At 42.9% G+C, this 144,179-nt stretch overlaps 2 protein-coding genes across 2 annotated transcripts; both read left to right on the top strand.

The window, feature by feature from the left end:
* Window positions 1-16,494: 16,494 nt before the first annotated feature.
* On the top strand, window positions 16,495-59,287 carry LOC311238794 (mitochondrial import inner membrane translocase subunit TIM44-like). Its single transcript, XM_084326991.1, has 13 exons — window positions 16,495-16,573; window positions 19,797-19,901; window positions 22,614-22,790; window positions 28,031-28,111; window positions 31,379-31,528; window positions 33,082-33,215; window positions 33,567-33,652; window positions 37,906-37,998; window positions 40,062-40,186; window positions 42,828-42,878; window positions 49,442-49,531; window positions 53,885-53,995; window positions 56,429-59,287. Exons 1-13 carry the CDS (start codon window positions 16,544-16,546, stop codon window positions 56,546-56,548), a joined length of 1,353 nt encoding a protein of 450 aa, XP_084183117.1. The 5' UTR covers window positions 16,495-16,543; the 3' UTR covers window positions 56,549-59,287.
* A 51,580-nt stretch (window positions 59,288-110,867) lies between these two features.
* On the top strand, window positions 110,868-111,149 carry LOC311239640 (cortexin-1-like; the record flags this gene model as incomplete). Its single annotated transcript, XM_084328017.1, has 1 exon — window positions 110,868-111,149. The coding sequence occupies one exon, from the start codon at window positions 110,868-110,870 to the stop codon at window positions 111,147-111,149; it is 282 nt and encodes a 93-aa protein (XP_084184143.1).
* Between the last annotated feature and the right edge of the window lie 33,030 nt (window positions 111,150-144,179).

Genomic DNA, 144,179 nt, shown 5'->3' on the forward strand with positions numbered 1-144,179 from the left:
ATGCAAAACGTTTTCAGCGTCGGCTGGTCCTGTAGCCCCACTACCCGACGCTAATGTGGACAGTCAGCTGAGCCACAACACTGGCCGCCGCTAAATTCCATCCTGCAGCAGTATAGCTCTCATCAGTCCATACTGCCACCCGCCGAGCCGACTCGCTCTCAAGCGTCGGCTTCCGGGTGGGACACCGTCCAACCCCGCCGGGGCACAGGATCGATGCTACCTGGCTACTTAGCCACGGCACACCCGCCCTGCACCCTGTTGTCAACCCATTCACCCTTAAAAAGGGTAAATAGGACTCAGCAAAACCCCCCACATTAGCTACCGACTGACCTTCATCAATGAACCGGTTAAGAGGAGGGAAAAGCGGCAACATCCCACGGCGGGGAATATTAGAACAGTGACCCAGCATTTCAGCATTAGCGTTAGCATTAGTGTTAGCATTAGTGTTAGCAGCGCGCTCCAGGATCGCTTGGAAACCGTCCACTTCAGGGGAATGTTCACCAAAACATCCCGCCCCTGGCGCCGACACACAACTCGGTTGTGTAACAAAACAACCAGCATTACTAACACTAGCATCAATGCCTGATGACACAGGGCCTACCTGTGTATGAGCCGGCTCGATAGCCAAACCTTGCACGCTGTCCCTCGATCTGCTGCCACAAGACGAGGAAACATCAGAATAGACCCGACGTGTCGTTGGAACATGCCTCGAAGATTCCAGGGGTAAGCAAATCTCCGGTAAGCACTCAATATTATGCAATTTCTCTAAACTTTTCATGACAACTAGTTGCATAGGGTGCACGCATCCGCTAAGTTGCATAGGGTGCACGCATCCGCTATGATGGAAATGAAAATAGAGGAAGAGCGAGTGGTGACCACGCCTAGTACTATATAGTACGTCACTAGGGCGGGGCCTGGCAGGTGCTGGGTGTATTTGTTTTTTATTCGTTGATGGAGTACACTAGGTACATGAGATGAGGTATATCTCAGTATGGCGTAAGAGCGGGACGCGATGCCAGTACGAGTATATAACAGCTATGTAGGGGAGAAGACCCAGCAAAACAGAGAGAACTACAGGTATTAAAGGCCCAGTACAAGCATCTATCCACTACAAAGATAACATCGGACTTACAGTGGCTAAAACAATCATACTACGACCAAGGGGAAAAAGCAGGCAAGATACTGGCATGGAGAATTAGAAAGGCACAAACGGAAAGGATGATAAATACGATCAAATTGGGGAATGGGGTGGAAACGAATGACCCAATAGAAATAAATAACGCCTTTAAAGAATATTATGAAAAATTATATAAGTTAAACTCACTTCCTCATAAATGAAAATGTATATAAATCAGAATACCCAAAGGACACAGAACAACAAAATGAATTCCTGGACAAGTTAGAATTCCCAAAAATAACGGAGGAGGAACAGAAACAGTTTGACCAAGAGCTAACAATAGAAGAATTAAACGAGGCGCTTACGGTTATGAATAGCGGGAAGGTGGCGGGCCCAGATATGAGGCTTTATTACTGGGCGGCACAGCTCAGGACAGCAATGTTCTACTTTCAACATGCAGATATACCGGCTTGGATGGAGATAGAAAAAGAAGAGACAAAGATAACACTAGACGCATATATATATTCACGACAGAGTAACTTGTTGATAAAAAATACAAAGAACCCGTTCCTCCAGAATACAGTAAGTGTAACGGGAAAGCCCGTGAGTTTATCCACAGTCACAGAAACAGGGGTGTTGACAAGTGACTGGCATTACGGGCTGGTAAGTTAAACTCACTTCCTCATAACAGGGTTAACAGACGCATAGGTACGGTATATAGGAGTGGATTCACTTCTTAGTGCAGCGGCCTGTGTCGTCGCCCGCGGCGCGGGAGCTCCCCTGTTCGACTCCCCCTCGGGACTTTAACATCAACACAACGCAGACCAATATGATCCATCACAGTGGTGCCCAGTGACCCGGATGTCCTGAGGGGCGTGAGTTTAGGGAGGTGAGTGTAACGGGGAAGCCCGTGAGTTTATCCACAGTCACAGAAACAGGGGTGTTGACAAGTGACTGTGGCATTACGGGCTGGTAAGTTAAACTCACTTCCTCATAACAGGGTTAACAGACGCATAGGTACAGTATATAGGAGTGGATTCACTTCTTAGTGCAGCGGCCTGTGTCGTCACCCGCGGCGCGGGAGCCCCCTGTTCGACTCCCCCTCGGGACATTAACATTTAACATCAACACAACGCAGACCAATATGATCCGTCACAGTGGTGCCCAGTGACCCAGATGTCCTGAGGGGCGTGAGTTTAGGGAGGTGAGTGTAACGGGGAAGCCCGTGAGTTTATCCACAGTCACAGAAACAGGGGTGTTGACAAGTGACTGTGGCATTACGGGCTGGTAAGTTAAACTCACTTCCTCATAACAGGGTTAACAGACGCATAGGTACAGTATATAGGAGTGGATTCACTTCTTAGTGCAGCGGCCTGTGTCGTCACCCGCGGCGCGGGAGCCCCCTGTTCGACTCCCCCTCGGGACATTAACATTTAACATCAACACAACGCAGACCAATATGATCCGTCACAGTGGTGCCCAGTGACCCAGATGTCCTGAGGGGCGTGAGTTTAGGGAGGTGAGTGTAACGGGGAAGCCTGTGAGTTTATCCACAGTCACAGAAACAGGGGTGTTGACAAGTGACTGTGGCATTACGGGCTGGTAAGTTAAACTCACTTCCTCATAACAGGGTTAACAGACGCATAGGTACAGTATATAGGAGTGGATTCACTTCTTAGTGCAGCGGCCTGTGTCGTCGCTCGCGGCGCGGGAGCTCCCCTGTTCGACTCCCCCTCGACACACCTCTCACACCTATCACACCGATCCCACCTATCACACCGATCCCACCTATCACACCTATCACACCTCTCACACCTCTCACACCGATCCCACCGATCACACCGATCCCACCTATCACACCGATCCCACCGATCCCACCTATCACACCTATCACACCTCTCACACCGATCCCACCTATCACACCGATCCCACCTATCACACCTATCACACCTCTCACACCGATCCCACCTATCACACCTATCACACCTATCACACCTCTCACACCTATCACACCTATCACACCTCTATACCCATTCTGCAATCTGTTAATAAAGTTTTCAATCAATCAATCCGGGCCTGTGACGTCACTGTACCCATTCTGCAATCTGTTAATAAAGTTTTCAATCAATCAATCAATCAATCAATCGGTCACTGTACCCATTCTACAATCTGTTAATAAAGTTTTCAATCAATCAATCAATCAATCAATCGGTCACTGTACCCATTCTACAATCTGTTAATAAAGTTTTCAATCAATCAATCAATCAATCAATCAATCAATCAATCAATCCGGGCCTGTGACGTCACTGTACCCATTCTGCAATCTGTTAATAAAGTGTTCAATCAATCAATCAATCAATCTGTCACTGTACCCATTCTACAATCTGTTAATAAAGTTTTCAATCAATCAATCAATCAGATCAATCAATCAATCAATCGGTCACTGTATCCATTCTACAATCTGTTAATAAGGTTTTCAATCAATCAATCAGGGCCTGTGGCGGTCACGTGTACCCATTCTGCAATCTGTTAATCAATCAATCCCGCAGTGCAACGTGACCCAAATCAGCCAATGCCCGCAGTGCAACACTCCAATTCAGCCATTGGGTGGGACGGTCACGTGACCCAAATCAGTCAATGGAAGCGTGCGGGACCTTAGCCCGCCGGTCCCTCAACCCGCCGGTCCGCGTCTATATTAATCCCAGCCGAAGAGTGCAAGAGCGCTTCTGCATTCTTCCCCATTCGCCGGTAAGCAATGCGCATTTCCTTTTCCTTCGCCCAGGTGCTCGCCGCGCATGCGCATGAGGTCCTCGCTTGGTGTTGTAATGGCAACATTAAACTGAAAGGCTGAGACCAGCACGCATTTCTATTGTTCATGGGCGTATTATGGGGTATGTTTTATTGCGAAAATACTGTACATCTATGTGAATGTCAAATATGTTGTTCAAATGGAATGTTTGAGGTTGAGGGGTTATAAAATAGGCTAATCTGAGATTTATACAATTGATTTAGCTATAACAGTCTCCCCTGTTCAGACCTCTGGTGAGTGTACTGAATTAATAAAAAGTCACCTTCAAAGTAATGTGTGTCTTCAATTATTTTAATTATGCAGCAAAGGCCCAATCAGTGATCCAAATGTAAACCACAGGGTATAGTCTCCACCACCAGAAACAATAAGAAATTAAGGAGACTGGTTGATTGACTTCTTGATACAAGGACTACATTGACTAGACAACATGTAACTATGAGTTTTAATTGTAATTGCTCTATTGTGTGACCAGGGTTTGTTTACTTTGGTAATTGTATGTTTTGAGCTGTACTGTACTGTACCCATTCTGCAATCTGTTAATAACGTTATGAATGCCCGAAATAACATAACGTTACTGTAGAGGTGGATGGCAATGAATAAGACACTGGAGAGAGTGGATCCATTTCAATTGACTATTCTTTGTTTAGGTTGTTCATAGCATTTTACACATCATGGCATGCAAGCCTCACTTCCTGTATTCATGCTTCTTCTTCATGCCTGTCCAGGCAGGTCACCTCCGGTGACACCAAGTGGTGCAAATAAGTAACTGCATGCTTTAGACACTGTGTAACAGTAGGACACAACATTTCCCCTCTTTGTTGATTGATTGATTGATTGAAAAGTTTATTAACAGATTGCAGAATGGGTACAGTACAGTACATCTCAATACATACAATTGTTAAGGGGATGCAGACCAGAGAAAGACTTTCGTCTTGTTTCCACCAGGGTCCCCCATTTTCAATTCATCATAACATATATGACATACATGACATACAGATAGACAGTACTGCTACATCTATACATTTATGACATATCAGATTTGCAAATACAGTACTGTTTGTGATACAAAAGTGTCCAGAAAAGGAGTGTATATACATTTGGCGTAGAAACTGTACATTGGAGGAGGTTGGTGGGGTGGGGTTGGGTGGGTTGGGTGAGGGCTGTACATTGGAGGTGGGGGGGGGGTTGGGTAGGGGACACACACACATTTTACACTGTACATTGGAATGTTGACAAAGCCTTACTTGGTCATTTACTGTACAACTAGGTTAGGACATTTGTAGGGGCCAGTTTCTAATTGCAGTCTCACGTAGGTGTTTTTTGAGAGTGTTTTTGAAGGTGGGTAGTGATTCACATTCCTTTACAGCTTTAGGCAGGGCGTTCCACATTGATGTGGCATAATTGCGAAACGTGTTTAGTCCCTTGTTTGAGCCGAATCTGGGTTTTACATGATTTGTGGAGCTCCCTCTGGTGTTGTGATCGTGGTATTCACTGACCTTTGGGAAGTATTTTGACATGTACATGGGTACCTTGGTCGCGTAGTGTATCTTGTAGACCAGGCCCATTGCAAGTTGCTGTACTCTGTCGTCTACTCTAAGCCATCCTAGGTTGTCAAAGTGGGCAGGGGTGAGGTGGGTTCTAGGAGTCAGGTCAAGTAGTAGTCTGACTAGCTTGTTTTGAGATGTTTGTAATTTGTTTTTTAGTGCCTTTGAGGTGCTTTGGTACCATGAGGTGCAAGCATAGTCGTAGTACCCTTGAATGAGTGCTCCTGCTAGAGTCTTCAGGGTATTCTTGTTTACCAGAGAGGAGATCCGGTACAAGAATCGCGTTCGTTGGTTGACTTTTTTTATTACATTGGATGCCATTTTGTCACAGGAAAGATTAGCCTCTAGGATGGAACCCAGGTAGGTAATTTCATCTTTCCTTGTGATAATATTGTCACCCACTGTAACCGAGAAGCCGTCGGTCTTGCTGAGTTTGTTATTTGAACCGAAGAGAATGGACTCTGTTTTGCCCATGTGTAATGATAGTTTGTTGTCGGCGAGCCATATGCAGATTTTGCCTAGTTCCGAGCTGAGGGCTTTTTCAACCTGTAACTTGTTCTTGTCAGAGACCAGCAGGGCTGAGTCGTCCGCAAACAGGAACAAGTTGCAGTCACAAGCTGACGACATGTCATTTGCATAAATTAGGAATAGTAGCGGTCCTAGTATGCTTCCTTGTGGAACACCACAGCTCACTGTGAGGGGGGGGGATAGGGTACCGTTTACTTCCACCATCTGTTCCCTCCCCTCCAGGTAGGATTGTATCCAGCTCACTGATAAACTATCAAAACCAATTGCTTTTAGCTTGTCAATCAGAATGGTGTGATTGACAGTGTCAAAGGCCTTTTGTAGGTCCAGCATGACCATGCCGCAGTATTTGCCCGCGTCCACCTCTTGTTTGATGTGGTCGTTCAAGTAGAGAAGGCATGTGTCAGTGGAGTGGGATGTTCTGAAGCCAGATTGGAATTCGTAGATTCGATTTTTTTCCGCGAGGTACTTTTCGATCTGTTCGTATACTATTTTTTCCATGACTTTCGAGATGGATGTAAGGATAGAAACAGGGCGGTAGTTACCCGGGTCTAATTTGCTGCCCTTTTTGTGCAGGGGTGTTACTCTCGCAATTTTGAAGTCCTTGGGGACGTGTCCCTGTTTTATGGAGAGGTTTATTATGTGTGTGATGACTGGGGTGATGGCTGCTGCTGAGTCTCTGAGGAATTTGGAGGGGATGTTGTCATGGCCAGTGGCCTTGTTTGGTTGGAGGGCGCTCAGTTTTTTGAGTACCTCATCTGTAGTTACTATTTCCAGTTTGAAGTCGTCTTTGTGGACGCCTAGGTTCATGTAGTATGCTACTATGTGTTCTACCCCATACTGCCCTGAGTGGGAGGGTAGTTTGTTTACCAGTGTTGTGGCTATGTTTGTGAAGAAAGTGTTTAAGTAATTGGCTACATCCAGCTTGTCTGTGATGAGCGTGTTGTCCGTCTTTATGTTTATGTTTGAGAACCTGGTTTTGAGTTTTTTACTGCAGCCTAGTTGATTGTTGAGTAATTTCCAAAGTTCACGTGGTTTATTTTTGTTTTCCTCGGTTTTGTCATTGATGAAATTTTTTTTTGCAGTTTTGATCATGGAGTTTACGTCATTTCTTAGTCTGTTTCTTTCTAGTTTGAGTTCAGTCACGTGGTCTTGGAGTTCACTGCTCGTGCTTTTGGTAAGCTTTGACTGACTTTTACGAAACTCAGAGCATTTTTTGTCTCTGGCTTTCATAGCGGTCAGTATTTCAGTGTGCATCCATGGCTCAGCGCGATTTTTTACCCTGGTGGTTCTTAGGGGGGCCATTTTGTTTAGTATTGATGAAAATTTGGTTTTGAAGCCAAGCCAAGTTTCTTCAACCAGTGTACCATTGAGTTCATCTGACCAGTCCAGACTCTCCAGTTCAAGGTTAAAGGCCTCGCTAGAGTAGGTTTTGAGGTCTCTAGATGTGACTGTTTTGTGACAGCCAGCCTTTAGTTTTAGCTTTTTGCGGGTACAGAATATCATGTAATGATCACTTAACCCGCATGCTATAACCCCTTTACTGGAGATCTTGGACTTGTCAGAGGTCAGTATGAGGTCAATGGTAGTCTGAGTTGATTCACATATCCTTGTGGGTTGGGTGATTAGTTGGCTGAGGCCGTGCAGATCACAAAACCTATTGAAGGATTTGAAGACGGGTGCATTTTTTTGTTGCATATCCGTGTTCCAATCCCCAATAAGAATTTTTTCCGCATCCTCAGCTCCAGCTAAGCACACATCCAAAGTATCATAAAATCCAGTTTGATCTGGCGGTCTGTATATTGTGCCGACTAGAACAGATTTTGCCCTTTCAAATAAAATTTCCACCCATACGGTTTCAATTGTCTCATGATGAAGGTCAGTACGGGTAATGAATTTGGTGTCCTTATGTATGTACATACAAACACCACCTCCATACTGGTTTCTGTCATTACGGACTATAGTATAGTTCTCTATTTCTATTTCAGGGTCTGTTACAGATGGATCAAGTTTAGTTTCAGTAAAGCATATTATGTCTACCTTACCGCTCATAAACAGGTTTCTTAATTCGTCCAGCTTATGCTTAATGCTGTTTACATTAAGGTGAAAGATGTGTAGTCCGTTTTTATTAGCTGTGTTATTGATGTCTTCGAGTTCCAGGTAATGGTCTTCTGGTGCTGCTGTGGGGGAGGGAGGGGGGGGGCTTTGTTGTTGTCTCCGTGATGTGTTGGTGTGTGGGGAGGGGGAGTCCTTTGTCCTGTATTTTCTGGCGGCAACCTTTTGTTCTCCTGGGCTGGTAAACATAGCCAGCCTGGCCAGGTTGGCTAGTTTATCAGGCGATTTGTCCGTGGGGTTGCCGGTTGGGGGGGCTTTGTTGACGTGGGTGGGAAGGGGGGAGGGGGGGGTCGGGACCCGCGCCGTGCTGGTACAACAAAGGACTCGGTCCAGAGTCCTTTGTTCCTGGATGTTTTCGCCGTTAGCTCCGCTGGCTAGCCGGCTATCGGGCGTCGAGATGTTTAAATCCCGCGTCGGGATGGTCGTCATGGTTTCGACCCTCGGTTCACCTCCTCTCGTCTCTGCCTCACGTGTGCTCGTCTGCTGCGGCGTCATTTGGGAAGAGTTGCCGTCCGCGCAGTGGATGTAGCCACAGGTTGAGTTGTTGATATTGGTCGCGATGGTAACCTCCCTCGCTTCTTGCGCTGCCAGACCAAGTCTTCTCGCCTGAGTTCTGGTCAAGACCGGGCCTGGGTTTAGATGAATGTCTCCCGAGAGTAGCAGGATAAGGGACAAAAAGGTCTTTCGGTCCATTCTGCCATTCGGGGGTCTGTTCTTTCTTTCAGGATTGGCCGTTAATGTTGCGTGAACGGTCGCTGTCCCCACGGCCAGGTGCTTATGTTCCGTGCCGTTTTGGAAATAAAAGTCGCTGTGTACCTCCTTTTCTATTTTTGCTCTTCTCTCCTCTTCTGTCTGGTTATGCTTCATCGTTGAGTAGAGGTACGAATCCGTTATCCAAAACATAACGAGGAGAAAATGTGCGCAAAATAGAAAAAACATTTCCTCTGAGGCTAAATAAAATTATCTCAGAACCTGCATTCAGGCATAACCATTTTCCTTAACTGTACTCAGTTTCACAGATCTGAAATAGGATACAACTGTAGGATTTTTCTTCTTTTTTTTTTAACACTACATTGCATACCTTTGAAAATACAACAAAACAAGAGATCTGTTGACAAGCTACATTCGGAAGACCAATATCTAATCAGTCACATATTCTTGCATCCAGTTAGGCTTCTTTCTGACTTGTGGTTTCTTTGGAGAGGATGGAGAGGCAAGGTCAGGTGAAGCAGGAATGTCCTGTGGCTTTACGGCTGCACAGCGATCAGGAGCTAGGTGAGAGGCGTTCCATCTTCGGCCATCTTCCAGCAAGTATGTGCTTTGGCCGACCTTCTTAGTGACTCTCAGGGGAGCACCAAACTTTGGGTGAGCTTTTGGCACATGGAGAGGTGTTTTCACCCGTACACTATCCCCTTCTTGAAAAGGTGGAGTACATGCGCCTCGTTTTCCATCAGTATAAGTCTTCATCTTGTGTTGATGGCGTGTGACTTAATCTCGTACCTGTTCATCCGAGACAGGGTCAGTATGAGAGGGCGGCAGGACAGTCAACTTTGTGCGCATCTTCCGGCCATACAGTAGTTGATAGGGTGACACACCTGTAGCTGCATGCGGTGTGGCACGGTAAGCCATCAGGAAGGCAGTAATGGCAGGTTTCCATGGTACAGACTGTATGATAGCCATCTGCACAGTCTCTTTCAGGACACGATTGAAACGCTCTATGGCGCCATTCGCAGCAGGGTAGTACACAGAGACTCTGTGGTGTACAACATCCCGTTCAGCTAGGAAAGCAGCAAAGTCAGCTGAAGTAAACTGTTTTCCATTGTCTGTCACAATGGATTCCGGGTTTCCTTGTTTACTGAAGACTGAGGAGAGGAAGGATGTAACATCCTTTGTAGTGATATTTGCAGTGAAAGCGACCTCTGGCCACTTGCTGTAGTAGTCAATCAGAGTGATGGCATATCGACAGTCCCATGTAGCTGTTTCAAAAGGACCGACAATGTCCATTGTAAGCTTTTGCCATGGCCTGTCCGGGAATGTAACTGGTTGTAGTGGAGCAGGGCGTGGCTTTGCAGTCTTGTCATTGGACTGGCATGGCTGACATGACTGAATTGTAGAGTGGACCAGGTCATCCATCTTTGGCCACCAGTAGTACTCTCTCAGGCGTTGCTTTGTTCGCACCACTCCTTGGTGTGTCTCATGTGCAAGAGCCACCAGAGTAGCACGCAGTGCGATTGGCACAACCAGACGTGCTGCCCGAAGCACCAGTGAGTTTTCCACTGACAGTTCATGACGTATGGGGAAGTATGGGGCAACTTCTGGACTCAACATTTTCACCTTTTGTGGCCAGCCACGTGCAATCTGTTTTTACGGAGTGCAGAAATCTCCGGGCAAGAGGCAGCAGCAGCCTCAAAGTCAGTAATGGGCAGAGCAGCAAGAGCATCAGTGATGTAGGCAACCATTTCGGGCTGCGCATCCAGGGCAGGGTCATCTGTCGGAGCTGGGGCATTCAAAACAGCTTCGATGTTCTCTTTGTCAGGCGCAATACCTTCAGCTGACACCACGTGGCCCAGGAAGCGTAGACTTGACTGATTATAGCAGCACTTTTCCTCATTCAGGAGTAGACCTGCCTCTTGCAGGCGGTGTAGAACTTGCTTCAGTCGAGCATCATGTACTGTGCTGTTGGCTCCATAGATGATAATATCATCCAGATAATTCTGCACCCCTGGCAGGCCTTTGAGGATGGTAGCCATCATCTTTTGGAATGCAGATGGTGCAGAGGAGAGGCCATAGGGCACACGGCAGTAGCGGAAGAGTCCTTCATGGGTAATGAAAGCAGTCAGGTCCCTACTTTCCTCATGTAGGGGCACCTGGTGGTAGGCACTAGCCAGATCAATGGTTGAAAACACTGTGGCCCCACGCAGAGTGGACAGCAACTCATCTATGTGTGGAATTGGATAGCAGTCTGTAATGACAGCCTTGTTTGGCTCTCGGAGATCCACACACATACGAATGTCTCTTCTCTTCTTTCGTGTGACAACGATAGGAGACACCCAGGGGGAAGCATCAATCCTCTATCACACCAGCAGCCAGCTGTCTGTTTATCTCTTCTGTGACTGCATCTCTCACAGATGGGGCAAACGGCACAGTTTTTGTCGAACCGGGGAACAGAGGCAGAGACTTTGACCCGGTGCACAAACTTTTTAGCACAGCCAATTAGTGGGGGAGAGGTAGAGAGGTGCAGCACAGGGGCAGTTGGAGCAGAGGCAAAAGGAGGAGGAACCACAGCACCTCCTACAATGTGAATGTTCAGTGCAATCATCAAATCCAGGCCCAGCAATGGGGTCCCCTTCTCCACCACAAAGAAGGTTGCTGCAGCAGTGACATCATCTCTAGTCACCAATGCTGAAAGACATCCCAGCACAGGTATGGGTGACTTGGTGTATGTGATTAGGTGAATAGAAGGTGGTGTTAGGTGTGACTCACCAAAATGTTCATCAAACACACTTCTGGGCAGTATGGACACTGGGGACCAGTGCATGTGAGTGGATCGGAGCGTGAGCGGCGCGGGGAGTGGAGCGGGCGGTTTTGACATGAGCGAGGAGTGGGTTTTAAAATGTGTCGGCGCGACGTCCGGAGCGAGAGTTCTCCTCCGCTCCAATCCACTCCAGGCCGCTCACAGTGGTTTAACACTGATGTTAATATACATGTAGTACAATGCCAAAGCAACAGATGGCGATGTACAAACATGAAGGCCATTTTCAACCAATGAGAAGGGTGAACCTGTGATATCCTGTTCAGGCTTTGCCACTCATTCTATCGACGCCATTGTTGTTGTCGTTAGCTTACATGCTAACGTTAATGGCAGCGACCATAGCATTGTGGCTCGGCTAGCTATCATCGCTTAATAGAGCTAGTGAATGGATAAACAACGTTATTTAACATTGCAGAATTGGTACAATTACAATGCGGCTCAATACAAACAATTGTTAAGGGGCCCAGGGGGTGTAGACTGTTGTAGTTTGAGCTAATTTACACCATGCTCCAAAAAAAGAAAAAAAAATCTGCCGAGCGATCTGGCGCGGGGAGCAGGGAGCGCTCGATTCAAGGTGAGTGGTGAGCGAGCGGAGAGCGACTTGGGGGCGGGGTCAACATGAGCAATTAGCGGAGCGGACCAAGCTTTAAAGAGCGAAGAGCGGATTTCTCGGCCGCACCGATCCGCTCACGTGGCCTGCTGGGGACGCAGAGTCAACAACCAGGTCCATGGCATAGACTGGTGAGCCTGAAGGCTGGATCTTGACATTGCATTTTATTTTATCAGATTTACCGGCAGCCTCTTGAATGCACAGGACAGTCAATTCAGGAATCTCCACTTCTCTTACTTGATGTGTAGGAGCAGAGCGACACACTCTGGCAAAATGTCCCTTCTTGTTACAAGTTTTGCAAGTAACCTTGGCAGCAGGACATGAGGGAGCATTTGCTAGGTGACTGTCAGATCCACATCTGAAACATGTAGCCTACGGGAGGACTTCCCAGTTGTAGCAGTAGGTGCAGGTGTGAATGGTTTATGCTGAGGCCTTGATCGAAATTGTTTCTTTTGCACTGCCTGTACTTGAAAGCTAGGTTTATCTCCAACCATGCATTTAGCTTGTTCAGCTGCAGACTCAATCTGTGTAGCAAGTGTGATAGCCTTGTCTAGAGTGAGATTAGGCTCCAGTAGTAGCCTAATATGGGCATTTGTAACATATTGGATAAGCTGATCACGCAGCATCTCATCATTCTTATCACCAAAGTCACATGAAGATGCAAGCTCTCTGAGAGCAACCACATATTGGGCAACAGTCTCATGTGGGCTTTGTACCCTTTTTCTGAATGTGTGACGTTCCACTACCACATTCGTCATTGGTGTGAAGTGTGCAGTTAATGCAGTAACAGCAGCATCATAGGTATCACCTGTGTTTGGCAATGAGTGAAAAGTCCTCTGTCCTTCTGTTCCAAGGCAGTGAAGAAGAACAGCTCTTTTCCTTGCAGTAGGCCAAGCATTCCCTGTTGCATTTATGACCAGTAGATAGTTGTCAAACATTAGCATCCATGTCTTGAAAGGAATTGTAGGCTTCCCAGGGCATTGCAAAAACGGAGCAGGATAAGGCACATTTACAGCCATCTTCACAAATAAATTGTCAAAAATAGTCTTCTGTAATCAAACTGTAGCAGGTGGGTTATCTCGTCGCCAATTTGTAGAGGTGGATGGCAATGAATAAGACACTGGAGAGAGTGGATCCATTTCAATTGACTATTCTTTGTTTAGGTTGTTCATAGCATTTTACACATCGTGGCATGCAAGCCTCACTTCCTGTATTCATGCTTCTTCTTCATACCTGTCCAGGCAGGTGACACCAAGTGGTGCAAATAAGTAACTGCATGCTTTAGACACTGTGTAACAGTAGGACACAACAGTTACAAAGTACAGTTGACAGCTGCGTTGTGTTAATGTACAGTGAAATAACGTTATGGCGTTATGAAAGTACAGTTGACAGCTGCGTTGTGTTAACGTTACAATGTACAGCGAAATAACGTTATGGCGTTATGTGGTCCTCGTTTGGATAATATGTAACGTTACAATGTACAGCGAAATAACGTTATGGCGTTATGTGGTCCTCGTTTGGATAATATGTAAAGTACAGTTGACAGCTGCGTTGTGTTAACGTTACAATGTACAGGGAAATAACGTTATGGCGTTATGTGGTCCTCGTTTGGATAATATGTAAAGTACAGTTGACAGCTGCGTTGTGTTAACGTTACAATGTACAGGGAAATAACGTTATGGCGTGTTATGGCGTTATGTGGTCCTCGTTTGGATAATATGTAAAGTACAGTTGACAGCTGCGTTGTGTTAACGTTGCAATGTACAGGGAAATAACGTTATGGCGTTGCGAGTGAATCTGGTCCGCGTCGCGATAATATACATGTATTCCATTTCCATTTCGGCGTCTGAGTGGCGAAAAAGAAAATGCGCATTTGGAGGGCGTTACCGGGGCCAATCAGGGCAAAATGCGGAAGCGCTCTTGCACTCTTCGGATGGGAATCGGATTAATATAGACGCTGCCGGTCCCTCAGCCCGCCGCTACTGTGGTGGTTCTGTGGTTCTGCAGCTGGATACTATTGAATCAATCAGCCCCCCCCCATTCTCTCTCTCTCTCTCTCTCTCTCTCTCTCTCTCTCTCTCTCTCTCTCTCTCTCTCTCTCTCTCTCTCTCTCTCTCTCTCTCTCAATTCAATTCAAATGGGCTTTATTGACATGGGAAACATACGTTTACATTGCCAAAGCCAAACAAAACAATCAAACAGAGAAAACAAAAGAAATCAGTACATTGGAAATCAGTACATTACAGACGGAATTTCTTTTACAGTCTTTATGGTGGTTGCATTCCGCTGGATGTCCTTTTCTTGTCACAGCAGCTCACAAATCTTGCTGCTGTGTTTGCACATTCTTGTATTTCTCCCAGTAGGTATGGGAGTTTTGAGTTATTGTCCATGTTTTCAAAGTCTCTTTGGGTGTTTGCAATTTGTGGGAAGTATATATCTCTGATGTCTTGGTATAGGGGGCAGGTTGTTAGGAAGTGGAGCTCGGTTTCCACCTCATCTTGTGTGCAGTGGGTGCATAGTCTGTCTTCGCTTGGGAGCCAGGTCTGCCTATGGCGGCCTTTCTCGATGGCTAGGCTGTGCTCGCTGAGTCTGTACCTAGTCAAGGATCTTCTTAGTTTTGGGTCAGTCACAGTGCTCAGGTATTCTGCCACTGTGTACTCTCTGTTTAGGGCCAAATAGCATTTCAATTTGCTCTGGTTTTGGGTTGTTTCTTTCCAATGTGTCGGATAGTTTTCTTTTTGTTTTCTTATAATTTGATTTAGTCCAGTGTGGTTTCTGTCTGGTGGCTCTGCTTGTGTTTGTGAGCAGAGTCCCAGAACCATCTGGCTGAGTGGGCATCTATCGAGAGTCTCTGTGGGTGAGAGCTATGTTGTGGAGTGCGTCTGGGTCGCTTTCCTTTAGGTGATTGTGGAATTTGAATGCTCTTTTTTGAATTTTGATGATTAGTGGGTATCTTCCTAGTTCTGCTCTGCATGCATTATTTGGCGTTTTCTCTCTCTCTCTCTCTCTCTCTCTCTCTCTCTCTCTCTCTCTCTCTCTCTCTCTCGCTCTCTCTCTTTTGCGGACGACTCAGCCCTGCTGGTCTCTGACAAGAACAAGTTACAGGTTGAAAAAACCCTCAGCTCAGAACTAGGCAAAATCTGCATATGGCTCAAAGGCGCTAAAAACAAAATTACAAACATCTCAAAACAAACTGGTCAGACTACTGCTTGACCTTACTCTTAGAACCCACCTCACCCCTGCCCACTTTGACAACCTAGGATCATGGCTTAGAGTAGACGACAGAGTACAGCAACTTGCAATGGGCCTGGTCTACAAGATACACTACACGACATGTCAAAATAGTTCCCAAAGGTCAGTGAATACCACGATCACAACACCAGAGGGAGCTCCACAAATCATGTTAAACCCAGATTTGGCTCAAACAAGGGACTAAACACGTTTCGCAATTATGCCACATCAATGTGGAACGCCCTACCCAAAGCTGTAAAGGAATGTGAATCACTACCCACTTTCAAAAACACTCTCAAAAAACACCTACGGGAGACTGCAATTCGAAACTGGCCCCTGTAAATGTCCTAACACAACCCCCTCCAATGTACAGTAAATTACCAAGTATGGTCTTGTCAATATTCCAATGTACAGTTTTGTTTGTATAGTTGTACAGTGTCCCCCACCCACCCCTCCTACCCAACCCCCCCCCCCCCACTCCCACCCAACCACCTCCAATGTACAGTCCCCCCCACCTCCCCCACCTACCCAATCCAATACAGTTTCTACGCCAAATGTATATACTTTTTCTTTTTTCTTTTTTTTTTTACTCTTTTTGTATCACAAACAGTACTGTATTTGCAAATCTGGTATGTCATAAATGTATAGATGTAGCAGTACTGTCTATCTGTATGTCATGTATGTCATATATGTTACGATGAATTGAAAATGGGGGACCCTGATGTAAACAAGACGAAAGTCTTTCTCTGGTCTGCATCCCCTTAACAATTGTATGTATTGAGCTGTACTGTACTGTACCCATTCTGCAATCTGTTAATAAAGTTTTTAATCAATCAATCAATCAATCTCTCTCTCTCTCTCTCTCTCTCTCTCTCTCTCTCTCTCTCTCTCTCTCTCTCTCTCTCTCTCTCTCTCTCTCTCTCTCTCTCTCTCTCTCTCTCACGCACACGCACACGCTGTCAACTTTGCACCGGACCACGCCCACCGGATCTCCTCTCATTGGCTCTTCTTGGAAGTCAGCTGAGCGGCGCGCAGCTGCTCCGCGCATTTCAAGATCAAGATGGCGGCCTCCGTGTGTCGCTGCGCCGAGGTGAGAATAACGTTACAATAATATAATAACGTTCTGTTTCATCATCACGTCTGCGGTCGATCGACGTGTGTATCTGGCTTTAGTGTTTGAATTAGCGACACCGTTTAATTGTTCCGTCATTTTGTGGAATTTACGATATTCATTACCTCACTGCAGCCACACGCACACACACTGCAACCCACTATGGTATTTTGAGTTCACGATGTTCAACTCTGTATGATAGCATGTACCATTAACACTATATACACCATTTTTATATTTATATTTTTTGTATATATATCCACATATGTCTGCACCTGGATATAATAATTGTTTACATATCTATATCTATACATATCCCTTACTTACTCTACACCTACGGGAGACTGCAATTCTAAACTGGCCCCTGTAAATGTCCTAACACAACCCCCCCCAATGTACAGTAAATGACAGTACTGTATTTGCAAATCTGGTATGTCATAAATGTATAGATGTAGCAGTACTGTCTATCTGTATGTCATGTATATGTCATATGTTATGCTGAATTGAAAATGGGGGACCCTGATGTAAACAAGACTAAAGTCTTTCTCTGGTCTGCATCCCCTTAACAATTGTATGTATTGAGCTGTACTGTACTGTACCCATTCTGCAATCTGTTAATAAAATTTTCAATCAATCAATCAATCAATACTAGTTATGCTGCTGGCCAGTATCAGTGCCATATTGTCTATACCTGTATCACTGTACATATCACCTGTACATTGTATATTACTATTGCACTTTGCTGTTACATTTGCACTGTGATTAGATGCCAAACTTCTTTTTGTTGTATTGTACTTGTGCTGTATGATGAGAATACCTTTTAATCTAAACAAATCCCATCTAATCTAAACACATGTAATCTTCTGGATTTCATGTCACCAGTGTCTCAAGACTACATTAAGGATTCATGTTTAGTATAAAAAAGTTGTTGTCCAGCTCTCTGTCCTCTGGACCTGGTGGTGGTGTTGTCCAGCAGGGAACACTCTGTCCCCTGGACCTGGTGGTGTTGTCCAGCAGGGAGCACTCTGTCATCTGGACTTGTCAGTAACAATGACCCACAGTTATGGTGATAAGGACACCGTACAGCTGTGAGTGCCATCCTTCAGATGAGACGTTAAACCGACGTCCTGACTGAATTCGGTTATTAAAGAACCCAGGGTGCCTATCGCAAAGAGTAGGGGGTTCCCCAAAGTTCCTGGACAAGTTCCCAATCAGGTCTCGTCTCTGACATCAAGACCACCTAATCATCCCTCCCCCTTAATTGTCTATCAATCCCTGTCTTGGGGGTGTAACGGTACACAAAAACCACGGTACAGTACGATACGTACCTTGGTTTTGAAGTCTAGGTTTGGTACGGGTTTTCGGTACAGTGGGGGAAAGTTTGGCTTTCCATGTTCCACTCAGGGGTGATGTAGTGTGCAGTAACTAATTGTACTTCTAGGGCTGTCAACGAATTTTCTATATTGAAAAAAAAAAAAAACTTTAAATATCAATAATCGACTTGTAAAAAAAGAAATAATAATTATATTAGATTGTGAAAAAACAGCCCCCGATGGGCGGTCGTTAGTGGTTAACATACCGTTGTATTCGTTCGGTACACATCCGTTCGGTACGGTACGGTACACACTGAAACGGTTCGGTACGGATACGTGTACCTTTACACCCCTGAGCCGTTCAGCCATTGTGTAGTGTGACGTGTGCCTGGTCCCAGTGTATGGCAGCCATTGAGCCTGTAGCCCAAGGTTGGGTGCTACCAGTGGTGGTGAAGGAGGCAGAGCACTATATAAATGTAATGATCATTCATTCAATGTCGGTCAGAAAGACAGACGCCGTCACCCGCTGGATTAGATGGGGGCGTTTCCTCTCTCTGTGGCTCAAACAGCTGTTGTCCTGAGGCCAGAGTGACTCCATGTGACTAGGCTGAATGACACAGACAGTAGCTAAAGACCAGGCTGAATGACACAGACAGTAGCTAAAGACCAGGCTGAATGACACAGAGAGCTGAGCTAAAGACCAGGCTGAATGACACAGAGAGTAGCTAAAGACCAGGCTGAATGACACAGAGAGTAGCTAAAGACCAGGCTGAATGACACAGAGAGTAGCTAAAGACCAGGCTGAATGACACAGATAGTAGCTAAAGACCAGACTGAATGACACAGAGAGTAGCTAAAGACCAGACTGAATGACACAGATAGTAGCTAAAGACCAGGCTGGATGATACAGAGAGTAGCTAAAGACCAGGCTGAATGACACAGACAGTAGCTAAAGACCAGGCTGAATGATACAGAGAGTAGCTAAAGACCAGGCTGAATGACACAGAGAGTAGCTAAAGACCAGGCTGAATGACACAGACAGTAGCTAAAGACCAGGCTGAATGACACAGAGAGTAGCTAAAGACCAGGCTGAATGATACAGACAGTAGCTAAAGACCAGGCTGAATGACACAGAGAGTAGCTAAAGACCAGGCTGAATGATACAGACAGTAGCTAAAGACCAGGCTGAATGACACAGAGACCAGCTAAAGACCAGGCTGAATGACACACAGAGTAGCTAAAGACCAGGCTGAATGATACACAGAGTAGCTAAAGACCAGGCTGAATGATACAGACAGTAGCTAAAGACCAGGCTGAATGATACAGAGAGTAGCTAAAGACCAGGCTGAATGATACAGAGAGTAGCTAAAGACCAGGCTGAATGACACAGAGAGTAGCTAAAGACCAGGCTGAATGATACAGACAGTAGCTAAAGACCAGGCTGAATGACACAGAGTAGCTAAAGACCAGGCTGAATGATACAGACAGTAGCTAAAGACCAGGCTGAATGATACAGACAGTAGCTAAAGACCAGGCTGAATGATACAGACAGTAGCTAAAGACCAGGCTGAATGATACAGACAGTAGCTAAAGACCAGGCTGAATGACACAGAGAGTAGCTAAAGACCAGGCTGAATGATACAGAGAGTAGCTAAAGACCAGGCTGAATGACACAGACAGTAGCTAAAGACCAGGCTGAATGACAGACAGTAGCTAAAGACCAGGCTGAATGACACAGACAGTAGCTAAAGACCAGGCTTAAAGGCGTTGCATTGTCGAAGCCTTATTTCCCATCAGTAAGAAGAGGATCAGTGAGCACGTAAGTAAGAAGGTGTGTTGCACGTAGGTAAGAACCTGTTGACCAGGTGTTGTTGTTTCTGTCTCCTCAGCTCGTCAGCAGGCGCGCTCTAGCCGTCTCCTCCCGGCCCGTCTTCTCCACGTTCGGGAGAGGAGACGCCTTCAGGATCTGTGGGACCACAGCTGCACCCCTGCAGGTAGGAGAGGCCATGTTCCACATTTAAAGCAATAATCTTGGAACATTTTCCTATAAATGAACAGCGGGCTCAGGGTGGTCTGATGTAAACAAGACCAAAGTATTTTTCTGGTCTGCATCCCCTTAACAGATTGGGTGCCGTGCATTGTACCCATCTTTGTGCCCTCTCTGTCACCGCTGTAAGCCTATGGAGATGTTTACCTTCTTTGCAGGGCTATAACTTTTTAAATATTATAGCTAGAGCTGCTGCGATAACCGCATTACCGCGGTATCGCTGTTGCATCACGCCCACCGCAGAGTTAGGCTGAATACTGCATCACAGCTGTTTTTTATAATAATAATAAAGTAGCGCCCAGACGTTGGGCTTGCGGCTCTGCAGATATACCCTCCTCGGTTCCAAGCGACTCTATTGGGTAGAAGTGGTACCAGAAAAGTCACGTGAAACACTGCAGACCACTGATTGGTCAGAAGAGAGACGCGTCACACGTTGGAGCCTCCTGCACAAAAGCAGAAAGCCGCCATCTTTACTGCCTCGCTAAGGATGCATTTCATTCAGGATTTGTTTGCAACAGCACCAAGTGCAATAAACAAAAAAGGATGGATTCACTGTGCATTCTGCCTCATTTATTGATGAAACAAAACCGACATCAACCCAATTTACCACCGAGTGGAGAGTTTAGTGTCCCAACAAGATCGCTGATGTGTTAAGCTTGTTGTTGTTAGCCTAATACTAACGCTAACGTCAGCAGATATACACAAGAGGTAAAGTTAAACCCGGGTTGCTTGGTAGAATAGACACAATGAGAGGTAACGTTAGCTTTAGCAGAATAGACACAACGAGAGTCTGGTTAATGTTGTTATTGATTGATTGATTGATTCTGTGTTAAACTCTGGCTTTCTGCAAGCCCTCGGACATAGCTATGCTCACGGAGCTTTCAGTGTACACAAGCGGCCCCGCCTGCATCCCCACACGGAGAGTACCTGCAGTGGAAAAGGAACGAAGTACCAGGTACCTAAAGCGGGTTGAGTCGAGTAGGTACTATGCAGTGGAAAAGCGCCATTAGACTAGAGGCAGGCTATATGCTATAAAGAGTAGACTAAAAAATAAATAAAAATGCTTTCAAACTTTTTTTTGTATTTTTATTTTTTGGTTATCGCCGCGGTACGAAATATTTCGCAAATTTGTGCGGTAAGGAAAAGATCAATACCGCGGCAGCTCTAATTATAGCTATATTGACATTACTATGGCCCATTCAACATCGATTATCTATCGTTCCGGATGTGGGAACGCTATATTTTTTCATTCATACATTGTTGTGTTAATACCGTCGTGAATATAAATGTTTTTCTGCAGTAATTCCTAAAACGCGAGTTATAGGCCCTGACGCATATGATAGATTATCGATTGGCGTTTCTTTCCTATACACGCTATATTAAAAAATTCAAATGTATATGATCGGTATGTATACATTATGCTTCATCATGTGTGAAGGAAATGGGGGGGGGGGGGGGGGGTCGTTTATAATTCCTTGATCGTCAGTAACGGCTTTATTTAGTATGGGTTGATATGTTGATCAGATGGATTTCAAACAAAGAAATGGACAATCAAGCTGAAAATAACGTTACATTCCTCTTACCGTTCGCGATGAGACTGGAGGAAAAATATTCCAATTATTTGACGTCGATCTGCTAGATCCATTTCCGGTTTGTATGACGCAATAAACGCCGAAATCATATTGATTATTGCGTTTCGAAAGCGATCCAAATGTACTCGAGTGTGTATATTGATCCACGCTACAATATATCTCTGGCGGAGGAATTTCCTCGATGCACCGATCGCCAGGCGGCGGTATTGAGGCGTTGCAATATCAGAACAGGGTCCAGCTGCGATCCGGAGGGAGGCTGGATGAATTATGAATGCCATGGCGAAAAAAATTAAATATTGATCCCAAACACATGTTACGACGTTGTTGGCGCACAACGCATGGCGGGCAATAACGTGTTAAGACGTTGTTGGCGTCCAATGTGTTAACAATTGTTTGTATTGAGCCGTACTGTATTGTACCCATTCTGCAATCTGTTAATAATGTTTTCAATCAATCAATCAATCATCTCAGATGATGCACCAGATTCACACAGTGGGTCAGACGTGGTCACACGGGTAAGCAACACTTGCAGTGAGTGGGTCAGACATACTCACATCAGCAAACAACACTGATTGATTGATTGATTGATTGATTGATTGATTCATTGAAAAACAGATTGTAGAATGGGTACAATACTACAGTACGGCTCAATACACACAATTGTTAAGGGGATGCAGACCAGAGAAAGACTTTCGTCTTGTTTACATCAGGGTCCCCCGTTTTCAATTCATAACACCATCTGTGTTACTTGCAGTGAGTCTCAATCGGAGATTTCATATATTGCATCGAATTCATTGAAAGTGAATAGATAGAATTGAAAGTGAATTGACTGAATTTAAAGTGAATCGACTGAATTGAAAGTGATCGACTGAATTGACTGAATTGAAAGTGAATCGACTAGAATTGAAAATGAATCGACTGAATTGAAAGTGAATCGACTGAATTGAAAGTGAATTGACTAGAATTGAAAATGAATCGACTGAATTGAAAGTGAACCAACTGAATTTGAGATTAAAATAGAATGGAAAGCGAATGGATCCTGACCCTGCCTCTCTGTCCCGTCCAAGCATGCACGGCGGTACTCGGAGAGGCCCGTGCGTAAGGGCTTCCTTGGGCAGTTTGTGGATGACCTGCGTCAGGAGCTGAGCAAGAACCAGGAGATGAAGGACAACATCCAGAGGTTCAGAGAGGAGGCCAAGCGGCTGGAGGACTCCGACGCCCTGCAGCAGGCGCGCAGGAAATACGTAAGAAGAAGAAGAGTCTCTCTGTAACCGTTGGTAACCACCACTGTGAAAGACGATGCCTCATTTCTGTGCAGTGGTAGGGCAGGTAGAACACATGATGTTACTGTTCTACTTGTTTACAAGATCCAGTCATAAAACACTAATTACATTTTTGTATATTATATTTCTTATATATATATATATCAACTAGGGGTGTAACGGTACACAAGAACCACTGTACGGTACGTACCTCTGTTTTGAAGTCACGGTTCGGTACAGTGGGGGAAAGTTTGGCTTTACATGTTCCACTCAGGGGTGATGTAGTGTGCAGTAACTAATTGTACTTGTAGGGCTGTCAACGAATATTCTATATTGAAATTAATAATCGACTTGTAAAATAAAATAAAACAATAATAATAATTCTATTAGATTGTGAAAAAAACAGCCCCTGGCCTGGTGGGCGGTCGTTAGTGGTTAACATACCGTTGTATTAGTTCGCTACACAGCCGTACTGAACCTAAGGTCCAGTACTGAAACGGTTCGGTACAGATACGTCACCTTTACACCCCTAATATCAACACATAGCAACGTTTCAGGTACTGTTTATCCAAGGCATGTGACACTTTCAATAATGTTCCTTCAATAAACGGTACCATGTGAGCAAGTGTGGCCAGCATCTTGTTTAGAATACAAAAGACTAGACTAAAGATCGAGGTAGAGCAGTCGTTTGGTTATCTGGAGGTTCCCGGTTCGATTCCCGCTCCTCCTGGGGCAGCGTGTCGAAGTGTCCTTGAGCAAGACACTTAACCCATAACTGCTCCCGATGAGCAGGTCGGCACCTTGCATGGTCGCCTCCGCTGTCGGTGTGTGAATGTGTGAGTGAATGGGTAAAATGTGAGGAACAAATTGTAAAGCTGTTATATAAATGCACCATTTACCATTCCTGAACAATGAACATGCCCTCAAAAGACTTATGTACATCATCATTATCATCATCATGGTCGTCATCATTATTCAGGGTAATCTAAACCCTAACAAAGTTTCCCCAGACGTTTGAAACATGGAATAACCGTGAGGTGGGTTTGTTATTGTGTTTTTATTAACTCACTGGAGGCCAAACCCGAGATAGTCCGGGTTAACTCGCCATGCCAGGGCTCTACGCTAACAAGGAGCACATGTGCTCCTAAATGAAAAAATTTAGGAGCACACAAAGAAATTTAGGAGCACACAAAAAATATTTAGGAGCACAGTGAAAATATTTCAAGTAACAGAGTTTTTTTTTTTTTTCTTTTTTTTTTTAAGCAAATGTATATTTGTACTGTGCGTGCGTGCAAATGGGAACAGGACACACATCTGTGCAATAGCACATACCACCAAAGTCACTGGCCCACTGTGTGCGTGTGTGTGTATCTGCGTGTGCAAACGGGAATGGGACACAGACATTTGAACTATTAAGTGATTAATGCCTACTGTGGCAAAGTTGTAGCCAACAACTAGGCTTAATAAAAAAGGCAGTGACATTGAACAAAAAGGAGACACTGGCATTACCACCAGGGCCATCAGTAGAGGGGACTGTAGGGTGCCTTTTCGGTATACTACCTTTGCTAAAACTGTGTTCTCTGTTAAAGGTGGTAACTACTGGAATAGCCTACCAGTTGTGATTAGAGAGTGCCCCACATACTCCATGTTCAAGACCCATCTTAAACTGCATCTTAAGGCAAACCAGAACTGTGATCATTTTTAATCTGATTTAGTTTATGTAACTTGTTTCTTGTTTTTATTGTTTTTATCATTGATTGTCACCATGCTTTTACCCTAAGCAGGCTATTTATTTATTGAAAGAGTTTTGCTGTCTTCTGGTGTAAATTAGCTCTTGCTACAACCCTGCATGTTTACATTTTGTATTTTGTACTTGATGTTCATTAACATGTGCTGTCCCTATCAAATAAACTATCAAATCAAACTACTGCTACAAAAGTAACAGTCACTTAACTTTAGCTTTTGCCCCTTTTATGCATACAATGCCTATGTTTTGGCTAGTGTTGCTCTTCTAGAAAAATAATCCTTTCAGGGTTGCCTATTGAAATACTGTACACCTCCAGTACAGAAACATTGTTTATGAGTTTGCGTGTCAGGTAGACCAGTGGTTCCCAAAGTCGGGGTCGCGACCCAAAGGTGGGCCGCGAGCAGCCACGGGTGGGCCGTGAGATGATTTCCAAAAAAAAAAAAAAAAAAAAAAATATTTTTATTTTTTATTTTTTATTTTTTTTGTCAGGCCACTGAACTTAGAAGCAGGCCAGGACAGTGTTTCTAGTTGTATTCTAAAATTATATTCTATTGTATTCTAAAATGTGACTATATGGTTTTATATTAACTTAATAAAAACGAAAAATCTACTTATTTCAACGAACATTTCAAACTAAATAACAGATTATGCACATAAAACGCTGAAAACAACCGAAGCAACAATAGTATTTTAATGAGGCTATTATTATTATCATTATTATTTTGCAACAAGTTAGCCCTCTCATAAATAGCACATATAAATGAATAACTAACTTGAACTAACTTAATAGGATTGAAGTGATATTTGGCTTAAAAAATCGGTCGCCTGGCAAAAAAAAAAAAAAAAAATCGCCTGATGATGTGCATTGGGCCGCGGCTCTCTGACGCCTTATTTTCTGGGCCCTGGCCTGAAAAGTTTGGGAACCCCTGAGGTAGACCATTGATTGACAGTCGATTCTGCCAATTACGTCACACCGCTTTCACCCACCTCTGCTGTTGATAACGCTAGCCAGTTAGCATACACAGACGCACAGTGGGCCAGTGACTTTGGTGTAGGGGTGTAACAATGCATCGCAATGCATCGATCCTAAGGGGAAAATTGATTAACAAAGCAAGGCATTTGTTTTGTTGCATTAATGTTATATTACTATTGCTATCGATAAATCTAGGTGTTCTAAAATATATTGCTATTGGTAAGACTAGAATAAGTTACTGTCTCGGAAAACTCTCGCATATCACAATGGCGGAATTTCAGGAAGTAAAAAAGCCAATGAGAGCTTCCGATTGGTCATTTCCTTCTTTTTTTTTTTAAACCAGTCACGTCACTCTACTGTGATTGGACCGTTGGCTTGAGTGCAATGTGGGACTTGTAGTTTTTGAACGATTATCAGCGGAGAAAAAAAAGCACGACTGAGGCTGTAATCTTTACTCGCACAGTGTGCGAGTAATTGATTTTTCCGGTTCGCACACACATATTTCTAGGGGCAAATGCGAGCAATATGGTCGCACTGTAGAGCCCTGCATGCTCTGGGCGCCAAACCCGAGAAATCTCTGGTTTTAATCCATATTTCTTTTATTAGCGATATCCATTCATTTTTCATCCATCCAGCCTGACGTTATCATTGGTAATGGGTCTGAGCTCGCAAAGGGCAAATACCGCCGCCTATCATCTCCAGGATGGTATTGCACATCATTGGATTGGATTGGCTGGGACTGTGCATCAAAAAAATAAGTCCGGTCCAGGATTTACTTCTCGGGCATGCAGCTGGATACTATTGCATTGACTGGGGGGGGACTGGGAGCAGCGTGGATTATGTTTTTTGGACTATAACGTTGGATCAATAAACGCGATCAATATTTGGAATGGCGATCAGGAATTGGATTAATCTTTTTGCATGACATCAGATGTGAGGTAAGGCCTTTATGTTACGAATTTTGGGGTAATCAGATGTTCCTATCACCGCCATCGGAGCCTGTGTGTGTGTGTGTGAGGTTCGCACCGACCAAAGTACGGAGAATGGATTTTTCAGACCCCGCTTCTCTTCGTGCATGAGGACTAGGGATGTCCCGATCCGATCACGTGATCGGAATCGGCGTCGATCACGTGCTTTTCAGAGTATCGGGGATCGGGAAAAATAATAATAAAAATCGGCAGTCAAAAAAAGAAAATTTTTATTCAACAAACATGACCATGTCCACGTCTTAAACTCATACGGAGGCCTTAGTTTTGGTTTTAAAGTACATATAATATATCATCATTAATGTATTTATTGTCACACAGAGCAGAATAATTATCCACAACAAACACATTCCCCTTTAATTTTCACCGTTGCAACAAACATTCCCTTTAATTTAGACGCTACACGCTACACGCGACCACAACAACAACACGTCGCTCCCGAAACACGGTTAATATCCACTGACTTGAGCAGCTAGACTTAATGTCAGAGGTTTGGAACTAAGCATTTTAAAAGAAAGTCAAGCCAGTTGCAATGTTTGCAAGGAGGAGATTCCGTGTGGAGGAAAAACTCATGAAGCAGCAGGCTGGAGGCGAAGTTTTCAGACAAAATTTTCACCTGGAGGATAACGTTACGTGACTGAGGTTTATCGTCGGCGTTTGAGACCAGAATGGACCATTACGTAAGTCGAACACTGAATGTATACTAATGTGCAAACATATATTGAAACTTTTAATATTTCTCATATGAAGCAGAAGCACATTTCTCAGGGTGAATGTAATAACAAAAGCCTCCGCTCTCGCGCCCCGGACTATTATAAGCAACAGATGGGCTTGTCTCGCTCTGCCAGTTTCTGACAAAAATGCGTCAAAATTGATTACTAATGTGAAAGATCGGATCGGAAACGATCGGATCGATAGATATTTAAAATCACATGCTCGGGATCGGATCGGAAGCAAAAAAAGGCGATCGGGACATCCCTAATGAGGACACATATACTATCGATAATCTAGCGTTTATTTGAAAACGATTCATAAATCAAGCGACAAATGGCACGATTTCTAAGGAAATACATTTAAGCTCGATTTGCTGGAGTTTATTGAGATGAGACAGAATGCCCTAGAAATATATTGATATTCATCACGGTATAAAATGGAAATGTATGAACAAATTATCTGTTTCGTGCATGTTGACTGGAAGCAACTCATTGACGATCACTGTTATTTAGATCTATTGCTATTATATTTGATATGTTTTAAGCACTCGCAAATAAGTCCTATTCTCCATTGGATAAAGCCAGCAGAGGGCGCTGTTGGCCCTGAATGAGTTAAGATACTAGCCTGAAGAAGGATTATGATGATAGGAAGTGAGGGAATGTTTCGTTTTTATTTTATTTCTTTATTTCTTTATTTCTCTGATTTAGATGGAATTATCTTATTTCCTCGTTTCAAGCCTGGGATGTACAATCTTTGTTTTAAAAATGTTTTAATGTAAAATATTATCTTTCACTTCCATTAGAAAACCATCGAGTCTGAGACTGTGAAGAGCTCTGAGGTTTTCAAGAAGACTCTGGGCTCCCTGTCTGAGAGCGTCAAAGAGGTGAGCTGACCGTCTTTTATTTGATTTATTACCTTTTTAAGATTCAAGATTCAAGAGGTTTATTTGTCACATACATACCAGGGCATACAGTGAAATGCGGGTGGCCATGCCCGCTTTGATTGTACAATAATACTAAATAATATAATAGACATAAAATAGGCATGATAAAATAGACATGCTAAAGTCCTGAGATAGTGCAATACAATGTTAGCTACGGATTAAGGCACTGGGTCCTATGTACACTAAGCTACATGACATGTATGAAAGGTGCTTTATAAATACTTACTTACTTACTTACTTACTTACTTACTTACTTACTTACTATACAATATACAGTTTTTACTCTATATCCTTATGCTATACTTGCTATTTCTAAACTATACTATACAAGAACCACATCAGTTCTTTCCTTAAAGTGACCTTTATTTTCCTCGTTCCTTTAAAGTGTCCTTTCCATTTTGTTTAAAGTGACCGTTTGTGTATGTGTGTGCTCATGTGTACTTGTGTGTGTGGAGAGTTCAGTGTTAAATGTTCTGATGGCCTGGGGGAAGAAGCTGAGCCAGTCTCTCTGTTCTTGCTGCGTGTATGCGGAGGCGCTTGCCTGACCGCAGCAGCTTGAACTGGCTATTGTTGGGGTGGTGATCCTTCATTATTCTGCAGGCTCTGGATTTGCACCTCCTGTTATATAAGTCCTGCAGGGGTGGTAGTGCAATACCCGTAGTACGCTCTGCTGAGCGCACCACTCTCTGTAGGGCCTTCTTGTCCTGGGCTGTGCTGTTTCCAAACCAGGCAGTGATGTTTCCAGTCAGAATGCTCTCTTTATTTCAACTCGTAAGACACTGAGGTTACCCTAATTTACAGCGACGACAAGCTTACAAAACAAGTTTATATATAGGTACAATAGATAAGAATAAACAATAAAAAAATCAGCTAAGACAGTTACAAGTCGACACAGTGGTCGGAGATCATACTTTTAAATGCAGCAAAAGAAGGAAGAACCTTCAGCTTCAGAGCCAGTTGGAGGACATTCCAGGTGTTGGAAGTATCAAAGGAAAGAACAATATTTACTAGTTCAGAGCAAACTGGAGGAACCCTAAGAAACAGCCAGTAATTTGAACGTGTAGAATAGATTCCAAGATTCCATTCCAACAGCACCTTGGATTCCACTGTTGGAATGGAATCTTGGAATCTATTCTACACGTTCAAATGACTGGCTGTTTCTTAGGGTTCCTCCAGTTTGCTCTGAACTAGTAAATATTGTTCTTTCCTTTGATACTTCCAACACCTGGAATGTCCTCCAACTGACTCTGAAGCTGAAGGTTCTTCCTTCTTTTGCTGCATTTAAAAGTATGATCTCCGACCACTGTGTCGACTTGTAACTGTCTTAGCTGATTTTTTTTATTGTTTATTCTTATCTATTGTACCTATATATAAACTTGTTTTGTCGTGTTGTGATGTAAGGGGGACATTTACCAATAAGGGCTTTAAAAATAAACAAATACCAATGATAGTTACACCTATCGGTTATATTATACGTTACAATAAATATAGGCAATAAAACATTTAAATCTGAATATATACTGTGAGTAAGAGTGAAAGTAAAGAGTATGCACAAGGTGCAGTATACACAGGGTGCAGTAAACACAAGGTGCAGTATACACAAGGTGCAGTGTACACAGGGTGCAGTATACACAAGGTGCAGTATACACAAGGTGCAGTATACACAAGGTGCAGTGTACACAAGGTGCAGTGTACACAGGGTGCAGTATACACAAGGTGCAGTGTACACAAGGTGCAGTATACACAAGGTGCAGTGTACACAGGGTGCAGTATACACAAGGTGCCGTATACACAAGGTGCAGTATACACAAGGTGCAGTATACACAGGGTGCAGTAAACACAAGGTGCAGTATACACAAGGTGCAGTGTACACAGGGTGCAGTATACACAAGGTGCAGTGTACACAAGGTATAGTATACACAGGGTGCCGTATACACAAGGTGCAGTATACACAAGGTGCAGTATACACAGGGTGCAGTAAACACAAGGTGCAGTATACACAAGGTGCAGTATACACAAGGTGCAGTATACACAGGGTGCAGTATACACAGGGTGCAGTATACACAAGGTGCAGTGTACACAAGGTGCAGTATACACAGGGTGCAGTAAACACAAGGTGCAGTATACACAAGGTGCAGTGTACACAGGGTGCAGTATACACAAGGTGCAGTGTACACAAGGTATAGTATACACAGGGTGCAGTATACACAAGGTGCAGTGTACACAGGGTGCAGTATACACAAGGTGCAGTGTACACAAGGTATAGTATACACAGGGTGCAGTGTACACAAGGTGCAGTATACACAGGGTGCAGTATACACAAGGTGCAGTGTACACAAGGTGCAGTGTACACAGGGTGCAGTATACACAAGGTGCAGTGTACACAGGGTGCAGTGTACACAGGGTGCAGTATACACAAGGTGCAGTATACACAGGGTGCAGTGTACACAAGGTATAGTATACACAGGGTGCAGTGTACACAAGGTGCAGTATACACAGGGTGCAGTATACACAAGGTGCAGTGTACACAAGGTGCAGTATACACAGGGTGCAGTATACACAAGGTACTGTAACCCTAACTGTCATGATATGCATCATAGATTGTAGTCCATGCATGTTTTGGTGGTTAACCTCTTAAGCCCGATTTATTTCACAAATAGATCAATCGGGAGGTGTAGTGGGGTTACGTTATTGCTGTTTCCGGCCGGTCCACCATCTTGAAAACGCAATGTAATTCCCCACTCTATATGTTTTGCTTAACTCTATATGTTTTGCTTAACTCTGTATGTTTTGCTTAACACTTGTTTTGCTTAACTATATGTTTATAGTAGTAGTTTATAGTAGTATAGTAAGATTATCTGAAGAAAAAAAACTGAAACTCTAACCCTAACTAACCTTACTGTCAAGCACTTATCCTAATATACTAACCTACACTGTAGCACTCAACACTTTGATGAACATTGTTACTCAGCTGATAGAGTTGTACCCTTCCTGCTGTCTTGTTGTACAAAACGTTTGGATAAAAGCGTCCGCTAAATTACAAAATGTAAATGTAATGTATATGTTTTGCTTAACTCTATATGTACACTCGACATGGCAGTAAACGAGGGAAAGCGAGTTTAAATAAACAAGCTGATGTGTTTTTCTTGCGCTGTATCTGAATGTTGTGTTGTTCTGTGATCAACATGCTGGTGTCTGTTCATCCAGGGTCTGGAGGAGGTGAGCCGGACAGACCTGGGGAAGAAGATCAGAGAGGGGGTGGAGGACGCAGTGCGCAGCGCCAGACACTCTGCTGAGTCCGTCTCTAAAGGAGGAGAGAAGCTGGGCAGGACCGGGGCCTTCAGGGCCATCTCGCAGGTTAGAGAGCACAGCCACAGTGTTGATTCATCTCGCAGGTTAGAGAGCACGGCCACAGTGTTGATTCATATCAGGTTAGAGAGCACGGCCACAGTGTTGATTCATCTCAGGTTAGAGAGCACAGCCACAGTGTTGATTCATCTCAGGTTAGAGAGCACAGCCACAGTGTTGATTCATCTCAGGTTAGAGAGCACAGCCACAGTGTTGATTCATCTCAGGTTAGAGAGCACAGCCACAGTGTTGATTCATCTCGCAGGTTAGAGAGCACAGCCACAGTGTTGATTCATCTCAGGTTAGAGAGCACAGCCACAGTGTTGATTCATCTCAGGTTAGAGAGCACAGCCACAGTGTTGATTCATCTCGCAGGTTAGAGAGCACGGCCACAGTGTTGATTCATCTCAGGTTAGAGAGCACAGCCACAGTGTTTATTCATCTCAGGTTAGAGAGCACAGCCACAGTGTTGATTCATCTCGCAGGTTAGAGAGCACAGCCACAGTGTTGATTCATCTCAGGTTAGAGAGCACAGCCACAGTGTTGATTCATCTCGCAGGTTAGAGAGCACAGCCACAGTGTTGATTCATTCATAGTGATGCACGATATATCGGCCGCCGATATGGCAGTTTTTTTACACATCGGTATCGGTCCTATATCAAGATAGGGCCAATATGGGCCGATAAATAAAATATTATTTTTTATCTGTTTAATCAATGTTTTGGCCTTAAATCGTTTCAAAATATCAGTCATTTCTGAAAATAAGTTACAAAAGTAAAAAGAAAAATGCGTTTTGGAAAATAGCTCTTTATTTGATTATCATAAAAAAGGTGTTTTCTATACAGAGATATTGACATCGGTAAATATCGGTATTGGCCAGAACAGCAATATTAATATCGGTTATCAATCAAATCAATGATCACTGAAAGTTCAATACATTTTCTTCCTGTCTTTGTCTTTTCTCCGCTCACTCTATTTTCTCTCTCTCCTTTGCTATTTCTCTTTTCTCAATCTCTCTATTCTCTCTTTCTCTGATCTCTGTCTCTTTCTCTCTCTGTCTCTCTATCTCTCTCTGTCTGTCTGTCTGCCTCTCTCTGTCTCTCTCTCTGTCTCTCTCTCTCTGTCTCTGTCTCTCTCTCTCTCTCTGTCTCTCTCTCTGTCTCTCTCTCTGTCTCTCTCTCTCTCTCTCTCTCTGTCTCTCTATCTCTGTCTCTCTATCTCTGTCTCTCTCTCTGTCTCTCTGTCTCTCTGTCTCTCTCTCTCTCTCCTTCTCTCTGTCTCTCTCTCTCTCTCTCTCTCCTTCTCTCTGTCTCTCTCTCTCTCTCTCTCTCTCTCTCTCTCTCTCTCTCTCTCTCTCTCTGTCTCTGTCTCTGTCTCTCTCTATCTCCGTCTCTCTCTCTCTCTGTCTCTCTCTCTCCCTCTCTCTCTCTCTCTCTCTCTCTCTCTCTCTCTGTCTCTGTCTCTGTCTCTGTCTCTGTCTCTGTCTCTCTCTCTCTCTCTCTCTCTCTCTCTCTCTCTCTCTCTCTCTCTCTCTCTCTCTCTCTCTCTCTCTCTCTCTGTAGGGCATGGAGACGATGAAGAAGGAGATGGACGTAGGGGACGCAGGTCCTTACAGGGCCCCCTCTCAGCTGAGGAAGAGGAGCGAGTTCTCGTCCAAAGGAGGAGAAGCAGACTCCAGGGTGTTCGAAGCCAACGAGTGAGTTCACCTCCTGCTCCAAACGTCTGCCAGGTCTTCATAGCATGTGGACAGAGAAGCACTAAGTAAAAAAAATTAAAAATAAAATGCTTTAGATTGATTTCGGAGCATTTATGAGAAAATAAAATGCAAGGAGACCTAAATAAAAATGTCATTATTATGGGGGGTTGGGTGAAAACGTGTAATTTTAATCAATGAATCGATCAAATAATCATTGGATGAACTGATTATTTAAATAATCTTTAGTAGCAGCTCTAGTTTGGGGAACCTGGTAACTGGATCCACACTAACCTCTTCTAGATCGAGCCTGATGGTTGATTCTAGCTGCTTCTCCTGTGTTTTTTACCACAGAGATGCGATGGGTGTTGTTCTTCACAAAGACTCCAAGTGGTACCAGCAGTGGAGGGACTTCAAGGACAACAACATGGTCGTCAACAGTAAGGGAACATTCTGGAATGGTTCTGTTAGCGTACGACAGTAAGGGAACATTCTGGAATGGTTCTGTTAGCATACAACAGTAAGGGAACATTCTGGAATGGTTCTGTTAGCGTACAACAGTAAGGGAACATTCTGGAATGGTTCTGTTAGCGTACAACAGTAAGGGAACATTCTGGAATGGTTCTGTTAGCGTACAACAGTAAGGGAACATTCTGGAATGGTTCTGTTAGCGTACAACAGTAAGGGAACATTCTGGAATGGTTCTGTTAGCGTACAACAGTAAGGGGACATTCTGGAATGGTTCTGTTAGCGTACAACAGTAAGGGGACATTCTGGAATGGTTCTGTTAGCGTACAACAGTAAGGGGACATTCTGGAATGGTTCAGTTAGCGTACAACAGTAAGGGGACATTCTGGAATGTTTAAGTTTAAGTTTATTTGGATCCCCATTAGCCACAGCAGTGCTGGGGCTATTCTTCCTGGGGTCCATAACACATAAAATACAGTTACAGACGTATACACTCACAACATTTACATGTCATACAGACAATTAAAACAACAATAAAAACCCTTATACACTCATACCATTTACATGACATACAGACCATTAAAACAACAATAAAAACCCTTATACACTCACAACATTTACATGTCATACAGACAATTAAAACAACAATAAAAACCCTAATCAAATTCATAATACAAGATAAAAATATCAGACACATACATTTTCATTTACGTACACACTATCTATTAGGGAATGTCAATTTCTTTGGTTGAAAATGTTGTTTTACCACGATTTTGAAACGGCATTTACTATTCTCCTGCTTAACATGTCTGGGAAGAGAGTTCCATTCCTGCATACCACGGAACATGACAGTTCGCTTCATTGCATTCGACCTCACTTTTGGAAGTGTAAAACCTCGTGCAGAAGCATGTCTGGTGGAATGGTTGTGTCTGTCAAGACTTATTGATAAATTGTTATATAAAATTGAGGGGATCTTTGTAACAAGAATATTCCTAGTGAATACAAGGAGTGAGCAGAGTAATTTATGTTTGACAAGTAACCAAGTTAAACAACTGTGCATCGCTGCAACATTAGTTCTGTACTCACAGCGAAGCGCTATACGTGCTGCTTTGTTTTGTACCATTTGTAATTTTTTCAGTTTATTCGTTGTTACATTCGACCATACTGCAGGACAATAGTCAAGATTTGACAAAACCAGAGCTTGAATTACCTGTTTGATAGAATTTAGTGGTAACAAATGAGCACATCTTTTAACAACAGAAATCCCTCTTCCCATTTTCACTACTATATTGTTTATATGGTGTGACCATGACAATTTACTGTCTAATGTTACCCCTAGGAGTTTAGTCTCCTGGACTTGATTAATTACCACATCACTTATCAAAAGTTTCAAGACTGGGTTCGTTCTTAGAGTATGGTTTGAACCGAAAATGATGCTACTTGTCTTTGATATGTTTAGAACTAGTTTGTTATTCTTTATCCATTCCATCACTGATTGCAACTCTGCCTTTAGAACCGTATTTAATTCATTGGCTGTTGAGGCTGATGTGTAAATCGTTGAATCATCCGCATACATAGAAATATAGGACTTATTTAGGACAAGAGGCATGTCATTTGTAAATATGGTGTAGAGCAAAGGCCCAAGGCAACTTCCTTGGGGTACTCCACACCTTACCGTTTTAACTTCTGAGTAACTCCCATTAAAAAAAACTATTTGTTTCCGGTTTGCTAAATAAGTTTGCATCCAAGATAGTGCAGATAGTGCAAGAATGGTTCTGTTAGCGTACAACAGTAAGGGGACATTCTGCAATGGTTCTGTTAGCATACAACAGTAAGGGGACATTCTGGAATGGTTCTGTTAGCGTACAACAGTAAGGGGACATTCTGGAATGGTTCTGTTAGCGTCAGTAAGAGAACATTCTGGAATGGTTCTGTTAGCGTACAACAGTAAGGGGACATTCTGGAATGGTTCTGTTAGCGTACAACAGTAAGAGAACATCCTGGAATGGTTCTGTTAGCGTACAACAGTAAGAGGACATCCTGGAATGGTTCTGTTAGCGTACAACAGTAAGGGGACATTCTGGAATGGTTCTGTTAGCGTACAACAGTAAGGGGACATTCTGGAATGGTTCTGTTAGCGTACAACAGTAAGGGGACATTCTGGAATGGTTCTGTTAGCGTACAACAGTAAGGGGACATTCTGGAATGGTTCTGTTAGCGTACAACAGTAAGAGAACATCCTGGAATGGTTCTGTTAGCGTACAACAGTAAGAGGACATCCTGGAATGGTTCTGTTAGCGTACAACAGTAAGGGGACATTCTGGAATGGTTCTGTTAGCGTACAACAGTAAGGGAACATTCTGGAATGGTTCTGTTAGCGTAGAACAGTAAGGGGACATTCTGGAATGGTTCTATCTATTCTATTCTACTATTTTATTGCACTGCACTATTGCACTATTTTACTCTGTCTATTTTATCTTACTCTTTTTATTATTGTCTATTTAAAACTGAATCAAACCGTAAAAAAGGTGGCCTGTTGGGATGTTAAATCCTAATATGAAAAACTGTGATTTTATATGTCTGCACTTTATGTGCTCATTTTATGCCTGTCTTTTTTCTGTTGTGAAGCACTTTGAGCTGCAGTTTCTGTATGAAAGTTGCTATACAAATAAAGTTTATTATTATTATTGGCATACAGGGATGGGGTTTATTAAGTTAAATTATAGCAGCCAGTAAAAGATATCTTCTAAAACCTCTTGCTGGCAGAGAGTTCTAAACCAGATGGTGATCCAAGCAAATGTCAGCTCTTCTTTTTTACTAAGACAATTAATCTAGACCCGTTTATGGCACACATTCTGTAGAAATAGATTCTGTATGATCACCTTGTAACTCAAAATTATGTTTAACAATTGCAGATGCTTTTATCTCTGAATTTGGAAAATTTAATTTATCTGGAACCGTACAGTCAGACAGGCTTGGCGGAGAGTGCTGCAGTCCTGAATAAGCCTGGGGGGGATTTCTGAAACAAATCAAGATTTTATTTTGAATTCCAAACAAATGATTTGTTCTACAGATTGCTAAGATTAGCCAAGCGGAAAGACTATAAAAACAATATGCAATCGAATCTATCAAAGTGCCTAGATCAAGAATCGAGAATTGATCTTAGATCAAATCGTGACCCCAATAATCAAAATCGGTTTGAATCGCAAGATTCCAAAAGATTCCCAGCCCTGCTCAACACAGCAGAGGACGGCTTTTCTTTTTTTTAAAGATTTATTTTTTGGCGTTTTATCGCTTTATTTCTACTCGGCAGTCCAGTAGGGAGAGACAGAGGAGGAATGGGAGACAGAGTGGGGGGAAGACATTCGGCAAATAACGACGGGTTCGGGAGTCGAACCCGGGTGGGCCGTGTCGCGGCTGAGCGCGCTATGTGGTTCGCCACTGGGGCGCCCCAGAGGACGGCTTTTCTATAGGCAAGAACCTTCATAAAGTCAAGGAATGAAGAACGTTCTCATAGATACCTTCATAAAGTCAACGAGTTTCAAGTTCAAGTTTCTTTAATAGTTGTCATACAGAAGTACAGAATACTTTTATACAAAATGCTTCTTACTGTTGCGCTCCAGAGACTGTGCAAGACAAGATAAGTATGAAATAAAATAACATAGTAAAATTAGAAGTAAAAAAAAATGAGGTCACCGTGTTCAGTTTAGACATATGTACAATGTTCGATGCAGAATAGACGTAGTTACCATACAATATACAATACTGTGCAGTGTACTAATATACAATACTATATAGTGCAAGGCAGAAATGGAGAAATGGGACGAGGTGCAATTTAGGTACAATTCACAGTAGGTGACGAATGAAGAACGTTCTCATAGATACCTTCAGAAAGTCAAGGAATGAAGAAGGTTTTCATAGATACCTTCAGAAAGTCAAGGATTGAAGAACGTTCTCATAGATGCCTTCATAAAGTCAAGGAATGAAGAACATTCTCATGGATACCTTCATTAAGGAATGGATCTGGCAGGTTGAGTGTCAGTCATGTGTTTAGACAGCAGGGGGCAGTAGACTGATTACAATAGAGAATGGTAGAGTTCTATTCATTATAGACTCATTACAATAGAGAATGTCTGGGTTTAACGTGACAGCTGTGACTGATTTTTAATGTATAATTACTATCCTCCCCTGGGGGCCGACCTGTTGACCTGTTTTCTGTCTGCAGGGTTCTTCGAGATGAAGATGAAGTATGATGAGAGCGACAACGCCTTGATCAGAGCATCCCGGGCTGTGACGGACAAAGTCACCGACCTGCTTGGTACAGTTATTTTATTTTGCACACGGAAGACATACATCAAACAGACAGAACAGCTGAATACAGATCGGACATACAGAATCAAATCAGATTTATATAGCACATTTAACATGACACATGTCAACCAAAGTGCTGTACAGAGGGTAGATACATAGATACATATAGACAACGATCACAACTCCATTTTACGGGAGGGCACACAGGCAAGCACACAGTAGCGGCACGGTGGTGTAGTGGTTAACACTGTCGCCGCACAGCAAGAAGGTCCAGGTTTCGATTCCCGCTTGGAGACCAGGTTTCCATGATGCCAGTTACCCAGGTGGGGTATCTCAAAAGGCCTTTCTGTGTGGAGTTTGCATGTTCTCCCCGTGCTCGCAAGGGTTTCCCCCCCGATAAGATAAACCCAATGGAAAAACATGCACAACAATAGATCGCTAACGCTGTGGCGTCCTTGACGAAGACGGACAGGAGCACTTGGATTGGTCCCCTGGCGCGGCTCACGTTGACGCCTGTCTGCTCCCGGCTGCCCTTGGGGGGGAAGGACGACGGGATGGGTTAATCGCAGATACGAATTGCATGCATGCATCGCATGTGTGCCGATTGATGACCTCTGAGCAGGTCCTAAATTAAATTATTTATTAAAACAGGGCATGAGTCAGTGAACGGGAAAAGATAATAGGTAGAAGTGGGTTTTGAGCCTAGATTTGAAGGCATCTATCGAGGGGGCAAGCCTAATGGAGGTGGGGATGCTGTTCCACAGTTCAGGGGCTGCGACAAAGCTCAGAAAGGCCAAAGCTCATAGCAAGAAAGAAGAAAGGCAGACAAACATACAATAATCAATCAGTTCACAAGTAGATTAACACTTTGAGTGCCAACGACGCTATATGTTGTTAGTTCATGCCGCCCGTTGAATGCCAGCAACGCTATATAGCGTTTGTTTGTCGTTTTTTTTATTAGTGATTTGAATTCATATTTCATCAATCTAGTCTCACGTTAGTGCAGCAACCTCTCTCTGAGCTCCATTGGGATAATACAGCCCCCTATTGTCTCTCCCTGTGTAACTGCACCCCATTGGATTAGACTGATGGGGGGGGGGGGGGGGGGGAATCCAGTTTCCTCATTTTACTTATCCGGCAAGCCATCCGAAGAGATCGAAGTGATTGCCGAGCCGGAAAACCGCGTGGAATACATATTTCCAGTACCCAGCGCTGAATCAATAAACGCGATCGATATTTGGAATGACAATCAGGAATTGGAATAATCTTTTTGGAGAACATCTGATCTGAGGTAAGGAATCTATTTTACCAGTCTTAGGATAATCGGATCTGTTTTCACAGAGATATCAGCGTTTGCCCTGCGTGTGCGTGTGTGTGCGTGTGTGTGTGCGTGTGTGTGTGTGTGTGTGTATGTGTGTGCGCGCGCTGATCAGGAAATGAGAGAATAGATTTTTCAGCTCGCTTCTCTAGCGTGCATACCGGTAAGTACACATATACTATCGATAATCTAGCATTTATTTGAAAACGATTCATAAATAGGCCGAAAAATTACAGTTTTTTGTGTATTCCAGAATATTCCAGTAAATGCCGTTTATCACGGAATCTTTATATTTTCCTGAAACTTTCAAGAAAACGAGGGCTTTTCAAAATGGTATAAAACGGAAATGAACCGATTAAAACAATCCGTTTCGACAATCTTGACTGCAAACAAGTCATTGATAAGCGACGGCCAGATTAGACACATAATTTAAGACATAGATTATGCGTTCACAACGCTATCATTGAAGTGGGTGCTGGCATTTGACCATGTCCACCAGTGGCATCCAAAGTGTTAAGAGATGGGTTGAGTTGGTCTGAAAGCTAATCTGGCAGTTCACTTCTGACCAGTTGTATATTAGTTTAGTTTGTCAATTCAGTTCTGAACAGTTGTATATTAGTTTAGTTCGTCAGTTCAGTTCTGAACAGTTGTATATTAGTTTAGTTCGTCAGTTCAGTTCTGAACAGTTGTATATTTGTTTGTTTGTCAGTTCAGTTCTGATCAGTTGTTATGTCTGTCTGTTTATGCTCCAGGTGGTCTGTTCTCCAAGACGGAGATGTCTGAGGTTCTGACGGAGATCCTGAAGGCCGACCCCGGGTTCGACAAGGACTCCTTCCTGAAACAGTGTGAGAAAGACATCATCCCTAATATACTGGAGGTAACACTAACACACACACACACACACTCTCTCACACACACACACACACACACACACACACACACACACACACACACACACGCAGTCGCACACATACACACACTCTCACACACACACGCACGCACACACCTACACACACGCGCAGTCGCGCACATACACACACACACACACACACACACACACACACACACACACACACACACACACACACACACACACACTCACAGTTCAGGTCCAGATATGGTCTTATATACAAGGTCAAGTTTATTAGTATGTCCCAAACTGGGCAATTCATGTTACAGCAGATAAATAGGAGCTCCAAAAAACACAGCAAACATACATAACAAGAAGAACACAGACAGACATGTACAGTACATGGTCGGAGGATCAGATCATAACAGTCAAACAAGCAACCACAACCATCCCCCCCACCCACCCACCCACCTCAAAGCTGCCCTCTCCTGCCTCCTCCATTGATGTCACGAATGGAGGTATATATAAATGAGAATTTGTATCTATTGTTTCTAGCTGCAGGGGGTCTCCAAACGTTGGCCGGAAGGCAATAATTGATACTCCGGATTTAGGGAGTGAGAGCTGTCCGCTCTAATCGATGCCGCCTTCCTGAGCACCTGCTCGTCATATATATGACCCAGACAGCTGAATTGTACCCCCACAATCTTGCTAGCCCCCCTCACAATCCCATTAAGGGCATTCTTCCATATTCTTCCATATCTGTAGGTCCAGATATGGTCTTATATACAACATGCTGTGTAGGTCCAGATATGGTCTTATATACAACATGCTGTGTAGGTCCAGATATGGTCTTTTATGGTGAGATGTTGATAAATTGTTTCCGGTGTACAGATCTAGAATCATTATCAGTATTATTAGTCTCAGTAGTTCAAGGCATTGTTGATTCATTCTTATGACGTGCCAAGGTGTTTATTGTATTGAATAATTGTATTGATTAATGCCATTGTGCTGTTCTTGCTATGGCAGAGCCGCTATCTTGACCCCTGACCCTTGACTCCTGACCCCTGACTCCTCCCCTAAGGGACCAGGATGGAGAAATCATGCGTAGGGCTTCATTGTGTTGTCCTGACCTTTTCCTTCACGTCTGGCAATCGTTGCTTTTTTCTGTTTCTCAGCAGAGCTGTTGTTTTTCAAATTAAACCGTCAAAATCAATCAGTCAATCAATCAATCAATCAAAATGGCCACACCTCCTTTAACACATTGCCCGCCGGGGGTTATGCCCATCTAATGCCCCTCTCTGCCAGCACTGTAAGCCTATGGAGATGTTTACCTTCTTTGCAGGGCTATAACTTTTTAAATTTTATTGCTATATTGACATTACTATGGCCCATTCAACATCGGTTATCTATCGTTCAGGATGTGGGAACGTTATACTTTTTCATTCATACATTCATACAAAAATAGCTTCTAGAATATAAGTATGTTTTTATCGTTTTCTGCAGTAATTCCTAAAATGTGAGTTATAGGCCTAAACGCATATATAGATTATCGATTGGCGTTTCTTCCCTATACACGCTATATTAAACAATTCAAATGTATATGATCGGTATACATTATGCTTCATCATGCGTGAAGGAAAGGGGCGGGGGGGGTCGTTTATAATTCCCCAATCATCAGTAAATGCTTTATGTAGGTTGGGTGATATATTGATCAGATCGGTTTGCTCACAAGGAAACTCACAATCGGGTTGAAAATAACGTTATATTCCTCTTACCGTGGGTCAATGAGACTGGCGGTGAAATATCCCAAGTACACGACGCCGATCGCCTAGGTCCATTTCCGGTTTGTATGTCGCAATAAACGCCGAAATCATATAGATTATTAAGTTTAGAAAGCGATCCATTATGTACATAATGTCTGTCGGGAGTCCCGCAACGATATGTGATGGCCGGATGAGTTTCATCGACGCACATCGGCCACATCCTGTAGGCGAGTGTAACTCACCCAACCATCCACCTGGCGGCGGTATTGAGCCGTCGTTGCCGTCACCTATAGGGTCCAGCTGCAGCGTCGCTGGTGTATATATGAATTATGAATGCCATGGCGAAAAAATTAAATATTGATCTCAATAACGCTGGACAGCGTGGTCTGGCAGTCAACGCATGGCGGCCAATAACGCTGGAAAGCGTTTCCGGCGCTGGATGTGTTAAATGCATTCACTTTTTATGCTCAGACTTGTAGACACACACACCACGTTAGATTAGATTCAAATGTATTGTCATCATGCAGCACAAGTACAGTACAACAAAAAAGTTTGGCATCCAACTAGAGTGCAAATGTAACAGTCAAGTGCAATAGTGATATACAATGTACAGGTCATTAAACTGTATAAAATATATAAATGAGTACTACTGAGTAATAGTGCTAATCAGATGTATGTACAGAGTTGTAGTATTAACTCATTGGGCGCCACCCTCTTTCCCCATCTGTACTCAATGACGCCAGCGTTATTGACCATTTTACGACCATTGTGCTGTATGATGACGATACATTTGAATCTAATCTAATTTAATCTAGCAAAAGCTGTTCCCTGGTTTGAGTTTTGGAACATCTGAAGGTTCAGGACCGGAGTCCAGTTCTAACATGTAAACTATGTTCTTCCTCCAGGCTATGATCAGAGGAGAGCTGGAAGTGCTGAAAGACTGGTGCTATGAAGCTGTGAGTCATTTAACCCTCGTCCTTGTGTTTCGGGACGGGTCATACTTTCTATCTTAATATATTTGTTTATTTGTTAAAGTAATTAAATAAATCTGACGTAAGGGCTGGGCGGTTAATCGGGTTTCAATTTAAATTATGATTTTGTCTTCCTATGATCATGAAAACAAGATGATGAGATGAAACGCTTATTGTGACGCATGCCGTGCTGCCTAATTCACAAAGCGATATAAGAACAGATTTCGTCTTATTTTGTTCTTAACTAGCATTTTTTCTTATTTTGTTCTTACCTGGGATTCAGCAATGTTTTCTTATTTTTGCTTTTCTCTTAGGCAAGACCAAATTTTAAGAGTGGTCGAGAGCACTCTTTACCGAGATAAGAAACTCTTACCCAGATGAGAAAAATAATAAAAAGCCTACCATTGGTCAATTGCCCCCAAATACGACTTTAAAAACCCAGAACTTTTCGAATGCATTTATTTCTGTAGTAGTCTATTCTTTATAGTCTCTAGTCTAACGTTAAATGTCTATCTTTATTCCATTGTTGTCATTAAAGAGGACGACTTTGCAGCAGAAATATTGGTTGAAAACAGCTGGTTGAAACTGCTGTTCTTACGTTAACCAAATGCTTGGTTCAATAACCAACTAGGAATTAATTGACTGTGTCCTATCTATCTGCATAACAGATAATAACGTCATGGAATCGTTTGTTCAACCCGGTGGCCAGCGACGGTTGGCTATATAATCGTTACATTAGATAGCCAACCGTTTAATCCCTAACGTTATGTGTAGCTGGCTATCCTTCAACACATTCCATAACACGACCCAGGTGTACATTTTAGCTTTCTACCAACCTGTTACAGACCCGAGTTTATACCCAGCAAATAGACGGAGCCAACTTGCTAACGTTAAGTGGGCAACTGTGCTCAGCACACACACACACACAAACACACACACAATATGGCATATCTACTGCTCCAGAACAGAACCAGAACTTACCTGTCCTCGCTAACCGTGACCAATCCGTCTTCTTTCGGGATCAAAGCGGCAGCATTTACGGCATCGGAATGCCCTTCGATTGGGTTTCGCTACAAGATCCATGTTTTTTAGCAGATTCAAAGCGAAAACTTTCAGTAGCAGCAAAGCACGTTCTGGGGTTCTATCAGAATGTTAACTGCGCACTGCGAGTGGAAACTTTCGAACACATGGCGTGAAGAAAATAGGCTATACACAACTATAATTATTATTATTAAAAAAATTATGATAAAAAAAAAACAGCCGGTGATGCGGTAATGAGCTTGACTCTGCGGTGGGCGTGACATGATAGCGATACCGCGATAATGCGGTAACCGCGGCAGCCCTAGCACTGAGGCTGCCTCACTAAGCCGTTTATTTATTTATATTTATTTATTTATTGAGCATTTATTTATCCACTCTGGTTGGATGGTGTATTGTACTTGTGCTGTATAATAACAATACATTTGAATCTAATCTAATTTTGAGATCAGTCGCAAATCGCTTTCTGTTGAATGGATCAGCATGGTGCAGAAGCAATGCCGAACCTATGCCATTTTGCACACGCCTCATTCGCCTTATAAGGAGCTGGCGGGCATGTCTGTATGCAAATGTATTGAATGAGAATGCACATTTCAGTTTAAGAATGAGTGGGATTCAGGGGCGGCTACGTGGCACAGGGCAAGGCGCTCACAACGAATGCTGGAGACTAGGCTCGAACAGGATGCCTCCTGTTCGAGCCCCGCTCTCCACATTGCTTTCAGTTTAGCTGGTCGTCCACAGTAATACACATTGGCCGTATTACGGGGAGGGAAACTGAAGGGTGGGGATCGGGCGTTGTGGACAGCGACTCCTACAGGTCGGTTGGTGCGCCTGCACAGTAGAATCAAGAAGCGACGGGGGCGGGGCCCCTCCAAAGCCCAGACCCCGACGCTGAAAGATCGAGCCGCGCAGGTGAAAAGATGCGACGGCTGTTACCTCGAGTATCGGAGGGGACTCGTGCTATGTATGACTTAGTCCACATTGCAGCCGGCTTGTGGGAGGCAGGAAACAACGTTCGAAGACAGGGGAGGGTTGAATTGGACGATATGAAAATTGGGATGGGAGAAAAATGGGAGAAAAAGTGGATACAAAAAAAATAATGAGTGGGATTCATCATTCAACACACCTGGGTAAGAACATATTTGGACGTTAACACATTGCCCGCCGGGGGTTATGCCCATCTCATACCCCTCTCTGCCAGCGTTGTAAGCCTATCGAGATGTTTACCTTCTTTGCAGGGCTATAACGTTTTAAATTGTATTGCTATATTGACATTACTATGGCCCATTCAACATCGATTATCTATACAAAACAGAGGATATGGAGAGGGCTTCAGCGTTCTTGTTTTGTTTCAGGTAGGTGCTCTTTGGATTAAATCCGGGGTAGGATTCGTTTATAAAAGAAAGGTTGAGATCCAAGGCAGCTCTACAAATTTTTAAAAAGCCTTTATTTGTTTGCTTACATTATTTAGAAAAATATTAAAAAAAACCGACATGTTTCGGCCTACATCGATTATCTATCGTTCAGGATGTGGGAACGTTATACTTTTTCATTCATACATTGTTGTGTTAATACCTTCTAGAATATAAGTATGTTTTTAATCTTTTCTGCTGTAATTCCAAAAACGCTAGTTATAGGCCCAAACGCATTACCGTAATTCCTCTAATAGTAACCGGGTCTCAAATACAAGCCGGGTCTCTATTAATGGCCGGGTGCGCTCTTGAGCTAAGCAATTATAAGCCGGCCTCCTAATACAAGCCGGGTTACTAATATACTGAGCTGCATACTGAGCTAGTTACTTGATTTCACTTTGAAAACGTTGAAATGACCAGTGACCACCTGTAATTGCACTGTTTACTATTTCATACAGTACTTGGTTTCAATAAATGAACCCAGTACATTTTACTGGGTTCAAACTGACACAAAATGTTGATTTATTCATTATGATCCATTTGAAATATAGGCCTCCCTCTTATACAGGCCTCCTCCTAATACAAGCCTGGTACCCGCTACAGTTGAAACAAATACAAGCCGGGGTTACTATTAGAGGAATTACGGTATATAGATTATCGATTGCCGTTTCCCCCCCATACACGCTACACCAAAAAACTCAAATGTATATGATCGGTATACATTATGCCTCATCATGCGCGGAGGAAAGGGGGGGGGGTCGTTATAATTCCCCGATCATCAGTAACTGCTTTATGTAGGTTGGGTGGATATATTGATCAGATGGTTTGCAAATAAGGAAATGCACAATCGGGTTGAAAATCCCAATTATACGACGCCGATCGCCTAGGTCCATTTCCGGTTTGAATGGCGCAATAAACGCCGAAATCATATCGATTATTAAGTTTAGAAAGCGATCCATTATGTACATAGTGTCTGTCGGGAGTCCCGTAACGAGATGTGACTGCCGGATGATTTTCATCGATGCACTGAGTGTAACTCGCCCGATCATCCACCAGGCAGCGGTATTGAGCCGTCGTTGCAGTCACATCTAAGGTCCAGCTGCAGGACCGGGGGTGGGTATATGAATTATGAATGCCATGGCGAAAAAATGAAATATTGATCTAAAAAAAACGCTGTATAGCGATCCTGGCAGACAACACATGGCGGCCAATAACGCTGGACAGCGTTTTTGGCGCTGGATGTGTTAAGAGCGGGTTGATGTAGGGCTGGGCGATGTGGCAAAAAATCATATCGTGATTTTTTTTTTTTTTTTTTTTTTTTTTTTCTTTTTTTTTTTTATATATATGTATGTTTATTTTTCAGCAATTCTTTGTCGTTCCCTCACATCCCCTCACACTCCAGTTCTCAGGCTGGAGCTGGTTTAAAAGCGAAAGTAAACCGGCTTCTCTGCTGGCTGTGGCTCCAGGGGAGTTGAACAGTTCTGGCTCTGCTAGTTTATTTTCGATCTTTTGGCGCTTTTTTGGTGGACAAACCACTACACATGTGCACCGTGACTCGTGACTGGAGTCTAGCTCTGCTAGCACACATAGCCTACTGTGTACAGACGGTTTCAAACTGTATTTTAAATTAGAAAGCAAACAAAATAAATAGACAAGAGAAAAATAAATCTCAATTTGGTCAGTATTGTCATTTGGACAAGCAAAGCCATTACTTTAAGTTGCAGGCAAGAAAGACAAGTCTGTCCACTGTCTCTGGTTTTAAAACTGCCCTGTTGCAGGTCACAAAAAAATATATATACATATACCGGTATAAAAAAAAAAAAAACGATTTTTCGATTTTTTTTTTATATTCGATATCGATTATTAAAATATATCGCGATATTTATCGCTATATTGCCCAGCCCTAGGTTGATGAATGCGGCGGTGGGAGAGAGTTAAGAAAGTATTGGTGAATGAAGCCCATTGCATCTTGTGTTGTAAGCGCAGCACACCCTTCCTTCACAGCTGTGTGCTCTGCTCCTCTCCCTCAAGCCCAAGCAGTAGTTTCAGCTGGTGTTGAGAGGGAGGAGGAGCCACGGAGCGTTTATCCAGTTATTATGAAACGTCTTTGGTAACTTGTAGAAGATGACAGGAAGGCAGTCTTTGGTAACTTGTAGAATATGACAGGAAGGCACTAGGGCAGTCTTTGGTAACTTGTAGAAGATGACAGAAGGGCAGTTTTTGGTAACTTGTAGAAGATGACAGAAAGGCAGCCTTTGGTAACTTGTAGAAGATGACAGACAGAAAGGCAGACTTTGGTAACTTGTAGAAGATGACAGGAAGGTAGCCTATGGTAACTTGTAGAAGATGACAGAAAGGCGGTCTTTAGTAACTGACAGAAAGGCAGTCTTTAGTAACTTTTAGAAGGTGACAGAAAGGCAGTCTTTGGTAACTTGTAGAAGATGACAGAAAGGCAGTCTTTGGTAACTTGTAGAAGATGACCGAAAGGCAGCCTTTGGTAACTTGTAGAAGATGACCGAAAGGCAGCCTTTGGTAACTTGTAGAAGACGACAGAAAGACAACAAATTCAGTCATCGTCATATGATCTCAAATCAATGAGTGATCGTGTTTAACCTCTTAACACTTTCAGAGCCGGCCGTGTTTTCCTTTTTACCCCCTTGAATGCCCATCAACCACTTCAATGTTAACGTTAATATCGCCTAATCTATGTTTTAAATTATGGATATGTGTCTAATCTGCCCGTCGCATTATCAATGCCCCATTTCCAGTCAACATTGTCGAAGCGGATTGTTTTTTTATCTGTTCATTTCCCTTTTATAGCATTTTGAAAAGCCCTTGTTTTCACGGGGGGAAAAAGCATTCCATGATAATCGCCCTGTACTGTAATATTCTAGAACGTTGTCATTTTTCGGCCTATTTATGAATCGTTTTCAAATAAACGCTAGATTATCGATAGTATATGTGTACGTGTGCACGCTGGTGCCGCGCGCTGAAAATCGATTCTCTCAGTTCCTGATCGCTCGCACAGTCAAACAGCCATATCACATTATAGGGGGAAAGCTTATATCTCCGTGAAAACGGGTCTGATTATCCTAAGACTGGTAAAATAGATTCCTTACCTGAGATCAGATGGTATCCAAATGGATTATTCCAATTCCTGATCGCTATTCCAAAAATCCTTTTATTGATCCCACGCGTATACTGTAAAACACATAATCCCCGCTGCTCTGAGGGTCCAGCATGAAGCTGATCGCGCCCCGGTTACATGAGTGAGAAGTAAAATGTGGATTCCGGGTTTTTTTTTCTCATTCATTTTCATTGAGTCCAATCCAAAAGGGTGAATTACCATCTGGGAGACGATAGGGGGCGCTTTTTTCACATCTGAGCGCCTGGGGTGGCTGATTTACCAACGGTAGACTCGTTGATGAAATATGAATTCAGATCGCTAATAAAAAAGAGAAAAAACGAATATTCACGTTATGGGCATTCAACCCGCGGGGGGTAAACCCGAGAAAACTCGGTTTGGGCATTCAAAGTGTTAACAGGCGGGCATAAAAGTGGCCATTTTCTTTTACTTGAACTTGAGGACTGCACTTTCTTTGCAAAGCGTATCTATACTTTATACTTATAGCACATACATGAGCCTGGTCTCTTTTGAAAGATAACATTCTGAAGATAACATTCTGAAGTTACTAATGCAAAAAAGGAAAATCACTTTTAGTGCTAATGAAATAGAGTAACAGAGGTCTGAACTTGAGTGGAAGTTGAACTTGTGTACTCAAATTTTTCTGTAGTGGTTGCAATATAAAGAAATATATATGTTAGGCGAAAAAAGCAGCCGCGAGCCGCTAGATGCTTGCAAAGTATTGTGTCTTTCGTGCAAGGGTAAAACAGCACGTATGCGGCCAGTGCACGTTAAGAGGTTAATAATTGTCATTTCAATATCAATAAAAATAATCGTAATTATTTTTACATAACCGAGCAGCCCTAGTAGGACGTTTGAATATACCTGCATATAATCCTTTCTACATATCTGTAGATACTATATCTATAGCTGTACATATCCCTTACCTACTCTACTCTGTTATCTCTCCTCAGACGTACAGTCAGCTGGCCTACCCCATCCAGCAGGCCAGAGCTATGGGTCTACGCTTCCAGTCCAAGATCCTGGACATAGACAACATAGATGTGAGTAACACTGGTAGTAGTCGTTTTATTCCCATACCCATCAAATATTCCTTTGTTGGCAGTGAAATATTTTTGTAGGCACATCAAAGGGTCACAGGTCTGTTGACGTTGCTGTTTGGGGGCCATTCGTTACAGTACATATTATAACTGTTTATAGACCATGTTCTACAGTCTTAGTTTGTAGTTCCATAGTAGAACTGTTTATAGACCATGTTCTACAGTCTTAGTTTGTAGTTCCATAGTAGAACTGTTTATAGACCATGTTCTACAGTCCTAGTTTGTAGTTCCATAGTAGAACTGTTTATAGACCATGTTCTACAGTCCTAGTTTGTAGTTCCATAGTAGAACTGTTTATAGAATATAGACCATGTTCTGCAGTCTTAGTTTGTAGTTCCATACTATACCTGTTTATAGACCATGTTCTACAGTCTTAGGGCGGAATCCTCAAAGGCTTTGCACGGCTTTTTCCGAAGCAGAGCCGGTGCATCTCGCTCTCAAATGAGTGAAATTAGGTTGCTCATGTGTAACGTCGGCTTTGCGTCCGTGCAATTGGAGTATATTTAAATGAGGTAACATGGGCGGAACATGTCCCCTCCTATGTAAATGAGCCTCTAAACAGGTGATCATGGCAGCAGTAATTGTGCAGACAGGCATGGCCGTGAAAGATATTATCGAATATCTCGAAGGACAATATCAAATCAAGCGCATGCAGCGATCCCATGCAATCGTACTCATTATTTAAATATCGTTATATAACGTGGGCCTTGGCGTTATGCTCGTATATAAACAGAATCTAATTTGTTCGACAAATATAAAGCTGCATGCCAATAGCCTTCGCAACGCGTGATTTAAGGCTATAGCTGACATTTCAAATCCTTGGTTCTGAGATGATCAATACAGTAAACATTTATTTCTGATATAGGTATTGATCAGCAGTAATGCAATGTCATGATTATTATTATTCTGAAGTTATTATTTTTATTATTATTAAATAAAAAATTTATTAATAATGAATTAATAAGAACTCCTCTCCTTCACTATAATCTAATTATGAAATCAGATATAGGCCAGGGCTTTACAACTTAATAAAGAGATTGAATATATATTAAATGGGATAGAAACAAAATTAAATGTATACCATATACAATGAAAAAATATAGTGCTCTAATTATATTGGTATACATTTAATTTAGTTTCTATCCCATTTAATATATATTCAATATTTTTATTAAGTTGTAAAGCCCTGGGCCCTCATCTATCAACTTGACGTACGCACAGATATGTGCTTAAGCCGTGCCTACGATCATTTCTAAGCAAAGTGTGGGATTTATCAATTTGAACTTGTGCTTGACTTTGTGCGTATATTTAAGCACAGGTCGGACCATGCGTACCTGGCGCCCGTTGGTAGAATATATTATTACAACAAGGAAATGAGCTTCTGTGCATTCGTTTCAACACTGGCATGTTCTGTATGAACCGTAATTCATTATAGTTCATTGTAAAATAGCAACAGTAGTGTAATTATGGTCAAAACCCTATAAATAGCATTTGGAATAATAGATCTTTCTCTCAGAATGAATGCAGCATGGTTTATATAGCGTTATCGGAATATACGGGGTGTACTGACTGACTGCGCTCCGCGTAGCTCAACTCGTTATTATTTTGCGCACAGACCGCAGAAACACGGGAACGTTTTGATTATAAAGGCTTTACGTTAAACGAAACAAGTGGCATTTCGAAGCTGTAAGCAGAATACAAGTCATATGAACACCCACGATATAGTGTTCTTCCCCCTTTTTACTGTATAAGAAAGAATAAAAAACGCAATGAGACCAGGGTGTATGTGTATTACAAAACCCTTGCAATAATGTGTCTTAAATGAATGAAAAGCATACATGCTCTGGACACAGAGCATATATCGTGTGGGTGATATGACTTGTATTATGCTTACAGAATTCCACGTATTTAGTTTTACAATGTCAAAGCCTTTTAATGTAAATCAAAACGTTCCCGTATTTCTGCAATCTATGTGCAAAATAATAACGAGTTGAGTTCTAACAAAGAACATATTACATGCTGGTATGCTGATAGAGTAAACTATTATATGAATATGATATGATATAAGGTATACACTGGTCCGTCGCATACACTGGTATATGCGCAAGTTACTGTTGCATAATGTAGGCTATGGCTGCTATTATATGTAATTCATATAGGCTACCTAATAGTATATGATTTTTAGAGGCATCTATTTTGTTGTCGGTAATACCGACAACAAAATAGATGCCTCTAAAAGTCATATTATAGCCAATCGAACACAACTAATAAAGGCATTCATATTACAGCACGGTTATAATGACACACAACCAACGCCAAACAGTGGTCAACGAACGGTCTTTATTAGTATTTTGAGCTGTCCAGGCAGAATTGCAGCAATGGTCTTAGGGAGCCGTTGATATCTGACATCACCGTGTACAAGTCCGCCTTTTATTTATCCCATAACACGCGTTGTGTCTTCTTGGTTCGGCAGCGCCTCAGTGAACAATCTCCCGTGGAGTTTCTCAGAGTTCCGCTCGGGTCAGTCCATTATTTCACATCCCAAGGGGGGTGTTTCATGACCATATATGGATAATCATGCACGAGCATTGATGGTAGAACAAAGAGGTATTTATCAACACGGAGGAGCATAGGACCTGTGTACGCACGGTTGATAAATCCCAATATTTCTGTGCGTACACACATTCTAAATTCTGTGCTTACGTGTGGAAATAGAACATTTTCTACGTCACGTTGATGAATGAGGGCCCTGGCCTATATCTGATTTCATAATTAGATTATAGTGAAGGAGAGGAGTTCTTATTCATTCATTATTAATTCATTTTTAATTTAATAATAATAACTTCAGAATAATAATAATCATGACATTGCATTACTGCTGATCAGCACCTATATCAGAAATAAATGTTTACTGTATTGCTCATCTCAGAACCAAGGATTTGAAATGTCAGCTATAGCCTTATTTCTAAATCACGCGTTGCGAAGGCTATTGGCACGCGGCTTTATATTTCTCGAACAAGTTAGATACTGTTCATAACTCATAAGATCTATTTTCTTTAGTATTCCGTAAATTTTGTATTGTATTTCGTTTACTTCGTAATGTATAGAGGAGTGCAAAAGAATAGTATCTTTATTGTCATTGTTAGTCCAAAGAAATTGAGTTTAGAGCATCACCCACACACAAACATACTGAATATAGCATGTACAAAATAATAATATCAATAATATAATATCAATGTCCCAAGTGCAGTGCTAGTGCAAATAAATAGTATGACAGTCCAGTTGAGTTAATGGATGGAGTGGGGGGGGGGGGACAACAGTCAGATTTTGGTGGGACAGATAGATAATGTAAATTCTTTAATTAGAATAACTGGTCTTCACCGAATAGATAAAGGTTAAATACAAATTAAAATACAGAATTAGATCTCTCCGCATTCGAAGGAACGGCATGTGTCGTTTGCCGTTCTTGGTTTTAACTGCAGGTTTATTTTTACTGCTTTCCATCTTGATTTCTTGATTTCTAGTTTATTTTCTTTTTTTGGACAGCGCGCTAAACTTGACAGCGCGCTACATTTTGACACACACATTTCTGCCAAGAGCGCTGTCAGGGGTGCAGACTGCTTGCAAGCTACACATATTGGGCGTTTCTGCGCTGGTATCTCATCAAGCAATGTGCTTTCGTGGATAGCTCCCAGACGCAGAGCAGGCTCCGCGGATGCAATTTGCTTCGCGCAATACATTCTCTGTGGATTCCGCCCTTAGTTTGTAGTTTCATAGTAGAACTGTTTATAGACCATGTTCTACAGTCTTAGTTTGTAGTTCCATAGTAGAACTGTTTATAGAATATAGACCATGTTCTACAGTCTTAGTTTGTAGTTCCATACTATACCTGTTTATAGACCATGTTCTACAGTCTTAGTTTGAAGTTCCATAGTAGAACTGTTTATAGACCATGTTCTACAGTCTTAGTTTGTAGTTTGATAGTAGAACTGTTTATAGACCATGTTCTACAGTCTTAGTTTGTAGTTGATAGATTTCTTTCTTCATTGAGCACTTATTGTCCTTAGGGCACAATAACTTTTTGTTTCTATTATTAATTGGTTAAAGAACAAGTCAACATGCCTGTGTCTCTCTCTTTCTCCCTCTCTGTCTCTCTTTCTCTCTTTTTCTGTGTCCATCTGTCTCTCACTCCTCTATCTCTCTCTCTCTCTCTCTGTATGTCTGTGTGTGTGTATCTCTCTCTCTCTCTCTCTCTCTCTCTCTCTCTCTCTCTCTCACTCTCTCTCACGCACACAGCTGGCCATGGGGAAGCTCATGGACCAGGGTCCAGTCCTGATCATCACCTTCCAGGCTCAGGTTGTCATGGTGATCCGCAGCCCTAAAGGAGATTTGGTGGAGGGCGACCCGGTGAGTCACGCTGCCGTCGGGTTAAAACTTTGTGTCTCCTGTTTGAGTGATGTTTGTGTTTTTACTTGAATTGGCAATTTATTACTTTTTTTTCAACTGCAAATGATGTCCCCAACCGAAAACTTTGCAATAACATCTGCAATAACAATATCTATACATCTGTTGTTTTTATCTAATATGATAACGTTTTCAGTCTGTTCACCCCATTCCAATCATTGTTATTGCAGTAAACTGGGATTGTCAAGCACATTTCTTTTGTATGTGTGGTGACTAGTATTGTGATAATATGGTATCATGACTAGTATTGTGATAATATGGTATCATAACTAGTATTGTGATAATATGGTATCATGACTAGTATTGTGATAATATGGTATCATGACTAGTATTGTGATAATATGGTATCATGACTAGTATTGTGATAACATGGTATCATGACTAGTATTGTGATAATATGGTATCATGACTAGTATTGTGATCATATGGTATCATAACTAGTATTGTGATAATATGGTATCATGACACTAGTATGATGATAATCCTGCTCAAGCCCATGTCCATCCCATTGCCGTTGTGTCCTTGGGCAAGACACTTAACCTACTTGCCTCGTATGAATGTGTATGCATGTGAATGAATGTTGGTGGTGGTCGGAGGGGCCGTAGGCGATGATTATTCGCCACGCTTCCGTGAGTCTGCCTCAGGGCAGCTCTGGCTGCAATTGTAGCTTACCACCACCGGTATGACTGTGTATGAACGAATAATGGACTCTGTGAAGCGCTCTGGGTGCCATGAAGAGCGCTATATAAATCCAAGTCATTATTATTATTATTATTATAATATGGTATCATGACTAGTATTGTGATAATATGGTATCATGACTAGTATGGTGATGATATGGTATCATGACTAGTATTGTGATAATATGGTATCATGACTCTAGTATGGTGATAATATGGTATCATGACTAGTATTGTGATAATATGGTATCATGACTAGTATTGTGATAATACCAGGTATCATGACTCTAGTATGGTGATAATATGGTATCATGACTAGTATTGTGATAATATGGTATCATGACTCTAGTATGGTGATAATATGGTATCATGACTAGTATTGTGATAATATGGTATCATGACTAGTATTGTGATAATATGGTATCATGACTCTAGTATGGTGATAATATGGTATCATGACTAGTATTGTGATAATATGGTATCATGACTCTAGTATGGTGATAATATGGTATCATGACTAGTATGGTGATAATATGGTATCATGACTAGTATTGTGATAATATGGTATCATGACTAGTATGGTGATGATATGGTATCATGACTAGTATTGTCATGTAAATGTAAATATATTGTGATAATATGGTATCATGACTAGTATGGTGATAATATGGTATCATGACTAGTATTGTGATAATATGGTAGCATGACTAGTATTGTGATTATACCAGGTATCATGACTCTAGTATGGTGATAATATGGTATCATGACTAGTATTGTGATAATATGGTATCATGACTCTAGTATGGTGATAATATGGTATCATGACTAGTATTGTGATAATATGGTATCATGACTAGTATTGTGATATTATGGTATCATGACTCTAGTATGGTCATAATATCGTATCATGACTAGTATGGTGATAATATCACATTGTGACTCTAATATGGTGATAATATTGTATCATGACTCTAGTATGGTGATAATATCACATTGTGACTCTAATATGGTCATAATATCGTAGCATGACTAGTATGGTGATAATATCACATTGTGACTCTAGTATGGTGATAATATGGTATTATCGTGGGGCCTGATTCACACTCATATAAAAGTAGGTAAAACACTGAAAAAGCACTTGTTTACAAGATCCACTAATAAGACACCATATTATAAAATGTTTCTCTTAACATTCTAAACATTCCATGAAAGGCCTCTATTGTTAAATTATCTCCTCTTCCTTCTCTCCTCCCTCATCTCTTCTCTTCCTCCTCTCTTCTCTTCCTCCTCTCTCTTCCTCCTCTCCTCTCTCTTCCTCCCCATCTCTTCTCTCTCCTCATCTCATCTCTTCTTCCTCCTCTCTCTCCTCTCTCTTGCTCCTCTCCTATCTTTTATCTCTTCCTCCTCTCTCTCCTCTCTTCCTCCTCTCTCCTCTCTCTTCCTCCTCTTTTCCTCCCCATTGCTCTCTCCTCCCTCCTCATCTCTCTCTTCTTCCTCTCCTCTCGTCCTCTTCTCTCCTCTCTTCCTCCTCTCTCTTCTATCCTCTCCTCGCTCCTCTCTCCTCCCTCCTCTCTCTCCTCTATACTCTCTCCTCTCCTCCCTCATCTCTCTCCTCTCTCCTCTCTCTCCTCTCTCCTCTCTCTCCTCTCATCTCTCTCCTCTCTCTCCCCTCTCCTCTCTCATCTCCTCTCTCCAGGAGAAGGTGATGAGGATGATGTATGTGTGGGCCTTGTGTCGTGACCAGGAGGAGCTCAACCCCAACGCAGCCTGGAGACTCCTGGACATCTCTGCCTCCAGCACCGAGCAGGTCCTCTAGGAGGAGGACGGCAGGCAGGGACAGAGACAGAGACATGGGACATGGATGGGACACACACACAGTGGACTGATTTGGATGGGAGATGTGTGCTCGCCCACACACACAGACACACCAAGACCGATGTTGCCAGGATGACACGGAGCTCACACACACACACACACTACTGAGCGCGTGAGGAGTTTCGGAGTTGAATGGTTGTGGATAGAATATGCACGCAAACACACACACACACACAGTGGAACAAACACATCCCCCTAGAGGCTCTGGGGGGGATGGGAGGAACTTTCACATTGATGAAGGCATTACATGTGTGGATATTCACACACACATATTACACACACACCACACACATATTACACACACAACACACACATTACACACACATATTACACACACAACACACATATTAGACACACAACACACACCAGGGTAACACACAGGATATACACTCTAGCTTGCAAATGTACATGAATACCCAGGTGTGTGTGTGTGTGGAGAGTCATACTAACATCTCAAGTGAATCTGAATCCCATGTTTTCATCACATGACTGTAAGAGAAGAACTTCAGCCATTGGCTCTGCCCAGTCGTTCACCTACAAGCCCCTCCCCAGCTGGTCTGCGATTGGAGCACAGTGAGTTTACATCTGGCCTGTGATGGGAGCACTGGAGTTACATCCGGCCTGTGATTGGAGCACAGGAGTTGCATCCCGCCTGTGATTGGAGCACAGTGAGTTTACATCTGGCCTGTGATTGGAGCACAGGGGTTCCGTGGGCGTATCATGTAAGCGGGGTGAAAATGGATGAAAAATACTGATTGTTCAAGATCAGTGATTTGACTGAATCAGGAGCGTTTTCCAGGGGATCTGTGTGATGCAGACCGGATGCAGATCTGATGCAGACCTGGCAGAGAGCGGAGAGAACTGCATGTAACGCAAGAAACACCCATAGTATTTAACAATGTCCGTTTGCCAAGTCTTGTTTGCGGCGAGCCCCGTCTGATAATGCGGTGCCACAGACGACATGTGTGTGCTGTTTGGGAAAACACTGTACGTAAGCGCGTACATCATCTGACCTGGAGTCTGTTTGGCTGATGTGAGGAAATAGCGAGGAGGCGGTAGAGAAGCTGATCTCGAGTCAGTGTGCTCAATGGCGACTTCACCAGAGAACAATGATGTGTAATAATTATCCATGCACTGTATGTCCATAATGTGTTAATATTGAAACATACAGAAACATATTGTGGCTGGTGTTAATGTAGACTGTAACTCATATACTGTACATCAAACAGATGGGACCACGGTTAGTTGAATGAAAAGGCAGCTACTTAAAGGGACAACTTGACATTCTTTATTTCAGTTTGTGGTGAAAGTGTATTGGGGACGGGCAAAACTCACAACATTACAATTCAATAGTCAGATAGTCACTGGGAACTATTAGAATACTAATCAATAATAATTTAACATGTTAACATATGATATTGTTTTTACTTAATGATAATCAAATAAGTGAGCTAGCTGGCTGCTGTCGTTGCTAACAGCTACATATTTAGGAGTCGCAGCATGCTAACGTTATCTCCAGGAACAAAAGCATTCATTCCGAAAGTGAAATAGTTGATGCTTGAAATGTCTGAGCTTCCACGTTAACGTATGGTTTTGTTTTTACTTAATAGCAAACGTGATATAATCTACCAAGTGAGCTAGCTGGCTGCTGTCATTGATAACAGCTATGGTGACCAGGTGAACGTAAAGCATTCATTCTGAACATTACATCACTGATGCTTGAAATGTGTGAACTTCATGGCAAACGTACAAAACTTTGCTGTCTCTCTTTCTTCAGCTTTCTTTTATGTTAACAGACTGTTATGCTACCTGGCATGCTGTACCCAGCATGCCGTTCAGCGGTGTAACAGTTAATAGGGTCCCCTCTCAATACACTACACAGCGTAGGTGCAAAAACAAGGGGAAATATATTTTATATTTACAAAACGATATTCGCATAAAACATTGAATATTCGTAAATCGATGCTCATCGCTAATCTGTATTGACACTTAGGTTACTGAAGAAATTACTTGTTTATAATATAACATTCCTCCTTTAAATCGTGTCATACTATTTCCATCATTAAACTAAATGATGCCACTATATCATGTAGCAAATTGCATTATACTGTGTTATTACCATGGTATTATTTAACTACAGTAGCAGTACCATGGCGATCCGTGACTTTTACCAGGGTAAATTACTGTGTAGTGATGGTAAAACTGATCATTCCCCATCACAATACCATGATATCTTTACAGCTTGTTTACATTAATACGCTTTCTGCTTCATAACATCATTCCCAGGGTCTTTCTTGGGCAGTATTGTGTGTCCTCTGATAATCCATGACCAGTCAGTCCTCTGATAATCCATGACCAGTCAGTCCTCTGATAATCACTTTGATTCTCCTGACTTTTGGCTGCAAATGTGACTGCAAAGGTGACTGACTCTTTTAAAAAGCTTAACAAATATGACATTGACATACAGTAGGCTGACGAGTTTTCAGGAGAGATACTATAGACTTTTCTGGGTGCGGCGATAAAATGCCTGTTTAGACAGAAATAATTTACTCCGCTCTAAATGGAAGACATACATCTAAACGTAGCCTTACACATTTACTCTGCTCTAAATGGAAGACATACGTCTAAACGTAGCCTTACACATTTACTCTGCTCTAAATGGAAGACATACGTCTACGTAGCCTTACACATTTACTCCGCTCTAAATAGAAGACATACGTCTAAACGTAGCCTTACACATTTACACCCCAAGCAATACACAAATGCATTGGCCCCAACTATATACTAAGTTCCTGACGAAAATATTTCAATTTGAAAATATCAAGGTGTCTCTTCAAACTGAAGGTTTAGTTTATTTAGGATCCCCATTAGTTGTTACTACCTCAGTAGGGGTCCTCTCAAAAGCTGAAGGTCATTCGTATTGTCTCAGTGCTCTCTGGTTCACTGGAGCTCTGCTGAATATGACAACTTGAAAGGAAGGAAGGATGGATGCATTCCTTTATTTATGTCTGTTTTCATTTTTTTTGCCATAAAACCATAGCTGCACATTGCGTTGATCCTCGCCGTGTGGTTTTATTCAGCAACATATTAACCAACCCATGAGTTTGAGCAGCTGTCAGACCTGAAGGTCTCCTGTCATGCATCCATGCAAAGGTTTGGATTCTTACAATACCGTCCACCTTATATACATATTGTTAAAAAAGAAAATTATTTGTATGTTAATTAAGAATCAAATGAATTGCTGCAGTAATCCTGGTATCGCATGTCCTAGTATCACGCCCTGGTTTTCATTATGGTTGTTATCATTGGCCTCCTTCACTTGATCGTCTCAATGAGCCTGTGATGGTGGTCTTGTATTGAACGTGTCTTTAAGTGTGAATATAAGTGTACATCGTCTCGCCTGCCAGATTTGGCCTGTTCTCTTCTCGCTGTACAGATGTCTTAAGCTGCTATTTATTTTAAAGGTGCATTGTGTCGAATGTTCAGTCATTTGGGACGAGGACGGTGTAAACTCAACCAGGTACATTTACATGGAATAAACACGTGATTGTGTTTAGTTTCTTTACTTATTTATTTGTATTTTCTTTTTTTTTTCATTACTTAACAATGATACAAAAACATGGCATAGAAGGACAATGATGATCATGAACATGACTAAGATGTAAAGGATTGCCATATAATCACTACTGATAAAACAAACAACCACAACTAAATAAACCAAACAAAAATTGTGTGTATGTATCGACACGGTCCTCATTACAAATTATGGAAAATCTTGCATAGTGTACATGTTGTAGTATAAGATGTTAATTCTCAAGTCTCTGGTACAGGCTGGGTACTTGGAAAATGTTTTCTATACAGGCATGGAAGGACAGCCACATCCCTGGGCCTGGCCTTGACCGAGGAGTCTAGAAGGAGCAAATGGGGCAGCGTTTAAGGACGGGGTTGGGACCAGGTTTAGCCTAACTAGCCTCCCAACATTGAACCCATGACCTGAAGAATCATAGAACTCCATTTTTGAATGTTTTGGACAGCCCACGTATTTGTAGTTTTAAAGTCAATCCAAATGACTTGGTAGTGAAGGTGCAGCCCAACGTGATACAACACAAGTACTCAACCTCTGCTGTCTAACTACAAATTAACACAACACACATGGTGATGAAGATATGTCCCTGATATCTCCACCAGCATTGGAAAAATAAATTGACCTATCTCAAACTCTCCAATCTTTTTGGGGGAAGCAACAGTTGTGATTGGAGGATCAAGAAAAGAGGGTGGAGATAGGTCAACTGGGGGGGAACACGAGGATACAGCCCCTCTGAATCAAGTCTGCCCTTCCTGTAATAGTTCTATAATTCTGTTCAGGCTGTTTCACAATCGGATTTGCTTGAATTTAATCATAGAATTACAGAGACTGGAAGAGACAGAATATCTGGTTCTGGAGCCAGGATAGAGAACCAGGCTAGAGGAGCAGACTATATAACCAGACTAGAGGACCAGACTAGAGAAACAGACTAGAGCAGGGGTTCCCAAACTTTTCAGGCCGTGGCCCCTCAAATAACGGTGTCAGAGAACCGTTTACCCCCACTATTATAGGAGGTAAAAAAAATATTCTATTTTTTTTTTTTTTTTTTTTTTTTTTTTATAAATGGAAATGTATGGTTGAAACATGCAAACGTTCAAACGCACACACACTAATAAGCATTGGAGGCTTTTAACCAGGGCCGGACTGGGGAAATCATTCAGGCCAGGAAATATAGTGCAAAATATAGCCCCAGTCAGGCCACTTTTTAAGCAGGGGGTCTGGGGGTCCCCACCAGGAAATGTTTTGTTACAAAGACTTCATTTCCTGCATTCTGGTGCAGGACTTTTTTTATTTGTACCCTTTAACACATTAACTGCCACGGAGTTTACCCGTCTCATACCACTCTCTGCCACCACTCTAAGCCTATGGAGATGTTCACCTTTGCAGGGCTATAACTTTTTAAATTGTATTGCTAAATTGACATTACTATGGCCCATTCAACATCGATTATCGTTCAGGATGTAGGAACGTTATACTTTTTCATTCATAGATTCATACGAAAATACCGTCTAGAATATAAATATGTTTTTATCGTTTTCTGCAGTAATTCCTAGAACGTGAGTTATAGGCATAAACGCATATATAGATTATCAACTGCCGTTTGTTGCAGTGGCGGCCGGTGCATTCTTCTCCATGAGGGGCGCGCTATACCAAACATTTTGCAAACATGTACCACGCATTGGCGAATATTTAAGTAGGTACAACTATCACCATTGCCATCAATCAATTATGATCACAGTCAGTCAAATGCAGCCACGCTTCCAATATGCCCTACACAAACACACGCACATCTCTCACTCTCTCTCTGATCCATGCAAAAATAATCACTTATGTATATCTTGTCCTTTTTAACAAGTTACCATTCATTGTCCGGGTCATTATGGCCCCCCCCGCAGCGAAATTAATTAGTTCAACAACAACACAGCATCGAGAGAGCGAGAGATATCGCAACTCTCACTTGTTAAGTTGAAACTCATCACTGTCCAGCAGGCAGAAGGGCTTGATAAAGTATATCCACTGTCCAGACTGTTGATGTCCATCCATGTCCACTGCATCCATATATAGCTTCTTGTTAGCAAAGTTAGGCAACAAGTACTGTGAGTGACGAGCTGTGTCTTTGCCCATTTCCGCGTCGAACAGCCTGCAAACTACCTGGCGTTCCTATCGCCCTGCTCTAAGACAAACTCTAACCTTAACCAACTTTGAAAGAGTGCCTAAGCTTAACCGTCGAAAGAACTTGCCGTCACGCTCTAAGACAAACTCTAACGTTACCTTAACCTACTTCGAACGAAGTGTGGCTAGGCTTTCCCAGTGTAGAAACTGGTGTCGGCCAATCAGAGAGCGTCTCCGAGAAATGCGGCTACGGAAATTATTGACGCTGCTTGCTTAGATGATAATAGATCGCTTGGAAACGCGCCCGGTTTCCATCATAATACATCATATTTCAACGCACAGCGAATTACGCACTGATTGGCTGCGACAGTACAGCGATGAAACCAGTGCACGCCCACTGTGAGCGCTATGCGTCTAGCCCAGGAGAAATGCGGCTATGGAAAGTATAGAGGCGGTATTATTCTCTAGCAGACAGTCACTTCCTGTTCATGAAAACAATTATTTATATTTGATATATTAACCTTTTATTGTGCATTGGAAACACAAACATACTTAAAATGAGTAAATATTATTCATTTTAAACATGTTTATTTGATTTCTAGGGCTATTAAAAAAAAAAAAAATCTTCTTCTTCTCTCTTTTAACCAGGGAGGGCGGCGCTCTAGCGCCCCTATTGACCAGTCGCCACTGGTTTGTTGCCGATACACGCTATATAAAAAATGTCAACTGTACATCATCCTAAACGTTATGACTGATGATGTGCGAATGAACGGGGGGGGGGGGGGGGTCGTTTATAATTCCGTTATCGTCAGTAAATGCTTTATGTAGTATGGGTGATATATTGATCAGAGCAGTTTGCATTAATAATAATAAACAATCACGCTGAAAATGACGTCAGCGTCCTCTTACCGTTCGCCGATGAGACTGGAGGAAAAAGATCCCACTTATTTGACATGGATCGACTAGATCCATTTCCGGTTTGTATAATAATAAACGCCCAAATCATATCGATTATTGAGTTATGGCAGCGATCCATATGTACGGATTTGTGTCTAGAGTCCCGCATCAATATGTGAGTGCCGGACACATTTCCCCGGTGCACGGAGATCACCAGAAATCCATTTCCAGTTGTAACTCGCCCGATCACCACCAGGCGGCAGTATTGAAGCGTTGCAGAGTTGTGCAGGCTCCCACTGTATCAGCCGAGGCTGGGTGAGGGAATTCTGAATACCATGGCGAAAAAATGAAATATGATCTCAATAACATTGTACGCCGTGGAATGGCAGAATTAGCATGACCTTGAAACACGTTGTACGACGTTATTGGCGCCAGATGTGTTAAATGCCAGTGTTTGTGATGGCATCACAAATTATTGTTAAAAAACAGGCGAGCATATGTATGATTAGCAACAACACTGATTTTGATGGATTTTCTGTTTTTTTGTAATGTCAGATTGAAAAAAATACAATCTTATTCAACTTCAGAACTGATCATAACACCACATATTCATTTTATAATTCTAAAATACCTTCTATGCGAGGTTTGAGGCTGTGAATAACAACACCAGCCTACAAACCACTGCAATAGAGGGGGGGGGGCACTGCCGATGGAGACTCAGTGTTCAGGATAACAGAACATGAGGTGAGGAGGACCTTTAAGAAAGTGAATATCAGGAAGGCAGCAGGACCGGACGGCATCCCCGGCCGCGTCCTAAACGTCTGTCCTTAGAACAGGCTGTCATCCCCACCTGTCTGAAGAAGTCCACCATTATCCTTGTACCCAAAAAATCTACTCCTGCTTGCCTCAACGACTACCACCCTGTAGCTCTCACCTCCATAGCCATGAAGTGCTTTGAGAAGCTAGTGAAGGGCTACATCTGTTCCTCCCTCCCCATCAACCTGGACCCCCTACAATTTGCATATCGCCCCAACAGGTCCATGGAGGACGCCATAGCCCATGTGCAGGGGAACTATGTGAGAATGCTGTTCATCGACTACAGCTCAGCATTCAATACCATAGTCCCCTCCAAACTCATAGCCAAGCTCAGGGACCTGGGCTTGAACTATGACCTCTGCCAGTTGGTCTTGGACATCCTGACGGGTAGACCCCAGGTGGTGAGAGCAGGCAACTGCACCTCCTCATCCATCACGCTCAACATAGGGGCCCCCCAGGGCTGTGTTCTGAGTCCCCTCCTCTACTCCCTGTACACACATGACTGTGTGGCACAGCGGAACAACAACACAATCATCAAATTTGACTGCTGATGACACAGTAGTGGTGGGCCTGATCTCTGCCAACGACGAGAGGGCCTACCTGGAAGAGGTAGAGAATCTGTCGCAGTGGTGTCAGGAGAACTGCCTCTCCCTGAACATCAGCAAAACAAAATAGATGATTGTGGACTTCAGGAGGTCGGGGGTCAGGGACCACAGCCCCTCAGCATTGATGGGGCACCGGTTAAGAGAATGAACAGTTTCAAGTACCTCGGAGTCCACATATCCGAGGACTTGACATGGACCACACACATTGACAGTGTTGTGAAGAAGGCACAGCAACGCCTCTACTTCCTCAGGCGCCTAAGGAAGTTCCAAGTCAGTCAGAAGATCCTTAAGAACTTCTACTCATGCACAATAGAGAGCATCCTGACTGGCAATATCACCTCCTGGTTTGGGAATAGCACAGCACAAGACCGTAGCAGACTACAGAGAGTGGCCCGTTCAGCCGAACGCACAATTGGAGGGGGGCTTCTCACTCCAGGACATTTACAACAAGCGGTGCATGGGTAAGGCTAAGAGAATTATCAAAGACTCCAGCCACCCAAACAACTGCCTCTTTGAACTGCTGCGGTCAGGCAAGCGATACCGGAGTCTCATGGCAAGCACAGAGAGACTCAGAAGAAGCTTCTATCCTCAGGCCATCAGAATGCTAAATGACAATAACACTATGTATCAACCATCAAATGCACTCATAGCACACACATCCACACGGACACACTCACTTTAAAACAAACAACTCACTGCAGCACCCACTTTACCCACTTTAGAACACCTAAACACACTTTATATTTATTGGTAAAGAATTTGCACTACAACCCATACCTCATTACACCTTACTGTAAATTGTACCTAAATTGTTCCTCATCCCATTTCTGCTTTGTACTGTATAGTATATTGTATTGTAACTCAGTTACTTCTACTCTGCATTGAACATTGTATATATGTATATACTGAACACTTTTGTCTACGTACTTGACTTCTATTTTATACTTATCTATTTTTGTCTAGCACAGTCTCTGGAGCGAAACAGAAAGAAGCATTTTGTATAAAAGTTTTCTGTACTTCTGTATGACAACTAATAAAGAAACTTGAAACTTGAACTTGAAACTTAACCCTTTAAATGCCAGTGTGTGTGATGGCATATATTTGAAATATATCAAATGCAAAGTAGATTTTTTTGGGGGGGGATTATTACAGGCTAGCATGTGTCTGATTAGCAACAACAGTTTTTTGTAAGGGTCCCGCCTCCACCAATCACATGCGGCTCCCTTTGTGTGTGTGTGAGAGCAAGAGAGAGAGAGATAGTTCTCCAACTTGTGTGAGTTGCAGTGATCTCCTGGTTGTTCCCCACCTAGGTTATCTAACTATTGCGCTGCTGCAACTAGAAATAGCGGCGGCTCGCGACCCCCACTTTGGGAACCCCTGGACTAGAGAACCAGACTAGAGGAGCAGACTAGAGAACCAGACTAGAGGAGCAGACTAGAGAACCAGACTAGAGAAACAGACTAGAGAAACAGACTAGAGGAGCAGACTAGAGGAACAGACTAGAGGAGGACTGAGTTTACCATTTATGTGTTACATTGTTTATTTGTATTTTATTATTATTATTTTAATTTACAACCGTTTTATGTCCATATCTGATGATTAAGGAGCGCTGTATGATCTGCTGTTTCTCAGTGTGTTGGTGTAAGATAAGATATTCCTTTATTGATCCCCTTGGGGAAGTTGGGGCATCATAGCAGCACAGGGGAGATTAATAGTAGAAAGACATAGGCCTACATATAGGCAATACAATTTGATCTGAATATAAAAATATGATACAAATAAACAGTGTAAACAATATAATTAACTGAATATAACAAATATGAGAATAATTAACAGTGTGGGGGGTAAACGTCCTCCTTGCTGTCTGGCCCCCTGGGGTCTGAAGTCTTATTCCGCTTAACGAGCCGTTCAGAATCGCTTCCCCTCGATGATGTCACAACGGGATGAATCAATGAGCTGCTGACTGACTGACACAAGACCAAATAGAGAACACGTATTGGTCAGCTAGGTAGGATAGGATTACAACAATTTTAGAACACAGACTCTCGTCTCCTAACAAGAATGTATGGATTTGACATTCCCTGTATGAACACACAGCTTTAACAGTCTTTCAACGGTTTACAGGGCTAACACAGTAAATAAGTACATTGTAGACGCTGTTTAAGTCATTTACAATAGATGGAATTATAGACGGATAGATACACAGATAGATATGGTAGATTTATAGATATGGATATTCTTATATTAGCAAAAAACCTGCAAATATCTGACAACACCCACCCAAGGCTGCTCCACAATAAAAATAATAGCTCTATACATACAGCCATCACTGATCTAGAGTGTGTGGTCAGTAACATGGGTCACCCAGTCCCTCCTCTCTGCAGTAAACAGCCATTGCTGATATAGAGTGTGTGGTCAGTAACATGGGTCTCCCTCCTCCCCAGTAAACACAAAGCAGTGAACACTGAACACGCATGATCATATTCTTCCTGAGGAGACTCAGGTAATTCGACGTGTGCAACTGACTGCTGCTATCTTTCTACCAGTCGGTTGTAGCCAGCATCCTCTTTTTTGCTGTGGTGTGCTGCGGGGGGGGCTAGCTCCATAGTGGGTGGTGAGCTGGCTAATCTAGAGGTGGTGGCTGAGAGGAGGATGAGGAAAAAGCTAGAAGCCATCCTGGAGAACCCCTCCCACCCCCTCTATGAGGAGCTAGCCAGAATGAAGAGCACGTTCAGCCAAATACTCATCCCACCCCCCCCACCCCCCGACACACCACAAACCGCCTGGGCCGGTCCTTTATACCGGCAGCCATCAGGCTCTACAACCAAGGGCTCGGCCGGCCGGCTCTGCTGCCAGGAGAACTAACGGCGTCAGAACTCGAGAACAACTAGAGATCACTCCTATTGACCCTATTCTCACCACGTGCACTCATATCCATCCACACATTCACCCGTATATCATTGGCATACTCTTTTACACTCATACCAGTCATATTAGTCTTATTCTCTGTTATATATTGTGACGAGCCTGGTGGGGACCAGACTCGCCACGGTTCAAATACAAATTCAAAGGTCCACACGAGAGCAATATCAATCAATACGAATATTTATTGAATTAAAGCAAAATCCAGTTTGATAGAGAATGGTCATAAACAGTCCGATGGTCAAAAACACTAAATAGGCTCGCAGACAGAAAAAGGGATTGTTCAATACTCAGGGTAGTCATCCGGTCCAGGGTCAGTACACAAGGGGGTTTCTCAGCCAGTCCAGGGTCCAGTACACAATGAACATCATCTCGCCTTCACCTCTCCTCTCACTACCTCTCACCTTACACAACTCCGAATAACTCAATCTCTCTCTCTCAATACAACAACTCCAACCTCACCTCCGCTCAACTTACTCCTCACTAACCTAGTGGCTTTGTAGTGTGTGTGTCTGGGGTGTGTGCATGTGAGATGTGGGTGAACTAATGGTGTGCAGGTGTGTTCTATCAGTACTAATCAGCTACCTAATTGTCTGCTCCTTCCGTGGCAATAGGAGGGGGGGGTGAGATCTGCCACAATATATATACGCATATTGTTTATACTGTCCATAGTGTTAATTCTGTTCATACCGCTATAGTATCTTCAGTACTCATATATTTATTTATTTGCTCATATTTATTTATATACAGTCAGTCTCTGTCCTGCTATAATACTACACAGCTCATAGTTTTCATATTGTTCATATGCACCACTCACTTTACTGCCGTTACCACGGCTGCTACTGTTTTTGCTACCTACTGTACATACCTTGCACTATCTTGTATTTTGTACTTTTTATATTGTATCTTATAGTATATTATCGGACTGTGAAGCTCTACGCCCCCATTCTGCTTTGACACCTGAATTTCCCCAAGGGGATTAATAGGATCATCTTATCTTATCTTATCTTATCTTATCTTACGGAACCTGCTGTATTTACTTCCGGGAGTGCATCACTGGTGATGTGTGGAAGAGCCCTTCATGTTTTCATTTGATGAGAACTGACAAGTGTTGATAGATGTCCATGGATTGAAGGCATTGCAGCCCGTTGATAAACATATGGATTTGTCAACATCTGAGCCCGACGTATGGATTCACACACACACAGCCGTCAGGGAAGACATCCCACTGCTGCCTGCCGTGATGAACGACCGGCCACGTCCTCCTCACACTAACTCAAGCCCCTTAAAGGCCCGTCCGTGATCCACATGTAAACAAGCAGGGCAGCCCCACCGGCACCGCAATGAACGGGAACGGAGACGTGTTTTCATTTTCTAGTTCAGGCGGCCACAAAATGTCTGGTGCCGGGACCAGGAATCAACCCCCCTGTGTCTGTGGTTTATTTTAGCTTGAGTACTAAATCGTTAGTGAAAATGATGCAGATATATGTTAGATTAGATTAGATTATAAATTATATTGATTGTCATCATACAGAAGTACAGTACAACGAAAATAAGTTTGGCATCCATCCAGAATGCCAATGTAACCGAAGTGCAGTAGTAATATACAATGTACAGGTGATTAACACTTTCGGGGCCATTCATGTATATATACGTTATTGGGCGCCAGTGACTAACACGTGATGCGTGATGTGTTGTTAAAACGCTGACACTCTAAAATATAGGAATACGTGGCAGTGTTTGCAGGGCTATAACTATATTCTATATTATAGCTATGGATACAATACTATGGCCCATTTGACATTGACTATCTATCGTTCAATATGTGTTAAAGAAAAAAAATTCCTGCTGATGTGGAAGAGAATTCAGAATTTTTCCTTTCAAAAGAGACCAGACTCAAGCATGTGCTATAAATGGTTCAAGAATAGCTGGATATGCATTCGACAGGCGTTTTTGCAGGACTGTTAAAAGGATAAGTAGGTATATAGAAAGATTATATTCAGACAGATATATATATCCTGTAAAATGTAAATATAAATGTCTATATACGGTATATACAGCACTATTGTACATACTATCTTACAGAGTTATATGGGTACTATGTAGACTAGTGTGGGCCCTCTTGAGGACGATTTGCCCACCTGCACTTTGGCAACCTCTAGCGGCTCGGGTGTGCATATTCTTTAATACAATATATATATAGAATTAAAGCCCTTAATTAAATCGTTTTCTGAGCTCTCACTTTTTACCAAAACCGCTTCTAATCACTCATTTCTGAATGGATTTTTATGAAATTTGGACATGTACTACACATGATCTCAGGCTATGGATTGGACGCAGTGTGTTGATGTTGATGTTAACATGATGTTGATGTGATGTTGATGTTGACATGATGTTGATGTTGATGTTGACATGATTTTGATGTTGACAGGATGTTGATGTTGTCATGATGTTGACATGATGTTGAAATTATGTTGAAATTATGTTGATGTTGACATGATGTTGATTAACTCATTCATCGCCATATGCTTTCCGTATCTCTGCCGCTCCAGGCAGAGATAACTTTTGCTGTGTTTCACGATGTTTGCAGAGCTGTGTGTGTATTCTGTATTATAGCTGTGGAGACAATGGTGTGGCTCATTTGGCATACACCACTTGTAGTCCAACATGGAAGGAAGAGTTTGTTTCTACACACTGTAGTTTGTAGTTTATTACATGCTAAACATCGCCCATTTCCTAGATAATTCAGTATTTTCCCATAGATCGCGAGATAAAACGTGTTATATGCAATAAGCCCAAACCATTCTGGTTGATCCCATGAAACCCCAAATACTCCCAAATCAAAGGTATATACTATACACATGTGCCTTCACAAAATGATCAAGGGGGGGGGGGGGGGGGGGGGGAGGATAGTCTTACCCCGAAAATGCGATCGTTACAAAACGCTTGTTTTATGTCCGGCGAAGTAAGAAACTGTGATCAGTACAGAAACATTTTCAGGTTCGGTAAAATAGACATAGGGGGTCCTTACCTTAGCCAGAAGGTCATCCAAAAAGAATAATTCCAATGATCCCATCGGTGATCGCGGTTACTTGTTTATATGTAATTACACGTGTTTACAGGACAGTGTAGGTTTTGAGGCAAGCAGATCGGCTTGCGATTGCTTTGCAAGAGCTCCTCCCCCTCAGAGCAAGTCTTGATAGTCCAGTTAATTCATTGTCTGTCTTGATCCCTTTCTGAGTTCGAAAGGTAGACGATACTGCCATCTGGGGAGATTCAATCTGCATTGCAATTCCAACGTATGTAGCTGTGCCACAGTGATTCAGAGAGCTCCGGCTGAGTGTGTAGAACGGGGATCAAAGGAAAAAGATCAAACGATCTAATACGAGTATACTCGTTATTGGCGGTCAAGCGTTGGCGGCCAATCACGAGTAGTTAACTCAATCAGCGCCGGAGCGATATGCGTGATGTGTATTTAAAAGGCCAGCGTTCTAAAGTATAGGAATACGTGGTGGTGTTTGCAGGGCTACAGTTGACATGCAGCAACAGAAGTTGACATGCAGCAGCAACAGAAGTTGACATGCAGCAGCAACACATGTTGACATGCAGCAGCAACAACACATGTTGACATGCAGCAGCAACACATGTTGACATGCAGCAGCAGAAGTTGACATGCAGCAGCAACGGATGTTGACATGCAGCAGCAACACATGTTGACATGCAGCAATAACAGAAGTTGACATGCAGCAGCAGCAACAGAAGTTGACATGCAGCAGCAACAACAGAAGTTGACATGCAGCAGCAACAACAGAAGTTGACATGCAGAAGCAACAGAAGTTGACATGCAGCAGCAACAGAAGTTGACATGCAGCAGCAGCAACACATGTTGACATGCAGCAACAACAGAAGTTGACATGCAGCAACAGCAGAAGTTGACATGCAGCAGCAGCAACAGAAGTTGACATGCAGCAGCAGCAGCACACGTTGACATGCAGCAACAACAGAAGTTGACATGCAGCAGCAACAGAAGTTGACATGCAGCAGCAACACATGTTGACATGCAGCAGCAACATAAGTTGACATGCAGCAGCAACACATGTTGACATTTAGCAGCAACAGAAGTTGACATGCAGCAGCAGCAACACATGTTGACATGCAGCAGCAACACATGTTGACATGCAGCAGCAACAACAGAAGTTGACATGCAGCAGCAGCAACAGAAGTTGACATGCAGCAGCAGCAACAGAAGTTGACATGCAGCAGCAACAGAAGTTGACATGCAGCAGCAACAGAAGTTGACATGCAGCAGCAGCAGAAGTTGACATGTAGCAGCAACAGAAGTTGACATGCAGCAGCAGCAGAAGTTGACATCCAGCAGCAGCAGCAGAAGTTGACATGTAGCAGCAACAGAAGTTGACATGCAGCAGCAGCAGAAGTTGACATGCAGCAGCAGCAGAAGTTGACATGCAGCAGTAACAGAAGTTGACATGCAGCAGCAACAGAAGTTGACATCCAGCAACAGCAGCAGTAGTTGACATGCAGCAGCAACAGAAGTTGACATGCAGCAGCAGCAGAAGTTGACATCCAGCAACAGCAGCAGTAGTTGACATGCAGCAGCAACAGAAGTTGACATGCAGCAGCAGCAGAAGTTGACATGCAGCAGCAGCAGAAGTTGACATGCAGCAGCAGCAGAAGTTGACATCCAGCAGCAGCAGCAGTAGTTGACATGCAGCAGTAACAGAAGTTGACATGCAGCAGCAACAGAAGTTGACATGCAGCAGCAACAGAAGAAGTTGACATGTAGCAGCAACAGAAGTTGACATCCAGCAGCAGCAGCAGAAGTTGACATGTAGCAGCAACAGAAGTTGACTTGTAGCAGCAACAGAAGTTGACATTCAGCAGCAGAAGTTGACATGCAGCAGCAACAGAAGTTGACATACAGCAGCAACAGAAGTTGACATGCAGCAGCAGCAACACATGTTGACATGTAGCAGCAACATAAGTTGACATGCAGCAGCAACACATGTTGACATGTAGCAGCAGCAACAGAAGTTGACATATAGCAGCAGCAACAGAAGTTGACATGCAGCAGCAACAGAAGTTGACATGCAGCAGCAACAGAAGTTGACATGTAGCAGCAACAGAAGTTGACATGCAGCAGCAGCAGAAGTTGACATGCAGCAGCAGCAGAAGTTGACATGCAGCAGCAACACATGTTGACATGTAGCAGCAACAGAAGTTGACATGCAGCAACAACAGAAGTTGACATGCAGCAACAACAGAAGTTGACATGCAGCAGCAACAGAAGTTGACATGTAGCAGCAACAGAAGTTGACATGCAGCAACAACAGAAGTTGACATGCAGCAGCAACAGAAGTTGACATGCAGCAGCAACAACAGCAGTTGACATTCAGCAACAACAGAAGTTGACATGCAGCAGCAACACGTGTTGACATGTAGCAACAACATAAGTTGACATGCAGCAGCAGCAACACATGTTGACATGTAGCAGCAACAGAAGTTGACATGCAGCAGCAACAGAAGTTGACATGCAGCAGCAACAACAGCAGTTGACATTCAGCAACAACAGAAGTTGACATGCAGCAGCAACACGTGTTGACATGTAGCAACAACATAAGTTGACATGCAGCAGCAACACATGTTGACATGTAGCAGCAACAGAAGTTGACATGCAGCAGCAACAGAAGTTGACATGCAGCAGCAACAACAGCAGTTGACATTCAGCAACAACAGAAGTTGACATGCAGCAGCAACACGTGTTGACATGTAGCAACAACATAAGTTGACATGCAGCAGCAACACATGTTGACATGTAGCAGCAACAGAAGTTGACATGAAGCAGCAACAGAAGTTGACATCCAGCAGCAACAGAAGTTGACATGCAGCAGCAACAGAAGTTGACATGCAGCAACAACAACAGAAGTTGACATGCAGCAGCAACAGAAGTTGACATGCAGCAGCAACAGAAGTTGACATGCAGCAACAACAGAAGTTGACATGCAGCAGCAACAGAAGTTGACATGCAGCAGCAACACATGTTGACATGCAGCAGCAACAGAAGTTGACATGCAGCAACAACAGAAGTTGACATGCAGCAGCAACAGAAGTTGACATGAAGCAGCAACAGAAGTTGACATGCAGCAACAACAGAAGTTGACATGCAGCAGCAACAACAGAAGTTGACATGCAGCAGCAACAACAGAAGTTGACATGCAGAAGCAACAGAAGTTGACATGCAGCAGCAGCAACAGAAGTTGACATGCAGCAGCAACACATGTTGACATGCAGCAGCAACAGAAGTTGACATGCAGAAGCAACAGAAGTTGACATGCAGCAGCAACACATGTTGACATGTAGCAGCAGCAACAGAAGTTGACATGCAGCAGCAACAGAAGTTGACATGCAGCAACAACAGAAGTTGACATGCAGCAGCAACAGAAGTTGACATGCAGCAACAACAGAAGTTGACATGCAGCAGCAACAACAGAAGTTGACATGCAGCAGCAACAACAGAAGTTGACATGCAGAAGCAACAGAAGTTGACATGCAGCAGCAGCAACAGAAGTTGACATGCAGCAGCAACACATGTTGACATGCAGCAGCAACAGAAGTTGACATGCAGAAGCAACAGAAGTTGACATGCAGCAGCAACACATGTTGACATGTAGCAGCAGCAACAGAAGTTGACATGCAGCAGCAACAGAAGTTGACATGCAGCAACAACAGAAGTTGACATGCAGCAGCAACAGAAGTTGACATATAGCAGCAGCAACAGAAGTTGACATGCAGCAGCAGCAGAAGTTGACATGCAGCAGCAGCAGAAGTTGACATGCAGCAGTAGCAGAAGTTGACATGCAGCAGCAACACATGTTGACATGTAGCAGCAACAGAAGTTGACATGCAGCAACAACAGAAGTTGACATGTAGCAGCAACAGAAGTTGACATGCAGCAGCAACAGAAGTTGACATGCAGCAACAATAGAAGTTGACATGCAGCAGCAACACATGTTGACATGCAGAAGCAACAGAAGTTGACATGCAGCAGCAACAGAAGTTGACATGCAGCAGCAACACATGTTGACATGCAGCAGCAACAGAAGTTGACATGCAGCAGCAACAGAAGTTGACATGCAGCAGCAACAGAAGTTGACATGCAGCAACAATAGAAGTTGACATGCAGCAGCAACACATGTTGACATGCAGCAGCAACAGAAGTTGACATGTAGCAGCAACAGAAGTTGACATGCAGCAACAACAGCCGTTGACATTCAGCAACAACAGAAGTTGACATGCAGCAGCAACACGTGTTGACATGTAGCAACAACATAAGTTGACATGCAGCAGCAACACATGTTGACATGTAGCAGCAACATAAGTTGACATGCAGCAGCAACAGAAGTTGACATGCAGCAGCAACAGAAGTTGACATGCAGCAGCAACAGAAGTTGACATCCAGCAGCAACAGAAGTTGACCTGCAGCAGCAACAGAAGTTGACATGCAGCAACAACAACAGAAGTTGACATGCAGCAGCAACAGAAGTTGACATGCAGCAGCAACAGAAGTTGACATTCAGCAACAACAGAAGTTGACATGCAGCAGCAACACATGTTGACATGCAGCAGCAACAGAAGTTGACATGCAGCAACAACAGAAGTTGACATGCAGCAGCAACAACAGAAGTTGACATGCAGCAGCAACAGAAGTTGACATGCAGCAGCAACTGAAGTTGACATGCAGCAGCAGCAACACATGTTGACATGCAGCAACAACAGAAGTTGACATGCAGCAGCAACAGAAGTTGACATGTAGCAGTAACAGAAGTTGACATGCAGCAGCAACAGAAGTTGACATGCAGCAACAACAGAAGTTGACATGCAGCAACAACAGAAGTTGACATGCAGCAGCAACACAAGTTGACATGCAGCAGCAACATAAGTTGACATGCAGCAGCAACACAAGTTGACATGCAGCAGCAGCAACAAAAGTTGACATGCAGCAGCAACATAAGTTGACATGCAGCAACAACAGAAGTTGACATGCAGCAGCAACATAAGTTGACATGCAGCAGCAACAACAGAAGTTGACATGCAGCAGCAACAGAAGTTGACATGCAGCAACAACAGAAGTTGACATGCAGCAGCAACAGAAGTTGACATGCACCAGCAACAGAAGTTGACATGCAGCAGCAGCAACACATGTTGACATGCAGAAAACAACAGAAGTTGACATGCAGCAGCAACAGAAGTTGACATGCAGCAGCAGCAACAGAAGTTGACATGCAGCAGCAGCAACAAAAGTTGACATGCAGCAGCAACAGAAGTTGACATGCAGCAGCAACAGAAGTTGACATGCAGCAGCAGCAACATAAGTTGACATGCAGCAGCAACAGAAGTTGACATGCAGCAGCAACACGTGAGTCTGGTTGCCTACCTGCCAGTCAAATATATTAAAATATATATATATTACACAAAATAATATTACTGTGTTGTTTGTTTCTACTTCAGAAGTATTATATTTAGACTTGGTCCTCAAAAGGAATGGAAGTGAATGAGGAGCTTGACCCCTGGGAGGAATGGTGGGGTTGACAGCAGTGGTCACTAGCTTACTAGTAGATGACTTTACATAGAGGTAAGACTGCTGATTTTTTACATGTTCTCCTAAAGTGAAATATCCCTTTAAGAGGAGAAACGCGCCCCAGGCCCGTCCGTGAACAGCTGGAGTATGACCCTTTCAGGCTTCCGTCCGGTTCACAGGATGGACCACTGAACCCGACCATTGTGTGTAACTGAATGTGGCTCCTCAGTGCACAAAAGCTTAATGAGGGCGAAGGCCTGGGAGGCAGCAGGGTGCTGTGTTTGAGAGGGTTGTTCCTGGAGCTTCTTACACAGAGAACATTCAGTCCTCAGCTCTGGCCTACATGCAGTCAACAACATCACAACACAAAGGCCTTAACCCTTTAACTCTGCCGTTGTGTTTTTCTTTACATTTGGCTTGGTCACTAACCTTGAGTTTATGTATCAGGCCTTTGTTCAATATGTTTGCACTCACCAGTATATGTTTGGTTCCGTGAGTTCAAGTCCAGTGTATATAAAATGTACCTCTGAGGGGGCGTGAAGCACGTTATTATGTATATATTGTAAGTCTGGACAATGACAACTGTTAGGATTTAAACTGATTTCACATGAAGTAATTATAACCAGCAGACGGAGATATGAAATAATATTGTTATACAAACCAGTTCATCCTGTTGTGGTTTCTAGAAGATTACTCACACTCTCCGCCCCCTGAAACAACCAGCAGTATGTTATGGTGATGTTTTGTTTTATTAGGGTCCCCATTAGCTGTCAAATTAATGACCGCTAGTCTTCCTGGGGTCCTCACAAGAAAATAATATGACAGAATACAATTAAAATGTATTACACCCCCACTTTCCGATTTTTTCATCCCCAGCAGCAGGTTCACCAGACTGTTGTACCGGGTGACTTAGCTGTTCCATTAAGGACAAGTACATTTAGCAAATCAGCCCTCTCTGTGAGAGCTGCCAAGACCTGGAACTCCATTCCAAGTTACATCCGCAATATAGAAACACACAGATCATTCAAACACACTTTCAAAACATGGTTAAGAAATAACTACACATGTGAACATAACAGCCCTGCAGAACTCTAACCCCATATGCTTGCCTATACCTAATATGTAGAATTATTGTTTGTTTGTACATTGTCTGTACATGTCTGATGTAAATATTTTGCTTTGTGTTTTTAACCTGTTCTTAACACTTTCTTCGCCAGGCTTATGTACATCATTATACCATCCTCTGCCAGCTCTATTTGTCTATGGATAAGTTCCCCTTCTTTGCAGTGCTATAACTTTTTAAATTGTATTGCTAAATTGACATTACTATGGCCCATTCAACATCAAGTATCTATTGTTCAGGGTGTAGCAACGTTATACTTTTTCATTCACATATTCATACTAAAATACGGTCTAAAGTATAAATATGTTTTTATCGTTTTCTGCAGCTTTCTGCAGAACGTGATTTATAGCCCTAAATGCATTATATTGATGATTGTATACAGTTTGATAGCGATCGGCGTGAGATAAAAAATTTCAAATGGACGTGCTTCTAGAAGTTACTACTTATCATCTGATGTTGACCGGATGGGGGGGGGGGGTCGTTTATAATTCCGTGGCCAACGTTAGATGATTCATCTAGTGTGGGTGATATGATCATTAGAGCAGTTTGTATCGAACACGGTAAAAAAAAACGCTGAAACTCACCCCAGTCTCCTCGGGCCGTTGGGCGATCAGCATAGAGCAGAAATATTCCTATTATGGGATGTTGAAATATGTGATCCATCTCCAGGATGTATAATAGTATATACGTCCAAATCATGTTGTTTATCGAGTTATTGGTAACGGATTGCTATCCATTGTGTCTAGCTTGAGTCCCGGGACCTATAGCGAGTGATCGGACCGAATTTGGATGAGCACCAGTTTCCGTTTCCGGTTTGGGCGATCCGCCAATCGGCCACCAGATGGCGCTCTTGAACCGTTGGAGAGTTGAGAGGGGATCAACAGTAGATCTCAAGTCTCCGCGGGAGAAATATGATTGCGATCACAGATTTTTGAAATATTGATCTCAATGACGTGTTACGGCGTCATTGGCAGAATTAGCATGGTGGGGAATGACGAGTTTAGGCGTCCTTGGCAGAGAAAGTGTTAATTACCTGTATGCCATATACAGTATGTTATGCTTTATTTAGCGGCTTTTTAACACCAGGCCCAGGGACAACAGTTGAACACTGTCTCACACATTTACATTTATGTTCATTAACCTGTTCCACCCGCAATTTTTTAATCAAACGTTTTCAAGTATTAACATCACTAACATGTCACAAAAGCACGTAGAATGTACATTATCATCAATACATTAGTTTAGCAATAGGTTAAAAGTGCCATTAGATAGTTTTAACTTCTCTATTTGCTGAAGTCTATACAAGACGGCGACCATTTTGGAAGATTTGAATCATGGGAATTGTAGTTTTTTGTGGCCATTTTGTCGATGGGATGCATAGCTGTGGATCAGCGTTGGAATTATTCCGAACTACACTTCCTGTCAGATACTGTGGGGGTTCAAAGTTCAGCGTTCTGAATGAATTATTTCAATAACTGTTATTATTCGGGATAATAAGCCACAAAAGGTAAGGTTTTTGACAAATATTGAAACGCAGTTAGTTTCTCCTCCCTATTGTTAGCATGTAGCAACAATTAGATCTGAAATTAGTTTAAAAATGATTGCACTGTGGTGAAAATAAAAAGGTACAGTAAATTACAGTAGATATCATTATCTGTTCTTATGCAGGCCTGGTTATACTAAATCCAAATTGAACTTGGGCATTTGAAAGATAATATATGTATATATATATATAAATGTGCGAATTGGCTATAATAAGGTAATTTATAAGCATCATATTCTATATTCTATAATAATATTTCAAATTGCATTGGTCCGGATGGGATAATTCAGTACTGTATCTACAGAACCTTCTGTTGAATCATCTTCCCTTTATTAATTTCCTTCGATTTTTTTTGTACACATGATCTCAAGAAGGTACTGAACAAGTGGCAGTTTTTTAAGTTTGGTCATTATTATCATGGTGTTATTCACTGTCAAAGATTCAAAGAAAAATCATAATTCATATTCTCATTTGTTTCATCACAATTTAAGCAAGCCTAGTAATAGACACATTATTTCTGACACTGTGAATACATTCCCTGAGGTCCATAGATGTACCTATAGATACCAAGAACAGTTAGTGAAGAGGTGAAACACTGGCTGGAACAAAATCAAACCTGCGATCATTGATCACTGACCGTTCTCCTGTACACACATACATACACATGTACTGTACACACAGATAGAGTAACAGACACACATACATACATACACATGTACTGTACACACAGATAGAGGAACAGACACACATACATACACATGTACTGTACACACAGATAGAGGAACAGACACACATGGACATGTACACACAGATAGAGGAACAGACACACATGGACATGTACACACAGATAGAGGAACAGTCACACATGTACTGTACACACAGATAGAGGAACAGACACACGTACTGTACACACAGATAGAGGAACAGACACACATACATACACATGTACTGTACACACAGATAGAGGAACAGACACACATGGACATGTACACACAGATAGAGGAACATACACACATAGATAGACATGTACACACAGAGAGGAACAGACACACATAGACATGTACACACAGATAGAGGAACAGACACACATAGACATGTACACACAGATAGAGGAACATACACACATAGATAGACATGTACACACAGATAGAGGAACATACACACATAGATAGACATGTACACACAGATAGAGGAACAGACACACATGGACATGTACACACAGATAGAGGAACAGACACACATAGACATGTACACACAGATAGAGGAACAGACACACATAGACATGTACACACAGATAGAGGACCACCCTACATATTACTACATAAGACTACAGTACATGCATGCACACTGACACACACACAGACATAAAAAGTATGCACATACTCGCACGGACACACACACACATATAAACAGTATGCACATATACACACACAGTATATTGCCATGAAGCAGGGAACACACACACACACACACATATAAACAGTATGCACATACACACACACACATATAAACAGTATGCACATACACGCACAGTATATTGCCATGTAGCAGGGAACACACACACATGAACACAAACACTACACGTGTGTAACGTGTGGGCCTTTTGCTCTCACTTAGGAGTAAAAGTCCTAGCACCACCCTGGAGTATTTCACCCTTTTCCTCTCTTCTAATTTGTCCTGATTGCTAATTAACGCCTGCTGTGTGTAGTTGACTCTCCTTCATAATGCTCACCTGTTGTGTTCTCTCATTGTCAGTTCTTCTCTGTCCACAGGCGTGAGTACTCTACCAAGAAGCAATTTTGTTATAGCTCATGTCGGGAGCATAATTGTGACACCACGTTGGCGTCGTGCTTAGCCTATTTTGTATTCATGTTATTGTGATATATATATATTGTGTTGATGTGTGCCCAGCAACATCATTTTTAGTGTAAACTGCATTGGCGTTTTGGAGACTACTGTCTCTTATTTCCTTTCCCCTTTCAAAGTGTTTGTTTTTTCGTGTTGAGACGTTGGTGGAGTTTATTGTTGTTTCACAATAAAGAAAGACCGCTTCTGGTAACATCAGAACAAAATCAGCACCAAAATCAAATTTTCTCAAACTCACTGGCATATATAGGTCAATCGCACTCTGGAATGCTCTGCCGAAAAACATCTCATCCACAATACATAATAAAATTACTTTCAAAACAAATATTAAGAGATATCTTGCAAACATGTCAAGTATGTAACTGTTATCTGTGTATTATCTTTTTTTTGTTTGACTGGAATGTTAGATTTTATAATGTGAATTTGTATATTTGTATTAATTTTTAATTTGTGTTTTTATTTTTTATTCGTGTTTTTTGTTGTGTATTTGTTTTGTCCAGGACCCCAGGAAGACTAGAGGCTCTTTCATGTGTCTCTAATGGGGATCCTTTAATAAACATAAACATAAACGTTACTTGTGAAAGCACAACCATCGTTTCCGACTACTCTCTTCAACTCTGCACATGGGTCAAAAACACCTACCCCAACTGTAACACACGTGTAACATGATTGTAATGTAATGTAATTATTGTATGATCATGTAAAGAATGTCACTATTAATGATGTGCTCATTTTAACTAATGTACGGGTGGTAATAGACAGCAATTCACTACCATGGACAGTCATACCTCAACTTCTTTCCCTGTTACATCTGGTGTCCCCCAAGGCTCAGTCCTTGGTCCCATACTCTTCTCCCTCTATATGTTACCCCTCTGCCACATTTTCAGAACACATGGTCTTCAATACCACTGCTACACCGATGACACACAGTTATACATTCACTCCCCTCCTGACACCACTGCTGTTACTATTGCCCTCTCCTCCTGCCTCTCTGAAATAAAAATGTGGATGAACCACAACCTTCTCCAACTCAATAGCACTAAAACTGAAATCCTTGTAATGGGCATACCTCACCTTCTCCGTAAAAACCCTGACTGCTCCATATCCATCAACAACCACTCTACCCTCCCCCACAGTGAAAAACTTGGGTGTTCTTTTTTACCCCAAACTAACATTCGAACCACACATCAACAACATCACCCAGACATGCTACTTTCACCTCAGGAACATTTCACGCATTAGACCACTACTGTCCCCCTCCGACACTGAAAAGCTGGTTCATGCCCTCATTTTCTCCCGTCTAGATTACTGTAATGCATTACTGATTGACTCAACATCTAAATCCCTCCATAAACGTCAACTAATTCAGAACACCTCAGCCCGCATCATCACCCGCTGCCCCAAATTCTCCCACATCACACCTGTCCTCTTCACTTCACTGGCTCCCTGTCAAGTATAGGATTGACTTTAAGATCTGTCTCCTCACTTACAAAGCCCTCTACTCCCTAGAACCTGATTACATCTACAACCTCCTTCAACACTACACTCCCTCCCGCTCACTCCGCTCATCCAACTTAGCCCTTCTGAGCACACCACACTACCGCCTTAAATCCACAGAAAACAAATCATTCTCCTCCGCTGCTCCCCGACTCTGGGATCAACTCCCATTACACATCAAAGAAGCCCCATTTGTAGAAACATTTAAGTCCCACCTCAAAATCTTGCATACCCTCACTCCTGATACACACCTATATTTTAGTATTATTATTTATTTTTAAATGTTCTCTCTGTCTTGTCTCTAAGTTGTCTCCCTCTTTCTGTATTATCCCCACCATGTCGTCATTGTGAAGGTCCATGTACTGTGTTTGTCCATGTACTGTGTTTGTCTGTATGCTATAATGCCATGTATGTAAAGCGCTTTGAGATGCCTAATGTAAGGCGCTATATAAAATAAATGTATTATTATTATTAATGATGATGTGTAATGACCACTTTAAGTAGAAAAGCCAAACTAGGGACAGGTTGTTGCAAATTAGCCTCGGCTTAAAATCCTACACGCAATGCATCTCTGTTGTTATTGTAACTTGTTACAATGTTTTCTTCTGCATTGTCCCTGACAAATAAACGAATAAATAAATAAATAAGTCAGCCACACTGTGAATCTATTTTGACTGAATCAAACATGTTGACCAGGCTCTGGGTCTAATATGAACCATCCATCCGTAGCCGACAGCAGTGAGCGTCCAGCAAGACCAGCAACAACCACTGATCTACAGAACAACTCAGAGTCCAGGAAACTATTCTTGTATATTACAAGTGATGTGCTGTGTGAAGCAGAATTACATTAGATTAGGTTCAAATATATTGTCATCATGCAGCACAAGTACAGTACAACCAATAGACGTTTGGCTTCCAACCATAGTGCAAATGTAACAGTAAAGTGCAATAGTAATATACAATGTATAGGTGATTAAACTGGGTATAACATATATAAATTAGTACTATTGAGTAATAGTGCTAATCATATGTATGTACAGAGTTGTAGTATTAATATGTACAGTGTTTATTCCACCCAAATCGTTTTAAAGGTTTATTCCACCCAGATAGTTGTCCATGTTTATTGCACCCAGTAGTGTAATAGTGTGTACTAATTTAATTGTTTGTAATAGTATTTCATAATGTGATAGTATAATTGTGTACTAGTGTAACAGTGTAATCATTTCATAGTGTTGTAATAGGAATACTGTGGGGAGATCTGCTTTCATTGGTCCATGTTTGCCCCGTACCCTACACTTAAGTCCCACCTAACATGTAGGCTACTCGCACCTACATGCACATACTACACACACAACATGCACACTGTTATTACTGTATTATACTCACTATATTACACTGTACTATATTTAGAGTTATATTCATAGCTACCTCAATGTTGTCTCCTGTTGCTGCTAAATAACACTATTTATATTTGTGTATCTTTATCCTACTCTTGTATTTTTGTACTATATTTACAGCTATATTCAGAACTACTGTGAGGTCTCCTGCTAGAAGTAGAAGTAGAAAGCTTTATTGTCATTGCACAATACAGTACAACGAGATTTGTTTGTGCAGCTCCTAAAAACTATACCTATACATACACACTGTTACGTTTTGGTTACTGACTACGGTCGGGAACCACCCACCATGTCTGTCACCTGTCATCTGACTACTGTCACTTGTTTTCCCTGTCATTTAGTGCTGTCACTTAGGGGTTGGCTTCTGATTGGCTGTCACGGGGGTGTGTGTGGAATGTTGGTATTTGGTGTATATTTAACATTCCTTCCTTCTGCTTGTTATTCGTCAGGTCTTCACTATAGGCGTTCGGAGATAACGCGGCCGGTTCCAGTTCTGGACCACCACTAAGCTCCATTATCTTATTCTCTCGTTCCTTTGCCCTCGGCATAGTATCCTAGTATTACTCTTTGTGTTCTTTACTATTAAAGTCGAACCTGTTCAAGAGTATACCATCTCCGTCTCTATGATTGCCTACAACAAAAATTGGAACTCACCTACCTCCATCCTGACACACACACTACCACACAACACATTCCATGTACCCATACACACACACTACCATACATACATTAGTGTACCCATACTCACGTTCACACCACACATTCATGTACCCACACATACCCTTTGCTACACATGCACTTATTCACAAGAACATTAAAAACGTTTTTAAAAAAGCATTGCAAAACATCATACACTAGAGAGAGAAAATATTGCACCATCGGCGGAAAATATTGCACCTTAGAGAATACCATTATTGCACATGTCCCAACATCTGTCGTATTGCACATACATGTATAAATTATAGTGAAGTAGATGTGGTGGCAATTGGTGGGGGGGGGGATGATTGTTCAGTTCAGTGATGGTTCTCGGGAAGAAGCTGTTCTGCAACCTGGAGGTGCGCGGGCTCTGAAGGCCCTGTATCGCCTCCCAGATGGCAACGGGGAGAAGAGGTGGTGAGAGAGGGGTGCGTTCCATCCTTCAGGATGCTGCTAGCACAGCGGAGGCAACACGTCCTGAAGATGTCGTCCAGTGTGGGCACAGGGGCAGACCGATGGAGACCAGTTTGCGTATACCATGCTGTGATGGAGTACGTTAAGATGCTCTCAATCGAGCAGTTAAGGCCTTAAGCAGCCCAGCAGCTCAGCAGCTCGGCTCTAGCCGCTGTTGGGCTTTTCTTTTTTGTTTTACCAGCGCAGTGGAGTTGGCGGTGAAGTCCTCGGCGATACTACTGTCTCCTGCTTCTACTGTACACTTGTATTGCTTTCATTGCTTCTATTTATTGCTTGTATTTTTTCTCCTATTCGTATATTTGATTAATGTATTTCATTGATGTTGCTGCTGCACAGTCGAGGAATCAAGAGCAAAGAATCTCACTCATATTATTCTGTAAAAGGTATTACTCTTGTGAAAATCTGAACTAGAGAAGACTCTACTGAGCACACCTTTCTGGTTTTCATCAATCCCCCGTTTTCTTTCCACAGACATGTATAGTCTACTCTTCTTGATGACTTGTCGTACGGAACTTGTAAGTCGCTTTGGAAAAAAGCGTCAGCTAAATGACTAAATGTAAATTTAATGTAGTCTGATTAGCATACAGAGTAATGGATTACTTATGTGGTGGGGGGTAGAAGGGGGAGGGGTGTCGTGATGAGTTTAGTAACCAATGAGCTGTGACTGTGACCCTGGGCTGGTGGCTGGTGTGTTAGGGGTCATTTCATAGTGTTTTGTTCCACATTTTGATCCTGATTGATTGATTGATTGAAAAGTTTATTAACAGATTGCAGAATGGGTACAGTACAGTACAGCTCAATACATACAATTGTTAAGGGGATGCAGACCAGAGAAATACTTTCGTCTTGTTTACATCAGGGACCCCCATTTTCAATTCATCATAACATATATGACACACATGACATACAGATAGACAGTACTGCTACATCTATACATTTATGACATACCAGATTTGCAAATACAGTACTGTTTGTGATACAAAAAGTGTCCAGAAAAAGAGTGTATATACATTTCACGTAGAAACTGTACATTGGAGGAGGTTGGGTAGGTGGGGTGGGGTTGGGTGGGGGGGACACTGTACACTGTACATTGGAATACTGACAAAGCCATACTTGGTAATTTACTGTACAACTGGGTTAGGACATTTGTAGGGGCCAGTTTCGAAATGCAGTCTCCCGTAGGTGACTATATACTCACTTTATACCCGTCTACTGCCTTCCCTGTCTAGAGCTGTCTTACACTGTAATCAAAACGACCTACCTCATCCTATAGACTACCCATATATTGATGTATAGTTATATGGTAGACTACAGAATGTTAGTTATTAGAAGAGGCTCTGGAGTGAACATCGCAGCTTCCAGTGGTTTTCTTCAATTAAAATAAATGTAATGTATAGTCCCATAAATGACCCCACAACTAGTTCATAAATACACGCATAAACAGTATATCACTTTTCCTCCCCCATAACTTCTATTGAATCGACTCCGATGGTATCATTATCATGTCATAATAATAATAATAATAATTTAAATAAGAAAGTATGTGAGGGGGGGGGTAAGGGTTGTTGGGAGTGAAGAGGGTGGTATAAAGGCGGTGGACAGATGGAACCCACGGGCAAGTTGTTCTGCATTGAGCTGCTCTACTCTACAGGAGCTGTCCACGGTGCTGGTGTCCAGGAGCTGTCCACGGTGCTGGACGGTGGATGTGCGACTGACTTGCAGCGATCAACATCATTCAACGCGCGTGGGTGGACTTCCCGGGTCGGACTCGTGAGTTCATGATAAGCACTGATAATAAGTAAGTTCGCATAATGTTTTGCTAGTATTTACTGAGACTCAGACGTGCTGTGTGGAAACTTGAAGAATACATGTTAAGTTTCAACACGCAGAATCTCCTACGGTCCATTGGGTTTGTTCTATTTAGACGAGGCAGCGTTTCCACACGCATTCAGAATTTATGGTGGTACTGTGTATGGCTATTTCAATGGGTCGCGTAGCAGGGGCTCAACAATAAGGTGTTTTACGTGTAATTTGTTTACGTTTTAAATTATTCGTATTGGTTCCTATAATGGCTATGTGTTGCAGCAGTGCCGACTGTCGTTATAGGCAACTGTTGATGACACAAGTCAGAAGTCACCCTTCACCTGAGTCTGACTCGCTCCCCTCGACTTTAGGACACATTTACCACAGAAACAGGGGTCTACGGGACAGTGCAGTTGAGTTGCTAAACAAAACTAAATAATCACTATGATGACTGTTTGTGATTGTCGCCGTCTTGTCGCCGTCTGTGTTATTGTACGATCTTGTGTCAAAGATGATTTGCTGTGGTCGGACAATATAATGTGTTCTATTCTATAAATAACACTTGAGAAATAGTTTCATGGTTTCTTATTCTTATTATTGAAATGAGGAAACTATTCAGAATGTCGAGACCAGCTGGAGATCTAGAATTCTTCAAATCAAACTTGGCGTCTATGGAATGTCGTTTTACACACCAGGCAGTTAACTAGATTTTATTTAATTTTATTTATTATCTTTTGTAAATAATATATAATATGTATGTAACAAATACTATTTCAGAAAACAAACACACATAAAAAGAATAAACAATCAAATGACCAGTAAACAAACAGCAAATTCTTCATAAACAAAAAGGAGTTTTATTTTATTTTATTTTATTTTATTTTATTTTATTTTATTTTATTTAATTTAATTTTATTAAGGATCCCCATTAGCTGGTGCCATAGCAACCAGCTAGTCTTCCTGGGGTCCACGCAAAAACAAAATTATTAAAAGTCAGTACACACAATGCATAATGAAACTAACAATTAACACTTTCTTCGCCAGGCTTATGTACATCATTATACCCCTCTCTGCCAGCTCTATTTGTCTATGGAGAAGTTCCCCTTCGTTGCAGGGCTATAACTTTTTAAATTGTATTGCTAAATTGACATTACTATGGCCCATTCAACGTCAATTATTTATCATTCAGGACGTAGGAACGTTATACTTTTTCATTCACATATTCATACTAAAATACGGTCTAAAGTATAAATATGTTTTTATCGTTTTCTGCAGCTTTCTCCAGAACGTGATTTATAGCCCTAAATGCATTATATTGATGATCAAATACAGTTTGATAGCAATCTGCGCGAGATAAAAAATTTCAAATGGACGTGCTTCTAGAAGTTACTACTTATCATCTGATGTTGACCGGATGGGGGGGGGGGGGTAGTTTATAATTCCGTGGCCAACGTTAGATGATTCATCTAGTGTGGGTGATATGATCATTAGAGCAGTTTATATCGAACACGTTAAAAAAAAATGCTGAAACTCACCGTAGCTTTCTCGTAGCGTTGGGCGATGAGCGTGGAGCAAAAATATTCCTATTATGGGATGTTGAAATATGCGATCCATCTCCAGGTTGTATAATAGTATATACGTCCAAATCATGTTGTTTATCGAGTTATTGGTAACGGATTGCTATCCATTGTGTCTAGCTCGTGTCCCGGGACTATTAGCGAGTGATCGGACCGAATTGGAATGAGCACCAGCTTCCGTTTCCGGTTTCCAGTTTGGGCGATCCGCCGATTGGCCACCAGATGGCGCTCTTGAACCGTTGGAGAGTTGAGAGGGGATCAACAGTAGATCTCAAGTCTCCGGGGGAGAAATATGATTGCTTAAATATTGATCTCAATGACGTGTTACGGCGTCATTGGCAGAATTAGCATGGCGGGGAATGACGAGTTTAGGCGTCCTTGGCAGAGAAAGTGTTAATATGGCTAAAATTACATTACAGTGTAAAAACATTTTTGTTTACAGTGTTAAAAACAATGATTATTTTAAAAAGTGAATCTATACTGTAAATGCAGCAGAGGTTTTGAGGCAGGTTATTCCAAAGAGTTAATGCTCTAAAAATAAAAGATCTCCTTAAAGCGTTGGTTTTAGGACCTGGCAATTCAAGCTGCCCACTACTGGAACCTCTAGTGTAATGCTCATGCACATTACACTATTGATTGCACATTTTATTAACAGATTGCAGAATGGGTACAATACAGTAAGGCTCAATACACACAATTGTTAAGGGGATGCATTTACATATACATTTACATTTAGTCATTTAGCTGACGCTTTTATCCAAAGCGACTTACAAGTTCTGTACGACAAGTCATCAGGAAGGGTACAACTCTATCAGCTGAGTAACAATGTTCATCAAAGTGTTGCGTGTTAAAGTGTAGGTTAGTTTATTAGGACAAGTGCATAGGTTAGTTTATTAGGACAAGTGCATGACAGTAAGGTTAGTTAGGGTTAGAGTTTTATTTTATTTTATTTTTTTAATATTATTATTTCAGATAATGGTTGAAGAAGTGCGTCTTAAGTCGACAGCGGAAGATTGGACGGGTTTCGGCTGTCCTAACTGGGGTGGGTAGTTCATTCCACCATTGTGGGGCAAGGACTGAGAATAGGCGGCATCTCTTTGATGACCCTCCCGGGGCTTGGATAGGAGTAGGTCTGAGGCGGCCAGAAGATGCAGAGCGTAGGGGTCTTTGAGGGTGTGTAGTTAGAGACCGTTGACCGGAGGTAGGCGGGAGCGGTTCCCTTTGCCGCACGGTATGCTAGGTCGAGGGCCTTGAAGCGGATACGTGCAGCAATGGGGAGCCAGTACAGGTCCCTAAGAAGTGGGGTGACATGGGCCGACTTCGGTAGGTTTGAGATCAGGCGGGCCGCTGCGTTCTGAATGAGTTGAAGAGGCTTGGTGGTAGTGGCCGGGAGGCCAGCGAGCAGTGCGTTGCAGTAGTCGAGGCGGGAGATGACGTTGGACGAGGAGTTGGGTGGCTTCTTTTGTCAGGAAGGGGCGGATCCTTCTGACGTTGCTCAGGAGGAATCTGCAGGTTCTGGTTGTCGCTGCGATGTGAGCAGAGAAGTTCAACTGGTTGTCGAGGACAACACCAAGGTTCTTGGCGGTCGGGGACGCGATCACAGCTGCATTCTCGACTGTGATGGAAAGGTCGGTCAGGGGGGAGGATTTGGCCGGCAGGTGGAGCAATTCTGTTTCGCTTAGGTTTAGTTTGAGGTGGTTGATCGTCATCCAGGCGGAGATGTCGGACAGACAGGCCGAGATCCGCTCAGAGACGTGAATATCTGAGGGAGGGAAGGAGAGGAAGAGTTGAGTATCATCGGCATAACAATGATACGAGAAGCTATGAGACGTGATAATGTTACCCAGTGATTTAGTGTAGAGGGAGAAGAGAAGGGGTCCTAGGACCGAGCCCTGGGGGACACCCGTCCGCAGGGGGCGGGTGGCCGACAGGGTCCCTCTCCATGACACTTGGTATGATGTCAGCCATGTCAGCACAGAGCCAGCCACTCCCATTCCTGCGAGGGCCGCGAGGAGGATCTGGTGGTTGACTGTGTCAAAAGCTGCAGATAGATCTAGGAGAATCAGGACATAGGAGAGGCCTTTCGCTTTTGCTAAGTGAAGTGCCTCTGTGACCGCAATGAGGGCCGTTTCTGTGGAGTGGCCAGTCCGGAAGCCAGACTGATTAGGGTCTAGGAGGTCATTCTGTAAGAGATAAGCAGTAAGTTGGTTGGATACAGCACGTTCAAGTGTTTTAGAAACGAGGAGAGAAAAGAGACAGGACAATAGTTGCCTATGACGGTGGGGTTCAGGGTTGGTTTTTTTATGAGACCAGAGAAAGACTTTCGTTTTGTTTACATCAGGGTCCCCCATTTTAGGAAGGAAGTATACATATATATGGCCCTACCCTCCTTTCTATAACTTAAATAATTATACTTCATACATACACATAAATAGTTACCTTCAAGTTCATCATATACAACCTTGTGTATACTGTTTACTTTTACTCTTACCCATAGTATATATTCAGATTCAAATTATGTATTGCCTATATTTATTGTAACATATAATATAATCGATAGGGCATACAGATAGGGCACCTTTGTGTACACTGTTTATTTTTCTCAAAAATGATGGCTGTACATCTCAAAATAAGTAGACCAGGTCATAATGTTTACAAAACATGCAAAAGAGCCAGAAATGGAAGCGTGTCTGTGAAGCAAACTGTGGTTGAGTGTTTTCCAACAGGCTTGGTTAGAAAGCTAGCTAGTCTCCGTCTACACTGCGACCCTGGGTCGTTCCCAGCTCCTACGGACCATGTCTCTGCTGTTAATTTAAATTCACAAGCTTGAATGCATTCTGTAACAGTCTATAGGTGCTTCCTGTAGAGCTGGCGATCTGATCCCCCGTGTGGAGCCAGCAATTATGTGCTTGTGTAAAGAGATGAGAAAACACTTGATTATCCCTATAGGGGGGGAATTATACTGCTGTCAACAGTAAACATAAATAAACAAATACATAAATAGATAAATAAAACAAACTAAGAATAAACTAATACATAAATAGATAAATAAAACAAAATAAGAAGAAAGTAACATTATTATCCCCAGGGAGGAATTACACTGCTGTCAACAACAGTAAACATTAAAAAAGAAAAAAAGAAAATATATATATATTTTATTATTAATTAATAATTACAAAAAAAATGAATAAAATAACAATATAGAAAAATAGGTAAGACACTATTTTAAGCCCAGGTACTTAGAATGTGCATCATATTCTATATGTCTACAGGAGTCAACAGATGCACTCAATCAGATACACGTTTTCTTTATTTACACAAAGAGCATGTGTGAATCATATTTCAAGTTACATACTGTATAAACAACACAGGTATGCAGAGTAGATACAGAGATATACATGTACAGAAAACAGACATACAGACAGACAGACAGACAGACAGACAGACAGACAGACAGACAGACAGACAGACAGACAGACAGACAGACAGACAGACAGACAGACAGACAGACAGACAGACAGACAGACAGACAGATATATAGACAGGCAGGCAGACAGACACACACACACACACACATCTTATCTCAGCCCCCCCCCCCCCCCCCCCCCCCCATTGCTGGTTTAACATAGTTGAACTCTCATCAGTAAAGGTATATCTTATCTTATCCTATCTTATCTCATCTCATCTCATTTTATCTTATCTTATCTTATCTTATCTCATCTCATCTCATCTCATCTCATCTCATCTCATCTCATCTCATCTCATCTCATCTCATCATCTCATCTCATCTCATCTCATCTCATCTCATCTCATCTCATCTCATCTCATCTCATCTCATCTTATCTTATCTCATCTCTTCTCATCTCATCTCATCTCATCTCATCTAATTTTATCTTATCTCAGCTTTTTTCCCTCCCATTGCTGGCTTACAGTAACATAGTTGAACTCTCATCTGTTGGTGATGTCGTGTTAAAAGCAGCGTCTCCTGTCCTCGCGTGTGAATACGCGGGGGAGAAGCTGCGTGTGTGTCCAGATCAGAGCAGCCGGCATTGATTTATCTGCCGTTTAGGAACTGGAGCAGGCTCTCTCAATGAGGATCGATGGGCCGTGAAATTGATGTGTGTTGCTCATTCTTCCTTCCCGCCTCCTCAAAGCTGGTGGTATTTGTTTGCTCTTCGAAACAAACTGAATTTCAATGCCTGCTCACAGGTGTGGTCGCTTCACGGGGACCTTGGTCAACCTCCAGGAGTTCTGGACGAGCGGCCCGTCGGCTTAAGATCTGTGATCCCCCCGGCTGTAGACGAAAGCCCTGGGATGTACTGAGAGCCCTGTGTTTATACCTCTGGGTGGAAATAAACACTCTTCACTGGAGGAAAACCGAGGCGCTCTTTTCCTCCCGTGAAGAATCTAAACGATCCCTGGTGAGGGTCACGTGGGGTCGCTTTCTCAAGGAAGCAATCATTATTTAGCCATGGCACAGTGGTGTAGTGGTTAACACTGTCGCCTCATAGCAAGAAGGTCCAGGGTTCCATTCCCGCTTGGGGACCAGGTTTCCCTGTTGCCAGGTATCTCCCAGGCCTTTCTGTGTGGAGTTTGCATGTTCTCCCCGTGCTCGCAAGGGTTTTCCCCCCCGATAAGATAAACCCAATGGAAAAACATGCACAACAGATCGCTTATTTATTCTCGAAAAGGACAATTGAGGTCACCCTCATTTTCAATGCCGTCGAGACTTACAGACAAAATAAAATGTGCTTTCCTTTTACATTAACGTTTTCAGAAAATGTTTGAGCTCCCCAGCTGGATAACAAACCCAGGATGCTCACATGAGAGGCAAGTGCCTTTACCTTCAAGACACACTTTTCTGATAGCCTCACCTTAACCCTAACCCTACCCTTAACCATAACCTTATATCTTAACCATTACCGCTAAACGTTAAAATGACACATCATCATTATCATAGTATTGCTGTGTTTATATTAGGGTGGGTGTCTTAGTCTAGTGGTGAGAGCTGTGTTTGTATCAGCGTGGGTGTCTTAGTATAGTGGTGAGAGCTGTGTTAGTATCAGGGTGGGTGTCTTAGTCTAGTGGTGAGAGCTGTGTTAGTATCAGGGTGGGTGTCTTAGTATAGTGGTGAGAGCTGTGTTTGTATCAGAGTGGGTTTCTTAGTCTAGTGGCAAGAGCTGTGTTTTTATTAGGATGCAGTGTCTTAGTCTAGTGGTGAGAGCTGTGTTTTTATTAGGAAGGGTGTCTTAGTCTAGTGGTGAGATCTGTGTTTTTATTAGGATGGGTGTCTTAGTCTAGTGGTGAGAGCTGTGTTTTTATTAGGATGGGTGTCTTAGTCTAGTGGTGAGAGCACTCACCTGTGACCACAATCATTGTTAGTTTGACTCCCGGTCGTGCTGTTTGTTTTGTATTTCTACGATACGATATGTAAATACATTACTTATACCATAAGTAAATATATTACTTATAGTTATAACATAAGGTTCATTATGTAGCTTTTTTCCTGTGGTGGATTAGTTATTTATGTAGTTTTTATGACTGTGTTGCAGCCAACATACTGTCTGTATGGCCTGCAGAGCAGAGGCTCTCTGACCGGTTCATTAGTCCTCTCTTGTCCAGTCGTATAAACTTTATGCCTACAGCGCTGCCTGAATACTGAGCCTGACAAGTTCATTTAGCCCAAGCTTTCATCCCATCCGTTTAAAATAAATCAATTGTCCCACCTAACAGAACCACAGCCATTTGATAATTGATGCTGAGGCAGTGGATGTTGTCATCTTTTAGACTCCCATTAAAGCTTAGCTAGCCTAAAGGAATGTGAATCACTACCCACTTTCAAAAGCACTCTCAAAGAACACCTACGGGAGACTGCAATTCGAAACTGGCCCATGTAAATGTCCTAACCCAACCCCCTCCAATGTACAGTAAATGACCAAGTATGGTTGTCAATATTCAAATGTACAGTTTTGCTTGTACAGTTCTACAGTGTTCCCCACCCTTTCTCTGGTCTGCATCCCCTTAACAATTGTGTGTATTGAGCTGTACTGTATTGTACCCATTCTGCAATCTGTTAATAAAGTTTTCAATCAATCAATCAATCCCCTAAAGCTTAGCTAGCCTCCCATTAAAGCTTAGCTAGCCTCCAATTAAAGCTTAGCTAGCCTCCCATTAGGCTAAAGCTTAGTCAAGGCCTTTAGCCCTCTTTCCAGAGAGCAGCCGAGAGAGGGGGGAGATGGAGAGAGACAGGGAAAGAGAGCAAGGGAGGTTGTGAGGGAAATAGGGAAGGAGGTTGAGGGAGAGGGGGAAGAGAGAGCAAAGGAGAGAGGGAAGGGGATAGGCACAGAGAGAGAAGAGAGAGAGAGAGAGAGAGAGAGAGAGAGAGAGAGAGAGAGAGAGAGAGAGAGAGAGAGAGAGAGAGAGAGAGGGGGGGGAGAGAGAGAGAGATAGTCCTAGAATAAAATGTGCTGACTGAGGGGCGTACCTACCATCAGAGAGATTCTCTCTCTCCCTCCCTCCCTCTCTCTCTCTCTCTCTCTCTCTCTCTCTCTCTCTCTCTCTCTCTCTCTCTCTCTCTCTCTCTCTCTCTCTCTCTCTTTCTCTCTCTCTCTCCCTCTATCTCCTCTTCACAGCCCAGTAAAAGTAAATTCTTCCACTCTAAACATAAAGTATTCACATGTCTCTGGGGTCAGATGAAATTACCATTGAGAACATTTTCCACTGACAACTATACAGTGTGTATTGGAATGGATTGAGTTGTACGGTCAAACCTGTGCAAGTACAAACTGAGAGACCTGGACGTTCTAATGGCGACAGGGACGCTGGTCGCTGACTTCCAGTGCCAAAACAAGTAAATAATAATGACAACAATAATAATACTGCTACTACCTCTACTACTACTACTACTACTACTACTACTACTACTACTACTACTACTACTACTACTACTACTACTACTACTACTACTACTACTACTACTACTACTACTACTACTACTACTACTACTACTACTACTACTACTACTACTACTACTACTACTACTACTACTACTACTACTACTACTACTACTACTACTACTAATAATAATATACATAATCATTTCAACAGAGAATTCAGAGCAAGTGCTGGGTGCTCTGAGCATGGCATTATTTGGACTGTATTTATATTGAGTTTTTATCCAAAGCACTTTACAACTTATGCCTCACATCCACACAATCACACACACACACACACACACACACACACACACACACACACACACACACACACACACACACACACACACACACACACACACACAGCAGATAAGATACTCTGCAGCAGGTTTAACACTCCTTTCCATCTTCCTTATCTTATGTTGACACATGCTGTATGTTGTCTTTCTTCTTTCTTAGGTGGTCGGACAAATCGACTGTAGATTAACAAATTAAGTCTCAGTATGAAGATGATCTACAACGTCCACTCTTATGAAGCCATCTCAGTCAACCATCTCTCCAGCCAGTCTGGCTTGCTAATAATGGAAGGTAAAGAACTGCGGTGGGGAACGATGTCCAGCCTGTGAGCACTGATTGGTCCCTTGAAAGTTCTTCAGTCAGTCTGTTGAGACGTGTTCCATCGCAACCGTCTTTAGAAATCCTAATTTCGTGGGACGTTGTTAGTAGAGCCATATGGAATCCGCGATCACGGAATCGCGGACGGAATCGCGGAATTGAGCAATAAAAATGGAATCAACTAAAAAAAAATTTTTTTTTTTTTTTTTTTTTTACCTTTTTTTTTTTTATGTTGTGGGACTTGTACAGCACTTTGTTCAACTTTGTCAGTGCTGTAAAGTTTAAACCTTTTTAAATCTTAGACAAACAAAACACTTTGCTTTCATGAAATATTGTAAGCCGTCATTTGAGGCTTTATAAAAGCAGCACAATGAACACAAATCTGTCAGTGCCGAGTCCGACCTCATCTTAAATAACAAACAGCATTGCTTGTTGTAGTTAACAAAGAGAGGCAGAGTTGATTTTGCAAAAATATATATACTTTTTTTATTTATTTTTTTAATAATCGAATTTTATTTTCATATTTTAAACCCATGCCCATCGAACGAAGCTTCGAAGCTTCAAAGTATTTAAGACAGCCCTATTAAATGGACTGTTATATCTTATTAAATTGTGGACATTTATTCATTCCCACTTATCAGACACTATTTCTGATGGTAAAATGAGCGTACAAAGCAAAATACAGAATTCTGAAATATTAAAACGGAAAAAACGGAATTTGGAAAAAAAGAAAATGGAATTTGGAAAAAAATAAAACGGATTTCATATGGCTCTAGTTGTTAGGCGGTCCCTTGGCTGCTGAGTCACTATAAAAATGTAATTCCTAGTGTTATATTTAGTGTAAGAAGTCCCTAAAGGCATCAGTCCCTAAAGGCATCAGTTCAGTCCCTAAATGCATCAGTCCCTAAAGGCATCAGTTCAGTCCCTAAAGGCATCAGTCCCTAAAGGCACCAGTTCCTAAATGCATCAGTCCCTAAAGGCATCAGTTCAGTCCCTAAAGGCATCAGTCCCTAAATGCATCAGTCCCTAAAGGCATCAGTTCAGTCCCTAAAGGCATCAGTCCCTAAAGGCACCAGTCCCTAAAGGCATCAGTTCAGTCCCTAAAGGCACCAGTTCAGTCCCTAAAGGCACCAGTTCAGTCCCTAAAGGCACCAGTTCCTAAAGGCATCAGTGCAGTCCCTAAAGGCACCAGTCCCTAAAGGCATCAGTTCCTAAAGGCATCAGTTCAGTCCCTAAAGGCATCATTTCCTAAAGGCATCAGTTCCTAAAGGCATCAGTTCCTAAAGGCATCAGTTCAGTCCTGAAGGCATCAGTTCCTAAAGGCATCAGTTCAGTCCCTAAAGGCATCAGTGCAGTCCCTAAAGGCATCAGTTCAGTCCTGAAGGCATCAGTTCAGTCCCTAAAGGCATCAGTTCAGTCCCTAAAGGCATCAGTTCAGTCCTGAAGGCATCAGTTCCTAAAGGCATCAGTTCCTAAAGGCATCAGTTAAGTCCCTAAAGGCATCAGTTCAGTGCTGAAAGCATCAGTTCAGTCCCTAAAGGCACCAGTTCAGTCCCTGGAGGCATCAGTTCCTAAGGTATCAGTTCAGTCCTGAAGGCATCAGTTCAGTCCCTAAAGGCATCAGTTCCTAAAGGCATCAGTTAAGTCCCTAAAGGCATCAGTTCAGTGCTGAAGGCATCAGTTCAGTCCCTAAAGGCATCAGTTCAGTCCCTGGAGGCATCAGTTCAGCCCCTAAAGGCATCAGTTCAGTCCCTAAAGGCAGCAGTTCAGTCCTGAAGGCATCAGTTCCTAAAGGCATCAGTTCAGTCCTGAAGGCATCAGTTCAGTCCCTAAAGGCAGCAGTTCAGTCCCTAAAGGCAGCAGTTCAGTCCTGAAGGCATCAGTTCCTAAAGGCATCAGTTCAGTCCCTAAAGGTAGCAGTTCAGTCCTGAAGGCATCAGTTCCTAAAGGCATCAGTTCAGTCCCTAACGGCATCAGTTCAGTCCTGAAGGCAGCAGTTCAGTCCTGAAGGCATCAGTTCCTAAAGGCATCAGTTCAGTCCCTAAAGGCATCAGTTCAGTCCCTAACGGCATCAGTTCAGTCCTGAAGGCAGCAGTTCAGTCCCTAAAGGCATCAGTTCAGTCCCTAAAGGCACCAGTTCAGTCCTGAAGGTATCAGTTCCTAAAGGCATCAGTTCAGTCCCTAAAGGCATCAGTTCAGTCCTGAATACATCAGTCCCTAAATGCATCAGTTCAGCCCCTAAAGGCATCAGTTCAGTCCTGAATACATCAGTCCCTAAAGGCATCAGTTCCTAAAGGCATCAGTTCAGTCCTGAAGGCATCAGTTCTTAAAGGCATCAGTTCAGTCCCTAAAGGCATCAGTTCAGTCCCTAAACTTTACAGACATTTCATTGCACTGGGAACTAGGCTACACTGCATTCCTGTGTGTTAGTTGGTTGGATCCACTACACTTCCGGTTGCTGCTGAACGGACGTGTTTTTGCGGACCTCCCAAACTTTCAAACTTTAGACTGTTTTCTTTCTACGTTTTTGTTTTCTTTCTTTCTACCATTTTTTAACCAGTGATCTTAACTGATCACAGTGACTTTTGCTCTTATCGTTTATGCTGTTGGATTTATTGGTTTTATGTGACTTTTTACTGGACGTGACCTAAGCTATCGGAGCTTGTTGTTGCCATAGCTACAGCTACACGCTACAGTACTCACAGTGCTAAACTCCCCCGAGGAAATGGCTCCAACGTCAGATGTCGCAGAAATGCGAACGGAACTGAAGTCCATCGAGATACTAGTAATGGATCTTCTCAAGCGTCAAACGGAGCTCATGTCCAGGCTGGCTAGCATGGAACAAGCGGACGCAGGCTGCACCAGCAGTCCCTCCTGGGCGACAGTGGTGAGGGCAGGGCTCGAGACTAACGATGTCCCGTCGTCCCGGGGACGATCAAATATTGATTTGGGACGAACAGAAATCATCATCATCAGGACGAAGAGGATTTTTTCTTTTTTTCACAGGAAATGTCAATTAGCCGAATGTCAGTGCGCGCACATATTGCTGTCAAACGGTGCGTGTCTCATGCCGACTTAGTTGACAGAGAGACGGCAACATTATCATGTGGGGTTCACTGAAGTCTAAACGTTGCGTGATTTGCCGAATCCAACTATCTCCGCCGTCCCAACGCAGCTATACGCTAATCCAGCATCAAGCTCCCGCCCACCATTCTGATCAGCAAACCACAGGTCGCGCTGCAGCAGCCCCAAATTTATCTCGACATCGAAAAAGAAAGAGGTTAAAAAATGCCAGGAACTGGTGATACTTGCTGTGTGCGTGAACCTAATCCCTTGGACATGAACTGACGGTACATTTTTATTGATATATCATTGGGATCCCCCTCCGAAATTGGTCAACACGTCACCATGCATTTTGGCCGGAGCTTTAAAAAAAGCACGGTGGACACGGTGGACGCGCGGTGGACACTTTACGTCTGTGTTTATAATGAATGAATGGTAAAACGGATTATATTGAAACATAGTGCGAGCACTCACAACAACTATTCACACAATTTATAACAGCCCATATTTATTATAGTTGACAGTCGCACGAGACCACTATACAAGAACCGTGAAAATATCAGAATGTTATAAAAATAAAAATAAACGCTATACTGGCATCCTCTCAGTGAAGAGAGCACCGCAAATATGCTGCGCTATTTGAAGAGGATAAACACAGCAGAAGAAGATGGAGAACAGACACACACTGACCAACAGGGAACTGCATCCAACAATACAACCCCTGACTCTAACGTAAGGACACATTTAAATAACAGAAGTGTAATGTTATCCGCAACGCCCCAACCCTGGACACCTTCAAAACTGCTCTAAAAACACACCTTTTGACCAAGGCTTTTCCCCATCAGTTAGTTTAGATTAGATTAGGTCCATTATCCATTATCCCTAACCTTCCCTCATCCCCTTTTTCCCCCCTATTTCCCTAGCCCTATTTTTTGTCCTGATTGTGAAGCGACCTTGGGTTCTATAAAAGGCGCTATATAAATTTGATCTATTATTATTATTATTATTATTATTGGAACTGTATATTATCGACACGTTCTAGTTATAGCTGCTTATTATCTTTGTGCTTACAATAATCAAAAGGTACGGTACACAGTTGGTCTCACCCTCTGTGCCATTATCAGCACAAAATATGTCCCCATATGATCAAATTGACGTTGATATATTATATATATAAAAAAAAATGGGACGGTTTACATTCACTTTGGGACGGTTAAAACTGTATTTCGGGACGGTTCTGGGACGGTGGTGAAAAAAGTTAGTCTGGAGCCCTGGGTGAGGGGCCGAAGGAAGCTCTCCCTTCCTCTATATGATCCCGTTGATTCACCTCAACTATCAAACCGATTCAATCCTCTTTGTAATGATCCCAGCCTCCTAGGCTCTCCCTCGTTTCCGTCTCCTGCTAGTACTGTAGCTTTGCTCAAAGACTATCCGATGCTAGCTACTAGCCTAGCTACTAGCCAGGCTCCAAGCGAAGCTGCCAGGACGGCGGCCCTCTCCAGCTCACGACTCAACCATGGAAATATAGCTGCAACCCGGAGCAGAAAGCGCTCTGCCCTGTTTGCTCTTGCATCGCCAAATTCCCCAGACTCACGCGATGGGTCCGACTCCCCAAAGTTTAAACGTCCTCGCCTGCGGTGCTCTGCAGCCCATGCCAGTACGATCATTCAAACGCCGAGTGTTATCGATAGAAATGCCGCTGTGAACGAGCCCCTCCACACGGCGCTGCTGCCCGACCAACCGTCTAACCCCGCCAACAATGCAGACGCTACTCCTGCGGCTTTTCACCATAGAAACCTGGCCATCTACGACGGGGAATGCATCCATGAACAGCCAGAGATCCTACTCATCGGAGATTCCATCACCAGGTTTTTGCAAATACCACACGGCATTACATATTGTTTTTCCGGTTTAAAAGTTACTGACTTACTAGAGTGTACTCCCGAAATCATCGACAGATATCCGTCCGCCCACACCGTTATCATTCATATCGGAGCAAATGACGTAATGGCTAGACAATCCGCTAAACTCCAATCTGACTTTGAATCACTAATACTCACTATTGAAAGCCTGGGTAAAATATGCATTGTGTCTGGCCCCATTCCATCCATAGGTCGTGGATCTGAGCGATTTAGCCGTCTGTTCTGGTTGCACCAGTGGCTACAGACCTACTGTACTACTATAGGACTTTGCTATATAAATAACTTTGATCTGCTCTGGTCCAGGAAAGACCATTACAGACCCGATGGCATCCATCCAAACATATCAGGGGTAAATGTGCTAATACATAACGTCATACAATGTGTAGCATCACTGGCCTGACAACCAACCATATCTAGCTCTGTAGACTATATACAGAAGCAGCCTAAGCTACAAAGAAACACGTTGAGTGTCATCCCGATTCTGATCACCAAAAGACTAATCAATTACTCATTATCACGTCCCATATGTAAATCGAACCTTATCAATATCAGTGTTCAACCACAGACTATCTCACGCCCCACTACAGAACCCGTACAGCTAAAACTAGCACTGTTCAACGTTAGAGCGCTGAAACAAAAATCATTTCTGATAAATGAACTCATAGTAAAACATGGTGTACATTGTATGTTTTTAGTAGAGACATGGCTAGACAACATCACTGGTGTAGCAACACTGATTGAGACCTGCCCTTCCAATTTTAAATTCTATCAATCAAACAGACAGAGTGGGAGGGGAGGCGGAATAGCAGCAATCATCTCCACTCAATTTGTGTGCAGTGATATTGACCTGGGAAAATTTTTATCATTTGAATACCTTGCTATTGTATTGAAAACAGAAATGCCAGTAGTATGTGTGACATTGTATCGACCACCAAGGTACTCGCCACTCTTCATACAGGAATTTTCAGAACTCATATCGATCTGCATTACCAGGTATGATAGAATCATTCTTAATGGAGATCTAAACATTCATATCAACAAAAAGGATGACCCCAGGGGTTGCGAGTTTCTGAACCTACTGGACAGTTTTGGACTGATGCAACATGTTCACGAGGCCACCCACCAACATGGCAACACTCTGGACCTACTAATAACAACAGGCCTAAACATTGAGAATGTATCAGTAAAACAAATTCCAATTTCTGACCATTATTGTGTGTTCTTTTGTACAAGCCTAATATTACATAAGACCAGAAGCGAATTCCTAGTTCACAGAAGGCTTCTGGACGCTAGAGCTGAAGCAAAATTCTCTAGTATGATGAAATCATATGACCAATGCAGTGAATCCTCCTTAAATCAGAAAGTGCAAAACTTCCACAGCACCTTGTCAACAGTGTTAGATACTGTTGCCCCTCTGAAGGTTAAAAAGGTAAAAACTGATAGAATCTCTCCATGGTTAAATAAAACCAATGTTAAAGATAACAAGAGAAAATGTAGGATAGCCGAGCGAAAATGGAGGAAATTCAAACTCACAGCTCACTTTAATTTATACAAAGACGCCATGGGCGCATACAATAAGGCAATACAACTTGCGAGAAAGGAATATTTTTCCAAAATGATCTCAGAAAATATGGGTAACTCCAGGGTACTTTTTTCCACCATCGACCGGCTGATTAACATACCACCCCCCCATATACCGCAGCAATCAGCCACAAAATGTGAAGAGTTCGCAGTTTTCTTTAATGAAAAAATATCATTGATTAGAGCAAGCATTGCCTCTGATATAGATCTGGCTGTGAGTGGAAACCCACCTGAGATAACTATGGGGGAATTCACATGTATTACATTACCTGACCTCTGTAAGATTGTCTCTGAGTGTAATTCCGCCACCTCCTGCCTCGATCCTATACCAACAGCATTTCTCAAGCGGGTGTTCGATAGTGTCTCAAATCATGTCCTTGAAATCATAAATATGTCGCTTCAAACAGGCACTTTTCCAGATGCATTTAAAGCGGCTGTAGTAAAACCACTACTAAAGAAAACAAACTTAGATGTAAACGAACTAAAAAGCTATAGGCCAATATCGAACCTTCCATTTATCAGCAAGATATTAGAAAAGATAGTCTCAGTACAAATAAACTCCTTTCTCAAAGATAATAACATCATGGAGGAATTACAATCAGGTTTCAGAACAAATCACAGCACTGAAACTGCCCTTACTAAAATAGTTAGCGACCTCAGGCTAAACTCCGATGCTGGCAAAGTCTCAATTCTTGTCCTATTGGACCTTAGTGCAGCGTTCGATATGATTGACCATAATATCTTGATCAGTCGTCTTGAAAGACTGGTTGGCTTTTCCGATCATGTACTAAATTGGCTCATAACATACATTAAGGGGAGAAGGTTCTATGTTAAGCTTGGAGACAATGTATCCGAGGAACATGACAGCAGCTTTGGAGTTGCACAAGGAAGCTGCCTTGGTCCATTACTCTTCTCACTATATATGCTGCCCCTCGGGGACATCATTCGAGACCACAATGTATGCTTCCATAGTTATGCTGATGATACACAACTATATATCTCCGCAGAACCAAATAACACTACAGACATACAGTCCATTACAAATTGTCTGTTAGCAATAAACAAGTGGATGAACAATAACTTCCTAAAATTAAACGAAAGCAAGACCGAAATCCTATTGATCGGCCCAAAAGCGAAAAGGGAAGTGCTGTGTGAAAACCTGGGGAGTCTGTCATCCTATGTAAAGACTGAGGTTACAAGCCTAGGTGTCATCTTGGACTCAGACCTGACCTTTAAGTCTCATATAAATAAGGCCATGAAAACGTCATTCTTCCACCTAAGAAACATAGCGAAAGTAAGACCTTTCGTAAATAAAAAGGATGCAGAGACACTTATTCATGCTTTTGTATCAAGTCGGCTTGACTATTGTAATGCACTGTTCACTGGTCTTCCCAAAGCAACCATTGGGAAGCTTCAGCTTATCCAAAACTCTGCAGCTCGATTACTAACTCATACAAGGAGAAGAGAACATATCACTCCAGTCCTAGCCACTCTGCACTGGCTTCCAATAACTCATAGAATTGATTTTAAGGTCCTTTTCCTAACATATAAAGCTCTTAATGAGCAAGGCCCAAAATACATAGCAAATTCCCTAGTTAGTTATCTGCCCTCAAGAACGCTACGGTCATCCACTACAGGTTTACTAGACACGCCCAGAAACCAAAAGAGGATAGGAAGTATGTCATTTGCCAACTATGCCCCAAAACTATGGAACACACTACCAACACACATCAGAAACGCCAGCTCCATACACATTTTTAAAGGAAAATTAAAAACGTACCTATACAGTCTAGCTTACAAATAGTTATGGCCTGGAAAAACCTGATGGATCCATGAGGCTAGGATAAGCCTTGTGGACCCAACTTTTTAGATGAAGGAACGGGTACATACGCACACAATACACAACCACTGATGGATCCGTAAGGCTTGGATAAGTCTTATGGACCCAACTCTTTAGATGAGGGAACGGGTACATACACACACAATACGCGGCCACTGATGGATCCATGGGGCTTGGATAAGTCCTATGGACCCAACTCTGACCACTGACCACATGAGGGAACGGGTACATACGCACACAATACGCGGCCACTGATGGATCCATGGGGCTTGGATAAGTCCTGTGGACCCAACTCTGACCACTAATAAAAACGTAACTACACTAGCGTTATAAGAGCTAACATTGCTACCTACCGTACAAGTGCATTGGTTTAGTGCATTTCCTACTTCCGGTTGCTACTGAGCGGACATGTTTGTGCGGACCTGTTCTCCCAAACTGGTAAGCAAATGACTGTTTTCATGTTTTCATTTTTACGTTATTTTCATTTTTACGTTATTATTATTATTATTATTATTATTATTATTATTATTATTATTATTATTATTATTATTATTATTATTATTATTATTATTATTATTATTATTATTATTATTATTATTATTATTATTATTATTATTATTATTATTATTATTATTATTATTTTTATTTTTTTTTAAACATTGATCTTAACTGATCACTGTGACTTTATTGCTTTTATCATTATATATGATAATGTCACCCCACTTCTTAGGGACCTGCACTGGCTCCCCATTGCTGCACGAATCCGCTTCAAGGCCCTCGACCTAGCATACCGTGCGGCAAAGGGAACCGCTCCCGCCTACCTCCGGTCAATGGTCTCTAACTACACACCCTCAAGACCCCTATGCTCTGCATCTTCTGGCCGCCTCAGACCTACTCCTATCCAAGCTCCGGGAGGGTCATCAAAGAGAAGTCGCCTATTCTCAGTCCTTGCCCCACAATGGTGGAATGAACTACCCACCCCAGTTAGGACAGCCGAATCACGTCCAATCTTTCGCCGTCGACTAAAGACGCACTTCTTCAACCATTATCTGAATTAAAAAAAAAAAAAAAAAAAAAAAAAAAAAAATCTAACCCTAACTAACCGTACTGTCATGCACTTGTCCTAATAAACTAACCTACACTGTAGCACTCAACACTTTGATGAACATTGTTGCTCAGCTGATAGAGTTGTGCCCTTCCTGATGGCTTGTCGTACAGAACTTGTAAGTCGCTTTGGATAAAAGCGTCAGCTAAATGACTAAATGTAAATGTAAATGTAAATATATGCCTATGTTTGTGTACAGCACTTTGAGCTACATGACATGTATGAAAGGTGCTTTATAAATACTTACTTACTTACTTACTTACTTACTTACTTACTTACTTACTTACTTACTTACTTACTTACTTACTTACTTACTTACTTACTTACTTACTTACTTACTTACTTACTTACTTACTTACTTACTTACTCACCTAAAGGCATCAGTTCAGTCCCTAAGGGCATCAGTTCCTAAAGGCATCAGTTCAGTTCCTAAAGGCATCAGTTTCTAAAGGCATCAGTTCCTAAAGGCATCAGTTCAGTCCTGAAGGCATCAGTTCAGTCCCTAAAGGCATCAGTTCAGTCCTGAATACATCAGTCCCTAAAGGCATCAGTTCAGCCCCTAAAGGCATCAGTTCAGTCCTGAATACATCAGTCCCTAAAGGCATCAGTTCCTAAATGCATCAGTTCAGTCCTGAAGGCATCAGTTCCTAAAGGCATCAGTTCAGTCCCTAAAGGCATCAGTTCCTAAAGGCATCAGTTCAGCCCCTAAAGGCATCAGTTCAGTCCCTAAAGACATCAGTTCAGTCCTGAAGGCATCAGTTCCTAAAGGCATCAGTTCAGTCCTTAAGGGCATCAGTTCAGTCCCTAAGGGCATCAGTTCCTAAAGGCATCAGTTCAGTCCTAAAGGCATCAGTTCCTAAAGGCATCAGTTCAGTCCCTAAAGGCATCAGTTCCTAAAGGCATCAGTTCAGCCCCTAAAGGCATCAGTTCAGTCCCTAAAGACATCAGTTCAGTCCTGAAGACATCAGTTCCTAAAGGCATCAGTTCAGTCCTTAAAGGCATCAGTTCAGTCCCTAAGGGCATCAGTTCCTAAAGGCATCAGTTCAGTCCTAAAGGCATCAGTTCCTAAAGGCATCAGTTCCTAAAGGCATCAGTTCAGTCCTGAAGGCATCAGTTCAGTCCCTAAAGGCATCAGTTCAGTCCCTAATGGCATCAGTTCAGTCCCTAAAGGCATCAGTCCAGTCCTGAAGGCATCAGTTCAGTCCCTAAAGGCATCAGTTCCTAAAGGCATCAGTTCCTAAAGGCATCAGTTCAGTCCCTAAAGGCATCAGTTCAGTCCCTAAAGGCATCAGTTCAGTCCTGAAGGCATCAGTTCCTAAAGGCATCAGTTCAGTCCCTAACGGCATCAGTTCAGTCCTGAAGGCATCAGTTCGGTCCCTAAAGGTATCAGTTCCTAAAGGCATCAGTTCCTAAAGGCATCAGTTCAGTCCTTAAAGGCATCAGTTCAGTCCTAAAGGCATCAGTTCAGTCCCTAAAGGAATCAGTTCAGTCCCTAAAGGCATCAGTTCAGTCCCTAAAGACATCAGTCCAGTCCTGAAGGCATCAGTTCAGCCCCTAAAGGCATCAGTTCCTAAAGGCATCAGTTCAGTCCCTAGAGGCATCAGTTCAGTCCCTAAAGGCATCAGTTCAGTCCTGAATGCGTCAGTTAGTTCCCTAAATGTATCAGTTCCTAAAGGCATCAGTTCAGTCCTGACGACATTTTGCCAGACTTTGAGACTGGAAAAACTGGCCTCTTGCTGTCCTTTTGTCTCTAAGCCTCTTACTACACTACCAAGAGAGACCTGGCACCTCAATGCCAGCCAGCCAGTATTGATTGATTGATTGATTTTATTGATGGATTAAAAACACACAACAAGGATCCAAAGGATAACATGAGAAAGAGTAAAACCCTTATTTCCGTCATGGTCCCAATACAAACTATAAGCCTTTAACAAGCATCATGTCCCAGAGTGTCGATAGATGTTCATGTAGGGCCGGCCTACAACCGTGAATGCAGGGGCGTAATTAACGGGGGGGGCCCAGGGGACATGTTCCCTGCATGTTTTCAGAAGGCAGTTATTGTCCCCTGCACTTTTTTACCGTCCAAAACAATGTTACACGATAATAAACGGAGATGCGACGCGGCACTAGGACCACACGGAAAACTGCTGCTTGTTCCCTCTCTGAGCTCAGGTCTCTGACGACCTGAGCTATTGTTATGCAAAGACAAGTAGCCAGGTGGGTACTTGGCGAGGGACGAGTCGCATTTTTGTGTGCACGCGCCAAGTACCGACCTGGCTACTTGTCTTTTCATAACAATAGCTCAGGTCATCAGGTGTGTTCAAATACACACACAGAGCTCCCTGCCCCCTCCCCTCAAAGTTTGGTGTGAACGATGGTCTGTGTGATTGCCATGAAATGCAACAGCATTGCTTGGTGTCTGTGAAATATCTGTCTATGACCTCGTTGTATTTAAAAGCCTCTAGGCTGTTGTTTTATACATACAGTATGTTGTCTACTTGACCCTCAAAGTGCACCAGATTGATGCATTTAAAATTCTAAATGTTCAACATTTCCGCCGGACCACGGCCATTAAAACACAGTGCAACTAGGTATGAAATCACCAACGCACCACTGACCACTCCCCCAAATGTGTCCCCTCCACCATTGAAAACAAAATTACGCCCTTGCGTGAATGTCCCTAACTGACTGAATAATTGACTGACTGACTATATTACGGACGGAAGGTTTTCAGGAATGAACACGGCACTTTATTTACATACAGGACCTTTTGGACAGACGTCACAACTGAACACATGTTTTCAAGCCTACAAATGACAACACAGACTTACATCCAGGGAACAAACTTAACTTTTTGACTTACCAGCCATTTGAGATTTTTAAAAACGACCAGCCGGGCAGATTTTTTACTAGCCAAAAATTATAAATAGCTTTTTAGTATATTGCCATGTGTTATTATTACTATATAATACTCTCATATGCTATTTTCAATTAATATCATAAACAACATAAGGAATATTAGCATAATTTTGAGTGGACTGAAGGAATGAGTCAGTCAACTGGTCGTTATTCCTCTGTTCCTTTCCTCTCTGTCAGCGCGCACACACCACACACACAGACGGCTCCTCCCCCGCTAGCCCCCACCCTCTTCTAGTCAGCCTGCTGTTCTCTGTCTCTCTAGGCTTGTTCGAGATGGATTTCGGTTTGCCTCGACTAGTAGACGAGAGTAGCCGAGTGAAGCCGGGGGAGGAGTTAAAAAGGCGGACACTGCCGATTTCACGAGAGCCTCTCGCCTAGTCTCGCATGGCAGATACGCTTTCACGTCACCACACACACATTACACACCTGTCCAGCTCATTATAATGCGATGGCCGTGTGCAAAATTAGATCAGATTCAAATGTACAGCACACCATATACTGCTATAGTGGAATATACTATTCATATACCATAATGTATACCATCTTGTTGCACGCTCCTGGCCGCACGCACACACAACACACTGCTGAATAATTCTGTTTTGCATCAATATATATATGTATACTGTGTATATTGAGGCAAAACAGAATTATATATACAGTATTGAGGCAAAACAGACGACGCATGTGTGTATGTGTGTGTGTGTCTGACAGCTTGAAGTTTATCATGATGATATGATGATAACGCATAACATAATAAAGTTTTCAATCAATCAAACGTCTCATAACTCCCTGGCTGTCACGTGGCTGGTGACTGACAACTTTTCTGAGCCAATAGGCGCTTTGCGCGACCGTAGCAAGTCGCTTCCCAGCCGGGAGCAGCCGAGTGAGAGGTACTGTGGAGCCTCGCTCTGAAGGCTGTGCGTGGCTCGCTCCCGCGGGAGTTCCACGCCTCGCCTCGTCAGATTTTCAGAGCAAGTCGGACAACATTCTAACCGTCATGCAACGCGTTTGGCGAGGCCGTAGTAAAACCTGCGCAGATCTGCGTCCGCCTATCCCATCTCGAACAAGCCTTCTCTCTCTCTCTCTGTGTTTATGCGGAGTAGCGTTAGCTCCGCGCGGCTAACGCGGAGCTAACGCGGAGCTAACGCTAGTTTGCCCCGAATTAAATGAATAACTAGGTTGCAAATCATAGTAGTTTTCACTGCACATAGAAGCAGTCAAACAGCGGGAGCATTTCGGGAGCATATGACCAAAACCCAGGCAACTTTGAGCCCTTAAGGAATCAAATAGTCTGCTCTATGGCTGCATGCTGTGTATCGCTGCTCTGCTCGGCTTTAATGGAGCAGAAGCACGGACTGGGGCGGATATGACTCGCGGAGTTGCTACAGGGTTTTTCAAAATAAGAGTATCATATGAACGGAAAGTTTCTAGCTGCCGGAGCCCAGATATTATGACTGGAGCTGCGCTTGGGGCGGCAATGAGACCCGCACAGGATTTTCAAAATAAGAGTATCGATATGAACTACACGCCAGCTGGCGGGCAGACTATTATTTTCAGACGCCAGACGGTAAATCTACACGCATTTGGCGATGGGCGTCTAGTTATTTTGTTCCCTGCTTACATCATTATCTTTTAAACCTGAGTATTATTCTATTATTCATAAGCATATTTCACAACTGTTTATGGTTTGATTTTCCACCACACACGCATGCGTCAGTGTCATGGCTGGGTCATAACCATTTCTGATAAAGATCTCAAGATATTTCTGATAATATCTCAGGCCGGATTTAGGCGTGGTTATAATATAACTCTTTGGTTATAAATATAACTTTTTGGTTATAATATAACTGTCGTTATAATAGAACTCTGGTTATAATAGCACCATTTGGTTATAATATAACCGTGGTTATAATATAACTGTGGTTATGATATAACTGTGGTTATGATATAACTGTGGTCATAATATAACCGTGGTTATGATATAACCGTAGATTTTCACTGCTGATCATTTAATCTAGCTGTGAGACTTTTACCTTTGCTCCCCTAAAGCTGGTGAAATCCTGGATTAGGTGAATCTAATATCTCTCGACAGCTGGACTGACAAAGCAGTGTTGAATTTGTTTGTGCTTTAATTTCGTCTTTCTTTCTGACTGCTGATGAGAAAAAAGAAACTAGAGAGGATGAAGATTAAAAAGAAAGCTACAGTGTGTACTGAAGATTACAAGCCACTAGCTACTGGGGCTTGTAATACCAGTGTTATATATACGGTACTATGTTTTCTAAACAGCTTGGTGGTTTAACACCAAGAGAGTAGATACATCCACCCCTTTACAAGAGTGATCATCAATAACCTCACAGCCATCGTTTGACAGCATGCATGGGGGCAGGGCGGGGGGCACAGGCTGACAGCAGAACAATATCAACAGTAACTGTCTTCACTAACATCATGGTCCTGTCTGTTTTCCTCCCATAGCTTCTACACTTCTGAGTTGAGCGACACAAGCTACATGCCAAGGTACTCCAGAGTGACTCCTGAACGACTCCAGAGTGACTCCTGAGTGACTCCAGAGTGACTCCAGAGTGACTCCTGAACGACTCCAGAGTGACTCCTGAACGACTCCAGAGTGACTCCTGAGTGACTCCAGAGTGACTCCTGAACGACTCCTGAGTGACTCCTGAGTGTCACACAACAGAAGAGTCTCCCTCGTCACACCGAGATTCTGTCTAGCTCAGATTGCGGTCGTTGTTTTCGCACCAAATCACCTCCAACATGAGCGACACCAACTACTGGGTGGTGGACTACGAGTTCACCTCCCCCTCTCCTCCGGCGCCGGGCCTCCCCAGGGCTCCCTCGGCGCTGCACCCCGTGGGCGGACATGCCGAGCAGGGTACGGCGCTCTGCTTCGTGGGCCTCCTGCTCCTCCTCCTCCTCTTCCTCCTGGTGCGATGCATCCGGATCCTCCTGGACCCTTACAGCAGCATGCCGTCCTCGTCCTGGACCGACCACAAGGAGGGGCTGGAGAGGGGACAGTTCGACTACGCGCTGGTGTAGGAGTGGGGGGGACGGGGACGAAGAAGAAGATGATTATGGAGGGATGAAGAGGGGGAGGAGAGGGTTTTGTGCAGAATGATAACTTTACTTCAAGGCAGACGTCTCTACGGCAGCCCGATCTCACTTAAAACATGTACATAGAGTACTTATCGACCACAGCGAAAAAGTACATATTGTACGTTATGTTATAGCCATAAGTAATATATTGACATATTTACAAACATTTACAATGTGTTTGTATTACAAACAAGTACATATATTACACATTAAAAAAAATAAGCTTTTAACGTTTTCAGACGTGCGGGTGGCTTCAGTCTAGTGGTGAAGGCTCTCAGTCTAAGGGCTCTCAGTCTAGTGGTGAGGGCTCTCAGTCTAGTGGTGAGGGCTCTCAGTCTAGTGGTGAGGGCTCTCAGTCTAGTGGTGAAGGCTCTCAGTCTAAGGGCTCTCAGTCTAGTGGTGAGGGCTCTCAGTCCAAGGGCTCTCAGTCTAGTGGTGAAGGCTCTCAGTCTAGTGGTGAAGGCTCTCAGTCTAAGGGCTCTCAGTCTAGTGGTGAGGGCTCTCAGTCCAAGGGCTCTCAGTCTAGTGGTGAAGGCTCTCAGTCTAGTGGTGAAGGCTCTCAGTCTAGTGGTGAGGGCTCTCAGTCTAGTGGTGAGGGCTCTCAGTCTAAGGGCTCTCAGTCTAGTGGTGAGGGCTCTCAGTCCAAGGGCTCTCAGTCTAGTGGTGAAGGCTCTCAGTCTAGTGGTGAGGGCTCTCAGTCTAGTGGTGAAGGCTCTCAGTCTAAGGGCTCTCAGTCTAGTGGTGAGGGCGCTCAGTCTAAGGGCTCTCAGTCTAGTGGTGAGGGCGCTCAGTCTAAGGGCTCTCAGTCTAGTGGTGAAAGCTCTCAGTCTAAGGGCTCTCAGTCTAGTGGTGAAGGCTCTCAGTCTAGTGGTGAAAGCTCTCAGTCTAAGGGCTCTCAGTCTAGTGGTGAAGGCTCTCAGTCTAGTGGTGAAGGCTCTCAGTCTAGTGGTGAGGGCTCTCAGTCTAGTGGTGAGGGCTCTCACCCACGACCACAATAACTGTTGGTTCAACTCTGATTTAGGAAATTTAGGAAATGTAAATATATTACTTATGGCTATAACATACCGTACATTATGAACCTGTTTTCCTGTGGTCGATTAGTACTTATTTACGTTTTCTGATGAGACCGTATTGCTACGACCCATATCTCCAAACCTCTGCGTATCAACGAGAAGCCGTCCGGATGGATTGAAGAAGAACTATGTTTCTTTATGTGTTTTTGGTCGACTGCCCCTTTTAATCATTACGTGTGCTCCTTAAAGCAACGCGCTGTTGACGGTGGTGTTTGAGTGAACAGATGGGAGACTGGAAGAAGACACAGGTCTTTATCTCCGTATCTCTGTCTTCTGTCTCGGATCATTTCTGTCGTCCCGAAGGCCTCCACCAATCCCAGGATTAGATTATAAACGGAGGGACGTCCTGATTAAATCACAGAGACATGACCGGAGCTCAGGGGGCCAGGTGATAAGAGGCTCTGGGAGGAGTCTAGTACATTACTCCTGCTCCTCCTCGCTCCCTGTGGAGCATTAGGGCCAGACGACACAGGACACGGGTCCACTGGTAGAGGCTAATGACCCGGTGTCAGTGAAGGCAGTGTTACGAAAAGGCAAAGTGAAGCCTTGGCCACAGACTTTACCTTGTGAGGAGAAACAGGACGACGCGCTGGCACTCCTACACCTACAGTTTGTAAAGGGTGCCGTTTAAAAAAGACAAACAACAACAACAACGACAACATATATACAGGGTACCATTTCACTGATAGATGTCCCGCCCCCTGTCTGTGCAGCTGCCCCCCTGTCTGTGCAGCTGCCCCCCCTGTCTGTGCAGCTGCCCCCCCTGTCTGTGCAGCTGCCCCCCATGTCTGTGCAGCTGCCCCCCTGTCTGTGCAGCTGCCCCCCTGTCCGGGATCTCAGGTGAGGAAGGAGCGGGCCAGAGAGGCTCAGGCTACGTTTAGACGGAGAGAGTCTGAACAGAAACCGCAAAAGTCGTCTTGCGGTCTCACTTTTAATTTTGCGTTTAGACTAGTGTTTTGGGATGGAATTCTCCGTGCAGACGAGGCTGTAACAACTCGAGACAACGGAGCACCGCTGTCACACGATTGGCGCATATGTCACATGACGTGCTGTGAAGACCCGCCCTACTCTGCCTCTGATTCGCAGACTGTGGGTGGGGAATGTGATTGGACCAAAGCAGAGTCACTCACAGACAGTGGGTCCAGTCATAATAGTTGTGATAGCCGCGGGACAGATTCTTGTGTATTTAAAAGTACTGCCAATGTAGCCTTCAGGTGATCGCCATGGATAGAATCAGACATGCTTTGTTTACGCTTCTAGGCTACTGGCGCATGCCTGTGATGTAAGCAGTACGCGCGATGAGAGCCTTGACAACCCTTTCGTCATCGTTTTAATGCGGTTTGACAGTTTAGATGAGAGCGCAAAGGTTTATCGTTTCTAGGAATTCCACCCTGGAAGGTGGTCTCACTTTTTTACGGTTTCACCCCGTAAAAAACGCTGTTTCCGTATAAACGAAAAGCACATCCGAAAAAATATTTTTGCGGATTCACCTGCTAGCGTTTCCGTCTAAACAGGGCCTCAGACTAACCAGTAACATACCAGAGGGAGTGAGGCGCGCTGCGGTCGTAGGAACAAAGGCTTCAGCCAAGGAAAGCAATGTGGTGTGATCCATTTAGGACGACCTTGAGTATGTTATTGCTTTTATAAATATACATGTTTTACAATTGTCCACATTAGACAAAGACAGAAGCTGTGGGTTTTGATCATTTTATTTCATTTTATGCAAATCAAAATGGTTCTTGTTGTGCTGTAGTTAGCCAATGCAACAGGCGATTGTTTTCTAGCGAATTAATCCAATATGAATCTCTCATTGCCAGAGCTCTGTTTCGCCAAGCTCTGCGGAATATGTTGTCGCAAAGATTTAGTTAACGAGATCATGGAAATCCGTAGGCAGCCATTCGATTGGCTGTGAGTTTGAAAAACGTCCCGCCTCCGGAAACAGCATCTCTGGTTGCACCAGCGCCAGGCTCTGCTCTGATTGGTTTGTAGTATGATGATGTCACTACGTGAGATTAGTAGTATGACGGCAGGCCACTGTGACTCCGCCCTTTTCTAACCCACTTTGTGCTTAATGTTCCCCTCCGTGGATCTATCAAATATAAACCAGGTGAAGAGACACCGGTCAGGGTTCTTGTCCTGCAGTCATACAGTAGGTGCTCATGGAATGAAATACATGTTGTGTAATAGAGGCCTTGCATGGAGTGTTTGTGTAGTTATCTTCCAGTATGGCTGCCTGTAACCATTGGTAACCACTTATGTGCAGTGGCAGATCAGGTAAAACACTGGAAAAGCACATTACTTTTCTACGTGACTTGTTTACAAGATCCAGTAACAACACACCAAATGATTACATTTATATATATAACTATACATACTGTATGTACACACATAGCAACCGTTGTCCCTTCCGTTTCCATGTACAAAGCAATGGTTGCTACGTTACAGGCAGCTCATGTTGGAAGACAGAGCTGCACACTTTGTGGCACATGACCAGTTTTCGCTGTAATATTTATTCAGGTATTTGCTAAAAGTGTAACTGTCTGCTAAACCCGGAACATGTTATGAGGATATAATATGAATGACTTTGTATCCATTTAGTAACAACATGTAGAATCTGCTCAGGAAACCTAGATGTTGCTGATCCTCAGGGGAAAGTAGTTTTAATTAATCATTTATATAAAAGTAATTCATACTACTATAAATAATAATATGCCATTCTTTATATATTGCTCTACCGGTGGAAGTCAAGAAGGATGACTCACGCCCTCATTCCTTTAATCCTTTAAGAGCTTTTGGCAGGGGCAAAGACACCTATATAGACCAACAACTGGGCAAAGGACCCCACGTATACCCCACGTAGTATAGTGATAGAGAGAGAGAGAGAGAGAGAGAGAGAGAGAGAGAGAGAGAGAGAGAGAGAGAGAGAGAGAGAGAGAGAGAGAGAGAGAGAGAGAGAGAGAGAGAGAGAGAGAGAGAGAGAGAGAGAGAGAGAGAGAGAGAGAGAGAGAGAGAGAGAGAGAGAGAGAGAGAGAGAGAGAGAGAGAGAGAGAGAGAGAGAGAGAGAATCAAATCAAATCAAATTTATTTGTAAGGCCCGACAACACACGTTAATGGGCCGGACACATCTTCTTTAAACAAGTCAAGAAGAAACATCACAATAAGTCAAGAAACAAATCAAGAACACCATAAGGTCCAACAAATTTAGAATAAATGCAAAATAAATGAATGCAATGCAAACACTCCCAGACATACCCCACGCGAAGGTAAGGAAAAACTCACTAAAACCTAGCAATAGGAAAAAATGCACCACAGGCAGTGTGGAGGCGAGAAACCTTAGAAGGGCCATTCAAGGGGGGATCTCCCTTCTTAGATGTCGGTGATCATAGTAGTGTTGAGAGAGAGAGAGAGAGAGAGAGAGAGAGAGAGGAAAAAAAAAGAAAAAAGACAAGATAAGTTATTCCTTTATTGATCATCGCAGCATGGGGGAGGGGAGGTACGGGCAGGGTAATAGTAGAAAGACATAGATATAGGGCAATAAAATTGGTTCTGAATAAAAAGAAAATTAGAAAAATAAACAGTGTAAAGAAAGGTGCAGATGAGGGTCTGTCCCTGAGAGAGGAAGGAAGAGAGCACTCGCCCGCAACTGCAATGGTTATCAGTTCAACTCCTGGTTGCGGCTTTTGTCTTATACAACACGAAGATATATGACTTATACAACATGTAAATAATATTACTCATGGCTATAACGTAACATACATCATGTACCTTTTTTTCCTGTGGTCAATTAGTACTTTATTTACGCTTGAATGCGTCTGGCGCGTATGTCAGGAGACGTAACATTTTCCTGGTGAGAGATATATACCCCCACTCTCTAGTTCCAACCCACACATTAGACCAAAACAGAAACATTTAAACAAAGTGCTATACAAAGATGGGCACTTTTGCCTAGAGGTGGCTGTTTGGCGGCATTAGGCTACATAATTCTACCTCTTACGGTTATGGATATAGCTTCCCTTTAGGCAGGTATAACACAGCTGGTTAAATGCATATTTTGAGCTCAACGTCAATTTGATGTTTTAAAAACATCAGTCAATCTGTATCAATATCGGGTATTTTTACAATTAATTATATTGGCTCACATATATACTGTATCATCAAAATAGGATGTTTAAAACATGAGACTTTCCTGTATCTAAACAGAATGTCTTTAGAAAATGCATGCTGGGTCCTGATGTTCTCTAGCCTTCCTACCAGCCAGACTTATATATTTATACTTATATGTACTATATAAGACTTATATATATATATACACACAGTATAACAGTGTTCTACAGTGCCTTTCGGAATAACAGAAGAGCTTTGTTTCACCATGGAGTTGGTGAAAAACATGTATCTATATGGCTGCGTTCACACTCTAGGCTTTAGTGCTCAATTCTGATTTATTGCTCAGTTCAGATTTTTGTTTGTTTGGCTGTTCACATTATTTTTTAAACGTGGCCAAGATCAGATTCCAGTGTGAACTGGTCACGCTCCTGAACTGACCCGTGTGCGCAAAAGAACAATAACGAAGATGGACAAAAAGAAATTGCAAAGAAATCAGACCTATATCTGATTCAGGACCACAGATACCCATATAAGAATTGAAAAGATCAGATTCACACTGTCGTGAAATGAATCTGATCTGAGTCACATACAGTATGAGCAAAGAAATCAGAGTTGGGCCTCTTTTGCCTGCAGTGTGAACGTAGCCACAGTCAACTCTTCATGAATTAAAGGTGTTGTGCTTTTCGGGAGATGTTTGTTGACAGTTTACATGACATGGTGTGACATCATGAATTAAAGGTGTCATGCTTTTTCGGGAGACGTTTGTTGACAGTTTACATGACATGGTGTGACATCATGAATGAAAACAAATCCTTTGTGGACCTAGAGGACACTTCTCTGATGAGTATATGTGTTTGTAAACAACATGATAAAGGAACCTGTTCATTTCAAATGGGCAAACTCTCCTCAAAAGTACCTTTAATTTCCTAGTTGTTGATATATTCCTTCCTGAGACTAATAGTATTTGTGAATATATTTTCTGGTTGTTGTTTTCTTCGCTCTACTTCGTTGCCAGATTAGTTTGGAGGTTTAGCCACAAACGACGTGACACGATTATTTCCAGAAGGTTTAGACAATTACATGAAAGTATTGTGATCGACAGCTTTACCGGATATCATCTGAATTGTCCTGACAGGGTCATCTAAGAAGCAACGTCAAACAAATGCTAAGAATTGTTTGTAACATTTGACCTGATGGGTCTGAAGAGGTTCAGACTCCTGGGGGCTCCAGTAGACTCAGTGTTTGTTTTGTGTTTTTCTAGTTATGCTTGAACATTAGATCTCTTTCCTAATGGTTTCTCTGGTTTTGTATTGAAATAAAATACTTTGTATATCTGATTTCTGATTGACCTGGAAAAACAGAACACACAGTCCCACACACACTCACAGTCCCACACACACACACACACACACACACACACACACACACACACACACACACACACACACACACACACACACACACACACACACACAACACACACACACACACACACACACACACACACACACACACACACACACACACACACACACACACACACACACACACACACACACACACACACACACACACACACACACACACACTCAACCACAACCACAGTCTGACACTGTTGACCACTAGGAGCTGCCCAGTACAACCACAGTCTGACACTGTTGACCACTAGGAGCTGCCCAGTACAACCACAGTCTGACACTGTTGACCACTAGGAGCTGCCCAGTACAACCCTAACTACTGCTAACGTCTCATTCTGTTAATGTAACTATTGATAACGTCTCATTCTGTTCGTTTTTCACAATTGCATAAACACATTTCCCGATAGACTACCTCACTTTCTCAAAACCCAAATCTCAACTCACAAATTGCTAAATCCTACACTTCTCTTGCAAAAGCACACTTTGCCCTCAAAACAGTGTTAACTCTTCACTAAATGGTATTTTCTTTTCAAATGACAAAAACACATACATCATATGAGTAGACATGTCTAAGCACCCATTGAACACATGGTGTGCAGAATGTAAAACACTATAAACACTATATGAATGCTTTATCAGTAGAATTATGCCTTTGCATGTTCAGTGTTACACTTTCACCTGTTGGATGTTTCAAGTTTTGTTTGACTGTATTTGTCACGTATAAAGTACATGTACATTACAGTGAATGATGATTGGTTCTGTAAAATATTACCATATAATGTTTTTACGTAGTATACTCAAATGGAAAACACACAATATTTTACAGTATTTATTTACCCACAATGAAAGAGATAACAGAAAATAGGCAATAAACATAACAAAACAACTAGGCTGCATACCTGCCTTCGGCCCCTGCCTGGCCACAGGACCTCATCCACGTCGCAGGCCATGTTCTCCCTGGCCAAGCAGCGGGGGAAGAATCGCCTACAATGGCGCGTGAAGCCTTGACAGGCCTCAGCAGTCACATCGCCACATGCGTCCTCCGTGGCTTGGAGCAGTGGGATTCATGTCTGCGGATTCCTTTCATACACCTTCCGTCTCCAGGCAGAGGAAAAACTCCTCAATTGGATCGACCTGATCCAGTCACGGACCATGGAGCAGCCCGGTGGGAAACAAACCTGATCACCTCTGTGTCATCCACCTGGTCTGGTTGAACAACAACGATGTTGTAGAGTGTGTCCAGGAAGGCTATGAGAAGGGCAGTGTCATAGGGGCCATGGGTGGCATGGTGATGGAGGATGCCATGGTGGTTGATGGCAGCACTCATTGTTATGTTCCCTCCGCGACTTCAGTGATAGCACGCTGGCGATTACATTTCTGCCCCGGCGCCTTCTTTTTACAAGGTTGAACCCCGCTAAGAAATCTCTGAAACAGACATGGCAATATTACTGTATACACCAAGAGTGGTCAATAGAGTATGGGCTATTGTCAAACATTGTAAAAAATAATGTATTAAAAAAAGGACAACATTGGATTACTGTAGTACAATACAGTAATGTGTCAGTGCTGATAGGCCACAGTTGTGGAATGTATAGGACTTACTTGCACATAGTCATGGCGAATCTCCTTGATTCTGTCAGTGTTCCTGTCAAAAGGAACCCTGTACACCTGCTTTATCCTTATGAAATTGCGTCAGAGAACACGGTCCAGTGTGGATAAACTCACTGTTGCAATTATGTTGGAATAGCTGTTGGTCTGCAATGGTAAATGGTAAATGGCTGCTTTTTTATATAGTGCTTTACCCAAAGCGCTTTACAATTTGTTACTCACATTTACCTATTCACTCACACATTCACACACTGACAGCGGAGGCAACCATGCAAGGTGCCAACCTGCTCATCGGGAGCAATTAGGGGTTAAGTGTCTTGCTCAAGGACACATCGACATGCTGCCCGGGAGGAGCAGGAATCGAACCGGGAACCTCCGGATTGTCAGACGACTGCTCTACCTCCCGAGCCACTGTCGCCCCCAATGATTGCATGTTGGATTTGTCTGAGGGTTATGAGGTTGTTCGCCAGCACCATGTTGACTACTGCAGTCTCCTGCTCATCTGTGAGGAGTCTTCCTCTCCCACCACGGTGTGGTAATCTTGCAGTTCTGCAAAGGATACACATAGATATAAATACAGCAAGGTCCTTGCAAAACTAACTGAATACTGTATTTATATGCAGTATAGCTCATTTCTGAAAATCTGAATTATTGAGGCAACCGAGAAGCGACTCAGGTTGGGTTGGCCAGCCTCCCTCATGGACCCTCTGGCCTCCCTCCCTCATGGACCGTGTGGCCAGCCTCCCTCCCTCATGGACCCTGTGGCCAGCCTCCCTCATGGACCCTGTGGCCAGCCTCCCTCCCTCATGGACCCTGTGGCCAGCCTCCCTCCCTCATGGACCCTCTGGCCAGCCTCCCTCCCTCATGGACCCTCTGGCCAGCCTCCCTCCCTCATGGACCCTCTGGCCAGCCTCCCTCCCTCATGGACCCTCTGGCCAGCCTCCCTCCCTCATGGACCCTCTGGCCAGCCTCCCTCCCTCATGGACCCTCTGGCCAGCCTCCCTCCCTCATGGACCCTCTGGCCAGCCTCCCTCATGGGAAAACCGGTTGACCACATGATCAACGACAGTGGCCCTAATCTCATCAGATATTATGGTTCTTCTCCTTTCTTCTCCTCCTCCTCTTCTTTGTCCTGCACCTCTTTGTCCTCTTCCTCCTCCTCCTCCTCCACCTCCTTCTCTTTGTCCTGCACCTCCTTGTCCTCTTCCTCCTCCTCGTACTATTCCTCCTCCTCTGTGTCCTCTTCCCCCTCCTCCTCCTCCTCCTCCTCCTCTACCATCTCATTGTCCTCTTCCTCCTCCTCCACCTTCTTCTCCTTGTCCTCTTCCTCCTCCTTGTCCTCTTCCTCCTCCACCTCCTCCTTGTCCTCTTCCTCCTCCTCTTCCTCTTCCTCTTCCTCCTCCTCCTCCTCCTCCTCCTCCTCCTCCTCCTCCTCCTCCTCCTCTTACTCTCACTCCTTTGCCTTGCTGCTCACCTCTCTCTTTAATGTTGCCACCATCCATTTTTCTCCAAACAAACCAAGAGCTCATCTGTGACCCTTTTATAGCAAATTGCTGATTGCAAATGACACAACAGCCTTTGGAGTTTAGAAATGTGATTGGCAGTGTTTATGTTTATGTTTATTAGGATCCCCATTAGTCATCACCAACGTGTTGACTATTCTTCCTGGGGTCCGCACAGATATACACATACAAATATGAAACATTCAGTATAAATCAGTCATATATCACATACATAATCAATACAAAAATAAACCAAAAGAAGGTCATAGGTGAACAAAAACAAAGTAAACAGAAGAAGTTTGGATAACATGGCTGCAGCTACACTCATGCATGACAAATATTGATGTCCTTCCGGATTATGGCTCCTTTAAGTTTCTTTTTTTAAACTGTCCTTGTTTTCCGTCCGTATGATATGTAATGGGATCCTATTCTGTGTGAACACCAAGAGAGGGAATTCAGAAGTGTGCAAGATATAGAGAATTGTGGGTAGTGTTGAGAGAAATGTGTGGTTTGGAATGGGAATCTGAGTCTAAAGCAGAAAATGTGTTTGGAGTTCAGCAGAATTGGTTTAGCAGTTGGTAAATGAGTTTCAGGTTGTGCACGTTGTGCCTGATGTTCCAAATAATGTGTTTAAACAATTGTGAAAAGCTGTAACTAAAGCTGATGTAACTACTGATAACGTTTCCTTCTGTTAATGATGTTAAAGTTATGTGATGTGTACGATTGCATGTAACTGTCTAACTGTTTCCACAAGAGGGCGCTATAGGCGAAGCTGGTTGAAAGGGTATTTAAGGGAATGTTCCCTCCCTCTCTGTCTCTTCCTCCGTCGCCTCTCATAAGGAGAAGGTATCGTGTACTGTTGGGTGCAATGATAATAAACCACGCCAAAGGCTAAAGAGAGAAACCTTGTCGTCATGACCAAGTTATTGTCGCCCCATAAGTGACTCTGTCAACAGGTTATGGGCCCAGATCACGCAGGGGCGAAATAATAAGGGTAGCAAGTTTAGCTGAAGTATAGGCTAGGTTAGCACCGGGAGCACCGCATGGCTAAAGGCTAGGCCAACAGGAGCTAAAGCTACGCCTACCATCAAAAAGAGGATGGCGGCGACCAAAGGAAAGAGCAAATGGCCCTCGTTCAACGGAAGAGCAGAGGACTATGAGTTCTGGGAAGAGCGAATGTTGTGCTGCATGCACGGTGTGGGACTGAAGACAACAATCTTGACGGCCCCCACAGGAGAAGTAACGGCGGCCGTGCGAGCCCTGGACAACAAGCATAATGCCGACGCATACTGTGAGTTAGCACCACTGCTAGACGACACAAGCTTGGGGCTGATATTCCGCGACACTAAGGACAAAGGCAGAGAGAGCCTGAAAGTGTTGAGAGAACATTATATCGGACGGGGAAGACCCCGAATCGTATCCCTCTACATAACACTAACCACGCTGAAGAAGGGGCACACAGAGACTGTGACCGAATACGTCATCAGAGCTGAGCAGATCATTACAGCGCTTAAGAGTGCAGGAGAAGCACCAAGCGATGGACTAATGATGGCGATGGTTATGAGAGGACTACCGGAGCTGTACAAACCGTTCACACTACTGGTGACACACGGTTCAGCGGACATGTCGCTGGGAGAGTTCAAGGCCAAGTTGCGGAACTTTGAGGCCTCAGAAGACACACACCCAGTCGCCGCGGAGGCGGGAGAGAGGGTGCTGAAGGCCCGGGCGGCACCGAGAGAGAAGACCAGGCCCACGACGGAGCTGGCGTTTTGGCGATGTGGAGAAAAAGGGCATCGGAAAGATAACTGCACAAAGACTGTTTGGTGTAGCTTCTGCAAATCCACGGGGCACACAGACAAAGTGTGGAGAAAGAAACGCGACCAGAGCGCACGGTACGCGCATGGACAAGATGGCGGCTGTGGACAAGATGGCGATGACGGTGGACGTGAGACGAGTCGAGACGACGCCCGGAGAGTAGCGGGACGAGAGGACTTCATCTTCGGGGCGCAGACAGCATACGTCACCCAGCCAACGCAGCAGCAGCAGGCCCAAAGGAAGGGACTGATCGTGGACACAGGTGCGTCGTCCCACGTCATCAACGACAGGAATCGATTCAAGAACTTTGACAACACCTTCGAGCCGGAGAGACACAGCATGGTGTAGAATAACTACTTTCCAAAAGAATAGATTGTCCAATACGTCGGATTCCAATAGGCTGTACTTTATATAAAACCTTCAGCGCACGTTACATTACAGTTGAGTTCTCATCAGTTTCATTCATAAAAACGCTCTCTGTCAATCACCTAAAAGGACGCAGCTGGTAGCAGGTGCAATGCATCCTGGGACTTGTATTTCTACTAACGTGGCGACTAATGTAAATAATAGTATCTCTGACTAGAATAAACAAACACTCTTCCACTTCCACTTCTTCTTTCAAAGGTAAACAATAATTGATATTAACATATATGAAATATAACTCATAATCATTAACCTGGCCTATTTAAGTTACAACACATGGAGCTGGCAGACGGGAAGCGCACTTACGGGTTGGCGCAAGGGAGAGGAGACGCACAGGTATGCCTCATAGACAGTGAGGGGCGCCGGTGTACAGTGACGTTAAAGAACGCTCTCTACATACCTTCGTTCCCACAAGAACTATTCTCTGTAAAATCTGCTACTGCGAACGGTGCCAAAGTGTTCTTCAATGAAGGTAAAGATGTTCTTGTAGAGCCTGACGGTACGCGATTTAACATAGAGGTGTACAAGAGAATGTATTATCTACAAACAGAGTGTAATGACAACGACAAGTGTAATAATAATGATATGTGTAATGTGACTGTCAGTCACGATATTCAGACATGGCATGAGATCATGGGTCATTGTAATTACGAGGATTTACTGAAACTGCAAGCATTAACAGACGGCATGCACATTAAAGGTGAAAAGCGTAGACCTGACAAAGAATGTGAGGTGTGCATAAAGGGGAAGTTCACTCAATCGAGAAACAGAAGTCCCACAGAAAAAGTAAAGGTACCACTTGCGCTAGTTAACACAGATCTAGCCGGTCCAGTAAGCAATGAGTCCATAGGTGGCTTTAGATATGTACAGTCTTTTACAGATGTGTGTACAGGGGCAGTGTTTGTTTACTTTCTCAAAGCAAAGAGTGACACACTCCAGGCCACGGAGAAATTCCTTGCAGATGTAGCCCCTTATGGCAACATAAGATGCTTGAGGTCCGACAACGGAACCGAGTTCACAAATAGAGAGTTCCAATCACTGTTGAGAAGGAACAAGATAAGACACGAGACGTCATGTCCGTACTCCCCGCACCAGAACGGGGTGGCAGAGAGGCGTCTCTACATTTCGTAGCTCCATTTCTGCAGACCCCTCTCTGATTGGCCACTGTTGCCCAATCGCGTGACGAGCTGTGTCTTTGCCCATTTCCGCGTCGAACAGCCTGCAAACTACCTGCCATTCTATCGCCATGCTCTAAGACAAACTCTAACCTTAACCAACTTCGAAAGAGTGCCTAAGCTTAACCGTCGAAAGAACTTGCCGTCACGCTCTAAGACAAACTCTAACCTTAACCAACTTCGAAAGAGTGCCTAAGCTTAACCAGTGTAGAAACAGGCGTGGGCCAATCAGAGAGGGGTCTGCAGAAATGGAGCTACGAAATGTAGAGACGCGGCAGAGAGGGAAGGACGTACTCTTTTCAAAATGGCTAGGTGTAAGCTAATAGCTGGTGACTTACCTAAGAGTCTATGGCATTATGCTGTACAAGAAGCCGCTTACACCAGAAACAGGTGTTTTAATAAGCACACGGGCACCACCCTGTATACAGCACTGACAGGGAAAAAGTGTAATCTAGCTAGAATGCACAAATTTGGATCAGTGTGTTATGCTTACCAGCAGGACAGAGGAAAGCTCGAGTCCAGATGTGAAAAAGGACTCTTTGTAGGGCACGACAAAGGAAGCCCCGTTTTTCTAGTCTATTATCCCGGTAAAGGGAAAGTGCAAAAACACAGGCTAGTCAAATTTGTCACAAAGACAACATGTGAGAACGAGACACAGACAGAGGAGCCAGAGCTGGACTCCAGAGTAAGGTGTGAAGAAAGAGAGACACCTCAGCCTAGTGTACTGAGCACAGTCGTGCAGACAGACAGTCAGCAACCCCCAGAGGATGATGACGAGGAGCACCCAAGGGTGACGTCACGTGCCTCATGCAGTGGGAGGTATCCCTCACAGGAACACAAACCCCCAAAGTATCTGAAAGACTATGCCCAGAGAGAAAGTGACGAGGATAACAGTACACTTACCAGCATTGATTACTGCTACAGAGTAGTGAGTGGAGTACCTCAGACCTTTAAAGAGGCCATGGTGTCCCCTGAATCAAGAAAATGGGAGAGAGCAACACCTTTACTCTAACCAAGTTACCAGAGGGCAGACAGACAGTGGGAGGAAAATGGGTGTACTCAATCAAGGAGGGTATTGAAGGCCATGACAAGTACAAAGCCAGGTTCGTAGCTAAATGTTTAAATACAGAAGGAGGGTACTCCATGTTTAAATACAGAAGGAGGGTAGCTACATGTTTAAATACAGAAGGAGGGTACTCCATGTTTAAATACAGAAGGAGTGGATTCCATGTTTAAATACAGAAGGAGTGGATTCCATGTTTAAATACAGAAGTGGATTCTATGTTTAAATACAGAAGTGGATGATTTAATCATCGCAGCAGACAACACTAGAAACCTAGAGCAGGTGAAAAGTATGCTCTCCACCAGATTCAAAATGAAAGACCTTGGTAGGTTAAAGCATTTTCTAGGCATGGACTTCGAACAGTCTGCCAGTTGTGTAAAAATATCCCAGAAGAGATATGTGGAGAAGATCCTGAAAAGTTTTGACATGCAAGATTGTAGGACAAGGGAAACACCATGTGATCAAAAACTAGACTACCAAGAGGATGCTCAGAAATTGACAGATGTAAAAATGTACAGAGAAGCTGTAGGTAGCCTCATTTATTTGACAACATGTACTCGCCCTGACCTATGTTTTGTAGTGAGTAAATTGTCACAGCATTTTGCTGACCCCACAGAGGAGCACTGGATTACAGCAAAACATGTTTTTCGTTATCTCAAAGGTACAGCAGATAAACAGCTTTGTTTCAGAAAGAGCAGCGGGGGCTTAGGGCTTAAAGCCTACAGTGATGCAGATTGGACGGCAGACACCACAGACAGAAGAAGTACCACAGGGTATTGTGTGAGTTTGAACACAAACAGCTCACTGGTTTAGTGGAAAACAAAGAAGCAGCCCACAGTGGCACTGTCAACTTGTGAAGCCGAATACATGGCTCTAGCTATGACAATACAGGAATGTATTTATTTATTATTTATTTAACAACTGCTCGAAGGAATGGATACCTATGTATATAAGAAAACTGTTGTTTATGAAGACAACCAGGGAAGAAGCTTCTATCCCCAGGCCATCAGGCTGCTCAACGAACAATAAACACTATGCAACAACCATCAAATGCACACAGCACACACACCCACACGCACACACTCACTTAAACAAACAACACACTGCAGCACCCACTCTACACACTTTAGATCACCTAAACACACTTTACACTTTATATTTATTGGTAAAGGATTTGCACTACAACTCGTACACCTTACTGTAAATTGTACCTAAATTGTACCTCATCCCATTTCTGCTCTGCACTATATAGTATTGTATATTAGTACATTGCATAGAATATTGTATATTGTATGGTAACTCAGTTACTTCTATTCTGCATCGAACATTGTACATATGTCTATACTGAACACTGTGACCTTTTTGTACTTCTATTTTACATGATATACTATTTTATTTCATACTATCTTGTCTAGCACAGTCTCTGGAGCGTAACAGTAAGAAGCATTTTGTATAAAAGTATTCTGTACTTCTGTATGACAACTATTAAAGAAACTTGAACTTGAACTTGAACCATTGCAATTGCGAGAAACCCTGTGTGCCGACAGAGGTGTAAACATGTGGATATAAACTATCATTTCATCAGATCTGTCATCAGGGAAGAAAGGATGACACTTGTTTATTGTCCGACAGACGACATGGTAGCAGACGCTATGACGAAGCCTGTTTCCAAACTGAAATTGAGAAGATTTGCAGAGGTCATGTTTGGTGTGTAAATATTGCTTGTTATGTAGTATTGACTGCCATATTCTTTTTGATGCTCTGAACTGTATTATTTTCTTTGAAGAATTGTTTTTGAATAAGTTGTACAGTATACAAGACAGCCGTAAGTGGGAGTGTTAAAGTTATGTGATGTGTACGATTGCATGTAACTGTCTAACTGTTTCCACAAGAGGCCGCTATAGGCGGAGCTATTGACGCTGGCGCCAGGTAAGAGGGTATTTAAGGGAATGTTCCCTCCCTCTCTGTCTCTTCCTCCGTCACCTCTCATAAGGAGAAGGTCTCGTGTACTGTTGGGTGCAATGATAATAAACCACGCCAAAGGCTAAAGAGAGAAACCTTGTCGTCATGACCAAGTTATTGTCACCCCATAAGTGACTCTGTCAACAATGACCACTACTGATATCAACTACTGATATCAACTACTGATATCAACTACTGATAACGTCTCATTCTGTTAATATAACTACTGATAACAACTACTGATAATGTCTCATTCTGTAATGACCACTCTACTGATAACAACTACTGATATAAACTGCTGATATCAACTACTGATAACGTCTCATTCTGTAATGACCACTCTACTGATAACAACTACTGATATCAACTACTAATATCATCTCATTCTGTAATGACCACTCTACTGATAACACTCTACTGATCCTGAACCAGCGGCTGCTGCTCTTTACGAGCCTCTCATTGATTATTCAATTGATTTCATTAGAGCTCTAAATCTCACTGCTATTGATCTGAGGGCAACAGTGAGGACAGGCTGCTCTGAAGTAAAACTTTATGCGTTATGTGTGTGTGTGTGTGTGTGTGTGTGTGTGTGTGTGTGTGTGTGTGTGTGTGTGTGTGTGTGTGTGTGTGTGTGTGTGTGTGTGTGTGTGTGTGTGTGTGTGTGTGTATATGTGGGTGTGTGTGTGTATATGTGGGTGTGTGTGTGTGTGTGTATATGTGTGTGTGTGTGTGTGTGTGTGTGTGTGTGTGTGTGTGTGTGTGTGTGTGTGTGTGTGTGTGTGTGTGTATGTACGCGTGTGTGCCTGTGCTTTCCCCCCCATAAGCAGCTCTGTATGACAGCATGTTGACATGAGGCTGCTCTCCTGTCAATCATCCTTATCCCAGTGTGAGTGGGGACTAATTGATTAATTGACACCAGCTGAGTGTATAATAATATATATATATATATATATATATATATATATATATATATATATATATATATATATATATATATATATATATATATGTGACCTTTCACAAAATAAAAACTGGTCTTCCTTGAAACACGGATCCTGTCTGACAGCGTTTTATTCCTTCTTTCTGTATATCGTAACAAGCGTTCTGATTGGCTGAGGACATTAGGCACTAAGCCAGGGCGATGCAGCAGTGTGAGGAGATTACAGTTAGGCAGAAATCTCAAGTTGGCCAAAAAATTACTTAGGCAATTATCGTATGAGGCTAACGATGTGTAAAACACTCACTTTCTGTGGTATTGTTATCAACTTTGGACCTGTACCAGATAAGACTTTAGTATGGACCCGTTTTCCAGCTCAGGTCTATCAGCTGGAACTCTTTCGCAGGCATCTGTTTGCAAAATAATTCAGATGGAACTAAAGATAACTTTTATTTCAGTGTGTTCAAACCTCTGTAACTCTATTACAGTAGCACTCAGAGTGATTCTGTAATAGATTCTGTAAATGATTCAAGAATACGCTTTCAATTTACTTTCAGTATGCAATCGACAGGCGTTTTATGCTAAATGTGCAGGACTGTTAAGAGCCATAGCCTATACCATATCTATCCACATCTGTCTGTACATACCAGCATAATCCTTTATTATAATTTGTATTCTATTTATTTTTGGGCTTACTGTATTTTTCTCCCATCCCAATTTGTTGTCGTTATGCCAATTCCCTTCCTGGTCATTGAGCGCATTGCCCCATTGTCAGCCTGTGGAGGGTGTAGAACTACCACATGCCTCCTCCGATACATGTGGAGTCGCCAGCCGTTTCTTTTCACCTGACAGCGAGGAGTTTCACTGGGGGAACGTAACGTGTGTGGAGGTTCACGCTATTTCCCCCAGATCCCCTCCCTGCTGAACAGGCGCCCCGACCGACCAGTAGGAGTTGCAGTTTACAACGACCAGGACGCATACCCCACTGGCTTCCCACCCGCTAACAAGCATAATCCTTTTTACATCTTACATACTATTATTCAATAGTACTAATTTATATTATGTTAGATCCAGTTTAATCACCTGTACATTGTATATTACTATTGCACTTTACTGTTACATTTGCACTTATTTTTGTTGCACTGTACGTGTGATGCACAATACATTTGAATCTAATCTAATCTACAGGCAGCCATGTTGGAGGAGATTAAACGACACAAACATCACATGCCTCTGTTGTTATTGGAGGCCAGACATTGTTACTTTCTTCTCGTTCAGCAGATACACTAAGCAAGAGCTATTTTACGGCCCTTTAATGTATTGTCTCAAGGAGGGAGAGATGACGTGTTCTGTGTTTACAGCCTGAAGACAGTGCCCATAAGAAAGCATAATGAGGACGTTCTGTACTTCTGTACATTCTCAAATTGTATTTTTGTATTTATTCTCATGGTCCCGTCTGTGAATCTGTGGGTTTGGTCTCAGTTGCTAAATGAGTTCAGGATATTATAGAGAATTTTCATTTAATTAAATTTCAAACCTTTATTTCAACTCGTAGGACACTGAAGTTACCCTCATTTATAGCGAGCAAACCACAAAATTTCAAAACAAGACACAGTTTATCAGCAATTGCATACATATAGACACGATAAATAAAAATAAACAATAAAAGAAAATCTGCTAAAACAGTTACAAGTCGACAGACAGTGGTCAGAGATCATACTTTTAAATGCAGCAAGAGAAGGAAGAACCTTCAGCTTCAGAGTCAGTTGGAGGACATTCCAGGTGTTGGAAGCATCAAAGGAAAAAGCAGTCTTTCTTAGTTCAGAGCAAACTGGAGAAACTTTAGGAACCAAGCAGTCATATACATAAATAATAAACAGAGTCTACTACTAACTCACCTTTGATGTGAATTCAGTTTTTCTGTTGGCTGATGCCCTCTTCTGGATCTTTAAGGTACTACACGCATGGACTGATGGTTGAAGAAGGTTGAGTGGGAGACAGTCAGACAGAGTAGGGGAGAGAGACACAGGAGAGAAGGTTCTTTATTGAGACAGTAGGAAGGCTGAGAGGGAGACAGAGTAGAGGAGACACAGGAGAGAAGGTTCTTTATTTAGACAGTAGGAAGGCTGAGAGGAAGACAGAGTAGAGGAGACACAGGAGAGAAGGTTCTTTATTTAGACAGTAGGAAGGCTGAGAGGGAGACAGAGTAGAGGAGACACAGGAGAGAAGGTTCTTTATTTAGACAGTAGGAAGGCTGAGAGGGAGACAGAGTAGAGGAGACACAGGAGAGAAGGTTCTTTATTTAGACAGTAGGAAGGCTGAGAGGGAGACAGAGTAGAGGAGACACAGGAGAGAAGGTTATTTTTTGAGACAGTAAGAATAATAAACTCAACAGAGATCATAACAAGTGATTTGCCTTCAACACCAACACCGCCCCCACCTTCAACACCAACACCGCCCCCACCTTAAACACCAACACGACCCTCACCTTAAACATCAACACGACCCTCACCTTAAACACCAACACCAACACGGCCCCCACCTTAAACACCAACACGGCCCCCACCTTCAACCAACACCAACATGGCCCCCACCTTCAACACCAACACCAACACGGTCCTCACCAACCAACACCAACACGGCCCTCACCAACCAACACCGCCCCCACCTTAAACACCAACACGACCCTCACCTTAAACACCAACACCAACACGCCCCTCACCAACCAACACCAACACGGCCCTCACCAACCAACACCAACGCGGCCCCCACCTTAAACACCAACACCAACACCGCCCTCACCAACCAACACCAACACCAACACGACCCTCACCTTAAACACCAACACGGCCCCCACCTTAAACACCAACACCAACACGACCCTCACCTTAAACACCAACACGGCCCCCACCTTCAAAAAGACACACAAATACACACACACACACACACACAAACACATACGTACACACAAACACACACAAATACACACACACAAGCAAATACACAAAACCACACACAATACACACAAATACACACAAACAGACACAAATACACACACACACATGCACAAATACACACTCACACACACACATACACACACATACACACACACACACACACACACACACACACACACACACACATATGCACGCTTATACATGAATGCCCACACACACAAGACACACACATGCATGGCCTGGATCACAACAAATAATTAACTCATGACTAGCAGGGAAAACTGCTTCAGTATCTGTGTTACTGTGTTTAGACAGTGAGGCTCTGGGTCCAGGTCGGTTCTGAAACCCTGTGTTACTGTGTTTAGACAGTGAGGCTCTGGGTCCAGGTCGGTTCTGAAACCCTGTGTTACTGTGTTTAGACAGTGAGGCTCTGGGTCCAGGTCGGTTCTGAAACCCTGTGTTACTGTGTTTAGACAGTGAGGCTCTGGGTCCAGGACGGTCGGTTCTGAAACCCTGTGTTACTGTGTTTAGACAGTGAGGCTCTGGGTCCAGGTCAGTTCTGAAACCCTGTGTTACTGTGTTTAGACAGTGAGGCTCTGGGTCCAGGTCGGTTCTGAAACCCTGTGTTACTGTGTTTAGACAGTGAGGCTCTGGGTCCAGGTCGGTTCTGAAACCCTGTGTTACTGTGTTTAGACAGTGAGGCTCTGGGTCCAGGTCGGTTCTAAAACCCTGAATACACTCCAAGCTGGTTCCTCAGTTGCCTGATGAGATCACTTTACAGTAACATGTTGACTGATTTGGATATATGGAGAGAAATGCATTATATTTCCATCAGTCTGCATCATTGATTTGGGTATATGGAGAGAAATACATTATATTTCCATCAGTCTGCATCATTGATTTGGGTATATGGAGAGAAATGCATTATATTTCCATCAGTCTGCATCATTGATTTGGGTATATGGAGAGAAATACATTATATTTCCATCAGTCTGCATCATTGATTTGGGTATATGGAGATAAATACATTATATTTCCATCAGTCTGCATCATTGATTTGGGTATATGGAGAGAAATACATTATATTTCCATCTGTCTGCATCATTGATTTTGGTATATGGAGAGAAATACATCATATTTTCATCAGTCTGCAGCATTGGTCTTGTGTAGTGTTTAGTGAATGTATTGTATATTTGCATATTCTCTGTGTACTTCACTTACAGTACTCTAATCACTGAGAAGTAGAATTGCTAAAAGTGTTTTAGGTTAAGCACAGCAGTGTGTAACTGGTTCAAACTAAGTGGTTCAAATATAAATTAGTGTTGTGTGTGTGGTTGTGCTAATTGTGTGTGTGTGTGTGTGTGTGTGTGTGTGTGTGTGTGTGTGTGTGTGTGTGTGTGTGTGTGTGTGTGTGTGTGTGTGTGTGTGTGTGTGTGTGTGTGTGTGTGTGTGTGTGTGTGTGTGTGTGTGTGTGTGTGTGTGTGTGTGTGTGTGTGTTGTGCTAATTGTGTGTGTGGTTGTGCTAATTGTGTGTGGTTGTGCTAATTGTGTGTAGTGTTTTGAAAAACCTGGCCCTGATTTCAAAATTGTGCTTAAGCAATCAGGGATTTTTTTTTATTATCAAACAACACGTCACAGCAATGATTGCAAATGAGAACACAAAATACATATATATTTAATATATGTATATATATAAATATATAATATGTAATAAATAAATAAAAAAGCACTTACACTTACATTACAGCACACAAACTACATGGTAATAACAGTGTAATTACATCAAGTACCTGGTCATTTATGGTAATAACAAGTAGCCTAATTATTTGTGATGACTTATGACAAATTTACATTTAGTCATTTAGCTGAGCACTTTTATCCAAAGCGACTTACAAGTTCTTTACAACAGGTCAGCAGGAAGGGTACAACTCTTTCAGCTGAGTAACACACTGTTCGTCAAACAGTGTTGAACTTGGGTGCTGCAGTCTTGAGTGCATAGTAGTAGAGTAGAGACATAATAGCATAAGTAATATTTTGTGATTCTGTATTTTTTATTTATTTATTGTAAATTGTTATAAGTTGTTATGTCTACAACATTGTTAGTTGTTATATGTTGTTAGGCCTACAACATTGTAAATTGTTGTATGTTGTTATGTCTACAACATTGTTAATTGTTATATTGTTATGTCTACAACATTGCTAATTGTTATATGTTGTTATGTCTATAACATTGAACATTGTAAATTGTTATTTGTTGTTATGTCTACAACATTGTAAATTGTTATATGTTGTTATGTCTACAACATTGTAAATTGTTATATGTTGTTATCTTTACAACATTGTAAATTGTGCTGCTGCCTGTCTTGTAAATTATATGTTTAATCTCAATGACACTTTAAAGGTTAAAGGTGCTATAGGTAACATCCAGCCACTGGATGTAGCAGTAGAGCACCAGCATGTAATTTATCAGGTGCATTCCATATGGGAATGGGAAGTAGGGTCTCTCTGTTGTCTCTCGCTCCCCTACTCACTCTCTCTCTCTCTCTCTCTCTCTCTCTCTCTCTCTCTCTCTCTCTCTCTCTCTCTCTCTCTCTCTCTCTCTCTCTCTCTCTTACTCTATCTCTCTCTCTCTTCTGTTGTCCCCCACTCCCTTAGTGTTTCTCACTTCTCTCTAGTCAGGGACTTGTCCCCCGCTCCCTTAGTGTTTCTCAGTTCTCTCTAGTCAGGGACTTGACCCCCGCTCCCTTAGTGTTTCTCACTTCTCTCTAGTCAGGGACTTGACCCCCGCTCCCTTAGTGTTTCTCAGTTCTCTCTAGTCAGGGACTTGACCCCCGCTCCCTTAGTGTTTCTCACTTCTCTCTAGTCAGGGACTTGACCCCCGCTCCCTTAGTGTTTCTCACTTCTCTCTAGTCAGGGACTTGTCCCCCGCTCCCTTAGTGGTTTGTACCCTTTGTCTCCCCTTCACTCTTGTGTTCCATTTGAGGTTGTGTAGTTCTATGTTGACTGTCTCATTTCTTGTTGTAATTGTGTTGTAATCACTCAGCTGTTTCCCACTGGTACTCTGATCCCCTGTGTCTCTGGGCTCCTCACTCAGCTGTTTCCCACTGGTACTCTGATCCCCTGTGTCTCTGGGCTCCTCACTCAGCTGTTTCCCACTGGTACTCTGATCCCCTGTGTCTCTGGGCTCCTCACTCAGCTGTTTCCCACTGGTACTCTGATCCCCTGTGTCTCTGGGCTCCTCACTCAGCTGTTTCCCACTGGTACTCTGATCCCCTGTGTCTCTGGGCTCCTCACTCAGCTGTTTCCCACTGGTACTCTGATCCCCTGTGTCTCTGGGCTCCTCACTCAGCTGTTTCCCACTGGTACTCTGATCCCCTGTGTCTCTTGGCTCCTCACTCAGCTGTTTCCACTGGTCCTCTGATCCCCTGTGTCTCTGGGCTCCTCCGGTTTTTTCAGTGCTTCTGTGCACATACATGTAGGTCTCTCCCATTACAGACGCCCTGTCACTGGTAACGTTGAAGCGTCCCACTACATGCCAGCTGGATCAGTTACCCTCCCCACTCCTCCAGACCATGGCACCAGACATTCTCCCATGCCTAACTGCAACCATCAACTCCTCCCTCAACTCGGGGGTGGTCCCCACCTCCCTAAAACAAGCCAGAGTCACACCGCTCATAAAAAAAAAAAACCATGAACCCCACCGTCATAGACAACTATCGTCCTGTCTCTCTTCTCTCCTTCCTTTCTAAAACACTTGAACATGCTGTATCCAACCAACTTACTGCTTATCTCTTACAGAATGACCTCCTAGACCCTAATCAGTCAGGCCTCAGGACTGGTCACTCCACAGAAACTGCCCTCATTGCGGTCACAGAGGCACTTCACTTAGCAAAAGGCCTCTCTTCTGTCCTGATTCTCCTAGACCTGTCTGCAGCCTTCGACACAGTCAACCATCAGATCCTCCTCGCGGCCCTCGCAGGGCTGGCTCTGCGCTGACATGGCTGACATCATACCTCAGCGACCGCTCCTACCAAGTGTCATGGAGAGGGACCCTGTCGGCCACCCGCCCCCTTCATTTTCTTAATTTGCATACTATTCCAATGAAACACACAAAGCTATAAATGCCCAATACATATATTTTGAGAACAGATAAGAAGGTTTCTAAAAATGTGTCTGGCAGTTGTGAAACTGTAAAAAGAACATTCTCACACTCTTTGTGTTTTCAATTATGTGTTGTTGTGTGTAATGATGCTTACTACTGTTTACATTTTTGCAGGCCTTGAGAGGGATTTTGGTGTCAAAGTTTGCTTTTGAGCATATGGGCCACTGTTTTGGTGTGATAGTTTGGTTTTGAAAATGTGAGGTTTTGTGTATGTAGCTTGAGAAAAGTGTTTTGTGTTTAGAGTTTTGGGAAACGGGAGGGCAGTTTCATGAAATGTGTTTTAGAAATTGTGGAAAAACTGTAGCAACATGGGGGGGGGGGGTTAGGTGGGTTTACCCCATGTTGAGAACCACTACAGTTGTGTTTGTAGGTGGTGTCGACTCAAACCTGCGTGACAAAGGGGAATGTCATCTGCGTAACAGTAGAGATCCTATCAGCTAGAAGCACATAGCTGAGGAGTCACAGCTTATCACAGCACACATCTGTCTGTGATAAGGGGAGGAGTGGGTGTGTGTGTATGTGTGTGTGTGTGTGTGTGTGTGTGTGTGTGTGTGTGTGTGTGTGTGTGTGTGTGTGCGTGCGTGCGTGCGTGCGTGCGTGCGTGCGTGCGTGCGTGCGTGCGTGCGTGTGTGTTGGAGATGGACATAATGTGTTAGGGAATGGGCACACACACGCAAACACACACACACACACACGCACACACACACACACACACACACACACACACACACACACACACACGAAAAGCTTATCGTTTGATGGAAAGCCAGTAGAACAAGGTAATAATAAGGCTAAGCTACTAGGCTTTGTGTTGGATGTTAGACTGATCACATTGATACTATTGTAACTAAAATGGGTCACCGGGAACTGTTCTGGGTATATTAACATCAAGCTGTGAACCAAGTTAACTTTGGTTGAACTTCATCTTCAGTCATTTATTCATCCGCAGCTAAGAAAGAAAAACTCCAAAACTCCAACGCCATATTAGCTCTCCTATGTTCACAAATTATTTTCAAATGCAGTGTAATCTCTCATGGCTTCCTGTAGAGAACAGATTACAATCCAGTCTTCTCATCTTCCTCAGGGATGTCTTACTGTAAACTACGTTTTTTTCTGACCAAGTGGTGAACATCAGTAGTGAACACCAGTAGTGAACATCAGTAGTGAACATAGTGAACATCAGTAGTGAACATAGTGAACATCAGTAGTGAACATAGTGAACATCAGTAGTGAACATAGTAGTGAACATCAGTAGTGAACATAGTGAACATCAGTAGTACACATAGTGAACATAGTGAACATCAGTAGTGAACATAGTGAACACAGTAGTGAACATAGTGAACATCCGTAGTGAACATAGTGGACACAGTAGTGAACACAGTAGGGAATATAGTGAACATCAGTAGTGAACATAGTGAACATCAGTAGTGAACATAGTGAACATCAGTAGTGAACATAGTGAACATCAGTAGTGAACATAGGGAACTGCTCCCGCCTACCTCCGGTCAATGGTCTCTAACTACTCACCCTCAAGACCCCTACGCTCTGCATCTTCTGGTCGTCTCAGACCTACTCCTATCCAAGCTCCGGGAGGGTCATCAAAGAGAAGTCGCCTATTCTCAGTCCTTGCCCCACAATGGTGGAATTAACTACCCACCCCAGTTAGGACAGCCGAATCCCGTCCAATCTTTCGCCGTCGACTAAAGACGCACTTCTTCAACCATTATCTGAAATAATAAAAAATTATAAAAAAATTAATAAAAAAAGTCTAACCCTAACTAACCTTACTGTCATGCACTTGTCCTAATAAACTAACCTACACTGTAGCACTCAACACTTTGATGAATATTGTTACTCAGCTGATAGAGTTGTACCCTTCCTGATGACCTGTCGTACAGAACTTGTAAGTCGCTTTGGATAAAAGCGTCAGCTAAATGACTAAATGTAAATGTAAATGAAAATAGTGAACACAGCAGTGAACATAGTGAACATCAGTAGTGAACATAGTGAACATCAGTAGTGAACATAGTGAACATCAGTAGTGAACATAGTGAACATCAGTAGTGAACATAGCGAACATCAGTAGTGAACATAGTGAACACCAGTAGTGAACATAGTGCACATCAGTAGTGAACATAGTGAACATCAGTAGTGAACATAGTGAACATCAGTAGTGAACATAGTGAACATCAGTAGTGAACATAGTGAACATCAGTAGTGAAAATAGTGAACATCAGTAGTGAACATAGTGAACATCAGTAGTGAACATAGTGAACATCAGTAGTGAACACAGTAGTGAACATAGTGAACATCAGTAGTGAACATAGTGCACATCAGTAGTGAACATAGTGAACATCAGTAGTGAACATAGTGAACATCAGTAGTGAACATAGCGAACATCAGTAGTGAACATAGTGAACACCAGTAGTGAACATAGTGTACATCAGTAGTGAACATAGTGAACATCAGTAGTGAACATAGTGAACATCAGTAGTGAACATAGTGAACATCAGTAGTGAACATAGTGAACATCAGTAGTGAAAATAGTGAACATCAGTAGTGAACATAGTGAACATAGTGAACATCAGTAGTGACCATAGTGAACATAGTGAACATCAGTAGTGAACATAGTGAACATCAGTAGTGAACATAGTGAACATCAGTAGTGAACATAGTGAACATCAGTAGTGAACATAGTAGTGAACATAGTGAACATCAGTAGTGAACACATAGTGAACATAGTGAACATCAGTAGTGAACATAGTAGTGAACACAGTAGTGAACATAGTGCACATCAGTAGTGAACATAGTGAACATAGTGAACATCAGTAGTGAACATAGTGAACACAGTAGTGAACATAGTGAACATCAGTAGTGAACATAGTGAACATCAGTAGTGAACATAGTGAACATCAGTAGTGAACATAGTGAACATCAGTAGTGAACATAGTGAACATCAGTAGTGAACATCAGTAGTGAACATAGTGAACATCAGTATTGAACATAGTGAACATCAGTAGTGAACATAGTGAACATCAGTAGTGAACATAGTGAACATCAGTAGTGAACATAGTGAACATCAGTAGTGAACATAGTGAACATCAGTAGTGAAAATAGTGAACATCAGTAGTGAACATAGTGAACACAGTATTGAACATAGTGAACATCAGTAGTGAACATCAGTAGTGAACATAGTGAACACAGTAGTGAACATAGTGAACATCAGTAGTGAACATAGTGAACATCAGTAGTGAACATAGTGAACATCAGTAGTGAACATAGTGAACATCAGTAGTGAACATAGTGAACATCAGCAGTGAACATAGTGAACATCAGTAGTGAACATAGTGAACATAGTGAACACCAGTAGTGAACATAGTGAACATCAGTAGTTAACATAGTGAACATAGTGAACACCAGTAGTGAACATAGTGAACATAGTGAACACCAGTAGTGAACATAGTGAACACCAGTAGTGAACATAGTGAACACCAGTAGTGAACATAGTGAACATCAGTAGTGAACATAGTGAACATCAGTAGTGAACATAGTGAACACCAGTAGTGAACATAGTGCACATCAGTAGTGAACATAGTGAACATCAGTAGTGAACATAGTGAACATCAGTAGTGAACATAGTAGTGAACATAGTGAACATAGTGAACATAGTGAACATCAGTAGTGAACATAGTGAACATCAGTAGTGAACATAGTGCACATCAGTAGTGAACATAGTGAACATCAGTAGTGAACATAGTGAACATCAGTATTGAACATAGTGAACATCAGTAGTGAACATAGTAGTGAACATAGTGAACATCAGTAGTGAACATAGTGAACATCAGTAGTGAACATAGTAGTGAACATAGTGAACATAGTGAACATAGTAGTGAACATAGTGAACATAGTAGTGAACATAGTGAACATCAGTAGTGAACATAGTGAACATCAGTAGTGAACATCAGTAGTGAACATAGTGAACATAGTAGTGAACATAGTGAACATCAGTAGTGAACATAGTGAACATCAGTAGTGAACATAGTGAACATCAGTAGTGACCATAGTGAACATCAGTAGTGAACATAGTGAACATCAGTAGTGAACATAGTGAACATAGTGAACATCAGTAGTGAACATAGTGAACATCAGTAGTGAACATAGTGAGCATCAGTAGTGAACATAGTGAACATCAGTAGTGAACATAGTGAACATAGTGAACATCAGTAGTGAACATAGTGAACATCAGTAGTGAACATAGTGAACACAGCAGTGAACATAGTGAACACAGTAGTGAACATAGTGAACATCAGTAGTGAACATAGTGAACATCAGTAGTGAACATAGTGAACACAGCAGTGAACATCAGTAGTGAGCATTATCATCTCCTAAGGTAGGCTTACATTCGTTCTCGTCTCCTAAGGTAGGCTTACATTAGTTCTCATATCCTAAGGTAGGCTTACATTAGTTCTCGTCTCCTATGGTAGGCTTACATTAGTTCTCGTCTCCTAAGGTAGGCTTACATTAGTTCTCGTCTCCTAAGGTAGGCTTACATTAGTTCTCGTCTCCTAAGGTAGGCTTACATTAGTTCTCATCTCCTAAGGTAGGCTTACATTAGTTCTCGTCTCCTATGGTAGGCTTACATTAGTTCTCGTCTCCTAAGGTAGGCTTACATTAGTTCTCGTCTCCTATGGTAGGCTTACATTAGTTCTCGTCTCCTATGGTAGGCTTACATTAGTTCTCGTCTCCTAAGGTAGGTTTGCATTAGTTCTCGTCTCCTAATGTAGGCTTACATTAGTTCTCGTCTCCTAAGATAGGCTTACATTAGTTCTCATCTCCTAAGGTAGGCTTACATTAGTTCTCGTCTCCTATGGTAGGCTTACATTAGTTCTCGTCTCCTAAGGTAGGCTTACATTAGTTCTCGTCTCCTAAGGTAGGCTTACATTAGTTCTTGTCTCCTATGGTAGGCTTACATTAGTTCTCGTCTCCTATGGTAGGCTTACATTAGTTCTCGTCTCCTATGGTAGGCTTACATTAGTTCTCGTCTCCTAAGGTAGGTTTGCATTAGTTCTCGTCTCCTAAGGTAGGCTTACATTAGTTCTCGTCTCCTAAGATAGGCTTACATTAGTTCTCGTCTCCTAAGGTAGGCTTACATTAGTTCTCGTCTCCTATGGTAGGCTTACATTAGTTCTCGTCTCCTAAGGTAGGCTTACATTAGTTCTCGTCTCCTAAGGTAGGCTTACATTAGTTCTTGTCTCCTATGGTAGGCTTACATTAGTTCTCGTCTCCTATGGTAGGCTTACATTAGTTCTCGTCTCCTATGGTAGGCTTACATTAGTTCTCGTCTCCTAAGGTAGGTTTGCATTAGTTCTCGTCTCCTAAGGTAGGCTTACATTAGTTCTCGTCTCCTAAGATAGGCTTACATTAGTTCTCGTCTCCTAAGGTAGGCTTACATTAGTTCTCGTCTCCTAAGGTAGGCTTAGAAATGGTAAATGGTGCATTTAAACAGCACTTTTATCCAAAGTGCTTTACAACGTATGCCTCACATTCATCCATTCACTCACACATTCACACACCGACGGTGGAGGCGACCATGCAAGGTGCCAACCTGCTCCTGCATCAGGAGGACCCTGATGTAAACAAGACGAAAGTATTTTTCTGGCCTGCATCCTCTTAGCAGTTGTGTGTATTGAACTGTACTGTACTGTACCCATTATGCAATCTGTTAATAAAGTTTTCAATCAATCAATCAATCAATCACTCATCGGGAGCAGTTAGGGGTTAAGTGTCTCACTTCGACGCGCTACCTGGGAGTAGCGTGAATCGAAACAGGAACCTTCAGTTTACCAGACGGCCGCTCTACCTCCTGAGCCTCTGTCACTCCATGTATATTGGTTGGTTTTTGGAAAACAGGCACTTGTATCACTGCGTCTCTATGCCAGGATGCGTGATATGGTGATTTGGGGAAATGTGGGCGTCATAGCAGCACAGGGGAGGGGGGAGGGGAGGTACAGGTATGGGCAGGGTCATAGAAGAAGACAAAAATATAGGTAATAAAATAATATCTGAATAGAAAAATAGTCGCAACAGTTGTGATTGGAGGATCAAGAAAAGAGGGCAGGGTTTGAGATAGGTCTATTGTATTAGTGTGAACGGCCAGCCAAGCTGGTGACAACGCCGGAGCTGTGAGCTGGATTCGAACGTCTCCGGTGTTGGTGACGAACGCAATCTCCGCTACGCCACCTGACTGCAGGAAAATAAACATTGTAAACAATACAATGAACTCTGATTATAAAAAATATGAGAAAAAAATAAACATTGTGTTAACATAAAAGTGTAAACATTATAATCTGAAAAGTGTCCTCACCACTTCTCAAAACAAATTGACAGTCTTGCACAGACACTCTAAGTAAAGAGTGACACGCCTAACAGAGTGTCTGTGAACCAAAAACTCATCACTGGTCAAGAAAGCTCACCAGCGCCTCTTCTTCCTGAGGAGACTGAGGAAAGCTCACCTGTCTCTTCTTCCTGGGGAGACTCATTCCATTGCAGTTTGCACGGCCTCCTCAGCGTGCCTCTCTGCGGACCTATATATTTTATGCATAGCGTGGGATTTGGGAATCTCAAATACAAACCGGGATTGGAATAAAAAACGCATTTATATTAAACAATACAGAATATACAGCACTTCTTGGGGTCTGTAAGGTAAGCACTTATTCCCTCCCCCCTGAACATTTATGGAGATGTATGGGCTTTTTAAGTCAGTGATAAAAGTGTCTTTCAAGGATAAGTGAGCTCCTGCACTGATTATTATAGTTCAATATTCAATATTTGATCACCAAAACCCCCCAAAAAGCATAAAAAGGGGGGCCCCCGCCCGAAAAGGGCCATTGAAAATCGTGCTTACGCGCGCTCGGTTAATATATACACACAAGTATAGTGCCCTTTTCAGCCTTTGAGCACCTGCCCGTCTAAAGTCCTGTGCACGTCCCTGGAGCACAGCACCAGTCTCACCTGTTCCCAAGGACACCGGTCAAGAGCCAGGTAACACCAGTGTCGACGTGCCTGCTGGTACTGAAGGACTGTCACAGTCCAGGTCTGGACGGATCCTTAAGCCAGTTGTCAGACTGGACTTGTGAGTTGACATGATGTCACACTCATGGCCTTTCAGGGGGGGGAAATGAGGGAAAAGAGTTCCAGATGGTAACGTTAACCACATAACGAAATGTTAAAAGAGTTCCAGAATGTAAACCACATAACCACATAACAAATGTCAAAAGAGTTCCGGAATGTAAACTGTTGTGATTTAATAATCATTTGCTACTCTGAATGTTGAATATTGTTTATTGATGTTATAGAAGAATAGCACTGTTTCCACTTTACAGGATGTTCCTATTGATTGCTAGATATAGCCTTGTTAATACAGAAAGTGTATTTGTTTACGTTAACAAAGGAAGTAAAAATTAAAAGGGGGAGATGTCAGAGTATTAGAGTCATTACGGTAACCTGCCGTACGTCAGTGTGGTAACACTGGGTTTTACGACGTTAGACCGACTTACGTACTGACTGCATGTGGCTCGCTTGTGTGTATGCTCAACAACGTTATATAAAGTATTACCTCAACAAAGATACTAGACTGGACATTCCGTGTTTATTACAGTGGCCAATCAGAGGAACCCGGAAAATGAGCGCCGTTGTAGAAGGCATAGAGGCATCCTTGGATTGCTTTGAAATACCGGGACAAAATTATGGCAGAGTTGTCTGATCCTGGATGCGTGAATACTTTCCCCAAGGCAGTTGTCCTTCCGCGTTCGGTTTACGCGGCCTGATTGGCCACTGACGCTTCTCTCAACGCCCAATCGCGTTACTCCTAACGCTCGCTCCTAACTTTCAGAACTTCTCTCAGTTCCACAAGTCCATCACATCAGCTACCTACCTGGCTGCATCAATATACTACTAACTATCAACTAACTCGCTACCGCCGTGCATCAATATACTAACTAACTAGCACATCAATGCACTAACTACTACCGCCATGCATCGCTATACTGCTACCGCCGTGCATCAATATACTAACTAGCACATCAATGCACTAACAACTACCGCCGTGCATCGCTATACTGCTACCGCCGTGCATCAATATACTAACTATTGATGTGATGTCGATTGATATGAATAGCTAGTTACGTTAATATAGAGAGATGAAAACAATACGTTATTTATATTGATGTGATGTCGATTGATATGAATAGCTAGTTACGTTAATATAGAGAGATGAAAACAATACGTTATTTATATTGATGTGATGTCGATTGATATGGTAGCAGTATAGCGATACACGGCGGTAGTAGTTAGTGCATTGATGTGATAGTTAGTATATTGATGCACGGCGGTAGCAGTATAGCGATGCACGGCGGTAGTAGTTAGTGCATTGATGTGCTAGTTAGTTAGTATATTGATGCACGGCGTTAGCGAGTTAGTTGATAGTTAGTAGTATATTGATGCAGGTAGGTAGCTGATGTGATGGACTTGTGGAACTGAGAGAAGTTCTGAAAGTTAGGAGCGAGCGTTAGGAGTAACGCGATTGGGCGTTGAGAGAAGCGTCAGTGGCCAATCAGGCCGCGTAAACCGAACGCGGAAGGACAACTGCCTTGGGGAAAGTATTCACGCATCCTGGATCACAAAAAATGGGTGTTGAGTTTATGTGTTAATATGATAGTATGTAACTGCTTAACTGTTTCCACAAGAGGGTGCTGTAGGCGCAAGGAGACGTAGCT

This window comes from Notolepis coatsorum (genome assembly GCF_963971535.1).
Source record: "Notolepis coatsorum genome assembly, chromosome: 13".
NCBI lineage: Eukaryota > Metazoa > Chordata > Actinopteri > Aulopiformes > Paralepididae > Notolepis > Notolepis coatsorum.

Bases quoted from the DNA above. Each gene is read 5' to 3' on its own strand.
- LOC311238794 (XM_084326991.1), top strand. From the start codon at position 16,544: ATGGCGGCCTCCGTGTGTCGCTGCGCCGAG. The intron at 33,653-37,905 runs GTAAGGGAACAT...TTCTGTCTGCAG, and splicing joins CAACAACATGGTCGTCAACA to GGTTCTTCGAGATGAAGATG. The intron at 37,999-40,061 runs GTACAGTTATTT...TTTATGCTCCAG, and splicing joins CAAAGTCACCGACCTGCTTG to GTGGTCTGTTCTCCAAGACG.